This window comes from Patagioenas fasciata, chromosome 1, assembly GCF_037038585.1.
Source record: "Patagioenas fasciata isolate bPatFas1 chromosome 1, bPatFas1.hap1, whole genome shotgun sequence".
Classification (NCBI taxonomy): domain Eukaryota; kingdom Metazoa; phylum Chordata; class Aves; order Columbiformes; family Columbidae; genus Patagioenas; species Patagioenas fasciata.
The window spans coordinates 215755497-215877392 of record NC_092520.1 but is presented as its reverse complement, the minus strand read 5'-3'; the positions used below and the strand labels follow the sequence as shown (position 1 = coordinate 215877392).

The window sequence follows — 121896 nt, the reverse complement described above, 5'->3', positions numbered from 1 at the left end:
CACCGCCCGCGCGCAGCACACGCTCCGCCCCCCCTTCGCCACGCCCTGCCTCGGAAAGCCGTGGCTGATTGGCTGCTTCCTTGTTATTGGGCGGGTCCCCAAACCCTACTCGTGATTGGTGATTTTGTGCCATGTTGCAGGACAACCATGACCCCGAGGAGGCTGCTTCGTCGCAATTAGCTGACGGTCACGTCTATCTTCGAATCTCCGTAGTTGACTGGCTCTGGTCCTGTGGGGGGCGCGGCCGCACCGGAGGCGGAAGACGCGGCGGCGTGTTCCGGTGCTGAGGTGGCGGAGCGGCTGGCAGGTCGGTGAGTTCCGCACCCCTCGTTCTGGTCCCTTCGCTGGCTGCGGGCTCGGCTGTGGCCTCTGGTTCTCGGCCAGGGTCCCGGGCTGGGCTCCTTCCAGCGTGCAGCCCCGCCGGGAGCGGACCGGCCCGGCCGAGCCCAAGGAACCGGCGCGGGTTCGCGGCTCCGTGGGGTGGGCCGGCGGCGCCGCTTCGTGTCCTGGGCCCCGCCACGGCGGTGCCTCCGCTGCGGCCGTGCTGGTGAGCGCCGTGCCCGGTGTGACTGCAGCGGGGCCGTCCCGGGGAGGCTGTGCCGGCGGCCGCGCCGTCCGAGCTGCGGGGCTGGGTGTGCGGGGCGCCGTGGGTGGGTGTGCGGGGCGCCGTGGGTGGGTGTGCGGGGCGCCCTGGGTGGGTGTGCGGGGCGCCCTGGGTGGGTGTGCGGGGCGCCCTGGGTGGGTGTGCGGGGCGCCCTGGGTGGGTGTGCGGGGCGCCCTGGGTGGGTGTGCGGGGCGCCCTGGGTGGGTGTGCGGGGCCCGGGGCTCCGCGCGGTCCCGCAGCTCCGTGGGCGCTGGCGTCCCCTTCCCGGTTGCGGGGCTGCTCTGGCCCCGGGGCCGCGGGTGCTCAGGAGCTGTTGGTCTCTGATCCCTTCAGCCCCTCTGCCCCGTGTGAGGTTGGGTCCAGGGCCTGTGTGCAGCAGCAGTGCCTGCAGTGTCTGCCTACCTTCAAAACAAAGGAAATGCAAGGAATTAAACTTAAATTATGTATGATAAGCTTATAATAGAATGAATTAGGGAAAACCACTGTCAAGCTTTTCTTCCCTGTGACTGGTACCTAGAGACAGAAAAATATGGATTTATGCACTGCTTATCACTCATATGCAAACTGTCCTGTGACTAGTAATGGATTTAGGCTGCTTGGGTCAGTAGGGGAAGTGTATTTTAGAGCAAAGAAACCTCTTCTGGAACACTACTGATAGTCCCAGTGTTCAAAGTAAAGTCTTACAGGCAAAAATTCATTAATCATAGCAATGCTGAACAGAAAGTTATTTTCAGGTACATCCAGAACACAAACTGTACTGGCTTAGATCATGAACAGATTGCAGGTCTTTTGTGTTCTGCTATTAAATACAAAAATGGAAATCCATACCAAAGCCAGTGTGACCCTGGTAAAACAACAGTCTGGTCTTTGAGAGCTGTTCTGTTTGCTTTATTTGGGTGAGGCAGTGGAACACAGAATAACCTATGTCCTTCTCTGTTTATCTACTTCTGTTTATGAGGAAAATGGTCAGCATTGTATAATACTTTCCTGCTACAAGCTCAGAAGTAAATATCAAGTGCAAGCACCAGGGTGTTCCAGCCCTGAGCCCTTGAGGCTGACGCATGAGGCAGCTCCCACCTTGCAGGCGCTGGATGGACTGTTGGCTTTGGGACAGCTTTTAAAACTACTTGTTCCTGGAGTTCTTCTCAGGGGGGGTTCAAAGACGGCTGAGCCAGACTCTTTACAGTGGGATGCAGTGACGGGATGAGGCATTGAGCACAAAATGGAGCACAGGAGGTTCCCTCGCAACATCAGGAAAAGCTTTTTTACTGTGTGGGTTACTGAGCACTGGCACAGGCTGCCCAGGGAGGTTGTGGAGCCTCTGGAGATATTCAAAAGTCATCTGGACATGGTCCTGTGCAGCTGGCCTTAGGTGGCCCTGTTTGATCAGGGAGGTTGGACCAGATGACTGCTGTAGGTTTCTTCTTCCAACCTCACCCATTCTGTGATAAGATCCTCCCTGAGCCTTCTCTTTGTCCTCCACTGAATTTGTTCCAACGAGTTCCCACCTTTCTTGTTCTGGGGAGCCCAGAACTGGACATAGTACCCCAGATGTGGCCTCACCAGTGCTGAGTAGAGAGGAAGGATCATCCCCCTCCTGGCAACGCTCCTAATGCAGCTCAGGGTGCTGTTGGCCTTTGTTATGAGGCACATCATGAACTATGGTTCACTTGTCCACCGCCATCCTCAGGTCCTTCCCCGCAGAGCTGCTTTCCAGGTGCAGAAATTTGCGTTTCCCCTTGTTGAGTTTCATGAGGTTCCAGTGGCCCATTTCCCCAGCCTGTCCTGGTCCCATGGGTGGCAGCTTACCTGTTGTGGGGTGTCAGCCTCTCCTCCCAGCTCTGTGTCAGCTCCGCACTGCTGGTCCATCCTGCCAACCCCCACGTGGCCGTGTGTGACCAGTTTGTGCTCCCTTGCCTGGTCTTCTTCGCATACGGTACATCGTCTTCTGCTCCAGGCGTCCCGTTGGGTTTTGGTGGACTGGAACACCTGAAGCCTGGTCCTGCCACTAAAACCTGTGGGACAGAAGACAGTGAGTGCCTCTGCTTTTTGTGTGGTCAGGGCCCTGCCACGTTCAGAGGTGTGCCTGTGTTCTCCCTGGGCTGCTTTTTGCTGTTTGTATAGTTGCAGAGTCACTTTTCATTCCACTTCTCATCCCTTGCCGTATTCAGCTCCCCTGATAATGCAATTTAAAAACGAGTTCAAAAGATGTGAGTCTCTAAGACTTGAGTTCAGGTTGTTAAAGTTCGTGCCTGTGCAGATAGGTACAGTCAGGCCTCAGTTCCCCTGCGTTTTGAACCAAGCCCAGTGAGGCGTATGAGCTTGAGTTTAGTGTGGGCTTAATGTAGCCAGCCTGGATAGAAGCCAGGGAATCATTTCTCAACGTAGTCCATGTACACATGCTTGAGATGGTGATGTTTTAGCATGCAGATATGTGCCGGGCCCCATACCTGTTGCTGGTTGCAATGAATGTCTGTGGATGCCTAGGTTCTACTTTTTTCCGTATTTGTAATACCACTTCTAATAAATCATCTATTGGTTCTGTCAGCCCTAAGTCATGTTTTCTTGTATGACCTCATGTGGCATCTCAGCCGCATGTTGTTCATTTGTGACTTGAAGAGCCAAATGCTCCATGGGAAGATCAGATCCCTCCTCTTCAAATATTGGATGGCAGTTTTTAGCACTGCCAAGGCAGCAGGTTCTGTTCGTCACTGCGGCATCGTGGGGTGGTGGTTTACAAAACTAGAAATGCTTTATCCTTATAGTGAACCGGGTATTCCAGGTGTTTGAATGAGTCTCTTGTTTTGCCAGCTTGGTGAACAGTTGACATTTCCAGGTGCTACTAGGGAAATTTCTTCTGTCAGACTACATTATTCTCGAATTCCACGCCTCAGTCTCCCCGGCCAGCTGAGGAGCAAGCGAAGTACGGTCACTTTTTTCACTGGCTGTTGTATTGATACAGAGTGCGGACAATGCTGGCTTTCTGACCACGGCTTGAGTAATTTCATCCTGTGGAACAGCTCGCGGGAGCCTGTCTCAGGCCTGGCGTTTGCTGGCCTGTCTGTTTGCTTCAGTCGCTGCTTCTGCAGCATTTTGTCCTGTAGGTTGCTGAGACCAAGCTTACACCACACAGCAGAACGGGTCACAACAGCAGAAATCCGGTTTCCAGAACAGGGAAGACTTCACTTTTTATGCTTGTTGCAAATGACTGACTGTAATAATCCCGAGATGTAGTGTGTAGGGTGAAGAATGGCCTTGTTTCTTTACTGTGGGATAGATTATTTTTCTCTTTTTTTTTTTTCTTTCACCAAGAGACTTGTTCGTGCAGCCTGTCAGGACCCGCAGGGTAAAGAACGGCATGAAGTACTCGTGTGTGACTGCGCTGCCTTGGAAACCCCTTCACCACTGAATTAGCAGACCTGTGAGCTACTCGGTGCATGGAAGAGGTTGGTGTTCTCACTCCATTTTCTGCTATGGATATTCTAATGTGCTTTGTGACATTTTTCTGCTTCTGCAAAATCAGGTGGATAGAAGGTGTGACTGCTACGGGAAAATAATGCATTACTGTTCTCTCTATTGTCAATATTTTGAGCTAAGAGCAAGGATTTGCTTCCTAAGAGAAAGGAGGTCTGGAGCGAGTGGATCATTGTAGCCAGCTCCAGAAGCCTGCTTCTAGCTAAACAGAGACTTCTTGTTGTACTGAAAGATTCCGTTTGATGGAGATAGTTATTGATCTTATGGCTAATGGGAATTTTCCCAGTTTCAGTTTGCAGTGTTGTAGCTTCTTTTACAAATTATTTTGCCATTTACAGGCATGGACTTACAGTTGGGACAGATCTGTAACTTTTCTGTTAAGAAATATGTGAAGTGTCATGTGTCACCTTTCTTCGTAGAACGTTAGAAAGATTTAGGTCTCAAGGGACATTGGGAGTTCCTTTGGTCAAACTTCTTAGCACAGCTGACGTCAAAGTTGAGTCAGGTTGCTATGAGCCTATTCCAGTATTTTTTGTCATCTTACCTGTGCTTTTTTTTCCTCTGATTGAAGTTTCTTGCGCTGCCACTTGTGCCCAGTGCCTCGTGTCCATCTGCTGCGTGCCCTGAAGTGTTTGGTTCTGTCTTTAGCTGCCTAACAGGCGACTGTAGGGAAGGTGGCTGTTGTATCCCCTCCTTACCCTGTTCACAAGGCTGAACAAGTCCAGTGTTTTTTAGCGTCTCTGTATGTCTTGTAATTCAACACCCGATGATCCTGGGGGCTCTCTGCTGTGCTTGCTTTGGTTTGTTGTCACTGTCATGTTTGTGTAAAGTGGAGGCTGTACTCCACGTGTCGTCTCGTCAGTGCTGAACAGAGAGGAATAATTGCTCCCCTCGGGCTGCTGGCTGCGGTGTCACTGTCACTGTCGCGGACCCTGTGCTGGGGGAGGCAGCGCCGGCTCACGCTGGGCTCATCCCTCGGTTGTTCCCTGCGGTGTGGCTTTACAGCCCGTTGGTCCCCAGCCTGTGCTGCTGCAGAGGTTCGTTCCATCCCGGTGTCAGGCTCTGTATCTGTCTTTTCTGAACCTCATGATGTTTCTGTGCATCTGTTTCTCTAGCTCATGGGAGTCCCTCTGGCTGGCAGCTCTATACTTAGGTCATCAACCACTCATTAGAATTTGGTGGATTTATTGAGGTGGATTACATCCCATTGTCTGGGTTAATGATGGAGAATTTAATCTTCCACTCTCCTTCAGAATGGCAAATGATGTATTGCTGGCTGGTACTGCTTCACCTCCACTTGCTGGAGCAGTTTGGCTCCTGAATTTCAGGGAAAGAAAAGAAGGTACACTGAGCAGCAGCCAGGCAGTGCATGGCCCCTCCAGACTGACCCTCCGTGTCAAGGTCCCGTCCTGCCACATGTGTGGCATGCAGAGGTCTCATCATCTCTCTAATGTGACACACTTGCATCTGTTTATCAAACATCAGGACTGAGTTCACCATTCCCACTACTTGTTAACAGAAAGCTTATTTTATGTATTTACAGGCCATGTTTGGTGTAAGGAAGTGACTTCATTTAAGAATCACTTACTCTTCTGTTGATTAAACTGAACAGATCGTGGTTCTGTAATGTAATTGCTAAGAAAGATCAAGAATAAACTATGATAGTGACTTGAAATCTGGCATAAAAATGTATTCTTTGATCGTATATGTAGAGTAGTGGGGGCATCTGTATGTGTCTTATCAGCACACGCTCGGCTTTTATGTTCCCAGAGTCTGGCTGCTTTTGTTAACAAGATCATTTCTTTATTCCCGAGGTTTTACTTTGGCTTTTCTCTCTGGGCAGAGGAGACGCATTCCCTGTGAGCCTGCTCATCTGCTTGTTCCTCCTGGTCGTTTCACCTCTGTAACTGTATTCTGTGTTTTGTTCTAGGCTGAAGATGCTAAGCCGTTTGTCAGGTTTAGCAACTACTGTTATACAAGAACTGTCAGGTGATGACAGAGATGATGGAGATCCAGTTACTGAATCCTTTATTGCAGTAAGTGTGATGTTATCTCAAGACTTTCAGATCTTATTGAGAGTTGGGTTGGGGAGTGTGGATCATTTGACTGCAGTGAGAACTGTTTCCTGCCGGACACAGCTGCCATTTCACTTTGCTTCTGTTTTCCTTACCTCTTAAGTCAGCACTTTGTGGGACAGACCATAATCCTTAGTTTCCACATCTCAAGGTGATCCTAGGGAACAAACTGGAATTAGGGTGAAGACTGCCTATTCTGTGTGGCAGAAAGGGGAGCTCTGCATGCCCGGTGACAGTGGAAGGCTTGATCTGTACGTTGCCCTTTGGTACTTGGAACCGTGGACAGTGTGTGGATGGTGGAGTCTCTCCAGTGCCACGCATGGCAGATCTGCTGCTGCTTTCTCTGTGTGTTGGCTCATGGGTATCCTGAGCTTTCCTACTGGTTTCACCTAATTTTGTATAGTTTTATAGGCTACATGAAGTGCTTGCAAGCAACAGAGTGCGGCATTTAGGACTGGAGCTGCAGATGCTGTGCTGCAGCCCGTTTGGACGTTTCCTCCAGACCCTCCATCTCGCTGTTGCAGGTCCAAGCTGCAGAGCCACAAGCACAAAGCATGGCGGAGGCGCCTGAGGAGCTGCTGGAGCGCCTCGCCCAAACAGAGCAGCTCGTCGTTCAGCTGAAGGATTTGATCCGAGAAAAGGATGCCCTGCTCCAGCAGAAAGAGACTGTACTCAAGGTATCATTTCTGTCACTGGGGACCTGGGAGCAAGAGTGGTGTGCTGCTTCAGCTTCCTGTGCAAGCCAGTCTCTGTCTGTTTGTGAATATTTGAGGCACCTGCACTACTAAATGCATCAATTCCGGAGAACTGTTGGAATCCAAAGAATAGACCCTAACCCGAGAGATATAGGGTAGCTTCTGTTCACTTTGTGTAGGAATAATTCCTGCTAGATTAGATAAGTTACATCCCGGTTATGTAGCATTTTGTCTTGGAGCTCGTCAAGGCCCGTGCAGATTGATGGTGGCTCTAACATATACTAATCTGTTTTGTGTGAGGCTTTTCTTTCCCTGCTTCAGAGTGTTTGAGACAAGGAGCAGTCCTGTGATTTTATGGCACGTAACCGAAGATATCTATTGTGTACCCTGGGGCACGATGTGAGAGAAAGTGCAGTTACTTGAGGTAGTGTTGAGGGACGGCATATAGCAGAGGAAATCAAACTGATTTGCGTTAACTGCTGGAAGTCCCTTGAGGGATGTGTCCCTTGAGGAGGAAGTACTAGAGCCACCTATTTTGCTATGTATAATTCTTCAGAGCGAATTCGTTTCCCGGGCGTGCTTTAATTAGCACTGTTACTGGGGGGGCAGGTTTGGACAAGGAACAGCAGACTGACAAATAATGTAGCTTTTCCAAGTGATGCTTTCAGGGTGGCAGCGCTGGAATTTTAAATGCGGTTGGTTTGTGTCCTTTTGCAGGAAGAGCGAGAGGCTGCAGATGCTAAGCTGATGAAACTTAAACTTCAGGCCAAAGCCAAAGTGGCCTCTCTAAACAAACGCATTGAGGAGCTGACAGAGAAAGGATCACCACTGCCTGCACAAACCTTGTGTGAAGAGCAGGTATGTCCCACGGTTGGGAGAACAGGGCTACCTCAGAGCTGTTGGCCTCTACGGGTAGTCTGGTGCCACCCTGCGTTTTCAGTCCCAGTGCACTAGCAGGGCCTCTCTTGTTAACAGGATGTGCACAGTTCCAGCGGGGTGTCCCTGCTGTACTTGTACCACTGTGCTGCTGGTACTGCAGGTGCCCCTGGAGCGCTCAGCCTGATCTCCTCAGAGTACAGGCCGGTTTCGTTTTGCATGACTTCAGTCATCTGTTCTAGCAAAGTTCTTTCCTGCAGAAATTACACATCCATCTGAACTGTAAGTTTCAAATGTTATCTGTTGTATTAGTACAGCAAAGGAGAGGGCAGGTTGGCTGAAATGTAAGAACAAGGAAGAAAGGAGATCATTAAAATTGAAAGGCACTAACTTCAATGTAAAAAAAGATGTAACTTTTTTTTCTAGCCACGTAGCTTCCTGTGCCACCACAAAGTTTTATGGTTAACAAGCCATAGTTGTGTAAAGCTAGGTAAAAAATGAGGATAAAGTGTCCTGTACCAAGGCCTTAAAGAAGCTATTAACCACTCGCTAAAAACTCCCACTGGAGCTGGTCACTTCTGAAAACTTAAAATTGTTCTGCTGACCACATAGTTTTCTTTAAAAAGTTTGTGGTGTTAGGCAAGGGAAATGTGACAGGAGTCCAGACAGGTTGCAGGACATCGGATGATGTTCATTGAACCAGAGAAGATGTGGGTTGTTTGAAACCATGAAAAAGAAGATTAGAAGATGATAGGAAACAGCAACGGGTGAGTGTGAGAGCTGTCAGGTGAGAGGTGGCTGCTGATGGAGTCGAGATTGGCTCCATGACTTGTGCTTGCTGGTTTTGATTGATGGCATCACAAAATAATAGAAGTAGGCTACTATAGTTCAGTACAATCTTGAGACTCTTTCTCACTGCAGAACAGCATTTGGTTTTCATACATGAAGAATTGGATGATCTTGAGGATTGACACAATATAAAAACAGAGCAGAACTGAACAGTGCAGGACCAGGCGTTTGCCGGTTCTTGCCGCTGTGTGCTGGGCGGCCAGGGCCGGGCCCCGCGGCTGCAGCGGGCAGTGAGTCCCCGAGGCCGTCGGACCGTCTCGCTTCTCATCGCTGTCCGGGGCCGGGGCTCCTTTGGCTTATTCATGTGTAGCACGTGCAGACCCGTGAGCTGTTACGTGGCTTTGTGCAGACTTGTTGCTTTGAACTAATGAGCGTTCTTGCTTCAAAATTCAAATTTATCTGTTGAAGGCAAAATGAGGGAAAGCTTATCGGTTAATCAGTGTGATGTAGATTTTAAAAAGAGGTCTACTCCTTTTTATGTAAGGCAAACAGTTCTCCTTCCAACTATTGTACTGAGTGTGGCAAGACCTCACGTGGAGTGTTGTCGAGTTCTGTTCACCTGGGATTAGGCAATGAGTTCTGAGAACAGCAGCAGGTTTTCCGTTCTCCCATGGCGTTGGTAGCTGCTTTCACCAGACACGCACGGCAGCCTGGCTGTTCAGCCACGGGCAGAGGGGGACACCGCTTGTTCCCGCAGTCGTGTGGAGGAGGTGCGCTCCGGTAGAGTGGGGGAACTGCAGCACTGACGGTAAAGGGGTTGGTGTAAATTAGCCGTTAAGAACAATAGCCTTCTAATGAGAGGAGTGAAGTCTTGATACAGCCTGTGCTGTATCACATGGAGCAGAGCCTTTCTGGTTGGAATGCCGTTTAGGAGCAGTGCCTGCGTACAGCTGGTCTTCGAGAGACAAGGAGTGCAGGTGTTGTGTGCTGGCTGTCCGAGGAGATACAGCCTTGGCACTTGTTCTATGGGACGTGACAGAGTTAAACTTCATGGTCTCCAGCAGGGGATTTTAGTGCCTCGGGGTGGAGGAGAACTGCTGATTTTTTTTTGCATGTTTCATTTGCTTATTTCTAAGAGGTTCATTGCCATGAATCTCCTTAGCGGTTCCATTGGCATTTTCTGTGATCTCAAGTGTTCGGTGTCTGCCCCTTTGCAACATGGAGAATGTTCTTGTGTTGCTAATTTAAAATGTTTCATTTCTGGCATTAGAGAAATCTGTGACATTTAAAGCCTCACAGATCAAGGTGGTCATATTGTTGATTATGCATTATGTTTTATTTAATAACATTATTTACTTTAGTTTGTATTGTAAGCATTCATGGATAATTAGCTTGTCTAAAGTGCTTTGAAACTTGCCAATTAAAGGCATCTTGTGCGTATCTACACAGAAATAGGGAAAACAGTTACTTAACATAGGACTTCATTTAAAGAAACAAAACGTAAAGTGAAGAAATTTTTTAAAGGCAGTAGAAATAAGCATCTGGTTATAAGTCAGGAATGGAGTAGCATTCTATTTTGTTTGGTTTTAATTGATACTGATCAGTTTACTTTCTTCTGTTTCCTCCCACTTCTTTCCTCTCGCAGTGTCAGGACAGTCAGCAAAAGAGAAGGGAGAGGCATGGAGAGGAAGCTGAAGCACTGAGAGAGCAGCTCAGGGCGCGAGAGGAGGCTGTTCGGGACCTGCAGGAACAGCTGGCTCTGGCTACAGTCAGCCTCAAAGATGCTGAAATCAAGTATGCTACGCAGGTACAGAAACGTTTTTCTGTTCATCAGTCTGTGTGTGCCCGTTTCCCAGCCCCCACTTACACTGGCATGATAGGATAGGATAGGATAGGATAGGATAGGATAGTTCATCTGGGAGGGACCTGCAGTGATCATCTGTTCCATCTGCCTGACGTCTTCAGGGCTGACCAATGGTTAAAGTGTGTTATTAAGGGCATTACCCAAATTCCTCTTAAACACCAAGAGGCTTGGGGCATTGACCACCTTCCTAGGAAGCCTGTACCAGTGGGTGACCACACTCTTGGTAAAGAAATTATTCCTAATGTCAAGTTTGACCCTCTCCTGACGCAGCTATGAACTATTCCCTGCGCCTTGTCACTGGATGGTTTAAGAGAGACAGTTGTTCCTGAGAACAGGCCGCTGTTGGGAACATGGCTGAGTCCTGCAGCCTGACAGAGGGTGCCCGAGCTCTGTGACCCCAAGTCCAGCCATAGCATGGCTGAGCATGGGCGTGTTCCCAGCGGGTGCACAGCTACAACTCCTGTGACCTACATGGGTGTCCAGCCACCTTGATAACGCAGACAGAGGCGCCCAGCACTCACCTGTGCACAAACTGGGCTGGAGGGCTGGAGCACCTCTCGTGTGAGGATGGGCTGAGAGAGCTGGGGCTGTGCAGCCTGGAGAAGCTCCAGGGAGACCTTAGAGCTGCCTCCAGCACCTAAATGGGGCCTACAGGAAAGCTGGAGAGGGACTTTTTACAAGGGCAGGGAGTGACAGGACAAGGGGCGATGGCTTTAAATGGGAAGAGGGAGATTCAGCTCAGGTCTAAGGCAGAAGTTGTTCCTCTGAGGGTGCAGCCCTGGCCCAGGCTGCCCGGCGCAGCTGTGGGTGCCCCGTCCCTGCAGAGCTCAGCGCCGGGCTGGATGGGGCTCTGAGCAGCCGGGGCTGCTGGAAGGTGTCCCTGCCCATGTGGGGGTGCGACTGGATGAGCTTTAAGGTTCTTTCCAACTCAGACCAGTCTGTGATTGTCTAAAACAGCACTAACAGCCTCCCCCTGTTCCCCTCTATAGCAGCTCCGATGACAGAATAGTTAGATAATGTACAGATGTGCATTGCGGATCTCACAGCAGCTGTGCTCAGACACTCCATCAGCCCAGTAACTGGCCCGTGGATCCAAGTCTCTCCAGTTGCTGGTGTGTGGACACACGAAGCCCCAGGGCCCACAGCTCCACTCCAGCTGCTGGTACAGACCCGTCGCTTACGTGTGTGCGCAGAGCTGGCCAGGACTCCCTGGTCCCTCCAATGGCCAATCCCCTGTGCCTTGCTTGTAGAAAAATGAGCGTGTTAGTGCATGTGCACACACTCCCCCTCCACGCACCTGACCAGGGCTCCCCTGCTCCATTTGGTAGCCAGCCCCTGTGGTCTTATCCTTAGACACAGACACATGCACACCCGTGTCCCTCTGGTCAGTGACCTCCCTGTGTTCTCACCGTTAGACGTACAGGACACATGGACACAGCTGGCCAGGACTGCCCTGGCGTCTCCGCAGCCGGCTCGCCGGGGATTCATGCACACAGAGCAGGGCTCGTCTCCAGAGAGCCCCAAGACCCGCGGTCTCTGGCAGCTGGTCAGAGCTCCCCTGGCCCCACAAGTAGCCAAGTCTGCCTGTGGTCTTACCGTTGGGCGCTGTCCCCACTCTGTCCTGGCTTCCAGGCTACTTCACCTACTTGCCAGCTAGTCCAGCTTGATACGGGCTAGTGATCATAGCGTCGCTTGCACACTTGCGCTTGCTCAAGCTTCTGGCACTGTGCAGACACAGACCTTCTGACCTGCGGTCCCACTGCAATTGCCGGCACTTCGGTTCACTTGCCCTGATCTCTCTGGCTGTTGGCACTGTGGACACACAGGCCCTTCTACCGCAGTCCCATTCCAGTTACGAGCGCTTAGACGCACTGAACAGACACCCTCTCCTACAATGGGAGAGTTAGAAATGGTATTTAGTAGGAAGACAGGACAGACTGCTGATTCAGGTTTGGCCAGACAAGCATTTTGAGCAGCCACTGTTTACACAACTGACCTTTTTTAATTCCCTTACCCTGTATTTTTAGTTTTTGTTCCTTCCCAAATCAGCTCGTTCCATCCATTTCCCTGCCTTTGGTTCTTCCTCTAAACATTCCGTAAGTCTTTTGCAACCCCAAAATGCTCTTGACCTGCATCGCACGCCGTGTCCTGCTCTCCTAGGCAGTAACCGCCCCTGGTGCAAGCGGTGCCCCGCGGTGAAGTCATTGTAACGCGTTTCACACCTGGAAGGTGGGACAGTGGCTCTCTGAGCAGGCGGGAACAGCCCCGGAGGCCTGGACTGGGAGTCCCTTCCTCCAACTTGGAATTTGGGTTCTTCCCTGCCTGCCTTTGCTGTTCTGCAATGGGCTCTGGAATGGCTGGAACAGTGTTCCCTCTGCTCCCAGACCCGCCGTTGCCTCCCCGCATTCTATCCTGGATGTAGATTAAATTCTGTGTGGGTCTGAAATATTGTCAGTTAATATGTACATATTAGTAGGATAAAGATACCATTTGACCAAGGTGACATAAGATTATCAAGGTGAAGACCTCATACACATAATATGCTGACGCATGTTCAGAGCAAGCTCATGTCTGTCAAGCTTGTAACCTTCCTGTTTGTTTGTCATTTCATTTTGCGGCATGTGTTTCCAGCTGAGCTCCCTGCAGGAGGCGGTTCGGGAGAAGGAAGCTCTCCTGGAAGAGCAGGTTCACCAGCACCAAGCAGAATTACTCAAGATAGTGGCTCAGTCAGATCTGGAAGCAGAGATGCAGCAGGTATATTTGATATAATAATCTTATTATGGAGGAGAAAGATAGAGAAATTGTACCAGTCTGAAGACGCCTTGAGAGAGCAGTTGTCATCAAAGTAACTCGGAAGGGGTGGGGAGAGATATGATTTGATTGTTAGGGATTTTTTGGGACATGAGTTTGGACTTTGAGAGTCCTGGCTTCAGTCTGCTGATTTGGTATCAGTTCAAAAGAAAAAAAACAGTTGAAGTATTAAATTACTGTGCTCCAGTTCCCTATTTGTGAAACAATGGTGAGCTCTTCCTACTGCACCAGGGCTCCAGAGTAAGTGTCAACAGAAGTGAAGTTATTCAGGCTATCAGACTAACTGTGTTATGGAAACAGGGTGTGTGGATGAAGCCGGGAAACCTTGGCTCCTGATGTGAGCCTCCGGGTCCTGGTGAAGCACTGTCTGTCCCACAGAACCTGCGGGCGCTGCAGCAGCGGCTGGAGGAGCAGGAGGCAGCTCTGCTGGGACGCGCTCAGGCGGTGGAGCTGCTGCAGCAGCAGTTACGTGCTGCTGAACAACAAAACCAGGTACCGGTTTGTGCTTTGCTTATTGCCTCACTCTTGTCTAAGTGGTGGATAGGACCTTTTTGAGTAGCTCGGAAGATACCAGATTAGCTTATTTCTGGCACAGGTTTCCAGCATGAAATGAGTGGGGGCTCCCTCAGGCCGGCTTTTGGAGCTGCAGGTCTGTCTGCAGAGCTTAGAGCAGGTCCAGCCAAACAGCAGGGACAGGGACGCTGCAGCTGCCATCTCGAGTGACCCAGAGGGACAATATCTGTCCATACTCCACCACTGACTGATACATTCAAAGACATCAAATACACGTTTTACCCACAGCAAAAGGGACTAACACAGTGCTGCTGCAGCTACACTGTTTGTGGGTGCAGTATCCAGGCCAGATTAGAGCACAGACAGATATTCTTTGGTATATTTTGCTGAGAGCTTGCTAATATGGTGAGACAGCTTCTGGAGTGGTGTTATTTCCTGTTTTCTGCTACTTAGATATTTGAGAATTATTTAATGGCAGTTTTAAAATATAATTGGGGTACTTTGCTTGGCAATGTGTTGAACAAGGTGAGAGAGAAGTTAATTTCCATACCCTCTCGCAGACGCTCCGAGATCAGTGCCAGAAGATGGAGGTAGAGCTGGGCTCCCTGAGGGATGTGCTAGAATCAGAGAGACAAGAGTCTCGTGGCCTCAGAGAGAAGCTGGAGCTGGAGCTGGCTGAGAGGAAGATGTGCTCGCATCGCTTGCAGGAGGAGCTGCAGTGTCTCCTGGGGCAGCTGGAAGAGGCAAGAGGAGCACAAGCTGCATTAGACGTGAAGTGTAAAGACCTGGAGCAGCAACAAAGGCTGGAGGTGGAAGAGAAGAACCTGCAGATCAGTTGTCTGAAGGCGGCCGAGCAAGAGCTGCAGTCCAGGCATGCTGTCCTTGTAGCTGAAAACCAGCAGCTGAAGCAGGACGTTGATCGGCTGTTGGTGTTGTCTGCTGAAAACAGTGCTGCAGTACAGAAACCACAGGGTGAGCAAGCACTGTGCTTTGGTGAAGCAGGGCCTAAGGATCACTGGGTTGCCTTCTGTTTGGCTTTGTTTTTATAATAGCTCGTAGCAGTCTTAGTGTAACAATTCCTAATTGCGTAGGAACACGAGAGTGGTTGTACTGTACCAAACTGGAGGTGTCTCTGGTGCGATCCCACCTTTCCTTTGGCTGTGACCAAGGAGGAGCATGAGCAGGGTAGCATGTGGGGTGCTGTCCCAGCCCATAACCTTCTGAGGCTTATGGATTTCTTGAGCCAGATGCATTTTTTAATTAGTTTAATAACTTGCTGGATTTTTTCCAGCAAGTAAGTTCTTATTAGATGTGCCGCATTCTTTACTCTGAATTTCTACTGAAATTGAAATAACCAGGAAAAGCAAATAGTACCATTTTCTCTGCAGGCTTGTATTAAAGCCAATAACATTGATCTTGTCTGAAGTTCTTATTGCAAATTGATTTTCTTCCAGCTCTTTCATGGCCCAAAACTGAAGCAGTGACTGAGAGATAAGGAATCTCATATACTATTGTGCATATGTCTAAACTGGATATATGTCAGCAAAAAAGGCAAGAACACACCTTAACTCCCCTTTTCCCTCCATTAGATGAACTTGTACAGGAATCTGAAGAATTTACCTGCGGTCAGAAGGAGCTGAGATCCCATTCAGTAGTGCAGGTCTCTGAACTGGAGAAGCAGGTATGACCTTTTCATGAGTCTCCTGAAATTCTTCCATACGTTGGGGAACTGAATCTGAATTCCTTTTCTATGATTTATTGCTTGAGAAAGGCTCTTATAGGCTCTCAGCTGATGAGCAGACGTTACGGTTGTGGAAGCCTGGAAAGAAATAGGAGTCAATTTGAGTAATGTAAAAGTTGAGCAGTGTAGGGGAAAGGGACCTGGGGGTCCTGGTGGACAACAGGATGACCATGAGCCAGCACTGTGCCCTTGTGGCCAGGAAGGCTAATGGCATCCTTGGGTGTATTAGAAGGGGGGTGGTCAGTAGATCGAGAGAGGTCCTCCTTCCCCTCTACTCCGCCCTGGTGAGACCCCATCTGGAATATTGTGTTCAGTTCTGGGCCCCTCAGTTCAAGAAGGACAGGGAACTGCTGGAGAGGGTCCAGCGTAGGGCAACAAAGATGATTAAGGGAGTGGAGCATCTCCCTTATGAAGAAAGGCTGAGGGAGCTGGGGCTCTTTAGTTTGGAGAAGAGGAGACTGAGGGGTGACCTTATTAATGTTTATAAATATATAAAGGGTGAGTGCCATGAGGATGGAGTCAGGCTCTTCTCAGTGGCAAACAATGATAGGACAAGGGGCAATGGGATCAAGCTGGAACACAAGAGGTTCCACTTAAATTTGAGAAAGAACTTCTTCTCAGTGAGGGTAACAGAGCACTGGAACAGGCTACCCAGGGAGGTTGTGGAGTCTCCTTCCCTGGAGACATTCAAAGCCCGCCTGGACACATTCCTGTGCGACCTCACCTAGGCGTTCCTGCTCCAGCAGGGGGATTGGACTAGATGATCTTTTGAGGTCCCTTCCAATCCCAAACATACTGTGATACTGTGATACTGTGATTTGTTAAAAGGTTAAGTGAAAGATCAAAGACTGCTGTATAGGTATAAACTGTATTGAAATTTGTCTTTCTCCCCTCTGTCCTATGTTTAAACAGAATGAAACAGCTTCACAGGAAAAAATAACAGATCAGGAAGATCAGAGTGGGACTTCACTCCTACCCACGGAAAACTTGGAGAGACAGAAGACTGAAGGTAACATGATTGTCTTACCTATTTTTGAATTCTTGCCTATTTTTAGATAATAAACTCGTCTGTGGCTACTGGTTCATTATGCTTTTGTTGTCAAGATCTTAAAAAATACTCTGTAATTCTTTCCAGTGGCTAAGGTAGGTTTGAATTCTAAAGGGAAAATGAGCTATTTGAATCTTAAGACAGTGAAAAGACTGATAGAAACCGATGAGTAAATAATCTGGAATGATTAAAAGATGGGGCTGTGCATGGCAGGCCTGCCTTCATGGTGTTGATTGTGGTATGGAGCGGTGGTTGGTGTTTGGCCATGAGACAGAGTGGGTAGAACCCGTTTACTGTATGGTTTGTGTGCGTCATGTTCCCGCACGGTCTATCGCGACAGTCTGTCTTCAGTCCCTGCAAGAGTTATGGAATGGATCCCCCGGGGGCGGTCGCAGGTCAGTTGAAGCGAGTGACTGGGAGCAGTCAGCACGGGTTCAACGGGCACCTCGTGCTCGACAAGCCTGAGCGCCTCCTGAGACAAGCAACGCGCTGGGTCCGTGTGCAGCGAGTGGTGGGTGGCGATTGCCTGGCTTTCTCCCAGGCTTCAGTAGGGCTCCCACAGCCTCCTCCTGGGGACACCGGTGCGCTTCGGTCCAGACCAGCGGTCCTGCGTCCATGGGCAGCTGGCGGACAGGCCGTACCCAGGGGGTGGCGGGAAATGGCTCCTTTTCACACTGGCAGCCTGCCACAAGTGGGTGCCCCGGGGGTCGATATTGGCCCAACGCTGTTTTACATCTTCATCAGTGACCTGAATGATGGAATCAAGTGTACTCTGATGCAGTTTGCTGATGGCACCAAACGGAGTGGGGAAGTGGACGCTTCAGAATGGAGAACCACCCTGCAGAAACACCTGGACAGGCTGGGAGTGGTCTGACAAGAACCTTCTCAAGTTCAGCAGGGGCAGGTGTAAGGTCTTGTAAGGTCTTGTAATCCATGGGTGCAGCGCAGGTGGGATCTCCCGGCTGGGGAGCAGCGCAGGTGGGATCTCCTGGCTGGGGAGCAGCGCAGCGGAAGGGACCCGGGGGCCATGTGGACAACACGCTCGGTGTGAGTGACCGGTGGCAAAGGCCAGCGGGTGCTGGGCTGCGTTAGCAAGGGCATCGCCAGCAGGGACACAGTCGTAATCCCACTCCACTCAGCACTCGTCAGGCCACATCCAGAACACTGTGTTCAGTTCTGGTCCCCACTATACAAAGAGATGTGGACAGGCTGAGAGGGTCCGGAGAAGGGCCACAGAGATGATCCGAGAATGGGGCAGCTGCCATCTGGGGAATGGCTGAGAGAGCTGATTTTGTTGAGCCTTGAGAAAAGGTTTAGGGGAGATCTTATAATCATGTCCCAGTATTAAGAAGATGGAAACTACCTTTTACAAGGATTCCCATGAAAAAGACAAGGGGTATTGGGTCCAAGTTAATCCTGGAGAGGTTTCAATTGGACACAAGAGGGAAGTCTTTCATGATGAGAACGATCAGCCATTGGAATAATCTCCCCCAGGAAGTGGTGGATTCCCCAGCATTGGGCACTTTTAAAATTCAGCTGGACAGGGTACTGGGCCAGCTTGCCTAGACCGGGCTTTGCCAAGGAAGCTTGGACCAGATGATCCTTGAGGTCCCTTCCAACTTGGTACTTTATGATTCTGTTGTATAAGTTCTTTTACTGGCTCTTACACTAAAGGTTGTGGCATCATCTCTAATAGAATTAACTAGGACTGAGATGAATCATAGACTCAGAGAATGATTTATGTTGGAAGGGACTGAAGGCAGATGTTAGTCCAGGTTCCTCCTGGAAACAGGATCAACTGTGAGATCAGACTGGGTTGCTCAAGCCTGTATCCAGCCAGGTCCTGAAACTTCCAACAACGGTGACAAAACAGCCTCCCTGGGCACCTCTTACGGTGCCTGACTGTACTTGTGGCAAAAAAAGGTCTTCATTACATCTGATTGGAAACTGTTTAGTTTCAGTATATGTGTGTTGTGTTTCATCCTCCTGCCTTGCACCGCTGTGAAAAGCCTGGCTCTATCTTCTCGGTAATCTCTTCATAGGTATTGAAAAGCTGCTTTTGTGTCTCCCCAAAGCCTTCTGTGTTCCCTCAGCCTCTTCTCACAGGGAAAGCGCTCCAGCCTGTGGCCGTCTTGCTGGTCTTCCACTGAGCTCGCTTCAGGTTATCGGTGTCTTTCCTGTACTGCCGGTCCAAGACCAACTGCAGTATTTGAAATGCACTCTAGCGAGTGCCCAGCAGAAGAAGAGAGATCTTGGATTGATCTGCTGGCCACGCTGCTGTTCACACTGCCCAGGATGCTGTTGGCCACGTTTGCTGCCAGGCACGCTTGCTGGCTCGTGTCTAGCAGATTCTCTTCATCCTTTCTTGCAGAGCTTGTCCCCAGCCTGTATTCCCAGGACTCTGCATTTGTCCTTGTTGAATTTTGGGAGGTTCCTGTTGCCCCATTCCCATGGCCTGTGTAGCCTGCGGTGACTGGCAGCCCTGCCTGTGTTTCAGCCCTTTCAGCTGTTTCCCTGCAGTGTTCCATGTTCTCCAGACCCAAGTGTGGACTCTGCTGCCTCCCGGTCCCAGATGGAGACGTTAACAGGAGAGGTGACAGACAGACCTCTGGTGTTCCGCGTGTTACTCACCTCCAGAGAGAGCGTGGCCTGTCCACCGCTGTTCTCTGGGCCTGATCATCCAACCAGTTCTTTGTGCGTTGAGTTGTCCTTCAGTCCAAACCATCGCTTCTTATTTTCGATACAGAAATATTGTGTGAGACACTGGCAACAGCCTTGCTGAAGTCAAAATAAATGCTATCCGCTGCTCTCTCTTCATCCACAAATGCATAGAAGGCAATTTTCTAGCCCAAATGTGATGTAACTGTGGTAAATCCACGCTGAGCGTTCTTAGCTGCTGCCTTTCCCCTGTGCCTGCTAACGTGCTCCGAGAGGACTCACTTTGTGACTTCTGGAGGGACTGAAGTGAGGCACACTGGCTTGGAGTTTGCCATATCATGTTTTTGGCCTTTTTTTGAAGATGGATGCACCATTTGTCTTTCTCCAGTCATAGTGGGCTCCCCTCAGTTTCATAGCTTTTCGGTGACCGTACTGTCCTGGCAGCGATGCTGACCAGCTCTCTCGGTTCCCTCGAACGCAAGACAACCTGTCTGTTCTCGTGAACCGGTATCGCTCCATTCCTCACACAGGTAGTCCTGGACTCAGTGCTCAGGACAGAGGCTCGGAAAACCTTGTTGGTGAAGACAGAGACAAAGAAGGTGCGGAGTATCTCACGTTACCTGTGCGCACTGTCACTAAGTTGTAAAACTCATTCAACCACAGTCCTGCGTATTCCTCCTTCAGCCTTTTACTGCCCATGCAGAGGCAGAGGCTGTTTTGTTCCCTTGCCATCCCTTGCAAGTCTTCAGTGCAGTCATTTCTGGCTTTTCTAATGTTGTCCTTAAATGTACCTGAGTTTGTGCTTTGCAGCCTGTTCTGGTTTTATCCCCTATATAACACGTCTTGGCCTCAGAGCTCTGCCAGGAGTCCCTGTTCGCTCGAGCCGGTCTCCTGGTGCGTTGGTTTTCCTGAGTGCCGAACTGACCCGTCCTTGTGCTGGGATGGTGCTGTCGTTACAAACCCGCCAGCCTTACTGAGCTCTGCTCCGTTCGGAGCTCTCTGCCCTGGGATCCCACCTCGATCCCAAATAACGTGAAGCCTGGTCTCCTGGAGTCTGGAATCTGCACCTCTCTCGCCCCCCTTCCTCACTCTGCTCAGGATCTTTAAGTCCTGTGTTTCACAGTCACAACAGCCAAGGCTGACACCGATTATCACATATCCAGCTGGTTATTCCCTGCTTATGAACAGCAGACCTAGCTGTGTGTCACTCTTGTTCGGCCCATCCAGTGCCTGCATCAATAACTTACCTCTGATGCTTTCCAGCAGTCTCGCAGGTTGCCGTGTTGGGACGTGTTTCCCTGTTACCCTTCCGGCAGGTACCGGGGAGGTGAAGGCCCCCAGAAGATTCAGGATCTGTGACACACAAACTGCCTCAAATTGTCTGAAGACAGATGTTTACTGGCACGTGGCCAGCGTGGAGATGAACACATTCCTTGTCTTCCCAGGTAGTGAGAAGACTGAGATGGTATCTGTTGGTACCAAATATGAATAGAAGCTTTCTTCCTATAGCAATTAATCATGGAAGCTAAATAACCATAATTATTACTTTCAAACATGGAGGGTTGATGTTTTTTTTCCAGATGTGATACAGGAACTATTTTTTTGCCTATCTCCTGGTCTGGAGTATCAAAACGTCTTGATTATGTCCTGAGTATCGTAGAATGGTTGGGGCTGGAAGGGACCCAGCGCCATTGCCCAGGACAATGTCTAGATGGCTGCTCAGTATCCCCAAGCGGGGAGACTCCACAACCTCCCTGTGCAACCTGTGCCTGCACAGTGGAAAATGTTTCCTGATGTTGAGGGAAGCTCCCGTGTTCCAGTGTGTGTCCATTGCCTCTGGTCCTGTCACTGAGCACCACTGGAAAGAGCCCAGCTCCATCTTCTTTACACTCTTCTTTCAGGTATTTATGCTCTTTGATAAGATGCCCGCTGAGCCCTCTCTTTGCCAGGCTCAGGAGCCCCAGCCTGCTCTGCCTTTCCTTCTAGAGAGGTGCTCCAGTCCTTCAATCATCCGCGTGGCTCTTGGTTGGACTCTCCAGTGTGCCCTGTCTCTGGTGTGGTCAGGAGCACCCAGCTGGACACGGTACCCCGGGGTGGCCTCACCAGTGCTGAGCTGGGGCCAAGGAACGCTGTGCCTAATGCAGCCGGGTTACCATTTGCCGCCGTTGTGGCCAGGGCACATTGCTGGCTCCCCATCCGCTTGGTGTCAGCCAGGACCCGCAGGGGCTTTCCTGCAAAGCTGCTTTCCAGCTGGGAGGTCCCCAGCATAAACCGGTGCTGTGGGGCTGTTCCTCCCCAGTAGAGAACTTTGCACCTCTCCTTGTTGAACGTCGTGAGGTTCCTGTCTGCGCGTTTTTCCAGACTGTCCAGGCCCCTCTGAATGGCAGCACAACCCTCTGCTGTATCCGCAGCTTCTCCCAGTCGTGTGCCACCTGCGAGCTCGCCGAGGGTGCAGTCCGCCCCCTCATCGCATCCTGAGCTGGGGTCCTCAGAGGGCTGGAGCACCTCGTGTGAGGATGGGCTGAGAGAGCTGGGCTGTGCAGCTGGAGAACAGAAGCTCTAGGGAGACCCGAGAGCCGCCTCCAGCACCTAAATGGGGCCTACAGGAAAGCTGGAGAGGGACGTTTTACAAGGGCAGGGAGTGACAGGACAAGGGGCCATGGCTTTAAACGGGAAGAGGGAGATTCAGCTCAGGTCTAAGGAAGAAGTTGTTCCCCTGAGGGTGCAGCCCTGGCCCAGGCTGCCCAGCGCAGCTGTGGGTACCCCGTCCCTGCAGAGCTCAGCGCCGGGCTGGATGGGGCTGCTGGAAGGTGTCCCTGCCCATGTGGGGGTGCGACCGGATGAGCTTTAAGGTCCCTCCAACCCAGACCAGTCTGTGATTCTACACTGAACAAAAAAAGCCCCAAAATGCAGTATCCAATGACAATGTTACACATCTCCACTACGTGTTGCTAACAGCCGTGTGCCCTGTTCTCTAAAGCTCCTGGAGGGATATATCGTCACTCTCTACATCAGAGTTTTAATTTTCAAGGGAATTGTTTGTGTTTGACTGTTTCAGAAACACCGCACTCAGAACGTGTTCTGCAGGAGCCGCAGCGGGACGCTCGGATGGTCACAGAACGCGTTCTGCAGGAGCCGCAGCGGGACGCTCGGATGGTCACGGAACGCGTTCTGCGGGAGCCGCAGCGGGACGCTCCCATGGTCACGGAACGCGTTCTGCGGGAGCCGCAGCGGGACGCTCGGATGGTCACGGAACGCGTTCTGCGGGAGCCGCAGCGGGACGCTCGGATGGTCACGGAACGCGTTCTGCGGGAGCCGCAGCGGGACGCTCGGATGGTCACGGAACGCGTTCTGCGGGAGCCGCAGCGGGACGCTCGGATGGTCACGGAACGCGTTCTGCGGGAGCCGCAGCGGGACGCTCGGATGGTCACGGAACGCGTTCTGCGGGAGCCGCAGCGGGACGCTCGGATGGTCACGGAACGCGTTCTGCGGGAGCCGCAGCGGGACGCTCGGATGGTCACGGAACGCGTTCTGCGGGAGCCGCAGCGGGACGCTCGGATGGTCACGGAACGCGTTCTGCGGGAGCCGCAGCGGGACGCTCCAATGGTCACGGAACGCGTTCTGCGGGAGCCGCAGCGGGACGCTCCAATGGTCACGGAATGTGTGAAGCAGGTAATGATTAAGGAGCTGAAACAAGCTAAAACTAAAACAGGTCAAGGGCTGGCTTTGAAACAGCTAAGCTGTTATGGCCTTTTTTAACAATCCTCTTTGGAAGGTTATTTTTAACAGGATTAATGATGAAAGACAGAAATAGCTTTCAAATGCTGCTCGTGCTGTGTTCTTATCAGACTGTGTTTCTCTTTAGCTGTGCGGAATTCTTGTGTCCTTGATCCAGCTGATCCATATTCGTGCTCTTTTCTGCCTCTTTTGGGTTAGTTCTTCAACAAAACCATAGGGTAAGCAAGACCATAGGGTAAGTTGAGACAAGTCTCAGGAAATACAAAGTGTCAGCTGTCGTGGGATGCCTGTCACACCGTTCCCAGTGCCCCGATGGGGGTCTGACATACTGGAGGAAGCTGGGCTCTCTGTGGTAGGTGGACACAAGCAGACTGTCCTGTGCTCTTCCGCTGGGAGCAGCCGCGGGTACCGTTGCAGTCAGTGTATTGGTGAGAATAAGGCAGGATTAGACACCTGCTGCTTTGCCTATGGATATCTGTACTAAGAATTTGTTGTGGAATTGTTTGTTAGCTTAGGGCAAGACCGGGGCTCTTTCCAGACTGCTCCCTCTGCTCCAACCTGCCAGCAGATGCAGACGATGCTGTGTTTCATCTAATACATTCCGCCTCAACAGAGAGACTTCATAGTATATGAATTACTGTGAAGTATTAGGGCAAAAGTTGACATTTGGGACTCATGTTGGAACTGGAGAAGGCATTTTGAGCCAGCTCATCCTGCTTGACTTCAGACTCCTACATTCCGCCTGCCTGTAGTCAAGGAGTATGCTGGAGGATCAATGGACAGACACACAGACATGGGGACACTGGGACACACACAGACATGGGGACACTGGGACACACACAGGGACACTGGGACACACACGGGGACACTGAGACACACACAGACACATGGTCTTTTCAAGGACAGATATAAGCCTTGGGGCTATTTTCTAAAGCCCTTTTATTACAGTGGAGATAACAGGTTCTTTAGCACATGGCTCAGCTGGACCAAGTTGGATGTTGAAAATGGGTCAATTAATCCAACCCTGGAATTGTCCGTTTCAATGTCTTAACCACGAGCAGAGTCCAGCTAACTAGCACGCCTGTCAGCGTTTACACCTGCACAGCCGTATCCTGCCGTTTGCGTCTGACCCGTGACTTTAGACCAAGATGTATGTGAATCCAAAGCCAGTTCAGGGGTTTGGGTCCTGTGCGCAGGTTATTTAGATGCACGCCATACATCCCGTTTCAGTGACTGCAGCTTGCAAGGGCAACGTGCTGGAGATCATTTCCTTACGGTTGTGTGAGCGCTTAGTGCCCTGGACTTACATTCTCGGTAGCTGCAGCCGGTGTTAATTCTGAACGCTTCATTTTGTTTTCAGTCGTTCCGTTGCTGGGTTGAGGTTTTTCGCTTGCTCTTCGGGAGGGAGCAGCTGTTTTAGAGACACTTTGCTTAGTTCTGACTCTGTCTCCTCATGCTCTGGTTCAAACCTTTTCCCAGGGGAGCAGCACTAATGGTGCCAAGTGTTTGTTGTTGTGAAAGACAATGTGTGTTGGGAACTAGCCAGAAATGTTGCCATTCATTTTTGGTTCATGTTAACTTACAAATGGAGTTTTCAGAGAGGCTATTTATCTATTTATTGCAGTAGCCAGCTCAAGAAGGGGTATCCTTAAACTACACAGTGGGGGAGGCAGATGCTTCCAAAAGTGCCCCTTTCACAGGGTGCAAAGGAAAGTTGAAACCTGTTCTTTTCTTTTAGGCGAGAACAGACGGCTTTCCCGATGCAAGCGAGCAGTTTTCTGAGGAAAGTTGTCCACCTGCAATGCTAGAATATATTTCTGCAGAGAAACAGAGAGAACTCTCAGTTTTGCTGCTGGAACTGCAAGAAGCCCAAGAAGAAATAACTTTTCTGAAAAGGCAGCTCAAGGGGCCAAGTGGCCGAACTTCTACAGGCAGCCAAACCGGAGAAGCCGATGACCAGGTGGAAGGTGATTCCCAGATGTTGTGTCTTGAGAGGGAAGAGCAAAAGGCTTCAGATACACAAAGTGAGTCGGGCAGTAGCTCATTGCTGAGAGAAACAGAATTGCAGCAAAGCGGTGTGTGTCAGGAAAACAGAACCGGTCTTCAGGAAGCGCCGCAGGGAAGCGCTGTCCCCTGCGGAGGGGACACGGGGGCAATGCCAGCAGCCTCCGCAGCGCAACAGCAGCCGCGCACCTCTCAGGATCAAGAACTGGTGCAGTTACAGAACCGAATTACAGAACTGCAAATAATTCTGCAGAAATCAGAAGAATCCTATAGGAAAGATCTAGGAGAAAAAGGCGCAGAAATAAACAGGCTAAATGAGTTGGCCGAGGAATACAGACAAAAAATAGAGGATTCGGACAGTGCATTTTGTGTTTTGGCTGAAGAGCGAGATCAGCTGCTGCATCAGATGCAGGAACTCTCTACCATAGCAGAACTGAAAGAGCGAGTGAAGGAGCTTGAGGAAAACCTGGCTCTTTCAGAAAAGCAGAGGCTGTCGGACAGTCAGAGCAGTCTTCTGAAAGAACAAATCCAGAGCCTCAAAAACGAATTCAAATCCAAGGAGGTAAAAATAGAAGCTTTGCAGAAAGACTTGGATGAAGCGCAACTTCAGCTTTCTGACCAGGACGTGCAGCTAAAAGATCTGAGGAGCCAGAACGAGAAGAAGGAACGTGAAGTACTCGATCTAGAACAGCTTCTGAGGAAGAACACAGCTGAGATGGAGGAGCTGTCCCAACACTTGGCCTCAAAGAGCCGCGAAGCAGCGAGCCTGCAGCAGCTGGTCGCTGGGCACGCCGGGTCTATCGAGAGCCTGCAACAGGCCTTGCTGGAGAAGGACCGGCAGATGACGGAGATCAGCGTCAGCATGTCCGAGAAAATGGTCCTGCTGAACGAAGAGAAGTTTTCTCTGGGAAATGAGCTGAGGAGTCTTAGAGAGCAAACCAGGCTGTTATTGAAAGCGCAGGAAGAAAAAGACCACAACGTAGAAGCTAAAGACACATCCCTGAGATGTGGGGCGTTTGAGCAGCCGCGTGAGACGGAGGAGGCAGCATCCGAAGGAAGTGAGGGACTAGTAAATAAACTGGAGCTTCTGAAAGGAGAGAACGAGCGAGTGAAGCGGAAGCTGCAGGCGGCGCTGGGCAGCAGGAAGGAGCTTCTGAGGAGGGTGGGCAGCCTGGAGGGCGAACTGGCGCGGTTGAGAGGAGAACGCGAACCAGAAACCGCAGCGGCTCGGAAAGCTGAGGGAGAAGAAAGCATGCCGAGCGTGGTGAGCAGATGGGTGAATCTGGAAAGCCAGCCCAGCGAGGAGCATCTGGTTCAGCTGCTGTCTGAAAAGGATGCTGAGCTGCAGAGGATGCGCAAGGACCTGCTGGATAAAGAAGCTACCGAAGCGCAGCTGCAGGCGGCGATTGAGGAAATGAGGCGAAGCTTGGACGGCAAAACCAATGTTGTTTCAGTTAAAGGTGAAATCATGGACAGTCAGACAATTGCTGACAAAGTAATTGAATCCAATGAAAGCCCGATAGATTATGAAGAAGATGAAGAAAACAGTTCAGCAGCTATGAATCCTGAAGAAAACCAACAGTCTGCGCTGAAAGAGAGGATTTCAACCCTTGAGCAAGAGAAAGAACAACTGCAAAAAAAGCTTCAGGAAGCCCTGGTGTCTCGCAAAGACACTATAAAAAAGGCTCAGGAAAAAGACAGGCATCACAGAGAACAGCTGAAACAGCACAAGGACGAGTACAGCATCCTGCAAGAGCAGTTCGACAGGCAGAGCAAGGAGAAGGAGAGCATCCAGGCCCGGCTCAGGCAGCTCCAGGAGCAGAAGGGGCCAGCAGAGCGTGCTCTGGAGAATCGAGCCGGGTTGGATTCTTCACGCATGGAAGCAGAAAATGCAACAAATAACGAGCTTGTACAAGTTGCAGATGTTTCTGGGGAAGAGTTTAAGAAAAAACTTGAAAAATTGCAGATGGAGAAAGAGGAATTGGAATATCATGCTAGCCATATACAAAGCGAACTTGCTTGCAAATCAGAATTGGTCTCTCGTTTGCAAGAGCACATAGAGCAGTTGTTTCTGGAGATAGAAGGGCTGAAGAGAACCTCTGGCCAAGCTGAAGCTAAGGCAGCGAGTCTTCAGACCCAGCTGGAGGAGAGCCGAGCACAGGAGTCCGGGGAGGGCGGCCTGGAGGAGCTGCAGGCACTGCTGCGCCAAAGGGATGGAGAGATGGAGCTTCTGAACCTGCAGTTAAGGGAGAGAAGTGAAGCTCTCAGTGATGTGCAGGCACAGTTGCTGGAAAAAGAGGATGCAGTGAAGAGACTGCGTGGTCAGCTGGAAATGCAGGCTCAGGCGCATGAGGAGCAAAGCAAGCGGCTGCAAACAGAGTTGCTTGAAATCCAGGAGAAGCAAGATGGTGATGCAGAAGCAGCTAAACAGAAGAACCAAATGCAGAGAAAGCTGCAGGCTGCGCTCATCTCCAGAAAAGAGGCGCTGAAGGAGAGCAAAGCTCTGAAAGAGGAGCTGGCTGACGCTAAAACTACGATTGAAAATCTTCGTGTCAAGTTGACAGATATGGAAAGCCAAATATGTGGCCGTGTTAAAGAAACAGATACCTTAACAGAAAAGCTAGCAAGCCTTACTGAAGAGCGAGAAAAACTTATTGTAGAAGTTGATAAAGTACTTATGGAAAATCGGAACCTTGCTGGATGCTGTAAAGACCTGACGTTCAGTCTGGACAGGGCTGCTCTAGAGAAGGAGAAGCTGGAGACGGAGATGGAGTCCTTGAAGTGCTCTCAAGCCGCTGAGAGCTCTGAGTGGCACGAGAAACACAGGGAGCTTCAGAAAGAGTACGAAACCCTGCTGCAGTCGTATGAGAACGTGAGTGACGAGGCTGAGCGGATTCAGCGCGTTCTGGAGGCCGTCAGGCAGGAAAAGCAGGACATTTTCATTAAGCTGAAAGGTGTAGAAGCAGAAAAAGAGGAAACGGATAAACAGTTACAGGAGGCAGGACAGGAGATTGATGGGATGAAGGAGAAAATGAGGAAATTTGCCAAATCAAAGCAACAGAAGATCCTGGAGCTAGAGGAGGAGAATGAGAAGCTTCGAGCAGAGATGCACTTCAGAGATGGGGAGCTGCGCAGGACTGGAGATGTCCTCACCAACACCGGCCTGCAGGAAGATCCCGAGAGCTCTGGCAGGGATTACCAGTCTCTTTCTGCTCAGCTTCAGACAGTGACGGCTGAAAAGGAGTCTCTTAGTCAAGAGGTCGCAGACTTGAAGTGTCGTTTGCAGTTAACAGAATCTGAGCTGAAGGAAAGCAGAGAACTCATGGACAAGTATGTTGCTCAGAACACAGCAGGGGAAGAAACAAACGGGGCAGTTGACACAGCGTCACCAGTGGAGAGGGCTGAAAACGGAGTGGATGTGAGTTGTAGAGCAGAGTGTCCTGCTGCGGAGCTGGAGCGAACGGCAGGTGAAGGCGGCGGCCCCGGCGAGGGTCCCGGCTCCCCCGCGCAGCAGAGCGCTGCGATCACGGGGCGGCAGGAGCACGGGGGGGACTCCGAGCAGCAGCTGCGGGACATGCGCGCGTGTGTCGAGGCTTTAACGTGTGACAAAAGGGCTTTAGAGACCCAAGTGGAAGAGAAGGTCCGTGAGCTGGATGCTCTTAAGGACACAGTAGCGAAAATGGAACAAACGGTCCAGAAAACCAAAGATGACCTCGTTAGGATGACAGAACTGAAGGACACGCTGGAGGCCGAGAAGGACGATTTGGAAGAAAGGCTCATGAATCAACTGGCAGAACTTAATGGGAGTATTGGAAACTATCAGCAAGATGCAACAGACTTCCAGATTAAAAACGAGGAGCTGAAACATGAGCTTCAGAGTCTGCAGAGAATGATGCACGAGCTGGAGGAGGAGAAGAAATGTCAGATGGCAAAAGAGGAGAGCAAAGCAAGTTCAGAAAAGCAAAGGGAATTTGTAGAAAAGCTGCAATGCGTTTGGAGGGGAGACAGCACCCATGTAAAGGAGCTCCAGGAACTGCTGAAACAGAAACAGCAGGAGATCAGGCAGCTGCAGAAGGACTGTATTAAAAGCCAGGAAAAGAACAGCAGTTTAGAAAGAACCGTCAAAGCTCTGGAGTTTGTGCAGAGCGAGTCTCAGAAGGAGGTAGAGGTGGCCAAAGAGGCTTTAGCCAAAGCAGCTGAGGACGCGCGGGAGGCGCGGGCGGAGCTGGCGCTGTGCAGGGTGACGCTGGACGACACGCAGAGCGAGGCAGCCAGGGTGGTGGCCGAGAGCGTGAAGGTGAGGGAAGAGCTGCAGGTGAGCAGAGAGAACATGAGAGTTCAAATGAAGAAAAAAGAGGAGGACTTGGAGAGAAGACTGGAACAGGAGAGAGACAAACACTCAAAGGCAATTAAAAACATGGAAGAAAAGCTGGCAGCTTTGCAGCGGGAGAAAGGCCTTATGGAAACCATGCTTGGTGATCTTCAAGGCTCTTTGAAGACCAAGGATCAAGAGGCCAAGGAACTGGAAGGCAGCCTCAACAGAACGCTGGCGCAGCTCGCAGCCTTCTCCAGGAGCATGTCTGCCCTTCAGGACGACAGGGACAGGGTGATAGACCAGTCAAAGGCGTGGGAGAAGACGTTCTCTGAGGCCGTTCAAAAGAAGGAGGAGGAGATCCGTTTGAAAGAGGAAACGTGTGTTGTGCTGAAGGACCAGGTGAAGCAGATGGCCGTGCGTGTGGAAGAGCTTCAGGCTCACATATCCAGGTAAGAGGTGGTAATGACCTGGCTGGTATTCTCGTATTTCCCTTTGCCAAGGCAGCAGCCAGAGGCGAGCGAGGACTCCCCTTTTCTTTTGTGTACCGGAAAGGAAGAATTTCGAATAGGTAGATATGCTAACTGTGATGTGTGTTTGGCAAGACTAGTGAATGCATAAAATGGAGAGCATAATTAGCCTTCCTAATAAAGCCACAAGCGCAAGGCTCATCTCCTGGATCACTTACGTTTGGATAGAGATGATGTTTGGAGGTGTGTGTGGGGAGTTACTGTCTGTTTGTCATCTGCACAGGGTACAGAGAGATTAACTCTGTGAAATATTCCTGGGTGCCTGTGCTAAATCTGCTCTCTGTGACGAGCAGTAGCCACCCGAGTACTATCTAGAGTCTTTAGTCATCTGAAATTTGAAATGGGTGCTTTTGCCTAACATCGTTGCATTCAGAAATTAAACCTGGCAAATCAAGAGAGCATTGGGTACTTAATTCCAGTTTCATCCCAAAATTGATTGTGAGGGAAAGATGGAGCTGTGGAAACGTACCAAAATGTACATCTGGGGATTTCTAAACTTCAAAACCATACTGTTCTTGCATGAGGAAAACGGTTCTTTAAAGTTCGTGATCAAAATGTGTGCTGGAACATGAGATGAACATCAAGGTAGGAGAACAGTGACTCGTTGTTAGTTACAGTGAATGAGAGAAAAGTAGTATTTTAGTGAACAGGTTATAACGTTCAGTATTTAACCCCCTCCATGTTTTCAATGTTGACATAAAGATTTATCTCACTGGACAGCTTTTAAAGTGCATTCCCCCAGCGCCGCTCCCTGCAGATGGTGCAGTCGGGGCTTCAAAAGATGCCTTGAAATTGAGGGAAAACTGATCATCTGGGTATTTCCAGTTTGCTTTCTTAAAGTAAAACTGATCTTGTGGCTTTTCTGAATTACAATAATCAATGAAAACGATTGCTGTGGTTTTTGGATACTGATATTCTTCACTGATTTGTAACTGACTTTCTCTTCTCTGCTTTCAGGCTGGAACTCAACATGGAGGAGCAGGAGTCTGAGTCCAGGAGGGAGGCTCAGCGCCATCAGCAGGCGTGTGGAGTGTTGCAGGAGGAGAAGGAGCAGCTTCTGGCTGAGCTGGAAGCCTCTCGGAAGCTGCACAGCGAGTCTCAGAGCGAGCGGCACCGGCTGCAGTCGGACATCGGCGGCCTGAGGGAGCAGCTGGCGGACTCGCAGGGCTCCTTCACCCGCTGCGAACGGGCCAGGGAGGAGCTGGCAGCCGTGGTGAGGCAACAAGAGACCACCATCCAGAACCTTAAATTCAGCTGCGAACAGCTTCAGGCTGATCTGCAAGCTTCCAAGGACCTAACAAATAAGCTGCATGAAGAAACCAGTGCCAAGGATCAGAAGATCGTTAGTTTGCTGTCTGCCAAGGAAGAGGCGGTTATGGCTGCTCTATCTGAGTTACAGCAGCAACATTCTGAAGAGATGAAAGAGCTGGAGCAGAGGCTCAGTAAGGAGGAAGAAGATAAAAAAGCCTTGGAAAATGAGAAGAACACGTTTCGTGACAAGATTGATTGTCTCACTGAAAAGATGCAGATAAGCAGAGAAGAAAGTAAGCAGCAGAAGGCACAGCTGGATTCCTTCACCAAGTCCATGTCGTCTTTGCAAGATGACAGAGACCGCATACTGAGAGACTACAAGCAACTTGAGGAACGTCATCTCGTTATCATCTTGGAAAAAGACCAGTTAATTCAAGAGTCCGCAGCCGAAAACAATAAGCTCAGGGAAGAGATCAGGAGTTTTCACAGCCGGATGGACGACCTCAACTCCGAGAACGCCAAGCTGAACGCGGAGCTGGTGCGGTACAGAGAAGACCTGAACCAAGTGATTTCGATCAAGGACTCCCAGCAGAAACAGCTTCTCAAGGCGCAGCTTCAGCGCATCCAGGCTCTGGAGAAGGAGAAGGCCGTCGCAGAAGCCCAGCTGAGCGAGTCCGAGCGCGCGCAGGGCGGCCTCCGGGAGCGCGTGGAAGCCTTGGCGGAGGATAAAGCCAGAATGGCTGAGGAGATCGAAACCCTGACGTCCTCTCTGTCTCGGGTGCAGGGTGAGGTGACAGCGTTACGTGAGGGGGGTCCTGTCGCGGAGTGTCAAGCGCAGCTGAAGGCCCGAGAGGAAGAGACGCAAGAACTGGGTCGTAAGCTTTCCCTCTCGCAGAAAAGGGTAACGGAACTGGAGGCGGAGTTAGCGTGTGCTCGAAGGGACGCCGCCAAGAGAGTGGGAGAGGCGGAGGACAGGCTGCGGAAGGAGCTGAAGCACCTGCACCACGATGCAGGGATAATGAGGAACGAAACAGAAACAGCAGAAGAGAGAGTAGCAGAGCTGGCACGGGACTTGATGGAAATGGAACAGAAACTTCTTGCGGTCACAGATGAAAACAAAGATCTCAGAGCTCAAATTCAGTCTTTCGGGAAGTCCATGAGCTCTCTTCAGGATAGCCGCGACCAGGCCAATGAAGAGCTGCATGTTGTGAAACAGAAATACTCTGCAGACTTAGAGGAACAAAAGTCTCTGGTGCAGAATCTTCAGAAACAGGTGATTCAGCTACAAGAGGAGCAACATTGCACTGCCAGGGACCGAGATAAGGTGAGATCCGAGCTCACAGAACTGCAGAAAGCCGCTGATGAGAGAGGTCTCTTGGCCCAGGTTGAGGAGCTTTGCCAGCAGCTCAGAGCCAAAGACGATGAGCTGCTCCGTCTGTCTTCGGAGCTGGAAGGCTCTTCCGCCCAGCTCGCGTCGTTCTCCAGGGCTATGGGGAGCCTCCAGAACGAGCGAGACCGCCTGCTGCATGAATTGCGCCAAACGCCTAAAGTGCAAGAAGTGAAGCAACAAGCAGAAGGGAACGCTCCCGCCACTCCTTCGGAGGTGCAGAGTCTGAAGAAGGCACTGTCCTCCTTGCAGGACGACAGAGACAGAGTAGTAAGTCCTTGTTCTCTCTTCCTGCTCTTACTTGAAGCCCCATAGGAGATTTGGATCTTCAGATCTTAAAATTCAGCACACTTAGATCTGGTATTTGCAATGTGAAACACAGATCACTGTCCTCATGGAACAGTTGAGGTTGGAAGGGACTTCTGGAGATCTTCTAGCCCAACCCTCCTGCTCAGAGGTCAGCTGGAGTAAGCGCCCAGGACAGCGTCCTCTCAGATATTCGATATCTCCAATGGTGGGTATTCCACCACTTCACTGGACAACCTCTTTTTCCATGTCTCTGGAAATGGTTTCCAGAATTCCTTGCTCCATCGCTCTCCCGTGATGGAGATGAGGCCGACCAGCCTGCAGTTCCCCTGCTCCTCCTTCTTGTAGGTAGGGATGACATTTGGTTTCTTCCAGTCTTCAGGACCCTCTCCCGGTCACCGTGACCTCTCAAAGGCAGTCGAGCTGCCTCCCCACCACCTCAGCCCTTGTGGGCGTGCTCCATCCGGTCCCAGGGGTTTAGAAAGTGCCACGCATGTTATCTTCTCTGACACATGGAAACTGATTTTATTGTTAGCTTTGCAGGATGGTTTATCTTGTTTGGCTTGATTTAAAATATGATACTCTTTTTGTTAACGTATGTTAAACCTTCGCAGAAGGTCTCAAAGCTCGCTGCTCATTGACAATAGAATTCTCTGAGGTTTTCTATTTCTGGGCAGTTTTCAGTAGACTGCTGTAATCACTGACTCCATTTAGAGTTTCTCTATTGTCTGAATGTGACTTTTTTCTGCACATGCCACAGTAAGAAATGCTCTTAAACACTTAGAAGCAATAAACCAGCTGCTTGCTCAGTTGTCACACTCTGATATTTCCCTTTAATTGAAGGTAAGAGAGCTGAAGAATCTGCAGCAGCAGTACATACTGGTCGGGGTAGAATCCGCTGAAAATTCTCGCTTAAAAGCACAGCTGCAGGAATGTCAGCAAGATGCGGATAAACAGCGCCGTCTCCAGGAGCAGCTGAGGCAGGAGAGCGTTTCCTACCTGCAGGAGCTCCAGCAGCTCAGGTGAGAAGTGTCCGTTTCCTCACTGCCTCGGGGGTGCAAAAGTGCCGTTTCTTTCATTCCAAGAGCAGAAATCCCTGGGATCCTCAGCCTCGCCTGTCAGCGGTCACCACGTCACCGCGCCTCGGACCCACGGCCAGGGGTGTCCGCCCCAGATGTGGGGAGGAAATGCCTGTGTGAAGTAGATCAGTGGCCCTTTATTTCCTTTATCCAGTGGTGACAGATATAATCTATTTGATAGGAAACTTAGGCTGTTTCCTGTATTGGAGCTTTTGTGTGTGATTACAGAACTCTACATTCCAGATGATGAACACCCTTTATTATGCCACCGATGTCATTGTTGAGAAGATTTTCTGTGACTGTCTAATCCTCTGTTTCACTTGCTTTATGTCTTCTATTTTTAAAAGTAAGTCCAGTCTAGTAAGTTGCCATCTCCAGCTGGACTAAAACTGGTCAGACAGATGTGCTCTGCTGTAAAAATGGGGAAAGACCCTTTCAGGCACTCCAGAGATCATCTGGAAGCACTGAACCTGGGGCGAAAGGGCGGGATTGTTGTGGGAGCAGCACAGCTCCTTCTTGTGCAAAGTGACAAAACCCGTGTCCCTCCCCCCTCCCCTGCCCCAGCCCAACCAAACAACCCCAGGTCTCCTGCAGGCTGAAGCAGCAGTTTTATCTATCACCTCTCTGGCTTCTCAAACGTAAATGAAGCCAAAGCCTCACGTTTGCATGTTGGGATCCGTGTTGTGGTCCTGGTGCATATTTGACGGAGGCAGTGACAATGTTGTGATGACAAGTGGCATTGGCAATGACTTGCTTGACAGAGTGCTCTGTACAGCGAGATCAAAACCATGTCCGGGGTACTGAAAGTGTGAGCGTTGAACAATCTGCAGTGTTGAGCCCAACAGAGAATACTTCCTTAACCCTGCTTTTTGGGTTCGTGCACTAAGTGGGCTGTTTTGTTCTGTTTTAGTTATGAAACTTATTTTCTGGCGTGGAGTAATGATAGGAAATAGAATCATCCTCAGCATGTTCTGACCTGGATGTTGTAAGTGATACCGGTAACTTTCTGGTCATTTCCTGTGTGTGGTTCTGGGCAGACAGGAGAAGACGGCCTGGGAGAGGCAGAACAGCAGCATCAAGGAGCAGTGCCTGGCGGCCCTGGCGGAGAAGGACAAACAGCTGAGCCGTTTGCGGGAGATGGTGCAGGAAAGGGGTCTGCCCCTCGGCAGGGCCCAGCCTGCAGCAGAGCAGCACCCGGCGAAGGTGGGGGCACCTACGGTTCCTTTATTGCCTGGAAATGTGTGGTTTGAAATTCAGTCAAAGCAGCCTGTGTCACTTGTATTCAGCTTGTACAGGTTGCAGTATCAGGTTTTGATGTGGGGCTTCCGAGTACTGTAGCAACAATTCAACTTGAACCACTGAAAACCTCGGGAAAGCTCTGACGTACCCTTATGTGCTCTTCTGTTAGTTCACGGTTCCTCATGCTTTAGAGAGACAGTGGGAGAGACAGGGCTTCCTGGGCACCTTAGGTTCTTCAGTCAGTATGAAACTTTTCAGGTCTTTCTGACTATTTTAGAATTGCTTCTCGTGCTATGTTTGAATCTCAGATCTTCTGGTTTAGTTTTCCTTTTAATGTCACATTCTAATTTTTGAGTTTCCTATGGAGTTTTTATTGCTGTTTTTACCACAACGAGGATCTGCAATCCTGGCTCCAGCCCAGAGAGGCTGGGGATGGAACATTGCACTTTCTGCCTTCTTCCCCATGTATCACAGTCCTGAAAGTGGAGTGGGATATCCTGGGTGTGTTGCTCGGTGTAAGGAAGGGCGCTCGCCCGCTGCGTGTGCGACACCATTGCATGGTGAGCAAGGACAGAGCTTTGCTGTCCGCGTCTGTAACGTTACAGTGAGAAGCTTCTGTGTCAGTGGAGGAGGGAGGAAATCTGCCCTTTTCTCTTTGACACACATACATATATGCATATATGCAAAGAAAATGCTATAACAGTGTGCAGGTGATGCTTTCCAGGAGAATGCGTCTGTGCTGACCTTTTAGTCTGTGTCAAATGAGAGCAATGTGGACATTGCTTTGCTTTTTGTTTTTCTTGTTCTCATTCATACATCTTTTCCTTCCTGTATTGCAGACAGCTTTAAGACAACTTTTGAGAAGGACCCACCCCATTGTATGTGCAAGTTCAGTGATCTCTCCTAAAAGCCCAGATGGCTATCTCTGTTTATTCGCCATTGTCTGTTCTGCTTGAGCAGATCAAGCTCCAGAGCGAGGAATAACGTTGGGCTTTGACCAATGCTGAACAGAGAGGGCTGATGTGAGAGGGGTTGTCGTGTGTGCAGTGTGTCTTTCATCGTTCCTTCCCCGGCAGATCTCTGCACAAGTGCTGAGAGGCGACTTCTCAAGCATAGAAACAGAAAGGAAACACCTCCAAGCCCAGCTGAGTGAGAGCCTGAAAGAGCTGCACCAAAAAGAGCTCAGAATCCAGCAACTGAGCAGCAAGGTACTGCTTGTATCTTACACCTGCTTGCAGAGTCTGGGATGAGGAATGTGGGAGGCTTGAATATGGCTCAGGGAGCAGGAATGGACCTTTCTGTTCTTGTGGGCGTTAGTGGAGTAACAAAACCAAAAATGATGGTTAGAAGAGACTTGTGGAGATGACCCAGCACATCCTCTGCTGCTCAGAGCAGCACTGTCACCAGCATTAGACCAGGTCAGTCTCAGCTTTTCCCAGCTGAGCGCTGGAAGAACAGAGGTGGCAGAGCCTCTCTGGGCCTTTCTCCAGTGCTGCTCTGCACTGTTAATGCAGATGTTTTCCTTAGTGTCCAGTCTGACTCTTGCAAGCCACAGCATGTGGCTCTGGCCCCTTTTTGTATTTTCTGCCCCTACCAGAACAAGTTTGGCTCTGTCTACTTTATGACTCCCTTTAATTTAATTGTAAGCTATTTTAAAATGACCCTTTAGCAGGCTAAAGCAGCCCAGCTCTCACAGGCACCATGTGCTCCAGTCACTTGATGATCTCAGCAGCCTCTTCCTGGACTCCTTCCCATTTCTCTGTCCATTTTAGCACCAGAAAACACCCTGAAGATTACAGAGTCAAACCGTTAACCTCACACTGCCCAGTCCACCCCTAGGCCGTGTCCCTATGCGCCATGTCCACACGTCTTTCCTAAACCCCTCCAGGGATGGTGACTCAACCACTGCCCTGGGCAGCCTGTTCCAGTGCCTGACAACCATTTGGTGAAGAAGTTTTTAATAACAGCCGGTTCTGTACCCATCGAACAGTGCACTCCTCCAGGCCATGAGCAGCCAGTTTCTCCAGGAGATGCTGGCAGGAACAGCGCCAGGGCTTTACTAACGTCCAGGTAGACAACGTCCACAGCCTTTTCCTCATCCACTAAGCAGATCACCTTGTCATAGAAGGAGATCAGGTTGGTCAAGGAGGATCTGTCTTTTATAAACCCATGCTGATCACCTGGTTGTCCCGTACGTGCTGTGTGATGGCCTTCAAGATGATCCACTCCATGGCCTTCCCTGGCCCCAAAGTCATGCTGCCTACCTTTGTAGTTCCCCAGATCCTCCTCCTGACCCTTCTTGTGGATGGGTGTTGCATTTGCACAGGTCCAGTCACCTGGGATCTCCACAGCTGAAAGTGAGTGGCCTAAACCCAGTCCCCGTAGTTCAGGTGCAGTCCTGTTGCCCGCTCTGCTTGGCGTCAGTAGCGTCCCTCGCTCCGTGCCTCTCCTCCGTGGCCTGCCTGCCGCGGTCGCAGCGGGGCCGTGCTCCTGGGGCGCCTCAGCGGCGGCTGTGACTGCTGCTCCCCAGCACAGCTGCCTCGGCAGCCTCGTCCCACCCTGTACCGACACACAGGTTTTGCCTCAGGTGCAGAGTTTTACGCTTCTTGCTGCGCTTAGGACTCACACTGGCCCAATCCTAAAGTTTCTCAGTGTCCCTCCAGACTGAAATTTTGGTCTTTGTAATGTCAGCCACTCCCCCAAATTCAGTATTGACTGCAGATTTGCTGCTGCTATACTCTGTGTCATACCTTACGTTGCTCTTAGCATTGAGCAATATGTGCCCCAGGAGTATTGTGATCCTTGCTGGCTGTTAAGCCACCTCTTGTTGCCTTTGAGTCCAGTGGCGCAGCCAGTTTCTGTGTAGCAGTTCATTTGTCTGGTTCAGAGCCCCTCGGTTTCCAAATGTGGATACCGTGGTGATGATGTTAAAAGCTCTGTGCCTTGGAGCTGGCTGGGATGGAGTGAATTTTCCTCACAGCAGTCCCTGGGGCGCTGTTACAGGTTTGTGACTAAAGCGGTGTCGGTAACACACCGGTGTGTAACTGTCGCTGAAAAGTGCTTGCACAGCACTAAGGCCGTTTCCATCTCTCACTGCTCTCCCCTCAGTGAGCAGACTGGGGTGGGCAGGAGCCTGGGAGAGGTGACAGCTGGCACAGCTGGACTGGGTGGCCCGGGGGACACTCCAGGCCACGAGTGGATCGTCCTCAGGAGGATCAGTGACAGTGTGTCTGAACTGGCAACTTTCCTGCCACTGAATTGAGTGCCCTTTCCCTAAGGTGACCAGAGGGAGGAGGAAAAAGAAGTGGAGGAATGAACAAGAGAAGGGCAGAGGGGAGAGAGAGGATTGGGGGGACAATGGAGAAAGGATGAAGGGGAGAGAGAGGGAGACCAGTCACAGGGACCAGAGAGCAAGATTGCATGAAGAAAGTGGTTGCCAGGTTCATTTCTGTTGCTGGGAGTTCTTTCCAGACTTGGAAGGCACGCTGGTGATCTTGAAAAAGTGTGTGTTTCAGTGCAGAATCACAAGCAGTCCGATTCCCACGTTGAAATGGAGGACTCCGAATCTAGCAATCTTCAGAAAGAGTGTTGCATTTGAGAACCAAGCAAGAATATAAAATCATAATTTACTGATAGTATTTCTGAAAGGTTTAGGTCAATCTCTGCACTTCAGAAATCTTGTTTTGGAAGCGTGTTGTTCTGTACATCGTGTTGATGTTTTTGGACTCCTGAAGCCTCAGCCACAAGCTACTGCTGGAGATCGTCACTGGTTTTTGGATGTTAGCGATGTGCAGTGTGGCAGTTCCCGTGTTCTCTGCAGAACTCTTACTCCTGGTTACACAGAGAACAATCTCACTTCCTCAAAACCACGAGTTCTCAGCGGTTGTGTTCTCTCCCCAGCTCTCCCAGGTCTTCGAGGAGAAGAACGCGCTGTCCCTCCAGCTGCGCGGCAGCGGCCGGAGCGGCGAGAGCCGGCAGCACCACGGCGAGGTCCTGAGCCGCTGCCTGCTGCTGGAGAGGCGGCTGCAGGAGCTGCAGCCTGCGGACAAGGGCACGGTGAGGGCGGCTCTTCGGTGCGAGCGGCGGAAAATCTCGCTGCAGAGGGCTGCACTGACTGTGCAGCGTTACAGCTACTCTGTCCTCTTCGTTCAGTGCAACCTGCCCTCCATTCTTGCTTCTTCCAGGAGTTGTTTGCAACAGATGCTGCTCCAGGAGCACCCCAAGAAAAGAACGAGCCTCAGAGCGGCAGTTACACACCAGAACTGCAGGAGCTGCAGCTGAGGTAAAGAAACCTGAGCAAAGAGGGATGGGGGTGTCAGTGCTGGGTGCTCTTTGGGCCACTGGCGAGCCTGTTTCTGTTAGTCTGTGTCACAGAGTTGGAAAAACTCAGTTCCAGCTCGGACCTTGCAGAGGTGGAGGGACTGTCACATTTGACAGCTGTTGTTAGTTCTCTCTTTGGACGGAGCTCCAGGAACTGAAGAGACACCATGCGGCAGCAATTCCAGTTGACCGTCACCAGCCAAATTAGCATCTTTGGTTTGATGGGCTACATCCTCAGCAACTGCTTACGTACATCAACCGTCCTGGTCTCAGGGCCATTAGCCTGAGAATGTCTGGAATTGAGACCTAGCAAATGGCTCCTTGTAACCTTCTGGAACTGAGATCTAGCACATGGCTCCATGTACCCTTTCAAAATCATTTTCAGAAGGTGGGGCCATGGATGACAGAGCCAAGGAACTCCTTCCTGATGTGAAACGGAAGCTTCAAGAGATTTATCTTGCTTCTTGCTTTCCAATTAGTTTGAATATATTTGTAAAAGGTAACTAGGCCTTCTGTGTGAAGTGGAAGGGAATTGGAATCTGTTCCCATACTGCATCAGTGATTATAATAGAAACAGAATAGTCCATTAATTAGCCCTTTTTTGACATACACTTGGTTATTTTCTGACAGGCTGTCCGAAACAGAACACTTACATAGCAGCACAAAGCAGGATCTGAGGTATCTGGAGGAGCAGCTGGAGGAAGAACGGGACCGTCGTCTGGCTGTCGAGGAGGCGCTGTGTGCGGCACAGGACCAGCTCAGGAGGTGAGGAGCTCGGCCGGACAGGCGGGGTCACCACAGGAGTACGGTGACCCTGGTTCCCTGTTGCTCTGCGCTTCATTGCATCCTCTACCAGGTGTCACTGGGGGCGCAGAAACGGCTGCGCCGTGTCTGTCTCAGAATCACAGGATGGCTGGGGTTGGAAGGGACCTCTGCAGATCGTCTGGTCCAACCCCTGCTCAAGCAGGGCCACCTAGAGCCAGCTGCCCAGGGCCATGGCCAGGTGGCTTTTGAGTACGTCCAAGCATGGAGACTTTACAACCTGCCTATGCAACCTGTGCCAGGGATCAGCCACCCGGCAGTAAAAAAGTGTTCCCTGATGTTCAGGCTGTCCTGCAGTTGTAGACAAGGACAGAATGAGACAACTGACTAGACATTAAGACAAAGTCTGACTAGAAATGAGATGCCAGCTTCCTCAATTAGTTAAATTAAATACTGGAAAATATAATTTGGAGGCTGGGAATTGGGTGTTTTCCTCCTTCCAGGGGATCTGTCTCCTCAGTAAGCACCGGTGCGTCATGGGCAAAAGAGTCTTCACTTGAAAATTGCTACTCAATAGCGATGTACTGCCAATTAACATATTATTTTAATTGATTTGGGCATTGAGAAACAATTAAACACTTAGGGAAGACACTTCTCTCTGCCTTTCTTCAGTCAGGACACCTCTCCTCCCCCTGTCCAAGTATCCAGTCCTGTTTGCACCATGTTACATTCGCTCCCTTTGGTGAGGCTGGGATGAATACGTAGTGACTCCTCTCTGCTGCTCCTTGTTTCTTACTCATTTCCTCCTTCCCGTAGCAGCTACCACATTTTGTTAGATATGTTTGATCAGAGAGGCACCATGTGCTCCTCTGGTTGTGGTTTTGGCAGGCAGGGAACCATTGTCCATTGCCAGGCCAGCTGGAAAGGCTTCATGGGCGCCTGCCACACAGCTCTCACTTGGCCTCCCTGTTACCAAAACCGTGCCATTTATACCCAATACACTGTGTATCTTGGTTGAAGTAAAGCTCGCTATTGGATTCTTTTACATGAAAACAATGCCTTTCTTCTGACACACATCATGGTTCATCCAAAAAGGAGGTCTGTATGGAAGAACTCTGGATGAAGTTCCTTAGTAATTGCCACACAGCTCAGGCAACTGCAGCATCAGCGCCTGTGAGATCCCCCTGCAACTGATTTCACCGACTGGTGCTCGCCTGGAGATGGACGGTGCTGCTTCTGCTTTCATCCCTTAACCGTATCTTGGCAATCTTGAGCATCTGTCACTAGAAAACAGCAAGAACCAGTGCTGTTGAGACCAGAGCTGGCTTCCAAAATAATTCATAGAATTTGAAGTACACAGTTAAATCATCTGCCCTAGCTTCTTTCAAGTCACACACTAGGAAATTTCACTGGAAAGCTCTCATGTAAAACACAGAGACCTCAGTTAAGTTAAAGTGTTTAAAATTCCTGAAAGACTAAAGGAAAACACAGCACAAAGGTATTCTGAGTGACAGGATATAACTGGGGTAAGAAACGGCTCGGCTGCCCGCCGCTGGGTTCTCCTCTCTGCTGGAGGGGAATGGTCATCTGCGCATCGAGCGGCTGGGACTGTCACTTTCTCCGTGGCTTGGGCGCAGGACGCGGCCGGCACTGAGCGAATACAACGTGCAGGGAGGGCAGAACCTGCCTGTCCTGCCCTGCTCTGGTGTTGCCAGACTCGCCTTGGGGACGGAGGGTCCTGCTGGCCGGGCCACCCATCCCGCTCAGCCGGAGGCACCACAGCTGGACAGGCGAAACCAGCGCTTGTCAGCGAGGCCACGGCTTGCTTGCAGTGGCTGACGACTTCCTGAAGAAATACCTCATTTCCTAAGTGTGTTGCAGTGTTGGTTTGGGGATCATAAGAAACTGAATTAATTCTATGTGTTTTGGGGCAGGTTGCAGTCAAACGAGTGGACGTCTTCCCCAGGCACCAGCGTTGATGTGACTCCAGGCCATGAGCACTCCTTGCTGATCGAGTCTGCGGATAACAGTTTCAGCAAAGTAAGAATTGACGTTTGTAGCTGTCAATGATGTGAGTCGCGGCTGATGCAAGAAATGTGAACTGAAAACTGCGAACCTATAGCAGCTAAATCCTTCTGTAGGCACATTTACATTTTTTCAGGTTTGTGTAGGTTTCTGCTCTTGTCTTGCTGTGTTTTCCGTGTCAAAAGCCACATATTGTTCTGATTGTGTCTTTACTACAGTCTGCATAAGCAGACTAAATTTCAGAGGTACGCTGTTTCCCTGAAGATGAGCTCTACCATGAAAATAAGCCCTAGCATGATTTTTCAGGATTTTTTAGGATGCTCAAAATATAAGCCCTACTCCAAAAATAAGCCCTAGTTACAGTTTATTAAAAAAGTCGATTTAAATAGTGTCCAGGCAGCTATACATGTAAAATGTAAGCATCTCTTGGAACAAAAAATGCATAAGACCCTGTCTTATTTTCAGGGAAACAGGGTAGCTAAAATGTAGGCCAGCGTTGTGCCTCAAACATGGTCCCTTGTTCCTTGTGGAATATTCAGGGCCTCGGTGGCAGGCAGACAGGCAGGGCCTGTGCAAACAACGTGCGATCTCCTGCACGAGGAGTGGATGTTACCGGCCCCAGCACCTGCCGTGTCCGGGCTCTGCCCCTTGCTCAGCGACCATCGCGGTTTCTCTGCCCTTTGCTCAGCGACCATCGCGGTTTCTCTGCCCTTTGCTCAGCGACCATCGCGGTTTCTCTGCCCTTTGCTCAGCGACCATCGCGGTTTCTCTGCCCTTTGCTCAGCGACCATCGCGGTTTCTCCGCACTCCTCATCTCTCGGGCCGGCTCGGCGGGGCCGGGAGCTGCTGTTCCGTCTCACAGCCGCCTGTCCCGCTCTGCTGGGGGAGGCCCCACGGGGGAGTTTGCCGTGCAGAGGGGTTCGCCCTCTGGTCTCATCGGGACTTGGGGCTGGTGATCCCAGCAGAACTACCCCGGATGCTGCTCTGTGCTCGTGCTGGGTTTTTTACCATAGCAGACACGTTTTTGTCTGAGGGCTCCCGGAACAGCCGCTGTAGAGTAGGGTCACTCCATGGCAGCTTGTTCAGTAGTTCCAAAGTCCTTTCAGCTGCAAGGGGGAATGAACGCAACAAATAGATAAAAATACTCTTCTTCTAGACCAGATTGTGAATCAGGATTCCTAGTAGCTTTATGCTGTAGCAGAAAAGTGCCATTGATCAGTTTGTTTATCTCTCACTTGGATGAGCTAAAAATTCATAGGGACCAAATGCTGGAGGGGGAAACATTCTGCTTTCTGTTGCTCAGTCTCAGTTAGAATTGGACAGAGCCAGTTCATGAGGAACCTGCAGAGAGCAGGAGGAACACCTCACCGAGGGTTGGCTCTAGAGGCCGAATCTGGCTGTGGAGTGGGTTTGGGAAGGCTCATGCTCGTGAGCTTAAACTGCTGTTCACCACCCGCAGAGCTGTGGGTGGCGCTGGGGACACCTCGCTGCTGGCACTGACTGCTTTCTCTGTTCTGTTCCAGGCTCGGAACGCCGCCGGACTGCGACGCCTGTTACGCGCTCTGTTCCGGTCCCGGACCCGCCTGCCTCTGCTAGTGGCCACGTATCTGCTTGCCGTCCACGTCCTGCTCCTCCTGTGCTTTACCGGCCACCTCTGAGCAGGAGTGCCGGCCTCCTCGTGAGCCGCAGCCCTGTGTGTACCCCGGGCCTGCATTCCCTGTCCACAGGGCAGCTCTTCACCTCTCTTTCCAGGTCAGCCCTTGGGGCGCAGCTGCACCCCGCGACACCCCCGGGTGCTGGTGCTCGGGCTGTTTCCAGGACGTGCCGTTCCTTTGGTGTTTTCCAAAGGAGTGGTACATCTTCGAGTCAGGGTCCCCATGCTGCAGGCTTCAAGGACAGATTCTGCTCCTGTACCTGGAGGGAGCACCACTCATTACGTGTATTGTGCAGGAACAGGAATAGTGCAGGTAGGAATAAGAAAAATGCTCTTGAGTTGCTGCAGTACTTTAACACTTCCAGGAGCTGCAGGATCTTCCCCCTCTGAGGCTGGGGAGGGAGACCCAGGTCACTACCTGGGCTGGGGAGGGAAACCCCGTAGCCAATATAAGAAAGAGAAGCTTCCTTCCTTTCTTCCATTCCCTGGATTTGCTCCGTGGCTCAGCTCCGTTTGAAATGCAAATCCTAAGGAGGTTGCAGACACTTTAAGGAACATGAATTGAATTTCAGGTTTGTGTTTCCTGCTCAGTTGCTTCTCCTGTTGAAGAAAGGCCAAAATTAGTATATAATTAATATATCTAGACCTGCTAAGCATTCCATTTAAAACCAGTCATATGTCTGCCCTGACAAGCCTGTAAAATAATGTCAGTAATTCAGTAGCTGAAAAGGAATAAGTTATAACCTTGCTGTTTATAACTTTTGTGCACCTCTGATGATGGAAGGTGCTCCCGTACCTCTTGAACTGAGCGCGGCCGTGCTCCCACGTCCTCGTCCACTGGAACAGCCATGAGATTAAACCCGTACGGGCTGCGTTGAAGGGGTCCATAGCGTGGTATGTGCGCCCACACCAAAGGTAGAGGCTCCAGAAATAAACCGAGGAAGGGAATAGAGTTCTGGAACCTTCTGGCATCTCTGCTTTAGGAAAAGCCGGTTGTAGAAAGCTAGTGCTGGTCATTAGTCGTGTTAGAATCTAAAGCAACCTGATGCAAATGGACTTGATCTTACAGAATATATGGAATGCCATGTTTTCTAAAGAAATCCTGGATATGTCCTGGAACTGAGACTGCTCAGTTCCAACGGGAGAAGGGTGGGGGCAGAGAAGACGGTTCCAGTTCCCTGTCAGAGACCAAGTGGTCACTGTTCAGAGGACTGGCCAGGTTGTTCCTGCCTTTGCTAGAGCATTATCAGTCACATTTTTCCCATGGGAAAGTAGTTGTTCCGTTGATGCTGCTGGTAAAGGAAGATTCTCCGCCCTATTTGAGGATGGGTTGATTTCACCATGGCAGTAAAGCCGCTGGATCTCTGGCAGGTCCCGAACAGGGGCGCTGTGTATCCCTTTGGCACTGCCCCCGTTATCCATGTGGACTTCAACTGTATAAAATCAGTGACCAAACACTTGGCCTGTACCTTGCTGGAGCATGTGCTCCTGTGTATATAATAAAGATTATTTTTCAGATGGAATTTGTGTAATGTTGTCAAGTAAATGTCAGAGGTCTCTCGAGGGTGTTGTGCTGCTGTATCTTACCTGTTACAGGACCACCGCGGGACTGCGGTCGCTTTGTGTGCACAGCCTGCGTGTCCATTGCAGCAGCTCCGCTTCTTCCTGGAGATGATGTTTTTCCCTTATCTCACCTCTCAACCTTTTTTCAGGTTTTGGTGCAATGACAAAAAAAGGAAATAGCACTTTAATAGGGAAAGCAATTCCAATAAAACCAGTTCTGCTTGGGTTTACATTTCTCTGCGTTCAGGCGCGTTTGGCTGAATACTGAGTTGTGCGACCCCAGGGAAGACCCAGAGTCACCAACAGCCTCAGGTGGGACAAACCAAAACGTGCTGTCCTCCTCCAGCTCTGTACCCAAAGGCAGGTGCCTTAGTTCACATTCCCTGCCGCAGTCCAGCAGCACCGTTACAACAAGAGCGAGTGATGGGCGTTGTGAGACCGCAGACAACGTTTCAGCTCTAACAGGAGCAAGAATTGTAAGCAAAGTACGTTTCCTTAGAGCCCGTGGTGCAAGTTTTCCTGACCTGAAATAACACAAGCTTGTGCTGGTTCAGAGACATTTAAATGTTTTATACCTTCAGATGGAACAGGTACAGCTTAGATTAAATATGTAAATAACAACCTCAGAAGGAACTCCTGATCTGATAATCATAGTCAGAGCTTCGTGGTTTGACCTAATCAAAGATGTGGCATTTTAGCTGATGTTTCCTGTTTCAGACATTTCAACTTCTGTTTCTGTGTGACGGACCCGTGGTGCCCAGTTCTCGGATCTGTCTGCAGCAGAGATTGGCCCGCGGAGCTGTCTCTGCTGTCCCTGGCGGCCACTGCTGAGCTGGTCCCGATCGAGCAGCGTCACGAGAGACGGGGGCGGCGGGTCAGCGCGGGGGCTGCCGGACGAACCCCTCACGGCTCAGCCGCCTCCGCGGGGCAGGGTAGGCACGGCACATGATGAGATGGGAGAGGAGGAACCTCTGCAAGTTCTCGCCCAGGTGAGATCGACCGACTCCTTGCAACAAGAGCTGCGTTAAGACCGGCGCGCGTTACGGTGGTCGCTGAGTCCCTGCTGAGCGAACAGAGGCGCCCGCTCGCAGACAGACCCTCTGCTCGGGGAAGCTTGCTGTCTGCCCAAGGCACAAGTAAGGGACGTCACCAGACGAGTGACAAGCTTAGTACAGCCTTGGACTGTGACCCACTCCAGCTTTTTCATGTGGGAACTAATGGTGTTGCAACAAGAAGAGATTTCAGGGCCCTGGGAAGAATGCTGAAAGCTTTGGGAGCACAGGCAGTGTTCTCCTCAGTCCAGCGATCAGGAGACGCACTGGAAGAAAAAGGTGTGAGCAAGACGTCAGCACCTGGCTCCAGGACCACTCTGTGCCAGAGCTTGCTTTGTATGAGCACAGGAGAGTCTTGGGAACACAAGGTGTGCTGGGGCCGGATGGGATCCGCCTGTCCCAATGGGGAAAATGCGTCTTTGTTGTAAACTGGTGGGACTGATTGAGATGGCTTTAAACTGGGATCCCAACGGGAGAGGTGGAGGTGGCCATGCTCACGGAACAGTTACACTGAAATGGCTGCACAGCAGTGCGTGCAATACGAGTTACAAATACGATGAACTGGAAGCGCTGGGCAGCTCTGGAGCTACGATAGTGTTGGTGTAGGAGCCGGTGGAACGAGTCCCGCGCTGGGACGGAGGTGACGGGCTGTTTGGGGGACAGCGGGGCAGGGGGGCTGCGCCACGTGCACGGGAGGGGTCTGGCAGTGCGGCCCTTCAGGCGGGGAGGCCGCGGTTCAAAGCTGCTGGGTGAGCATCAGAAGCCTGGAAAAGAAAGCAGAGGTCATGGCGGGTGTCTGCTATCGATTGCCCGGCCAGGATGATGGCACTGATTAATTATTCTACAGACAATTAGGAGGAATCTCTGGAGCAGTGGCCCTTGTCCTTATAGGAGATTTCAGCTCCCCAGACACGGGAATCACTGCTGTGACTGCTCAGGTTCGTAGGTCACTCCTCGTCACAAACACTCGCTGAGCCAGCCAGGAAAGGTGCCCCCGCAGGCTCGTGTGCGAGCAGAAGGGCTCACGGGAGATGTGATGGGGGTGCTGCCTTGGCCACAGCGATCACTGGATGGTTGAGCTTAAAATCTCAGTGTAATGAGAAAAAGGGTCAGCAGAGTTGCTCCCCTGGATTTCGAGAGAGCAAACTTCAAGCTATTCGGGGAGCTGCTTGTCAGTGTCCTCTGAGAATCTGCTTTGAGGGCTGAGGAGTCACGAGTGCCGGTCGGTGTCCCAGCGGCACCATTGACAGAACGGGAACAGGAACAGGCGGCCCCGCTGTGCCCAACGCTGACCAAGGGGACAGGGACCGGCTCGGCCGAAAAGGGAGCTCCTCGAGGCGGTCCCGAGGAGGACGGACCCGTACGGCCTGCGGAAGCGAGCCCAGGGCTCGCAGGAGTGGAACCGTGGTTCGTGTATGCAGGGAGAAGACACAAAGGGCCGAATCTTACAGTGTGAACTGGTCAGTATTATGCCAAATAACAAGAAAGGCACTTTCAAGTACATTGATAACATGAGAAGTTCTTGGAGCATCCCTGTTGAAGATGGTCCCCTGACAAACAGGGATGAAGAGAAAGGGGAGGCACTCCATGCCGGTTTTGCCTCAGTCTCTAATAACACCAATAGACCTCTGTGTGCCCGGTGCCCCGAGCCAGAGGCCCACGGGCGCGGGAACAGTGACGTTCCCTGCACACCCACTGGGGCCGAGAGGGAGCAGCTGTGTCACAACCCCTGCGGGCCGGAGGGATCCACCGGGGCAGCGAAAGGGCGAATGGATGCGATGGCAGGAGCAGCGGGCAATCATCAGTGACATGGAGTTTAACAAGACCGAATGCTGGATTCTCTGGGACAGAGGGACGCCAGGCACGAGTATAAACCAGGAGAGCAGTGGCAGGAGCTGCCCTGCAGAACGGGGCCTGGGTGCTGCTTGGCAGCAGATCGAGAGCAGCCAGCGGTGACCCTGGCACCGAGAGGACAAACCTATCCTGGGGCATCAAACTCCGCACAGCCAGCTGGGCAGGAGACGGGATTGCACTCGGTGCTGGTGCAGCCTCACCTTGGATACCCTGTGCAGCGCTGGGCCCACCGCTTCAAAGGGCTGGGAAGGTCCGTGGACACGTCCAGGGGAGAGCAGCAGCGCCGGGAAGGGCTGGGAGGAACGTCCTGCGAGCGGCCGAGGGAGCCGGCTCGTCCGGTCGGGAGAGGAGGCGGCTGAGCACCGACCTCCTGGCTCCGCAGCTCCACAGCTGCTGAGCTCTGCTCCGGGATCCAGGGACAGGAGCCCTGGGCGTCACAGCGTGTCAGGGGACGTTCAGACTTTACGTTAGGAAACGCTTATTTACCAAGAGGGCGGCCACACACCGGTGCAGACTTCCTAGAGAGGGAACTGCAGCGTGCAAGGGGACTGCAGCGTGCGAGGGGACAGCAGCGTGCGAGGGGACAGCAGCGTGCGAGGGGACTGCAGCGTGCAAGGAAACTACAGCGTGCAAGGGGACAGCAGCGTGCAAGGGGACAGCAGCGTGCAAGGGGACTGCAGCGTGCAAGGGGACTGCAGTGTGCAAGAGAAATGCAGCGTGCAAGGGGACTGCAGCGTGCAAGGGGACTGCAGTGTGCAAGAGGACATGCAGCGTGCAAGGGGACTGCAGTGTGCAAGAGAAATGCAGCGTGCAAGGGGAAATGCAGCGTGCAAGGAAACTGCAGTGTGCAAGGAAACTGCAGCATGCAAGGGGACAGCAACATGCAAGGGGACTGCAGCGTGCGAGGGAACTGCAGCATGCAAGGGGACTGCAGCGTGCAAAGGAACTGCAGCGTGCGAGGGGACTGCAGCGTGCGAGGGGACTGCAGCGTGCGAGGGGACTGCAGCGTGCAAGGAAACTGCAGCGTGCAAGGGGACTGCAGCGTGCGAGGGAACTGCAGCGTGTGAGGGAACTGCAGCATGTGAGGGAACTGCAGCGTGCGAGGGAACTGCAGCGTGCGAGGAAACTGCAGCGTGCAAGGAAACTGCAGCGTGCAAGGGCAGGTTTCCCACCGCGGCTCGAGCAGGGCTGGGGGCTGGGGCGGAGGAAGTGAGGATCGCTGAAGTTGAAACAGGAACTGGAGCACAGAGCAGCACAAAACCCGTTGTTTGCAACAGGTGCCTGAGCAACAAGCAGCAAGTTTGCCGGCAGGAGCTGGAGAGCCTTTTAAGGTAAGAAAGCTGAGCGCATTTTGAGAGAAGAAAGCGAGAAACAACAAAAAAATGTAAGGTTTTGTTGGGCAAAGAGAACTCCTGCCTGCCCCCGCGCCTGTGGGCTGACAGTGCTCAGCGTTCGCTTCTCCGCCTGTTCTTCGGTCACCGTTGTTGCTCGTGTTTGAGGCTCTAAAGAACCACAATTCCGAGTGAACCAGTGTGTTGTGCTGGGTGTGGTAACCCCGTGCCTGTGCTGCAGCGGATGCTCTCGCGGGGAAAAGCGGGACAAACCAAGGGGCTGAGATGCTGCCCTGCTGACCCTGCTCATCGCAGAGGGGCCCAAGCCCCGCGGTGTGGTTGGTCCGCGGTTTGTCGCGGTTCCCGAGGCGCGTGGTGGGCGGCTTTGGAGAGTAGGTACTCGAGAACCGTTTACAGCAGGATTTAAACCCTGAACCACCTGCACTGAGCAGCTGCTCAGATCAGCGGCCCTGCCGAACAGCCCTGTTCTGGTTGGTTATGGCTGCTGTTTCATCGCTAACAAAAATAAGCCATAAACTTTAAAAGTCTTTGGAGTGAGAGATGCTAATAAATCAGGGAGGGGAAAAGGAGATGAAAGGCATCGTTAGATTCTGCTGTGTTGTCCACAGGGGCCTTCCTGCTTCCCCCGCTTCTGTTTGCAATCAGCATACAAGAATATACTGTCAGCGTACACATGGACCATGGAGCATGTCACAGACCCGATACAGCTTCTGGGTTTGGGTTTTTCCTGGGGAAGGCCTATGGCCGGATCCAATACAGCTTCTGGGTTTGGTTTTTCCCGGGGAAGGTCTATGGCCAGATCTTCACGGTAGATCTGCCTTGTCCTGCATCCTCCCCTTAGCTCACTGTCTGGCTTCTGTTCAGCCCTGCTGTGCTCTGTTAGTTCCTGTTGTCTCTGCTCCCCGGTGCTGATTCTCTACACAACTGCTAAGGGCAGCTTGAAACGAAACTAAACTGTACTGAACTGGAAGGTTATTCACTCAGCAACCTTTCGTGTTGTACAATTAATTACTTGTTCCACATAAGTATTTAGCTTGTGCAGAAAGCAGCTGTCCTTGGCAGCGGGGCCGGTTGGCGGTGACCGTGTGGCTGTGGATGGCGGGGCCGGTGCTGTTGAGGAGCACTGAGGAAAGCGTGCTGTGAAACGAGGGTCCATCGCAGGGCTCTGCCCCCCGTGGGTCTGCTCGCAGTCTACGTGGCTTCGCAGGGGTGGGAACGGGGCTCGGCAGCCCAGTCCTTGCTGCACGTTCCGCTCAGTCTTCCTCTCTGCCCCGTGAAAGCTGCTCTAGGTGACAGTAAGAGCCACCTGGGCTTTCCTGACACCATGGGCGGTCACAGATGGTGGACGTCAGAGCTCTGTGCAGAACAACAGCTCTGCTGTGTCGGGGCAGGCAAGCCACGTAATCTGTCTTCTGTCTCTCATTCTGTATCAACTGTTGTTTGGGAGGGGATTTTTCATCATCTTCTTCACCATCACTTTGAAAATGAAACGCAGGAGTTTTAGATTTCACATTACTTTTATTTAACTTCCTCTTCCTGGGCCGACCACTTCCCTCGGCCCTCCGTGCAGCCCCAGCACCACAGCCCCGGCACCGCAGCCCCGGCACCGCAGCCCCGGCACCGCAGCACCATGTGATGGCTGCGCTGCGCTGTTGGATGGCCAAGCTGTGCCGTGCGATGGCCATGCTGTGCCGTGTGATGGTCCAGCTGTGCCGTGCAATGGCTGCGCTGCGCTGTGCAATGGTCGAGCTGTGCCGTGCAATGGCCACGCTGCGCCGTGTGATGGCCATGCTGTGCCGTGCGATGGCCACGCTGCGCCGTGTGATGGCCATGCTGTGCCGTGCGATGGCCACGCTGCGCCGTGTGATGGCCATGCTGTGCCGTGCGATGGCCACGCTGCGCCGTGTGATGGCCATGCTGTGCCGTGCGATGGCCACGCTGCGCCGTGTGATGGCCATGCTGTGCCGTGCGATGGCCACACTGCGCCATGCGATGGCCGCGCTGTGCCGTGTGATGGCCGAGCTGTGCTGTGTGATGGCCAAGCTGTGCCGTGTGATGGCCAAGCTGTGCCGTGTGATGGCCACGCTGCTCCATGTGATGGCCACGCTGCGCTGTGTGATGGCTGCAGGCTGGGCCCCGCCTGACGCCGTGTCCTCCTGTGCAGATGTGGAAAGCAGTCGTGGGACACGACGTGTCCGTGAAGGTCGAGGCTCAGGGAGACGACTGGGACACCGACCCTGATTTCGTGGTGAGTGTCTGGTGTGGTAATGCATAAGGTGGCAGTGCTGGTGCTGATGGTGTGGAGGGCTCACACGCCCCCGGCACACGCTGGACAGTTGCAGTGACGCTTGGGGCTCAAGGCACAGGGCTTGGGGCTCAAGGCACAGGGCTCAGGGCTCAGGGCTCGTCACGGGCGGTGGCACCGCAGACTGTGCAGGGTCAGCCCAGTCACACCAGCCCCTCGCAGGCACTGTCAGGTCATCTGAGCCAGTTCTGACCCGTACCTGTGTTCAGTCTCCAGGGCTTCCTACGTCAATGTACCCACATCTGACTACAAGTGAAATGACTTACGTAGTACAGAATATTTCGTTTCTTTTAAACCTGCTCCCTGGTAACTTCCCTGAATCTTCTCCACAACTTACGTTACAAGAAACAGTGTGCACATCCGTGTTCTCTTTCCCACACTGTAACCGTGCAGGATCCCAGCACTGCCCTCACCCATCTTCTGTCACACCAAGAATCCCACCCTGCTGGCGGTCACCTTGTGCAGATGCGGCTCTGAGCCCCTGAACAGCCTTGCCTTCTATCCAGCCCGGTGCTCTAGGTGAGATGGCGAAAGGACAGGAGAGCTCAGCCTGTGGGAACCCCGTGCATTCATAGTGTCACGATTTTCATTTTCTGTTGATTCTTTATTCCCTTCCCAGTAAGTAACTCACGCTTTGGCTTTTTGGCCAATTCTGTATTTGCTACTCCTCCACATAATTGCACATAATTCTGTATTTTGTACTCCTTCCTGAATGGTAAATATTTCAGAACCATCATTGTGCAGATATAATTAGGATTTTTGTTCCATGTGCTTTACTTTTGTACTCATTAACACGAACCTTCATTTACAATTTTATCCCCCACTGATTTGGCATCACAGGATTTTTCCGCACCGCTCTGTCTCCTACGTTTGGTTAACCCGAGCAGCCCTTCGCTATCCCGAGGCTTTGACACCTCGTTCTTCACACCCCTCCAGACCCCATGGGAGCACGGAGCACACAGCACACAGCATGCAGCACACAGCACGCAGCACGCAGCACGCAGCACACAGCACGCAGCACGCAGCACACAGCACGCAGCACAGTCCTGCCCCGCCTGGCGCCGCGGGTGACGCCGTGCTTCGCAGCCATGGGCCACTCCGGGCTCTCGAGATTTTCGTTCTCTTTCCAAAACAGTTTCTTAGTAGACAATCTCTTCTGTTATACAAGAGTCCTATGTTTTCAGGGTTCAGTCTTGCCTCATTATGTCCAGTAATAAATGATTCAAGACAGAAAAGCAAGTCCCATCCCCAAAGCTCCAAATTATTAATGTTTAAAAAAAGTTCAAAGCTAGTTTTTGGTTTTTACTTCATTTCTTCTATTTATGGAAGCATTTTAAATATGCCTGGACAGAATAACACTTTGTATTATTTTTTATTCTATTTCGTATATACCTATTTTTAGCTTTACCTTACATTAGGAAAGTTTATTGATGCTTCAATTTATCAAATACATGCTCAGACCTCCACAAAGAAGACAGAACAAATGCCGTCATAGCACAGCTGGGGCAGAGCAGCGGACCTCGGACGGACGGTCCCCTCCAGCGTTCTGCCAGGATTTTCCTGCGCAGTTTCCACAGCGCTTCCATTTAGCGGCTCCTTCTGAGGAAGAGCGACGGGGCTTCGGCAGCCCGAGCGCCCGGGACCCCGGGCTCCGCCGGGACCGCCGGCCGCCCGCTCGCCCGCCGGGGCGGCCCCGGAGCCCGTGCCCCGGGGCGGGCGGGCCCGGCCGCTGACGGCTGCGCTTCGCTCCGCAGAACGACATCTCCGAGAAGGAGCAGCGCTGGGGGGCCAAAACCATCGAGGGCTCCGGCCGCGCCGAGCACATCGAGTAAGTGCGGCCGGGCGGAGCAGCCCCGGCCCGGCGGCTCCCGCGGGCCTCCGGGCACCCGAACCCGCGGGCGGGGACGCGGCAGCGCCGGCCGAAACCGGCCCAATACGGGCTCGTGCGCGGCGGGGCAGGGCCGGGCGGGGCGGGCGGGGGCAGAGCTCGGCGGGCCGGGCCGGGCGGGGGCAGAGCTCGGCGGGGCGGGCCGGGCGGGGGCGGGCGGGGGCAGAGCTCGGCGGGGCGGGCCGGGCGGGGGCGGGCGGGGGCAGAGCTCGGCGGGGCGGGGGCGGGCTTGGGCAGAGCTCGGCGGGCGGGCCGGGCGGGGGCGGCTGCCCGGACCCCCTCGGGGCTCCCTCCGCACAGCAGTGGGGGCCCGGCCCGGGCCAGCAGCCCCTGCGGCTGCGCTGTCCTGCGCGGGCTCTGCGTTGTATCCTGTGCCCGGGTGCGAGGTGCTGGTCTTGCACCAGAGGTAACACTCACGGGTGACGCAGCGAGGTGCTGTGGACCTGCTCGTACCTCGGGACAGCGGCTGTCCCTGTGGCACAGATTCCTGCTCCTTCCTGGTCCAGGGCTGATCCCATCCCAGTAGTGCTGCCCTGCGCGGTGGGGCCAGAGCAGCACAGATAAAGGAAGGTGCGGGCTCCTGGTGAAGAAGGGTTAACCCTGAATGGGGCTGCAGGGTGCGGGCTGGATGCACCTGCTGAGCTTGTGGCTCTGGATCCTTCCTAAGCCCCCAGGGCAGCCCCCTCTGTCACAGCGCAGTGGCTGTCACACAGTGTCCAGTGTGGGCACACAGTGGCAGCTGGCGCTGGGCTCGTGTCCTGCTGTGCGCGGGGCTCTGGCTGGTGCAGCGCACAGGGACGCTGGCTGCCTGGTCTGCACGGTCCCCAGTGACTTGCCCTGACTCTGTCTCACCAGCATCCATCAGCTGAGGAACAAGGTGTCAGAGGAACATGAGGTCATCAAGAAGAAGGAGCTGGAGACTGGGCCCAAGGCGTCCTATGGCTATGGTGGCAAATTTGGAACAGAGCGGGACCGAATGGATAAGGTAACAGTTGTAGAGGGCTTCCTTGGGCCCCAGTGGAAGTGTCTTATTCTCATAAAGCGTTTTCTGCCTGACCCCGAAGGGAGAGAACGGAGCTGCATGGCCGCGCAGCTCCAGCATGTCTAGCCAGCCCATAATCTGTCTCCAGGATCTGTTTGAACCCGCTTGTATAATTTGTCTCTACAACTCCCTGGCAACACTCCCCTTAGCTATGAACAAGGACTTTCTGTGGCTTCTTTCAAACCTGCTGCATGACAGCTAAATTAGGTGCCTCCCTACTTGTGCATGGAGAACTAGTTAATAACAATTCCCTCCTCATGTTTTTCCATTGCGCACCTCTGTCGCATCTCCCCAGGATTAAGCCTTAGTTCATGCTCTCTGTTCTCACATCAAATCTGTTACATGTTTTCTGATAATCATCGTCATGGCTTTTCCTGTACCTTTCAGAATCTAATACTTTGTTTTCAGAAGTGAGATTGTAAGATTGCGATAGTGTTCAATATACGGGGTCACTGTGGGTATGCGTGATGCAGGATGGCAGGGTGAGAAACAGACATTTCCAGAGGCCAAAGTGGAGCGGCCATGCTCAGACCCTTCTGCTGGAGCAGAGGGAGGGTGGTTTTGTTGGGCAGCTCCTCGGCCTTCATCCCGTCTTACCAGAATGCTGCAAGTGTTCGGCCTCTGGCCCTTCTGAGGACGTGCGATCCCTGGCCGTGCCGGCTCCGCAGGGAGCAGCGGGACCCTGGAAAGAGTGATCCCAGCCAGCTCTGCTGGCCCTCGCTTTGGGACACAGAAAACAGGGAGCAAGTGACAGAGCCGCTGTCTGGGGGTCCTCAGCTATGTGTGCCTGGCCACACTTTTCTCCTCAGTCTCCCCATGTGATTATCCACCACTCTACCGCAGTGGCATTTGGGAGCAGCGGGTGTTCAGCATCCCATGGGTTGTATTTGGGAGCAGCGGGTGTTCAGCATCCCGTGGTTTGTATTTGGGAGCAGTGGGTGTTCAGCATCCCATGGGTTGTATTTGGGAGCAGTGGGTGTTCAGCATCCCGTGGGTTGCATGGGGCCGGTGCTGTGGGCTGGCTGCCTGGAGCTGCGTCACCGCCTCAGAGCAGAGCTGCGCTGGCACGGGCTGTGCCGGAGGCTTGGCCACCAGCAGCACAGTCTGTTCGGACCCGTCGCCTCGTGGCTGTGGCTGTGCCGGCAGCGGGGCAGAGCAGCTCTGGGGTGGTGCTGTGTCTGCCCACCCTGCCCGGCTGGCCGTGGGTGCTCACATCGTGCTGTCTCTCTCCTCAGTGTGCAGTGGGACACGAGTACGTTGCTGATGTTGGGAAGCACTCCTCGCAGACGGATGCAGCCCAGGGCTTTGGGGGGAAGTACGGAGTCCAGCGGGACCGAGCTGACAAGGTGCGTTGGACAGGGCAGCTGAAATGGGAGCTCGCAGCCTGTGCTCGGTGCTGCCCCTGAAGCACTGTGTGACATTCAGGATCGTGGCTGCGGTTTTCAGAGCGCTGGGGGTGCAGGTCTGGACAGGCCACGCACCACGGTCTGCACGGAGCACGCAGCTCACCCCGTGCACAGGACAGTGACCGGTGACCAACTGGGGAACCTGTGGAGGTTAACTCCCTGGTGCGCACTAACCCGCTCGCGCTGTCCTGTCCAGGCAGCACTGTGTTTGATCTGGGCTGTGGTGGTCTGCATTTCCAAACCCCAGCCGGTGCGGTGCGGTGTCTGTGGCAGGACGGGGTGGGACAGCCGGGTGCCGTCCCTCCCGTGCACATCCCGGTGTCAGACGCTGCCCAGCCGGCGGAGTGGGGGGGACCGTGGCCTCTTCCCCGGGGCGCGTGGGCTCTTGCCGGGCGCGCTGCCGCGTGGGCAGCCGGGCTGTGGTGCGCGTCCAGGGGCCTGTACCAGCCGGGGTGACCAGGCGCCAGCACGGACAGGGACCCGTGTCCCAGCCCAGAGGAGGGCGGGTGAGACCCGGCTCGGCCCGCGGGACGACTGACATTCCTCCCTTTCTTGTTCCAGTCAGCAGTGGGCTTTGAATACAAGGGTGAGGTGGAGAAACACTCGTCCCAGAAAGGCAAGTCCGTGGGCATGTGTGGCCTCTTGACGCTTTGCCCATCGTCCGTTCTGCTCCCGATGTCCTGTGCTGTCTGCTGGGCACAGGCTGCTTCCTTATCCCCTTCGTCGCTCATTGCAGACTCCTGCTCCCAGTCAGTCCCTTGCAGCCCCAGTCCCTGCGCTCCTGCCACCCCTTTCTGGTGTACATTCCCTTGTCTCTGCGTTTTGTGTTGACCCAAACCACGAGATGGCTGAGCAGACACCCCCACATGCACCCGATGGGCGGCTGGTGCTCCCTTTCCTTTAAGTCCCGAGCAACCACTCCAGAGGGGACCCAGGCACTGTAGGACATGAGGGTGACTTCTGAAAAAGCAACATAAGAAAAGGCACAACAATGGATATGGAAACAAAAACCTCTACACAGCACCCAGACTTTTGCAGAATTCTGAAGATTACACAACCAGACTTTAAAAAGTGCATACAAGCAGCTATATTTGTTAAGAACATTGTGAGAACTTAAACTAAAGATATTTTAAATATTGTGCAACAAGAGAAGATGAGAGGGCAAAGTCAGGTTCAGGGAAATGTGAGGAATACTGTATTACCAAGAGAAGAACCGAATCGTTCGTTTCAGAGGAAACTAAGAGAATGAAGAGCTTCTGAGGCCTTCCTGGTTGATCTTAAATTAACGTATCACATGCAGTTGTGCTACATTAACACAGATGTATACTAGATTGTAGACAGTGAAATTCATCGGGCTGTGTAAAACCACAGAAATCACTCAGGACGAAATGAAAACGTTAGAAATAGGGTGTTTGGATTGTTTTTCATAAAACTGTGTCCATACTGGCAACTCCATTATCAAGGTAACAGTCATAAAACCTCTATTTGCTGAAAACAGCATCCTAAAAGGTCCATTTCATAATAGCCTAACAGGTAAATAATAGTTTGATCGATATAAGCTCAAGAAATTTCTAGAACTTACAGATTCATCCTGACGTGACTGAGCTTCCATGGAATGGAGAGCTGTTCTTGAATGCAGAATGTTTGCATGCACGTTTCTCTGGATCGCGGTCCTCACGGACTGATAAGGCCGGAGGAGCCTGTGAGATGCGGACCTGTCAGAGCAGGTCGGGAGCACAGGGAGGTGATGTGATTCACTCCTGAAGGGCAGGTCGGAAACAGCTGGTGACCAGGTCTCTGGAAGTGTCTCTGTACAGCCAGCACCCGCGGCACATGCTGACATTTCTTAGGGTGTCAGCCAATAATAAGAAGATAGTCCTTAGAGAATAACAGACTTCAGTTGAAGCAGTTAATGTATTACTGTTTTGGAACATGGAGACGAGCGGGTGTGAGGGAGACGTACCGTGGCTCTGGGGCACCGCGTGCCGGGCACTCTGAGCTGGAGCAGGGCACCAGAACTGCGGGTTCAACCTTGGCTGCAGCATCCAGAGCCGGCGTTTCCTCGTAGAAGCTGAGATTCCATTGTAAGTCGTACAACAAAGGTTTGCCGTTTCTTCTGTGCCTTCAAGGGCTGAACACCCTTCCTGACAGCCCTCAGAGTCTGGCAGACCGCGGCTGAAGCCCTGGCTCTGGGGGCGTGTGAGCGGGTGGATGTCCGGGCCATGGGGGCCCAGGTCTGGCCCTGGCTTTGCGCCCTCGGGTGGCTGAGCTCGCACGGCCCCCCGGCTGCCCTTGGCGTGTCACTTTTCTTCCTCGCCCTCTCGTCCTGCGGTGTCTCCTGCTGCCCGCGGCCCTCAGGTTCTTTGGGTTCCGTGACCCACGCTTGCCCTGCGCACCCATTCCCATGGGCCCTTGACCTCGATGGCCCCCGTGGTGCTCCCTGCCATCCACTGTGTCCCCGACAAACCCTTTGTTTTTCTAGTGTTTTCTATCATCGTTGCTGCTTTTCCTCCTCCCCAGCGCTGCTCTCCACCTTCACCCCCTTCCCAGCCCCATGCTCGGGGCAGCGTTTCACTCCATGCACCACCTCAGATTACTCCAAGGGCTTTGGTGGCCGTTACGGTGTGGAGAAGGACAAGGTGGACAAAGCGGCAGTGGGATTTGACTACAAGAGCCAGGCAGAGAAGCACGACTCTCAGAAAGGTGAGCAGGGAGCCCCGTGCAGCAGCCGTGCCGGGACTGCCGTTCGGGACCGGGCTGCGGGGCTGCGGGACACTGCTGTGGGTTTGCAACCTGCTGCGGGAGTGATGGAGGAGCTGCAGGACACTGCTGTGGGTTTGCAACCTGCTGTGAGAGTGATGGAGGAGCTGCAGGACACTGCTGTGGGTTTGCAACCTGCTGCGGGAGTGATGGAGGAGCTGTGGGACACTGCTGTGGGTTTGCAACCTGCTGCGGGAGTGATGGAGGAGCTGCAGGACACTGCTGCGGGTTCACAGCCTGCTGTGGGAGTGATGGAGGAGCTGCGGGGAGCTGCTGCGGGTTCACAGCCTGCTGCGGGAGTGATGGAGGAGCTGCGGGACACTGCTGCGGGTTCGCAACCTGCTGCGGGAGTGATGGAGGAGCTGCAGGACACTGCTGCGGGTTCGCAGCCTGCTGCAGGAGTGATGGAGGAGCTGCATGGAGCTGCTGCGGGTTCACAGCCTGCTGCGGGAGTGATGGAGGAGCTGCAGGACACTGCTGTGGGTTCACAGCCTGCTGCGGGAGTGATGGAGGAGCTGCGGGACACTGCTGCGGGTTCACAGCCTGCTGCGGGAGTGATGGAGGAGCTGCGGGGAGCTGCTGCGGGTTTACAGCCTGCTGCGGGAGTGATGGAGGAGCTGCATGGAGCTGCTGCGGGTTCACAGCCTGCTGCGGGAGTGATGGAGGAGCTGCATGGAGCTGCTGCGGGTTCACAGCCTGCTGCGGGAGTGATGGAGGAGCTGCATGGAGCTGCTGCGGGTTCACAGCCTGCTGCGGGAGTGATGGAGGAGCTGCAGGACACTGCTGCGGGTTCACAGCCTGCTGCGGGAGTGATGGAGGAGCTGCATGGAGCTGCTGTGTGCCCACTGCTTGCAGCGGGGGACGGGGCGGGTGGGAAAGCCATGGCTGCTGGCAGAAGTTCGGGCTAAATGAAGAGGAGCAGCAGATTTGTGTTGGCACAGGGGTCTCCTGGGCAGCTGTCACCAAAGGAAGGGTCCAGGGCAAACCCAGGCAGGTGCTAATAGCAGGTGACATGTGCCAGGGAGGAGGGCGGGCTGTCTGCAGCCACCAGCGGGGAAATCCGACCTTTCTCCGTATCTTCAAGCCTTTGGCAGGGAGAACCATTGCCCCTGTATGATCTCCCTTTCCCTCCCTTGTCTGTTCTCTTCCGTGCTGTGATCTGGATCCCTGTGGCTGAAGATTATTCTGTGGGCTTTGGTGGGAAGTTCGGGATCCAGAGGGATCGTCAGGACAAGAGTGCACTTGGCTGGGACCATCAGGAGGAAATGCAGCCCCACGAATCCCAAACAGGTAGGGCAGTGCTGCCAGAGGTGGCAGCTCAGTTTCCTAGGTGCAGTGGTTGATATTTGACAGAGATCCAACTGCTGAACACTGAGTGTGTACAGCGTGTTCTGGAGCAGCCGGGACATTGTGCGCCCCCAAAGCACAAGGGTAAACTCTGCCATAGTAAGTGCGTGCTTGGAGTGGTGGGAGACATCGAATGTAAGGCCCTGAATCGCACTTCCCAGACTGTACTGTGCTTCCTCGGTGAGGTACGTTCCTGAGCGTAACTCATTCGAACGGTGAGCACATGGGAATGAGGCAAAGCAGGTTCCAGGGATGGCTTGGCTACTGTGTGTTTAACTTCAGTGACAACGGCTCGGCTGGCTCCTCACCCAGTGCCTTGGAAGCAGGTGTGGTGGTGCACAGCACCGAGCACCTGTGCACCGCACTGAAAGGAATGAGGGATTAGTCTTAAACCCACTGTTCAGAGCATTTTGCATGTATTATCTCCGTTTAGTTCCATATGTGGTAAGATGCAGACAAACCTAACTCACTTCACGGCTCACAGCATACTGAAATCAGGGGTGCACACAGAATGTAAAACATTATAAGATAGCCTCATTTTTTCCCTACAGACTATGCCAAGGGGTTTGGAGGCCGTTACGGTGTCCAGAAGGACAGAGTAGATAAGGTAAGACTGCGTGCTGCAGCCTCAATGCTTCCTGCTAATCCCTGCTCCTCGTGCTGCCGCGGGAGCAGGGGCTTCGCCGCGGGGATGAGGTCCCGCTGCTCGGGGCAGCGACCGCAGGGCGAGGGAACCGGCCCGGTGTGAATACCCGAGGCTGCAGAGGAGCGCAGCCTGGGGATCCCATAATGAAGGGAGAAAAAGCTTTTTCCATTCTCAGCTGCTTTTGAACCATGCCATGCTTGGGCCGCACAGTCATACCCTGCTTCCTCTTGGGTCAGGATGTAGCAGAGCCAGTGAAGCACTTTCTGAGTACCATTTGGGTACGCTGGGGGTGTTCTGTCTGGCGGCTTGCCGTCCCTCCTGTGTGTACCAGTGCGCTCAGGACGAGCAGTGACAGCTCCTTGGGATGGACTCCTGTGAGCAGTCTGAGAGCCACGGGCCGTTGCACCGTGCTGGGACTGTCTGTCACCAGGAGAGGTGCTGGGTCAGGCCGGAGGCCCAGCCGGTGTCTGTCCCAGCGCCGGTGGCGATCGTGCAGCGAGCAGGGTGCTCACGGAGCGCTCGTGCCTTGCGCTGCCGCCGCGGGAAGGCAGGAGCCCTGCGCTGCCGCTCCTCCCGCTGCTCCTGCTCAAGGTGGAAGGTTTGTTAGCGGCTGTCACACTCTCACATCACCACAGCTTCCCAGGAGCTGGCTTGAGCTCTGGTCCCTCCAGGAGCCAACTTGCAGATCCCGGTCTCTCCAGTACCTGACACAGTTCTGTGGCCCCTCTGGTGTCTCTTGTACTACACATCATCTGGTATGGCTTTGTGTACGGGTGACCGGCCCCGTGTCAACCCTTCGTGGCTGCAGGTGAAATCTGGCCATTCCCCATGCACTGTCTGTAAACTCTCAGCTTCTCTGTTATTTGTTACCTTCTGCAGGTTTTTCTGTCCTGCCCAGGAGCCTCTTACGGCCTGTTCCGTTAGCTAAATCTCAGACCAGGGCATAGTCATCTGCCTGCAAACCTTCCCAAAACCCAGCAGGGGTGGGATTGGCAGGGATCAGCCTTGCATGAGGTCGTCCAGTCTTCTGTCTGATCTGAAACCAGGCAAAGGCTCATCTGTGATCAAAACGCAGATTGTCTCAGACATTTGAATTAACATTGTGCTTTGGCAGGCTACCCTGCAAGCTTGTTGAGGAAATGGGGTCTTGCCAACGGAGGATGATCTGTACGGATGGGGATAACCTAGAAGATGAGAATCCTGGATGGTGGTGGGGCTTTGGGGTATAGAATCATAGAATCATTTCGGTTGGAAGAGACCCTGAGGATCATCGAGTCCAACCATAACCTAACGTAACTCTAGCACTAAACCCTGTCCCTAAGGACCTTGTCTAAACACCTTTTAAACCCCTCCAGGGCTGGTGACTCCAGCACTGCCCTGGGCAGCCTGTTCAATGCCCCACAGCCCTTTGGGGAAGAAATTGTTCCCACATCCAACCTCAACCTCCCCTGGGCAACTTGAGGCTGTTTCCTCTGCTCCTGGCGCTTGTTCCTGGGGAGCAGAGCCCGAACCCCTGGCTCCAAGCTCCTTTCAGGCAGTTCAGAGATCAGCAGCCACATCCTTGGCTGGGGACCGCAGGCCCTCCAGCAGCGCAGGGCGGCACCAGCAGCCTCCATGGGCTGTGTCAGTTGTGCCGATGGAGACAGACACAGCTGGGAACAAGGGCAGCTGCCAGCAGTCACCAACCCAGCAGGGGATCTCTGGACACTTCATTCCCTTCCTCTTGCAGAGTGCTGCTGGCTTCAGTGAGATGGCAGCTCCCACCTCCTCATATGAGAAAACAAGGCCCGTGGAGGCAGGTGAGACAGCAGAGCAGCAGCCCTGGGCTGGGAGCTGTGGGTTTGGGAGCTGGCAGGCACTGTGCTGTGGATTCAGCCTGGGCTGAGGGGCAGGAGAGGGTGGCTGGAGTGCAGGTTTCTCTGGCAGAGGCAGGGGTCTGGGTTTCTCCTGGTGCCTGGGGTGGAGGAGGACGCCATTGAGCAGACTTCGTCAGCTGCCTTCTCCACAGGAGCGTCCAGCGGCACCAGCAGCCTGCGGTCGCGGTTTGAAAGCATGGCCCGGTCAGCAGAGGAGGAGAGCAGGCGGCAGGCTCGGGAGCGCCCGGCGGCCCGGCGGAGGGTGAGACATGGCTGCGTCCTCCAGGGCTTGCAAGCAGACCTTTCCTCGGGGCCGGCAGCTCCTTGTCCTTCTACGTGGTCTCTTGCCTAAACTGTTTCTCTGGAGCTGCCAGAGACTGCCATTAAACTTCACAGCTGTCCCTGGGTTTTCCCTCAGCACACGGATCAGGATGTGCCTGCACCCACCTGTGACCCCCGTGCTCTGGCCTGAGCTCCTTCTTGCCTCCGGTGCCTCGCACAGTGCGGTCACAGCTCCCCGGCATTCCCATCCCACCGCTCTGCATCCAGGTTTTCCAAACTGGAGGCTGCATCCAAACCCCCAGTGTTTACAAGACCTCCTCCTGCGTTGTGCTGGTTCTGCATTCAACGTGCAGATAAGGTTCCAGCAATGAAGCACTCCCTGATACTTCCCCTCCGTGGGGCTGCTTTCTGCACGTGCCGGTGGTCACAGGCCTGCTGGTGTCCGATCCCTAGGGCGGGTTTGCGGGAGATGGAGCAGATCTCAGCTGAAGGAAAAGTTTCTGAGTTGCTTTGCTGGGAATGGGAACAGACATTGCTCTGGACCTCATTCAAAGGGACTGAGGCAACCTGGTGGCTTTTCTCGCAGGAGATCCCACGGGGAGAGAGGGACCGCGCCGAGGCAGCCGCTGCCCCCGTGGCAGCCAGCGTGCCCGGGGCTGCCGGCCAGGCCGGGCCCGTGGCACACGGAGAGCAGGTGGGCTGGGAGCGGGAACGGGATCCACCGGAGGGGCTCTGCAGCCCTGCAGAAAGACGTGGGGGGCACCGCAGCGTGGGACAGGCTTTGGAAACGGGGAAGCCTTGGGGTGGTGATGGGACACGGCTGCACAGCACCTCCCACCGTGAGACGGGTCAGAGCAGCGGCTGCTCTGTGAGCTGCAGCCAGGTACGGGAGAGGCTGGAATGTGTGAGCCGTGAGGGCCTTCACAGCCACCCCAGCTGCCAGCTCAGCACAGAGCTGCTGGCTGAACCATTTCCACACTGTGCAGGATGATGCTCCATTTCTGTCATGACAGCGCTACGGGCACCCGCAGTGCAGCGAGCTCCGTGGTGCTGGGTGCTGCGTGGTTGTGGGAGCGGTGCCTGAGCTGAGTGCCTCGCGGGTGACCGTCCTGTCCTTTCCTCACTTCATAGCAGGAGGCAATGAGGGAGGATGAGGAAACAGCACCCACTTTGCCACCAAGACCAGCAGATCTGGACAAAGAGCTGTGCAAGGGCCCCAGCCAGAATCAGCCTGTCTACAGTGAAAGTCTGGATGCTGGAGACTATGAGGAGCTGCCAGAGCCTTCTGACTACTGTGACAGTACCAGTGCGGGTGCTGACTATGAGGAGCTGCCAGCGGCCTTGGGAGAGCCGGATGCCATCTATGACAATGGAGGAGATGGAGGTGACGACTATGAGGAGATCCTTCCTGAGGAGCCCAGCCAGAGCCAGCACCACCCGGGTGAGTACTGGTGGAAGAGCCCGTGTCTTGGGGAGCTTCTCTCTGTCCACCTGCCTCACTAAATGTATGGGACAGACTCCAGAGGGAATTTGTGTCCTGAACTTACTGTGGTCAGGGTAGCAGCCCATGATGATGGAGGCTTGGTCACCTCCCACTCCCTTGCCCAGCTCCATGGAAGGCTGGGCCAGGCAGCAGGTGTCCCTGGTGGAGCAGGAGCCGGGCAGGACCAGAGGGCTGCCAGGGGCTCGGGAGCAGCTGGACCCGGACTGGTGCTCTCGGTGCACTGTTTCCTGGCAAGAGACTGCCAGTGCTGCACGGAGGCCTGGGGCTGCCCCCTTAGTGCAGCCTGTTGCTCACACTCCTGGTGCTCATGAGACCTGACCTGGTGGTGTCTCCCGGGCGTGTGGAGTACAGGGTAGTCTTCCTCCAAGCACATAAGCAAACTGCATGGGCTGCCGTTGGTGTTTCTGTTGCAGCTTCGCTGGTACTGGAGATGGTAAGTGGAAAGGCTGGAGTTCGTGAACATGAACATGAAGCATCAGGACCCTGCCCCTCTCCGTGCAGAAGGGCAGGGAAGTCCTACCTTGCTCTGAGCCATGGTACAGCTCTCCATGTTGATAGGGATTGGATGCAGTTCACCCCTAGGGTGGCGCTGACCAGATCTTTATGGCTGCTTTGTCTTCTGCCTGTCTTGTCTTCTGCAGGGGAAACGGATGATGCTTACGAGGGGCAGAGTGCTGGGATCTGTGCGGTGGCTCTCTACGATTACCAGGGAGGTGGGTCTGCCATCCGGGCTGCGGGGACGGGCTCTGGGAGCTGGCCTGGGCTCCTCGGGGAGGCAGTGACCTATACAGCCAGCAGCGGTGAAAGGATTTCACAGGATGGTTGGGGTTGGGGGGTCCCCTGCAGGTCCCCAGCCCCACTGCTCACGCAGGGTCCCAGAGCAGATCACACAGGATCCCAGGGCTTTGAATGGCTCAGAGAAGGAGACTCCACACCCGCTCTGGGCAGCCTGGGCCAGGCTCTGGCACCTCCCAGCACACAAGGTTCTGCTCATGTTCACATGGAGCCTCCTGTGGTTCAGTCTGTGCCCGTTGCCCCTCACCCTGGCGCTGGGCACCACTGAACAGAGTCTGCTCCATCCTCTGACACCCCCCCTGACATATTGGTCATTGATCACATCCCTCTCAGCTTCTCTTCTCCAGCTCAGCAGCCCCAGCTCTCCCAGCCTTTCCTCCCACAAAGATGCTCCAGACCCCTCAGCACCTTCCTGTCCCTCCCTGGACTCTCTGGAGTGACTCCTTGTCCTTCTGGAACTGGGGAGCCCAGCACTGGACACTTGGTGTTATGACTTGGTGGTTTAAATTTCTTCCTCCTGGAAAACAGGATTAAACCTGACCTGGGAACACCGGAGTTTCATCCTACATCTGTGAAGTCTTGCTCCTTCTTTGCTTTATCTGTTTTTAGCTGTTCGATACGGGGTTGGATGAGATGAACTCTCAAGGTTACCAGAACGCTGCTTCTGTATTCTCCCTGTGGGGCGGTGGAGGGGGATTTAAACCCAGCTCTCTCTGGGGTTGGCTGTGCATTGTGACCATCTTTTCTGAACCATTTTTGCAGATGGAGACGATGAGATTTCTTTTGATCCTGACGACACAATCACGCACATCGAGATGGTGGACGAAGGCTGGTGGCGGGGGCAGTGCCGGGGCAGAGTCGGCCTCTTCCCAGCAAATTATGTGAAGCTTCTGCAGTGAAACCAGGATTGTCTGAGCTGCTTCCTTCCCAGCTTTTTCCCCTCTCTGCTTTAGCTTTTTACTTTTTATTAGCTTAATTTGACTCAGCCTGGCATGTCTGCATGCGAGAATTACCAGGGAGCAAACTGGCGGTGTCTGAGGGGATGTTTATCCTGTGTTCGAGAGGACTTTGGTTCCCATCCACCTCCAGGTGGGAAAGGTGAGATGGTTTGCGAGCACATGAGTGTGATGTGAGACGTCTTTCCCACCCGGGCTGTCCCACCTATCAGCCGGCGAGCTTGCAGGTGTGCCCGTTCCCGTTCCTGCACGGCAGCTCACAGAGAAGGAACGCCAGCGCTAACCCAGTCGAGGCAGGAGGGCCGTGAGCTGTGGGACGCTGTGGCCCTGGGTCTCATCCTGCCCAGGGCACAGGGAAAAGAGCAAACTTGCCTTTGCTGCAGGAAGGGTTTCCGCTTGCAGGATGAACCATGTTTGCAGAACAGGGCAGAGAAACGTGAACCTGCTCTTTTGGGGCAGATTTCGGGACTGGGGCCTGGGAACATTTGCCATCCAGGGAACACTGCGCACAGGCACAGGTGATGTTCATTAAACAGAAGTGTGTGCTGGCTCCATGAAAATATAGGATGATCTTGCTGTGGTAGGAGATTGCTCATTTGGTTCTCTATGTGCCAAGAACAACATCAGGAGATGCATAACTTCTGGGTTAAGCCTTGGAAGTGTAACAATTATATTATTTTTTGAGAAAAATTATTCTGGAAAATCTGCTTTGGAGCAAGAGAAAAATACTAAAAGGCTTCACTTAACAAGATTGTGCTGGTAACAGCCCTGGTCCTCATCAGGCGCCCATCAGGGGAGTGTTCTGCTAGGGAAGTCCTCTCAGTCAGGGTGGGTGCAGAACCCCTCAGGATCCCCTTCCCGTTAACCGCTCAGACCGTGTGCGCACGCGTGCAGCTGGGGGACGCTCTATCATCCTATGAGTCTGTGACCCGCTAGTTGAGAACCATTTGTGGGTAGTGGTCTCCAGTTCAGTTAAAGGAGTGAATTGTTTGTTAAAGGCTGTGCTGGCTAGAGCCTGTACTATTGTATTTACCATATCCTGCTTATCTGACACAGTTTGTGAAGAATGAGCTGTATAACCTACGGGTAAATAAACTGTGTAAGTGCCCCATTCGAGCAGAGCTCGTAGCAGCAGTGCCTGTCGCCGCTGCGCCGCGCTGCCCTCGTCGGTGTGATAGTAAACTGCTGCTGTTCTGGCCGGAGTGCAGCCGCGTCCCCGGACGCTGCGACAGCACGTGCCCTGCTGCAGGCTCGGGTCCCCACAGCGACGGGTCCCTGGTTCTCCTCCATCACAGAGGCGAGGAGATGGCTGAGCGGGTGGGAGCAGGACAAGAGGAAGTGGGTTATTCCTAATGCTTAAGTCAGTTTTCAGTAATATTGCAGTGCAAACTGAAGCCCTGCCCTGAACCAGTGTATTCCAGGCTAGGTCTCAACATGCCACTGCAGGAGCTGGTTGTTCATCTGTGCTCTGCCAGCACTGTCACAATAGGAATGAATCGGGACATGCTGAGCAGCCCAGCGTGTGAGGAGCTGCAGGGGTGAGGAGCTGCAGGGGTGAGAGCTGCAGGGGTGAGAGCTGCAGGGGTGAGAGCTGCAGGGGTGAGGAGCTGCAGGGGTGAGGAGCTGCAGGGGTGAGGAGCTGCAGGGGTGAGGAGCTGCAGGGGTGAGAGCTGCAGGGGTGAGAGCTGCAGGGGTGAGGAGCTGCAGGGGTGAGAGCTGCAGGGGTGAGAGCTGCAGGGGTGAGGAGCTGCAGGGGTGAGAGCTGCAGGGGTGAGGAGCTGCAGGGGTGAGAGCTGCAGGGGTGAGGAGCTGCAGGGGTGAGGAGCTGCAGGGGTGAGGAGCTGCAGGGGTGAGGAGCTGCAGGGGTGAGAGCTGCAGGGGTGAGGAGCTGCAGGGGTGAGGAGCTGCAGGGGTGAGGAGCTGCAGGGGTGAGAGCTGCAGGGGTGAGGAGCTGCAGGGGTGAGGAGCTGCAGGGGTGAGGAGCTGCAGGGGTGAGGAGCTGCAGGGGTGAGAGCTGCAGGGCACAGCCCAGCGCCAGCTGCAGCAGCAGCGATGCGGAGGGTCCCACTGCGACACCTGCAGCGTTCAGTGCTGCTCACAGGTCCTGTGCCATCCTGCACCTGGACACACCTGCAGTGCAGCATCCCTGCCCAGCGTCAGCAGAATAGCAGTCTGGGTCTGCCAGTCATGGGAAGGACACACTGTGGTTCATGTTCGACATTGCCAATTTTAATGTAGGTTTTTGTTTGGTTGATTTTTTTGTTTTGTTTTTTCTCTGAAATAACTTTTCCAATATTTTCCCTCCTACAGTTCACCCTTTATTTCCCAATGTTCCCTTCCAGGGCCCCTCCAGATGTGCCTCCTGGCAGGCTCTGTTATGTGTCCCAGTGAGACTCAGCCAGGGGTGTTTCAATACATTTTTACAATCCAGAAGGCTGTATAGCAAGCAGAGCCAGCTGAGAACCTTGCAGCCAGTTTGGGTAGGAGCAACGGGCCATCCAAACATGAGTTATGGGGGTTTTTCTCCGAATAATAAAATCAGTGTTTGTACACTAGGAAGGACTGGCAAACCGCTCCCAACAGGCTGTGTGCCTCCTGGGCCGCTCTCTGACTCCGCAGTCGGTTTCTTTGGGAGCAGACTGGCTCTTGGTGGCTGTGTCCTGGTAACTGAGCTATGGATGGGCACGTTTGGGCCCCTTGCAGCCCCTCTGTGGCACAGCTGCAGAAATGCGCTGTGGCTGCAGGCGTGCAGCTCCCATGCAGCTCCCGTGCAGCTCCCACACAGCTCCTGTGCAGCTCCCGCGCAGCTCCCGCGCAGCTCCCGTGCAGCTCCCGTGCAGCTCCTGTGCAGGTCCCGTGCAGGTCCTCTGCAGCTCCCACGCAGCTCCCGTGCAGCTCCCGTGCCGCTCCCGTGCAGCTCCCATGCAGCTCCCGTGCAGCTCCCATGCAGCTCCCGTGCAGCTCCCACACAGCTCCTGTGCCGCTCCCGTGCAGGTCCTGTGCAGCTCCCACGCAGCTCCCGTGCAGCTCCTGTGCAGGTCCCGTGCAGGTCCTCTGCAGCTCCCACGCAGCTCCCGTGCAGCTCCCGTGCCGCTCCCGTGCAGCTCCCATGCAGCTCCCGTGCAGCTCCTGTGCAGCTCCCGTGCAGCTCCCACGCAGCTCCCTGTGCAGCTCCCATGCAGCTCCCATGGAGCTCCTGTGCGGCTCCCATGCGGCTCCTTGTGCAGCTCCTTGTGCAGTTCCCTGCAGCTCTCCTGCAGCACTGCACGGCTCCCCTGCAGCACTGCACAGCTCCCACACAGCACCACACGGCTCTCCTGCAGCACCACACGGCTCCCACGCAGCACCGCACGGCTTCCATGCAGCATTGCACAGCACCGCACAGCTCCCCTGCAGCACTGCACGCTTCCCCTGCAGCACTGCACGCTTCCCCTGCAGCACCGCACAGCTCCCCTGCAGCACCGCACAGCTCCCCTGCAGCACTGCAGAGCTCTCCTGCAGCACCGCAGAGCTCTCCTGCAGCACCGCACAGCTCCCCTGCAGCACCGCACGCTTCCCCTGCAGCACCGCACAGCTCCCCTGCAGCACCGCACAGCTCCCCTGCAGCACTGCAGAGCTCTCCTGCAGCACCACACAGCTCCCATGCAGCACTGCACGCTTCCCCTGCAGCACCGCACAGCTCCCGTGCAGCACCGCACAGCTCCCGTGCAGCACCGCACAGCTCCCCTGCAGCACTGCACGCTTCCCCTGCAGCACCGCACAGCTCCCGTGCAGCACCGCACAGCTCCCCTGCAGCACCGCACAGCTCCTGTGCAGCACCGCACAGCTCCCATGCAGCACCGCACAGCTCCCCTGCAGCACCGCACAGCTCTTCTGCAGCACCGCAGAGCTCTCCTGCACCCCGGCACCGCTCATGCGCTGCTGCCAGGGAAGCTCCATCCCCGCAGGACCTTCCGCAGGGCCCCCCGCACCTCCTGGTTGCGGAGGCTGTAGATGAGGGGGTTCAGCATGGGGGTGACGATGCAGTACAGTGCGGAGACCAGCGTGTCGGCTGCCGGGGAGTAGCCGGAGCTGGGCCGGGTGTAGTTCAGGTTGGCTGTCACAAAGTACACAGTGACCACGAGCAGGTGGGCAGAGCACGTGGACAAGGCCTTCTGCCAGCTGGCGGCCACGGGCATCTTGAGGATGGTGGCCAGGATGCGGAGGTAGGAGATGACGACGAGCAGGAAGGGGCTGAGGCCCACGAAGATGCTGGCGGTGCGCAGAGCCACTTCACTGGGGCGCGTGTCGCTGCAGGCGGCCCGGAGCAGCGGGGGCACGTCGCAGAAGATGTGCTGGAGCCGCGTGGGCCCGCAGAACGAGAGCCGGGAGGCCAGAACGGTGTGCACGGCCGAGTCCAGCAGCCCCCAGAGCCAGCAGCCGGCGGCGGCCGCCGCGCAGACGCCGCGGCTCATGGTGCGGCTGTAGTGCAGGGGCTGGCAGATGGCGGCGTAGCGGTCGTAGGCCATGACGGCCAGGAGCGCGCACTCGGCCCCCGCGCACGCCATCAGGAAGAACATCTGCGCCAGGCACCCGTGCCGTGAGATGGTCGCCTGCGGGCGCAGGGCGTTTGCCAGGACCTTGGGCACCGTCACCGACGAGTAGCAGATGTCCAAGCAGGACAGGTGACTGAGCAAGAAGTACATGGGGCTGTGGAGATGGGGGTCCAGGGACACAAGGGCGAGTATTGCGGAGTTCCCCAGCAGCGTGGCCAGGTAGATGGCCAAGAAAAGCACAAAGAGGAAGGACCGGCCATGGGAAAAGCCCAGGAGGATGAACTCGGTCACGTCAGTCTGGTTCTCAGCTGCCATGGGGCCGGCTGGTTGGTCTGCGGGCAGAAACGAGCGCTGTGGGGCACTGGGGCACAACCGCGAGGCGAGGGTTTCACTGGTGGGGTGGGTCTGGTCCTATCTCCACGCTGGTTGGAAGCTCCCCATGTTGGGATTTCACAGACGTTAGGATTTAGAGTCCAGAGAGCTGCTGTCCAGTTTTGGATACCTGAATGCAAGAAAATGACACAGAAGAAACCAAAAGCACTGTGCATCTGGACTAACGCTGCCCGCCCAGCCCCATCTTGATGAGTATACCATGTCTCTTTTCCTGCTGGCTGTACTCACGGTGACAACGTGCTTCCCTGTCCCCTGGACATGGTCGCATCACTCCTCAGATGCCATGGCCGCTAACTTGACTCTTCCCCGCCTGGTTGGGGATGTGGCGTCAACCTGCACCAGCTACAGGACATTTTGTTCTTTATCCTGTCTCCTGCTCTGCCATTTTTGGGGTGCTTTGTTCTGCTACAACAAGCACTGAACAAGCACGGGTTTCAGCTGAGGGGACTCACCACATGGTGTTTTGTAGAGCCACAGGCAGATTTAAGCCGTCAGGGATCTCCACTGATCTCCTGTCACCCTGTTTCAATGTTCACGCTGACACGGGGTTCTGTTTGCTGGCACGAGAGGCGGTGGTGACCGCGTCCCCGTGGTGCACGAGCCCTGGGGAAGCAGTCACTGCTCACACAGCTCGGACAGCAGCTGCTGAAGGTGCTGCTTGCTGGGTGCTTGGCCAGGGCTGCTCTGCCCGCAGCGCCATGAAAGCCAGCAGACACGGCTGGGTGCTTTGGGTGCTGTATGGCCCAGGGCAGCGGCTGTGTGAGGCTGCTGAGGAAAAGGGGCTGAGAGAGAGGTTGAAAACCGCCTGCAATGTCTTGTCTGGGGGCAGATCTGCTCCAGCCAGCACCCGGCACGACCGCGCTCAGCCAGTCTGAACCCAGGGCTGCCCGCGGCTGGGGAGGCTCAAACTCATATGTATGACGGTGAGGGGCAAACAGATCTGGAAAGCACCAGGACAGACTGTGGCTGCATGACAGTCCAGGGCACCTCGGGGCACCACAGATGATCGTGGAGCTGTGCAGGACACAATCCTGTTCTGCCTGTGCAGCCTTTTCTTCGTCTCCAATGGCCTCAGCAGCTGCTGTTGCTCTGAGCTGCTCCTGAATCAGAGGATGAGCTGCCTGGCTGGTGCACCGGCCATCGCTGAGCATTGCGGCGGGACCAGCGCTGTGCTGTGCAGCGCTCACCACAGACGGGCTGTGTGTGGTACCAGCGCTGTGCCGGGCAGTGCTCACCACAGACGGGCTGTGTCTGGTACCAGCGCTGTGCCGGGCAGTGCTCACCACAGACGGGCTGTGTCTGGTACCAGCGCTGTGCCGGGCAGCGCTCACCGCAGACGGGCTGTGTCTGGTACCAGCGCTGTGCCGGGCAGCGCTCACCGCAGACGGGCTGTGTGTGGTACCAGCGCTGTGCCGGGCAGCGCTCACCGCAGACGGGCTGTGTCTGGTACCAGCGCTGTGCCGGGCAGCGCTCACCGCAGACGGGCTCTGTGTGGTACCAGCGCTGTGCCAGGCAGCGCTCACCGCAGACGGGCTCTGTGTGGTACCAGCGCTGTGCCGGGCAGCGCTCACCACAGACGGGCGGTGTGTGGTACCAGCGCGGTGCCGGGCAGCGCTCACCACAGACGGGCGGTGTGTGGTACCAGTGCGGTGCCGGGCAGCGCTCACCACAGACGGGCTGTGTGTGGTACCAGCGCGGTGCCGGGCAGCGCTCACCACAGACGGGCTGTGTCTGGTACCAGCGCGGTGCCGGGCAGCGCTCACCGCAGACGGGCTGTGTCTGGGGCGATGGAGCCCGCGCGCCGCTGGGCTCGGGATCTCCTTCCCTGCCGCTCTGACCTGGAACTCGTGGGCTCCACAACAAGGGCTCCCAGCCCCAGTGCGGGGCAGCAGCTTCTCCACAGGTAACTCTGACAAACCTGGGCAAGATCCAGCAGCGTTCCCAGACCAGGCATCAACTCATGTCGTTCTCCATTTACTGAATGTTAACGATGTCACCTGGTGGCTATGCAGAGGTTCATTGCCATTACATAAGACCAAAGTGGAAAAGAAAGCATCCCTTTCCTCTTTATAGATGTGCTTTTAGCAACTGAGGTCAATTGTCACGTCTCTTCACAAGTTTAAACAGCACAGTTAAATTTCAGATTGGTACCCATGCTTTATACCCATTAACCTGTATTTTATGTCTCTGTCCAGAACATGCATCTGCACATCAGTCATGATTTTAACACATGGAGCAACAGCAAATTCACTGCTTCTGTTGGAGGTTTTTCTTTCAGCTGCTTACCACAAGAACCTGTTTGGTGCTGTTAACAGCAGCGTTAACAACGTGTTTTCCTACTGGAGCTGCTCAGATGTCAGCTCTGCCTCATCCACCATTTTCAGGCCTTTCTCTTCCAGACTAAGGACCCTCTATTCTAACAGTATTTTCTCCTTTCTTCTACTCGCGCACTTTGCCTCCTTCTCCTCACCTGACACCCACGCGTGTTGCTCTGTCCTGGATGTGGGTGCCCCAAGGCTGAGAAGCCACTGCCTGCCCGAGCTCTCCTGCAGTTTCCCAGACAACATGGTTTTTTATAGTTTGTGTTTTTTGGTTTGGTTTGTGGTTTTTTGCTAGTTTTGCATACACTGGACAGGTCCATAAGGACTATATGATCCAATATTCTTGAAATCTTGGACCACCCCTCTTCCTCCAGCCAAAGCCGCGTGCATTCTGAAGAATAACAGTCGGTTTGTTTGGCCGGTGCTGCAGTCCCTGAGCGGGTGACAAGAGATGCCAGCAGTGTCCCCAGAATCCTCCTGTCCCCACTGTCCCTGTCTGCGAAGCTGCATCCCGTGCACACTGATCCGTACACATTCAACATTGTTATGTGTGACTTTCCCAGCGCTAAGGGGGTTTCGCCACGGCACAGGTGCCTCCGCGGTGCGGCTGCCAGGGGAAGGCTGGAGGGCTCTCTGGACCATGCTGGATGCCTTCACCACCAACCAGGAGTCTGCTGACAAGTTCTGGTGAAGCCAGCACCAGCCGAGGTGGGACCTGCCTGGTGCACAGAACGGGGACCTCAGGAACCAGAGCGATCAGGGTAAATTTAACAGTAGGAGGTCTGACATGTAAGGGCAAGTCACCTGTTTATGTTCTGAACAGGGGCTCAACACATGCGAAGAAGAGTGGGTGAACAAGAGGGGTGGGAGCCCATCGCATGCTACCGACGAGCCCCTGGCTGGATGCAGGGGCAGTGATGACGTGTAAGTCACCGTATCTGCAGCAGCAGGGACTTAGTTCTGCTGCAGGGCACGATGGGTTCTGGGGAGCTGCTGCCGGTGCTCCCCACGCCGACAAAGCCAGGCTGGACCCGGCTTGGAGCCGCAGGGCTGGGTGCAGCCGCAGGGCTGGGTGCAGCCGCAGGGCTGGGTACAGCCGCAGGGCTGAGTACAGCCGCAGGGCTGGGTACAGCCGCAGGGCTGGGTACAGCCGCAGGGCTGAGTACAGCTGTAGAGCTGGGTGCAGCCGCAGGGCTGGGTGCAGCCGCAGGGCTGAGTACAGCCGCAGGGCTGGGTGCAGCCGCAGGGCTGGGTGCAGCCGCAGGGCTGGGTACAGCCGCAGAGCTGGGTACAGCCGCAGGGCTGGGTGCAGCCGCAGGGCTGGGTGCAGCCGCAGGGCTGGGTGCAGCCGCAGGGCTGAGTACAGCTGTAGAGCTGGGTGCAGCCGCAGGGCTGGGTGCAGCCGCAGGGCTGGGTGCAGCCGCAGGGCTGGGTGCAGCCGCAGAGCTGGGTACAGCCGCAGGGCTCGGTGCAGCCGCAGGGCTGGGTGCAGCCGCAGAGCTGGGTGCAGCCGCAGAGCTGGGTACAGCCGCAGGGCTGGGTGCAGCCGCAGGGCTGGGTGCAGCCGCAGGGCTGGGTGCAGCCGCAGAGCTGGGTACAGCCGCAGGGCTGGGTGCAGCCACAGGGCTGGGTGCAGCCGCAGGGCTGGGTACAGCCGCAGGACTGGGTACAGCCACAGGACTGGGTACAGCCGCAGGGCTGGGTACAGCCGCAGGACTGGGTACAGCCGCAGGGCTGGGTACAGCCGCAGAGCTGGGTACAGCCGCAGGGCTGGGTGCAGCTGCAGGGCTGGGTACAGCCGCAGGACTGGGTACAGCCGCAGGGCTGGGTGCAGCCGCAGGGCTGGGTGCAGCCGCAGAGCTGGGTACAGCCGCAGGGCTGGGTACAGCTGCAGGGCTGGGTACAGCCGCAGGGCTCAGTACAGCCGCAGGGCTGGGTACAGCCGCAGGACTGAGTACAGCCGCAGGACTGAGTACAGCCGCAGGACTGAGTACAGCCGCAGAGCTGGGTACAGCCGCAGAGCTGCGTACAGCCGCAGGGCTGGGTGCAGCCGCAGGACTGGGTACAGCCGCAGGACTGGGTGCAGCCGCAGGGCTGGGTACAGCCGCAGGGCTGGGTGCAGCCGCAGATCTGGGTACAGCCGCAGGACTGGGTGCAGCCGCAGGGCTGGGTACAGCCGCAGGGCTGGGTACAGCCGCAGGGCTCGGTACAGCCGCAGGGCTGGGTGCAGCCGCAGGGCTGGGTACAGCCGCAGGGCTGGGTGCAGCCGCAGGGCTGGGTGCAGCCGCAGAGCTGGGTACAGCCGCAGGGCTCGGTGCAGCCGCAGGGCTGGGTGCAGCCGCAGGGCTCGGTACAGCCGCAGGGCTCGGTACAGCCGCAGGGCTGGGTGCAGCCACAGGGCTGGGTGCAGCCGCAGGGCTGGGTACAGCCGCAGGACTGGGTACAGCCACAGGACTGGGTACAGCCGCAGGGCTGGGTACAGCCGCAGGACTGGGTACAGCCGCAGGACTGGGTACACCCGCAGGACTGGGTACAGCCGCAGAGCTGGGTACAGCCGCAGGGCTGGGTGCAGCCGCAGGGCTGGGTACAGCCGCAGAGCTGGGTACAGCCGCAGGGCTCGGTACAGCCGCAGAGCTGGGTGCAGCCGCAGGGCTGGGTGCAGCCGCAGGGCTGAGTACAGCCGCAGGGCTGGGTACAGCCGCAGGGCTGGGTGCAGCCGCAGGACTGAGTACAGCCGCAGGGCTGGGTACAGCCGCAGGACTGGGTACAGCCACAGGACTGGGTACAGCCGCAGGGCTGGGTACAGCCGCAGGGCTGGGTACAGCCGCAGCAGCTGTGCCGAGGAAGGACCCTCGGTTTTCACCATGGTACAGTGTGGCAGTCAGTCGCCACGACCACATGACAAGTGCCAGATTTAAACCCGTTGTCCTCAGACATTCTGTACACAATGACATAGGAAGGCATGGCAGCAAAACCTCCCTCTCTCGCTTGGACTGCACGGGAATGAGCCCTGAAAGAGTCCCCATCTTACCTCAGCGCCTTTCCTCTCTCACCTGCACTGAGGGCGATTTCTCATGGTAACGAACGACCTGCGAAGTATTTCCCAGGCTGCAGTTTCCCTCCGCTGACCAGTCCAGATGGGGCGGACGGGGCAGGGGAGCCCTGCTGTGCTGGGGAGGCAGCTGGTTGCTGTCGTTCCCTGGGAGGGGGAAGGTGCCCCTGACCGGAGCGATGACGATGCCGCCGTCTGAGACCCAGCTCAGCCCTGGGGTGCTCCCTGAAGCGGGTGCCTTACGTCCAGCATTTTGGTGTGCACCGTCTCCCTTCCTCCCACGGGAGCCAGCTGTGCTCCGTGCCCACCCAGCAAGCCGGCTGCTCCTGCAGGAGGACGGACTTTCCTCGCCAAGCCGCCACATCCTGTTTGCACTCAGGCAAATGGACAAGATACCCTGGAGCATGTAGCCATGGGAGGAAAGGTCCTGAGCCCTGGGGACGGTCCAGGCCCAGCCCGAGGTGGTGGCTGGACAAGGGAGCCGGCAACAATACAGGACCAGCTTATGCTGAAAGGACCGGGCTGTTCTGTCTGGGGCAGCAGCAGCAGCCGCAGCCCGCTCGCCCGCCAGCCCCCAGCAGCCCTGGCTGCTGGTTTGGGGTTTGCCCCACGCGCTGTGCTGGTGGGGACTCCAGCGAGGGTCCCACCACGGGCAGCTGTCCTGCCTTACCTCCCCGCCCAAGAGCAAACAGCAGACACCATCCAGTGCTTGCTGATAAAGGGAACACTAGTGATGTCCCCAGGTACCGTCCTGTCTGTCTTACCTGTGCCGGGAAAAGCCTGTGTGTCCTCTGTGCCGCGAGCAGGGAGAGGTTTTAACCCTGCGAGGGCCCTGGGGAGAGGTTTCAGACGGAGCTCTGGTTCAGTGGTGGGAGCGAGGAGCAGAGGAGCAGCTCCCAGTCAGCCTGCGAGGGGAGAGCTGAGCCCTCGGGACCAGGCCCTCCTGGCACAGGACACACTCGACCGCCTGTCCTGCTCCAGGCTGTGAGCACAGACCAGCCCAGCTCTGTCCTGCTCCAGGCTGTGAGCACAGACCAGCCCAGCTCTGTCCTGCTCCAGGCTGTGAGCACACACCAGCCCAGCTCTGTCCTGCTCCAGGCTGTGAGCACACACCAGCCCAGCTCTGTCCTGCTCCAGGCTGTGCTGACACACACCAGCCCAGCTCTGTCCTGCTCCAGGCTGTGCTGACACACACCAGCCCAGCTCTGTCCTGCTCCAGGCTGTGCTGACACACACCAGCCCAGCTCTGTCCTGCTCCAGGCTGTGAGCACACACCAGCCCAGCTCCTGCCCTGCTCCAGGCTGTGAGCACACACCAGCCCAGCTCTGTCCTGCTCCAGGCTGTGAGCACACACCAGCCCAGCTCTGTCCTGCTCCAGGCTGTGTTGACACACACCAGCCCAGCTCTGTTCTGCTCCAGGCTGTGTTGACACACACCAGCCCAGCTCTGTCCTGCTCCAGGCTGTGAGCACACACCAGCCCAGCTCTGTCCTGCTCCAGGCTGTGAGCACACACCAGCCCAGCTCTGTCCTGCTCCAGGCTGTGTTGACACACACCAGCCCAGCTCTGTCCTGCTCCAGGCTGTGAGCACAGACCAGCCCAGCTCTGTCCTGCTCCAGGCTGTGCTGACACACACCAGCCCAGCTCTGTCCTGCTCCAGGCTGTGAGCACACACCAGCCCAGCTCTGTCCTGCTCCAGGCTGTGAGCACACACCAGCCCAGCTCTGTCCTGCTCCAGGCTGTGAGCACACACCAGCCCAGCTCTGTCCTGCTCCAGGCTGTGAGCACACACCAGCCCAGCTCTGTCCTGCTCCAGGCTGTGCTGACACACACCAGCCCAGCTCTGTCCTGCTCCAGGCTGTGAGCACACACCAGCCCAGCTCTGTCCTGCTCCAGGCTGTGAGCACACACCAGCCCAGCTCTGTCCTGCTCCAGGCTGTGAGCACACACCAGCCCAGCTCTGTCCTGCTCCAGGCTGTGAGCACACACCAGCCCAGCTCTGTCCTGCTCCAGGCTGTGCTGACACACACCAGCCCAGCTCTGTCCTGCTCCAGGCTGTGAGCACAGACCAGCCCAGCTCTGTCCTGCTCCAGGCTGTGTTGACACACACCAGCCCAGCTCTGTCCTGCTCCAGGCTGTGAGCACACACCAGCCCAGCTCTGTCCTGCTCCAGGCTGTGCTGACACACACCAGCCCAGCTCTGTCCTGCTCCAGGCTGTGAGCACACACCAGCCCAGCTCTGTCCTGCTCCAGGCTGTGAGCACACACCAGCCCAGCTCTGTCCTGCTCCAGGCTGTGCTGACACACACCAGCCCAGCTCTGTCCTGCTCCAGGCTGTGCTGACACACACCAGCCCAGCTCTGTCCTGCTCCAGGCTGTGAGCACACACCAGCCCAGCTCTGTCCTGCTCCAGCCTGTGCTGACACACACCAGCCCAGCTCTGTCCTGCTCCAGGCTGTGTTGACACACACCAGCCCAGCTCTGTCCTGCTCCAGGCTGTGAGCACACACCAGCCCAGCTCCTGCCCTGCTCCAGGCTGTGAGCAGAGACCAGCCCAGCTCTGTCCTGCTCCAGGCTGTGAGCACACACCAGCCCAGCTCTGTTCTGCTCCAGGCTGTGCTGACACACACCAGCCCAGCTCTGTCCTGCTCCAGGCTGTGCTGACACACACCAGCCCAGCTCTGTCCTGCTCCAGGCTGTGAGCCCACACCAGCCCAGCTCTGTCCTGCTCCAGGCTGTGAGCACACACCAGCCCAGCTCTGTCCTGCTCCAGGCTGTGAGCACAGACCAGCCCAGCTCTGTCCTGCTCCAGGCTGTGAGCACACACCAGCCCAGCTCTGTCCTGCTCCAGGCTGTGCTGACACACACCAGCCCAGCTCTGTCCTGCTCCAGGCTGTGCTGACACACACCAGCCCAGCTCCTGCCCTGCTCCAGGCTGTGAGCACACACCAGCCCAGCTCTGTCCTGCTCCAGGCTGTGAGCACACATCAGCCCAGCTCTGTCCTGCTCCAGGCTGTGAGCACACACCAGCCCAGCTCTGTCCTGCTCCAGGCTGTGAGCACACACCAGCCCAGCTCTGTCCTGCTCCAGGCTGTGCTGACACACACCAGCCCAGCTCTGTCCTGCTCCAGGCTGTGAGCACACACCAGCCCAGCTCTGTCCTGCTCCAGGCTGTGAGCACACACCAGCCCAGCTCTGTCCTGCTCCAGGCTGTGAGCACACACCAGCCCAGCTCTGTCCTGCTCCAGGCTGTGAGCACACACCAGCCCAGCTCTGTCCTGCTCCAGGCTGTGAGCACACACCAGCCCAGCTCTGTCCTGCTCCAGGCTGTGAGCACACACCAGCCCAGCTCTGTCCTGCTCCAGGCTGTGAGCACACACCAGCCCAGCTCTGTCCTGCTCCAGGCTGTGCTGACACACACCAGCCCAGCTCTGTCCTGCTCCAGGCTGTAAGCACACACCAGCCCAGCTCCTGCCCTGCTCCAGGCTGTGAGCAGAGACCAGCCCAGCTCTGTCCTGCTCCAGGCTGTGAGCACAGACCAGCCCAGCTCTGTTCTGCTCCAGGCTGTGCTGACACACACCAGCCCAGCTCTGTCCTGCTCCAGGCTGTGCTGACACACACCAGCCCAGCTCTGTCCTGCTCCAGGCTGTGAGCACACACCAGCCCAGCTCCTGCCCTGCTCCAGGCTGTGAGCACACACCAGCCCAGCTCTGTCCTGCTCCAGGCTGTGAGCACACACCAGCCCAGCTCTGTCCTGCTCCAGGCTGTGAGCACACACCAGCCCAGCTCTGTCCTGCTCCAGGCTGTGAGCACACACCAGCCCAGCTCTGTTCTGCTCCAGGCTGTGCTGACACACACCAGCCCAGCTCTGTCCTGCTCCAGGCTGTGCTGACACACACCAGCCCAGCTCTGTCCTGCTCCAGGCTGTGAGCACACACCAGCCCAGCTCCTGCCCTGCTCCAGGCTGTGAGCACACACCAGCCCAGCTCTGTCCTGCTCCAGGCTGTGAGCACACACCAGCCCAGCTCTGTCCTGCTCCAGGCTGTGAGCACACACCAGCCCAGCTCTGTCCTGCTCCAGGCTGTGCTGACACACACCAGCCCAGCTCTGTCCTGCTCCAGGCTGTGAGCACACACCAGCCCAGCTCTGTCCTGCTCCAGGCTGTGAGCACACACCAGCCCAGCTCTGTCCTGCTCCAGGCTGTGAGCACACACCAGCCCAGCTCTGTCCTGCTCCAGGCTGTGAGCACACACCAGCCCAGCTCTGTCCTGCTCCAGGCTGTGCTGACACACACCAGCCCAGCTCTGTCCTGCTCCAGGCTGTAAGCACACACCAGCCCAGCTCCTGCCCTGCTCCAGGCTGTGAGCAGAGACCAGCCCAGCTCTGTCCTGCTCCAGGCTGTGAGCACACACCAGCCCAGCTCTGTCCTGCTCCAGGCTGTGAGCACAGACCAGCCCAGCTCTGTCCTGCTCCAGGCTGTGAGCACAGACCAGCCCAGCTCTGTCCTGCTCCAGGCTGTGCTGACACACACCAGCCCAGCTCTGTCCTGCTCCAGGCTGTGAGCACAGACCAGCCCAGCTCTGTCCTGCTCCAGGCTGTGAGCACAGACCAGCCCAGCTCTGTCCTGCTCCAGGCTGTGAGCACACACCAGCCCAGCTCTGTCCTGCTCCAGGCTGTGAGCACAGACCAGCCCAGCTCTGTCCTGCTCCAGGCTGTGAGCACACACCAGCCCAGCTCTGTCCTGCTCCAGGCTGTGAGCACACACCAGCCCAGCTCCTGCCCTGCTCCTCCAGCCCTTGGGCAGCACAGCTGCCCGTACCAGGTGCCCCGGGCCAGAGGAGGGTGTCTGGCTGGGGAGGCTGAGCGCTGTTGTCCCTGTGCCCCAAGTCCTTCTCTGTGACCCCATTTTATCTGTTGCAGGGCTATGAGGTGCCCACACTGTCCGATACCAGCAGAGAGGAGGTCTGGCCATTGGCCACACTCCCAGTGACAGAGCCGAGGGCCGTGCAGCAGCGAGGTGACTGCACGGTGTCCGCACTGCACCCCTGCTCCCTCCACCTGCAGTGACCGTGCCCACAGCCCAGGCTGTGCGGGCCATCTGGAGAGGAGACCACGGCCCGTGGTCCAGGAGAGAACAGGGCCATGGCGGGACTGTGCTCTGGCTGGGTTGGTTAAAGCAGCCGTCCCGTGAGCTCTCGGAGAAGCGGCAGCAGGATTACGTGGCCCTGCACGGAGGACACGGCCTGCCCGGAGCCTGCAGCCGCTCCTGAGGGGACAGCAGGTCTGGCTGGGGCTCCCCACGTAGCGCCGTGGAAATGTGAAGGGAGGGCTGCAGCAGGGCCATGGATCCTCAGACACGACTGGTTCTGCAGCAGGAATAAAACACTGCTTATTGCAGTCTCTTTGCAACCTCTGTTTCCTCTAATAAGCTCTGATCTGAAATTTCAGGAGTTGAGAAGCTGAGCAGCATCACCGCTTGGAGAGCAGGGAAAGCCCGGGCACGGGAAGGAAACCTGTGTGGAAATTCAGCACGGACGCCTACGGCAATGAGGGACAATTCGTGTCGGAGAGGACGTACAAGATGAAGAGCGGTAATTACGAACATTGCACACCGAAGAGCATTGTTTTCGGGGGGGCTGGGCTGCTGGGGCAGGACCATGACAAGAGGACGTTGTGACACAGCCGTTTGGTTTGGGTTTGCACAATTCCGCCTTCCTCCCGTGGCAATGACAAACTCCTCCCTGTTCCACAGAGACTCGGGGGCACGGCGTCCCAGGATACCCGGCTGCACTGCCAGGACGGGGCCCCTGCTGCAGCACTCGGACAAACGCCTCCCACACTGATATCTGAAATCAGGGTTTGCTGAGACCATCAACGCTTGGCACAGATATTAAAATATACTGGAGCCTTGCCAGATACTTGGTCTTCAGTTCTGGCAGCCCATGGCCATTTTCTGTGGTAAAGTCTTCGGAGCAGCCTTTATGAGAAGATGAATCAGTGTTTGCATCCTTGTCTGGTCTGCTGATGCACACAAATTCCAGCACTGGGGGTCCAGGCAGAAATCCGATCTCCATGAATTTGTGAAGTGTTAAGAGAGCCATTTTTAAATAAATGCCTAAATGTGGTTGTGTAACCACCAGAACTGGGCCCAGGCCCGGCCGGTACTGAGCAGTTCTGGAAATCAAGCCCTCAGCTGGGTGCGGGGCTCCCACCTTCTCCAGGCGTGTTCCACTGTCCAAAAACCAGTGTCCTGTTCTAAACCCAGGAACCTCTCCAGGTCAGACCTCCCTGCTTGTCTTGAGAGACGCGCTCAAGGATTCTTCCTCCAGCAAACCCCGCCATCGCTCGTACCCCAGCTCACTGCAGCACTGCTGCCAGGCCACGGTCAATGGGCTCCACGCGCACAAACGCTTCCCTTGGACACGGAGACAGGACAACGGTGCCATTCGTGGTGCTGGGGTGGCAGGGTGCGGCCCCTGCCGCAGCACAGCCCGCTCCGCCGTCACACAGCTGCTCCGGGCTGCGTCCCGCCGGCCTGGAGAGCCTCCACGGCCAGAGGTCCCACAGGTCTCCAAATGATCCTCAGTGACCGCTGTTCCTCAGATCCAGGCGGGGAAACCTCTGTGGATCCTGGTTGCTGATGAGCTCAGTGTGACTCAACGTGTCCTGGTGGCCAAAAGGGCCAACTGTACCCTGGAGCGCGCTGGGCACAGCGCAGCTGACTGTGCGTGATCGTCCCACTCTACCCAGCCATACCTCATGGACTGTGCGCAGTTTGGGGCTCCACAGTGTAAGAAGGACATGGAAATGCAGGAACGTCCGAAGGAACCCAACAAAGATGGTGAAAGGACTAGAGGGCCTGACTTACAAGGGGCAGGTGAGGATCCCGGTTTGCTCAGCTCAGAGGAGACTGAGGTGACACCATTGCTGTCCACAGCTTCCTCACGACGGGGAGTGGAGGGAGATGCTGATTTATCCCCGGTGATAACGTGTGAGGGAATGTCTTAAAGTCGTGTCACGGGCAGGTCAGACTGGGCACCAGGGAAAAGTTCTTCACCGCGAGGGTGGTCCAGCGCTCGAACAAGCTCCCCAGGAAATGGCCACGGCTCCAGCCCTGGCAGCGTTCAAGCATTGGGACAATGCTTATATAACACATATGCTTTAACTTTCAGGTTGCCCTGTGTGGAGCCAAGAGCTGGACTCAATGGCCCTCGTGTGTCCCTCCAACTGAGCATATTCTGCTGTCCTATGAGCCCGACCCCTCCGGTCTGACACGTTTTCCTGCTGCCCTCGTCCTCCCCCACGCCCCGCTGGGATGAGCTGGACGATATTTCAGAGCTTTTTCCCATCGATTTCCTCAGATAAAGAGTTTTCTTCAGGAAACCTTTCTTGCAGGTGAGGTGCCAGAGCAGCCTGTTACCCAGACCAGGCAACAAACAAGAACGAGCAAAATTCAGCATTTCCAGTCTGGCCGCCCAAGACAAGACAAAGCCTCACGTGTTGTGAGAGTGGCAATGGGTTTCTGTCTGAATTTCCTTCCTTAAAACTTGACCAGGAGAGTTTTTTGGCTGAAGAAAATTGCATTGTCTCAAACTTCTATTCAGTTTAATTGACCACTGGTATTCATATTTTAGAAAAAAGGGCAATGAGGGTTATACCTACACGATCCAACAACAAAGCTGTCCAAAGCTGACCCGATTCACTCGTGTTCATCATGAGCTGAGAGCTCACATGAACTCAAACACCATGACGAAGCAGCACAACGTGCCTTGGTACCCCGTGGTATCGCCCCTGGACTGTGGGGTTTGGTGCAGAGTCCTGGAAAACCAGAGTGTGGTCCTGGCACCAGCCACAGGGCCCGTTCCGTCCTGGCCAACTCAGAAAGCGACCAGGGAAACTGCCCCATGGCCACGGAGCAGCACTGCTGCCCCATTACACTGCCCGGTGGCTCCAGCACAGCTGCGGCACCTGCTGCCCCGTCTCCAGCCCCGTCTCCAGCCCCGTCTCCAGCCCCGTCTCCAGCCCCGTCTCCAGCCTGGTCCCACCGCACAGGGCAGGCTCCAGCACTGCTCACCCCACCACCCACCACGCCTGCCCTAGGGGCCAATTAGTGCACTTTTAACAAGATGCTTTAAATAGAAGGCTGAAGTTTGAGAGCCGTTTCCTTGTTTCCAGTTTGCCCGCTTGGTGTCCGTTCCCCACAGGCTTCTCTCCGCGGAGAAAACGCCACCAGGGTTCCAGTGCCAGTTACCGACAGCCCAGAGCGCTTCGCTCCCTCCCCAGCGTGTTTGTGTGAGACGCGCAAACAAGGCACAAAGTGGGCTATTAAAAGTTGAGGCCGTCAGGGCAATAACTTCTAAGCTGTTTACTTCTGCTACAATGAATTGCATCATAACTTAGAAGCAGCAGAACGGTACCTGGAGAAGGAAAGTCTTTGTTCTATACAGGGTTCCCATCTTTGAAATGTTCACACTCTAGACAAAAACATTGCTGTTAGAGTATTAAAAGGAGAAAAAGGTAAATAACTCAGCAGTTCTTTAGCAGTCAATATAAAATACCTGAATGACATTAAACTTTATGAAAAGCTTCAGTTACTGCATCCGGGAATATGAAGTTCCACGGCCGTTTGTAGCACCAGTTGTGCCACCCTGCCGCACTCCTGCTCTCCCGAGGCAGTGTGCTTACACCACGGACGCAGGGTGCAGCGCCGCAGGTGTGAACGGGCACGAGGGGCGGCCCGACCGCGCTGCTTCCACCGGGAGCTGCCGGTCTGACCCGCGGGTCCGGATTCACCGCGAGACCCACGGGTGGCTGTGGAGCGGGCACCGCTCGAGTGCACAGCAAAGGCGCATCGGCTGCTGCCGGCGTCTGAACACCCGACAGACACCGCACAGCGTGAAACCGGGCCCGAGTTTCTCATAGAAACGCACGTTTCAGTTTTAGACGTGAACTGAGTGTTTGTGCAACGCCGGAGGTCAGCACGTGGCACATGGTGAGCAGAGGGAGCACGGCACGAGCCCGAGGGAGGTGTCACAGGGAAGGACGGCGCTGGTTCGGTCAGCAGAACTCAGCAGACACCAGCGCTGATTCCTTGCCCTGCTCACAGTAACGCTCGTGCAGCGCAGAGCGACAGACTCACCCGCACCCGTCATGTGCGCCCTCATCCATCAATGGAGAGCGACTGGTGGGTCTGGGGCAACTCTTGGACTGCATTTGTCGGTCACACGATTTCCTGTATCAACACCAACAGCATGGATGTATCTCCTGGAGAGAAATAAGCCACTAAGGAGCTGCTCTTGCATCTGAGACACCTCCAGTACACAAGGGCTACCTGACACCACCGCACACGGCAGCTCCGTGCCTGCCCTTCACCTGCGCTTTGTAAGTGCCCTGCTCCACAAGGCCGTGTAGCCTTGTGGCAGCAAAATCCTGAGACATCTTTACTATTGGTGCCACAGGCTCGGCTCTAACGCCAGTCTCTTATCCAATTTCCCATTGAAAGCCATAGCAGTTCCATCCCCTGTAACGGAAAAGCATAATGCCAGGAGACACCACTGTGCCTCACAGTCTGCACTTGCATCACGTCCCATTAATGTCCTGGCTAATTACAGAATCATAGAATAATTTTGATTGGAAAAGACCTTCAAGATCGCTGAGCCAATTGAGCCCATTAGCTCCAAGCAGTTCAGTCCTCAAAAACCTGAACTCTGTGTCTATGGAACACAAAGACGAAAGAGGAACATCAAACTGCAGAAAAAAAACAGACCATGACTGTTTTCTCCATATCACAGAAAATTAATGATCTCCCACCTTATGCCCAAGACAGGTCTAGGAGGGTTAGATTTGGACTTACTAACCAAACTTGATCTTGGGCTTGACAAGGCAAAAGCAGAGGCAATTAAATGCACAGGGCAGACTGCAGCCTCGCCTGCGGAACAATCCACGTCTGCCTCACGGGCTTGTGCGGTAGAGAATCAAAACGACCACCTCTACCTGATACACAGCGCAAAGCCTGGTGGATTCCAGGAACAAACAGGCTCGACTTCCCTTCCTCAGATCCCGATCCAGTTACCGACGTGTCCGGGACACGAACTGCCCTCACATTCAAACACCTTCACATTAGGGTCCACGCTGCCTATCCAGTACTTTTATTAGCCTGATTTCCTCTCTGTTTGCTTCCCTTCCTTCCACAGTATCCCAGATAAACAGAACCTGCCTTCCACATCTGCCCCAGCTCCCGAGCGCAAGGAGAGGGCTGGAAGCCAAGTGGCTGGGGCGTGAATGCTGTGAGCAGGACTGCGGGCTCCTGGGCAACACTGGAGCACTCCCTGCAGAAAGAACAAACAGTATGGTTCAGCATTCTCCAGTTTCATATTCGGGCACCATGGTTCTGTGCAAATGAACCGCAGGCAGGAGGCATTTCAGTGTTAGTAAAAAGAGAACAACCAAAATACAGGTGTCTGCTGAGCATGAGAGTGTGGTAGCACCAGACATCACAAAGTTAAGTCAAACCAGTATTCAGATAACTTGCCTTTATTCTTTTAAAACACAGGAACTCAAAGCAACCAAAAATCTTTATGAAAGAGAATAAATAGCATATGCTGGGCATTACCAACATTTCTTTAGAATCGTTTGACTCCGGTGTAAAAAACACAACCAAAGTAATGAGAAGTTTCAGCTGGTTCTGTAAAGACAGACTGGGGACAGGAAGGGGAACAGCAAGGAGACTGGGAAAGGATACAAGACATTGTTTTGTATTAAAGTCACTGGCAGTCAGAAAATCAAAGGTGATTCACTGCAGGGCCGAGGGGCACCAGGAGGTACAGAAAACATGCTGAGTGGCACCAGAGAAGTTAAAAACACTGAAACACTTAAAATGAGGGTGCTGGAAAAAAAAGACTTTCATGATAGTCCTCAAACAGAGAGCAGCTGCTCCCACCTCACGAACCCAAAGCCTGCCCTTGATAGTAAAAAATTCTGACACTACCTCCTGCATCTAATACCACATATTTCAACATTAAATCTTCTGAGAAAGTTTGCAGAACATCTTTAGTCACAAAATAAACACTCTGCTCCGGGAAATGGGACTGCAGAGTGCTGACCACCCCACTCGGGTTCGGTCTTGGGGGAGCAAAGAAACGTTAAAATGGACACAAAACGGGCAGCTCTCCCAGTAACGGTGACTGATGTGGTAACTACGAGAGCCGTTCTGGGAAAACACCGCGCCACCAACCCAGTGCTACCGGTACTTTGCATCTTAAAAGGGTCGGTTTTCCCGACTGTAATCACTGCAAGTGACTAGGAAAAAACCCTAAAACCACATCAACCACAAAAAACCCCCACAACATTAATGAGATGTGCAAGCTAAGAATTATCATTTAATGATAGCCCACATTAATATCAAATAAAGCACAATGTGAAGCAGAAAGGTGAAAAAAACAGTAAGGGTTAATAGGTATGAGAAAAACATACATAACTGAGTGAAACTCAGGATGAACAAAATGTCACCTGGCAATGGCACTAAGGACAGACCCGTACACACACACTCGATCGGGAGCTGATCAACCTTGGGACGCTGCTGGTGAAAATAAAAGCAGCAATGCAAAAACGCGGAAATATTCCGCAGATCCTTTGATCTGTACCTGGAACAAAACAACAACTGCATTTAATCTCACGCAATAGTAAGGAAGGAACAAAAATGCTGATGTATTTAATCAAGGAAGCTCTACAGCAGCACTCTCTACAATTAAACATTTTTCAATCAATGTCCAACGTTTCACATCGTTGTCTTAAACTGGCCAAGGAGTAACTTGCGTTTGATGTGTGACACAGTAATACACCAGTAAATCAACTCAACCGCAGCCTCAGTGCCCGGTAACATCGATGCGGTCCCGCAGCGCCGCAGAACGGGAGTGAGCTAACAAACCCTCCCAAGCACGTTACAAAGGAGCCTTCAGCAAGACAGCGCGTTTGAAATGATCCAAAAGAAATTCACTCCAAACAACAAGGCATCTTAGTTAAAATTAAAAATCAGCACTGTAAGAAGCTATTTAGAGGGTAGTTTAAACAGATTAAAACTCATACAGGAACAGGTCTCAAAATCCGTGAAACAGGAAAACATAAACAGGCAGGTCAGAGCATTGCTTTGTACCTCTGAACCAAGTTCTTGTGCACCACCATATATTATCAATTATCTGAATAATTAAGTTACTTCGTCCATATGATTTACAAAGCACATGGAGCTCGGTGCTTCGATGCCCAGTACGTCTATAGGCAATGAAGCCTCTGAGCTTAACACGAGAGCTCCTGGCAGAAACAGCCTCTGCCTACCAGCATTCAAAGGAACTCATCTGGCCTTTTATTACGGATTCAAGAAATCTGTAGCTCTAGGAGCGCTGCCAGGTTCCAGCAGCACCAAGCTCACGCCCCAGCAATCTAAAAGCACAAACAGAAGATCCCTCCGGGCACCGGACTATTGACACCCTTCTGCAGCTCCCCCGGAACCGTCACAGGCTCGTCAGCCCGGGGACATGAACCGACAGGACACGCAACGTTCCCGAGAGCGGCTGCCGGCCCTGCCCTCCAACACGCGCTGAAGGTACGAATCTGATACAGCCTCGAAGACAACCTTGCTTCTCAGCTTAGACCCAGGAGAGCAAGGACGGGAGAGCTAATGTTGCCCTGCTTACCGCTGCATTTTTTCATATTCCTTTTCCCCTCATTTCTCCTGAAGGGACTGTGGGCACAGAACAAATATTAAGGATCTGAGCCCTACTATCAGCAAAACCAATCACATCCTAAGGAGAACTAGCAACCACCTTTGCACCCAGCCCTTCGGTGAACTTGCCTGCACCGCTCACATCCAGATAAACACCAGGGACCAACAAACTGCCCGGCCAGACCTCTGCTGGAGCGCTGCTACTTGAGAAGTGCTCCCTAAAACAGCCCAGCACCTGCACCTAACCCCAGGCAGCAGCACTCAACGTACACCAGGCCTTTCCCTCCCCCGTGCTCTGTCTCGCTACGGGCTGAGCCGCGTGCCCGGCGGCTCCTTCCAGCTCAGCAAACATTACCCCCGGGAACTCAGGTCGGCTCCGACTCTCCGTCCCCGAGCGCGCAGTGGACTCGCTCCTCCGCGTTGTAAAACACCCGCCCGCAGCGCAGACGCGGCTCCTCCTGCTCGTACCAGAGACGTTCGTCGAACTCAGGGAAGAAAAAGGCAATTTCTCTGCTGGCTGATGCTGGCGAGTCTGTTAGAAAACAGAGAGAAGGAAGATGAGAAATGCCAATCTGGCACCGCAAATATGTGCTGTGTTCCAAAGGCAAAGGTGGAAGCCGTAAAGAAAAGTACCAGGCTGGGTCACACCAGGACAGGTGTGATTGGAGTCTGCAGAAGTGAGAAAATCATTAACTTCGACTCCCAGAACGGAAAGCAAGTAAAGGCAGACAAAACACCACCATTCACACCCACCAACTGCTAATGACAGGCCCACCTGAGCCATGAGTGGTGTTCCTGGTGTCGGTGAGGCCGTAGGCTCCGCGGATGGAGTCCGGGACGCTGTTTCGGGCTCGGAACACTTTGGTGGGTCCCATCAGGGATCTCCAGAGGGGGATGGCATTCTCATGGGCCAAGATATAAGCCCACATGGGGCCACTGAGAAAAGGACCAGGGAAAAGCAGAACAGGTTACAAAAGGGCAGAGCTTCATTCTTATACATAAAGCAAGTGCAAAGAAGTGCAACAGCTGTGCAGTGCTTTCTGAGAGGGGATGCAGAGCTACTGTGACACCAAACACTGAGATCACGGCTCACAAGCAAAGCACTTGCAGGAATGACCTCCCAGGTGACAGCACCCACAGCCCCCAGGGCTGTCGCCGCCAGTGCTGCCGCAGCAGAGCTGGCTCCTGGCATCCCCCCGAGCCCAGGGCCTGTCCCCTCGGCACCAGCTCCTGACCAGACACGTTCCCGCCACGCAGCCCCTCCAGCTACACACACACTGCCCGGGAACACCAGGGGCCACCTGCAGAGCAAAGCTGCTTCCCCAGCCGGTACCTGGCCATGAACTCCACCAGCCGCTGGTAGAAGAACCGCCCTGGGGAGAGAAACAGAATCACACAATGTCAGGGCTAGAAGGGCCCTGGAAAGCTCATCCAGTGCAATCCCCCCGGAGCAGGAACACCCAGCTGAGGTTCCACAGGAAGGGGTCCAGGCGGGTTTGAATGTCTGCAGAGAAGGAGACTCCACAACCTCCCTGGGGAGCCTGGGCCAGGCTCTGCCACCCTCACCCCCAACAAGTTGCTTCTCATATTCAAGTGGAACCTCCTGTGTTCCAGTTTGCACCCATTGCCCCTTGTCCTGTCACTGGTTGTCACCCAGCAGAGCCTGGCTCCATCCTCCTGACACTACCCCTTTCCATATTGATCCCCAGGAATGAGTCCCCCCTCAGTCTCCTCCAAGCTAAAGAGACCCGAGTCCCACAGCCGGCCCGCCCGCGGCCCCGCCGCCTACCCGCGTGCTCCCGGTAGAAGCGGCCGCTCTGCTCCCGCCCGCAGCGCAGCTCCCGGGAGCGCACGATCAGGAACCGGTTGCTGAGGATGGTCTCGGTCACGGCCTGCGGGCAGAGGCGCAGCGCTGGGCGGCCGCCGGGACCGACAGAGCGGGCCAGGGTCAGCCCGCCCAGCGCCGCGCTCGCCTCCAGCACCAGCGGGGCCGGCCCGGCCGCCCAGCGCCGCGCTCACCTCCAGCACCAGCGGGTGCGCCACGGCGTCCGGCTTCAGCAGCGCCAGCGTCAGGGTCAGCGGCCGCGCCGAGCGCCCCGCGGCCATCGCGCCCGCCTGCCGGCGCGGCCGTGACGTCACATGGGGCGGGACGTCGCACGCGTGACGCATTACAGGGGAGAGGGCGGGGCAGAGCGCTCCGTGACGCAAGAGGAGCGCGAGGTGGGGCCGACCGCGAGGCGGGGCCCGAAGGAGGCGGGGTCTGGGGAAGGGGCGTGGTCGTGTGGGGGCGTGGTCATATGGGGGCGTGTCACATGGGGCGTGATCATATGGGGCGTTGTCTAGAGGATGGCGGGGTCCGAGAACGGGCTGGGCCCGATGGAGGCGGGGCCCGATGGAGGCGGGGCCCGATGGAGGCGGGGCCCGATGGAGGCGGGGCCCGATGGAGGCGGGGCCCGATGGAGGCGGGGCCCGATGGAGGCGGGGCCCGATGGAGGCGGGGCCCGGGGCGGGGCCGCCGTGTCGCGTAGCAGCGGGGACGCGAGGGCGGGTTATGGCGGACGCGGCGGAGCAGCCCCGGGATGAAGCGGCGGAGCAGCCCCAGGACGAGGCGGCGGAGCAGCCCCGGGACGAGGCCGCGGCCGGCGCCGAGGAGACGGTGAAAATCATCTGCCTGGGGGACAGCGCCGTGGGCAAGTCCAAGTGCGTGGCCGCGCGGGCCCGGCCGGTTCCCGCGGGGCGGGACAGCTCGGCCCCGCGGCCTAACGGGTGTCCGGTGCTCTCTCCGCAGGCTGCTGGAGCGGTTTCTGCTCGATGGCTTGTATCCTTGTGTGCCCGGCCCGGGGGGCGCGGCGGGGGAGCGGGTGCCGGCCCGGGAGGCTGTGGCGGGCCCGGCCGGAGGGGCGGGCCGTGGGCGGCCCGGGGAGCTGTGGCGGGCCCGGCCGGGGGTCGGCGGGCGGCCCGGTGCCGGAGGGCCCGGCCGGGGTCGGCGGGCGGCCCGGTGCCGTGGGTCGCTGCGGGGACACCCGCTCCTCGCCGGGTCCTTAGCTCGGGCGCAGCCGCCCCCAGCAGCTCTCCACCTTCGCCCTGACGCTCTACCGGCACCGCGCGCAGCTGGACGGGCAGACGGTGCTCGTGGGTGAGTGGGGGCGCCCTTCGGGGTGTTTGGGGACAGAGGGAAACAGCGGTGGTGCTGCCGGTGTATCGGCAGCGTATGGACCCAGGAACGCGGCAGGGAGCTCCTTGCGCTGGGCAAGGGGATGCCAAGCAGTGGTTTGTAGGCGGGGAAATGGGGATCACAGAATCCCGGAATGGTTGAGGTTGGAAGGGGCCTTGGGACATCATCCCATCCAGCCCCCTGTTCAAGCGGGACCCCCAGAGCCATTGCCCAGGACAATGTCTAGATGGCTGCTCAGTATCCCCAAGGAGGGAGACTCCACAACCTCCCTGTGCAACCTGTGCCCGTGCAGTCACCCTCACAGTGGAAAATGTGTTTCCTGATGTTGAGGGAAGCTCCCGTGTTCCAGTGTGTGCCCGCTGCCTCTGGTCCTGTCACTGGGCACTGCTGGAAAGAGCCCGGCTCCATCTTCCTTACACTCTGCCAGAAATTGGGTTATTTCAAGACACTTAGACTTTGTTTCCTGTTGTCACCTCTAGTGACAAAGTACCAAACATTGTTATCACTCTTTGCTTTATGAGCCATATCTACTGTTGACTTCTCTTGTTCTAGTATGTCTGTAGCAATGTTCAGTGCCAGTACAATTCATAGCTAAGCCCAGCTGAGAACAGGTCCTAGTTCTGCATAATCTCTTAGCTCTGGAATGTTTCAGATCAGTGAGGTGAAACCTAATTTGTGACGCTGAGTAGATGGACCAGGCTTTGTGTCGTGGCGTTAAGTTGTGAGGGAAACAGACCCTGGAAAGTTGTGTCATTCTAAGCTGGTACTTCACGTCTTGCAGACTTCTGGGACACGGCGGGACAGGAGCGGTTCCAGAGCATGCACGCCTCCTACTACCACAAGGCTCACGCGTGTATCATGGTAAGGGCGCTGTTCGGCTGGGACCCGCTGCAGTTCTGACTGAACCAGCCCAGCTGGCGCTTGGCCTGTGTGTTACTTTTGATGATTATGCCGCCTTATGTTTCTTGTCTCTTCCAGTCATTTAAAAAACTTTCCTATGTTGTTCTTTATTCCCTCACCAGATAAAAGCAGCATAGTTGGGCACGTTTAGCTCTCTTCTGTCTTTCCTGATAGCACTCTTACTATATTCCCTGGCTTTGCTGTTTTCCAATTTCCTCAGCTTTGTCGCTGTGTTCCCAGTAAGGTGGAGGGTACCCCTGGGGGTACTTTGGGAGCAGCACTGCAGAGGTGAGGGACAGGGCATTCCCCTCGTTTGTGATGGGACTGTTGGGTTACGTAGGACACAACTGTTCTGACGTGCTCGGCAGGGGTTCTACATCAGGCTTCCTTCTCTGGTCTTCTGCCCTTTCTATTTTCCTATACTTTGTCTTTCCCATTTATTAGGTTAAAATGGTCTTGTGTCCTGACTTCTAGCTGGCTCGGCTCTCTTGGTTTGTACCGTTGCTCTAACTTTCCACTATTTCTCATCACTTGTGCGCATCAGCCAGCTTCATTCAGTTTTTAATTGTTAAAATAGAGAAGCCTCATGTATGACTGGGCTTAGCAGAGCAGGACTTTGCCCGTGCTTGTTCACCACCATGGGTGACAGTTTGTCATAGCAGAAAACATGAGTGTGAAGGAAAACGAGGGACTGTTTCCCGTATCACGCAAGGAAATGGGCTGGCTGCGTGTTTCCAGACTTGCTGGATATTCTCCCTGTTTCATCCTTCTGACAAAGGCCGGCTTCCTTTTGTGTCCTGGGAAACCTCTGCGCTCCGTGCTGGTGTCTGGTGCGGAGGGTCGACCGGCAGCTGTCCTGCTGTCCTGCTGTGTGTCCCACAGCAGCTGCTTCTTTTTGGAAGGTGTTTGACGTGCAGCGCAAAGTCACCTACAGGAACCTGAACAGCTGGTACCAGGAGCTGAGGGAATTCCGCCCAGAGATTCCTTGCATCGTGGTGGCCAACAAGATCGATGGTGAGTGTATCTGGGGCTTTCGGCCTCTTGGGATCTTGCTGAGGAAGGATGTCATCCATCTGTTAGGTCCAGATGGGTTCTTGGCTATTAGTCTCTCAGGGCTTTATTTTACCAAACAAATAGCTGGGTCCTCTACTGACCTGTCTTAGAGGCTCTTGTCCTTGTTTAATTAGCAGGTAAAAATACAACTTTGATCCATTTAAAGTTTATTCAAGTGATGTCCTTCCAGTTCTGTCCTTACCACGCTGCCCGTTTCATCCAGCAGGACCTGGAAGCTGATTAGAGCGGTACCCGGTCAAAAATCGCAGCATGTCGTGTTGGAAACGGAGCACAGAGGTGTCCCCGATGCAGTCAGTATCGGCCTCTGCATCGCTGATTCAGCCTTCAGGGTCCTGTGGGGCTCTCTGTGCCAAGGTGTCTAATGTAGCTGGTGGCACAATGGTTCAGCTTCCCCAGGAGATGGCTGGATGGTTCCTCCTCTCAGGAATGCCAGCCAGGCTTTCCTGATTGCTGTCACCTGGGTTGTGATCCGCACCCCGAGAGTGCGTAACGCACCCGCCTTGTGCTCAGCACCCAGAGAACACGTACCCCGGGGCCACAGTCAGACAGGGGCTTCCCTGCTGATGTTCCCGCTAGAAATAATGGCAGCGATGAACAAGTGTGAACGGCTGGACGAGGCGTCCGGGCTCCCAGCTGTGAACCCACCGATCGCAGGGCTGTACAGAAGCCCAAGGCCGAGGGGCTGGGTGTTGACAGCCACGCTGTGGGCAGATCCTCTGCGCAGACGCGTCCTGCTCGCAGTGTCCTGTGCGAGCGGGCGCTGCTCCGGGAGAGCCCTCTGCCGCAGCCGGGCGTGCGTGCCTCACCGCACCCGCCGGGGCCGCGCGCCCGCGGCGCCGCACTCGCGCCCCGGCTGGAGGAGGCTGACCCAGCCTCCCGCAGAGAGGCGGCTCCGGCGTTCCGAGCCGGAACTACTCCAGCTGTGGCTTCTGAGACAAGGTGGCTGGTCCGGAGTCGTCCTGTGCCGGCACGCGGGCTGGCGGCCCGCCAGAGCTGTGTGCCGTTCCTGCTGTGTCAGCACATCTGTAAATGTGCCATAGATCTGTTCCAAAACTGAAATAAATTCTGTGGGTACTGAGGCTGGGGTTGCTGGACCAAACTGCCCATTCAGTGAAAATCTGTAACAGCTGAGCCGCCTGTGCACTGCGAGCATTCCCTCGACTCACAGGACACCAGTAACACGCACAGGGGTAGGGAGTTCTGGTTACAAAGGCCAAACTGGAGAGAGACACGTGACTGGTGCCGGCAGTGGTGTCCAGGTCGTGTGGGCACAGCAGCAGTGTCAGGGTGCGCCTGGGGAGCCTTCGCAGCTGCTGCACAGCGACTGGGCTCATGTGCTCTGAGCTGCAAACCCTCATTCATTTGTAGCACATCAGAATCTATCCGTAATTTAGTGAAGCACCACGGATAAACCAACAAGAACTCTTTTCTTCTTGTGTCTTCTTATCGATTTGTTTGCGGATGCTGTTGTTTTTAAACCCGTGTAGCTCTTGGCAAGGACCCTCCTCACCGTGTACTCCAGCGAGGAGGCCCTGGCAGCGAAGTCGGGCTCTGGTCCGCTCCGCCGCTCCTGCGCGTTGCCGTTCCGCCCCCGGGGGTGTCCGCTGACCACTTCTCCTTTGCTTTTCCTCCAGCGGATATGACAATGACCCAAAAAAGCTTCAGCTTTGCCCGGAAGCTCGGTTTGCCGTTTTACTTTGTGTCTGCTGCAGACGGCACCAATGTAGTGAAGGTAAAACAGTTATTTGGCTCAGTATCCATGAGACCCCTATCCAGTCCAAGCACCTGGAGACTGTGGTAGGCACGGAGCAGAAACGGGCTAGTCTGTTTGGCTCCTTTATGAAGTCCTGGTAGCTACAGGTAGCTGTTTTTCCTGGGTGCGGGAACAGTTTCCATATGTTACCGTTTCCATATGTTACAGGAACACAGTGCCCCTTACTCTGAGTGACAGACATTGTCCTCCTCATTAGGTCTTCAATGATGCCATCAAACTGGCGGTCACTTACAAGCAGAATTCGGGAGATTTCATGGACGAGGTCCTGCGAGAGCTGGAGGTGAGAAAGGCGCCGCCTCCCGCGCTCCCCGAAGCGATGGGCAGCTCTGCTCATTCTTCCCTCGGGAAGGCAGAGTCTGTGGCAAAGGGTGAAGCTTTGTAGGCATGGGAAGGTTTGCTTGATGCTGGTGACACCGTTGGGTTTGTGCGCTGCTCGTGTCCGGGGTGAAAGGGGTGAGGTGGTGATGGTCTGAAGAACCCACGCTGCCCTAGACCGAACTGGAAAGAACCACGGTAGAGGACAGCTGTTGCTCTCATGCTTCTCAGCAGTTCCTTCTGCTCATTTCCAGAGCTTTGACCTGCAGAAGAGTGAGAATTTGTCAGATAAAGAGGAGAGCTGCCCTGGAGAGAAGCCCCCGTCTGCCTAGGCGCGGGATGCTGAGTCTGCTCCTTCCTCTGCTCTGGATTTCTGGGGCCAGTTAGCGCCAGGCTCCACAGCGGACAGTGAGTTTGCTGAGCCCTGAGGGCTCTGGTGCCGGGCAGCAGGGCCTCCCCCTGCCAGTGGGGGCCTGGGCTCGACCCCCCTTGGCTCGGCCCATTCACTGCAGTCGCGGCCAAGGCAGGGGCGACAGCATCGCGTGGTTGGTGCTTCCCGCATGGCTCTCCAAGGCAAAGCTTGCCAGCAGAGCTGAGCTGCTCCTGGACCTGCGGGGAAGGGTCCTGCCCAGATGCTTTAATGGTACCTGCTGGAGAAAACAAACACTAAAGAGTTGTTTTTCTAAAGCTGTGAGTCTGCATCCTTCCTATGCTGTTATAAGGCCACCCGGTCACCACACAGCGTGAGTCCAACCACCAGCCCTCCCCATCACTTCCAGAGTCCAGCCTCCCTGTCTGCCCCTGATCTCTGCTGCAGAGCTTCTTTGGGTTTCCTTCCCCTTTGGTTACGGAGCAGCCAGACGCAGCAGCCTTCTGAGCACAGGGGATGGCCCTCTCAGGTCGTCTGGAGCTAAATCAGGCGGACTCACGCCCAGGCTTGTCCTGTCCCAGCCTGGTTGATGCAGCTGCTGCGGTTGGTGTTCAAGAGAGCTGCGTTCAAAGAGCCAGATCCACACACTGAGACTTGCACAGTTAGTGTGGATGCAAAACTGATGGGCGTAGGCAGAGCAGTGCCTTTACCGGCACCCACGTACACGTAGCTACCGCTTACAGTAACATGAACACAGCCCGGTCCTTTTCTGCCTTTCCAGGTGATCAGGACTGGATGTTTAGTACCAAAATATATCACCCCCTCACTTCCTAGATTGATCAGCAGACCATGTTCATAGATTCCTCAAGTAACAGTATGGAGATTAAGTCCATGTCGTATCTGTGGATGGAGGTCCAGCTCCTTACCTAGTCACTGGTGCAAATTTGGGGTCTTTCTAGATCCACATCTCCTGGGTCATGAGACAGACACCTTCAAGTTCACCGGTGCATGGTGCGCACACGCACACACACACACACAAACACACACACACACAGGGATTCCACCAGTTGCTGGCCCAAGGCACTCCTGGTTTCCAGCTGCTGTCCCAAAACCTCTCGCCCCTCTGATCTGTGCTCCCTCCTCCCAGCGCACCCTCACCCTCCTCTCTGCCCGGGCACGGTTCCAGCCCCTGAGCCCCACGCGTCCGCCTGCAGCCTCGTTGGGCGGGGAAGGGGAAGGGAGCCCTTGCCTCGCACAGCACACTGGGCTGGACAGAAGCACCGTTCGCTGTGAAAAATGGAAACTTTATTTCAAGAACTAAGTCAACTTCAGCATTTGAGTGCACTCAGCAGAGAGTGGGCAGGACAGAGCTGGCCTGGGGCACCGAGGCTGCCTTTGGATCCACAGACATAGCCCAGAAGGAAACGGCTGTGCTGCGCTGCAGCCTGCTCTGGATCTTGTTCATCCTGCTGATCAGGCAGTTTTTTTCTTTAGGGACTGCAGGAGCTTCTGCAGCTTCTTAAAGAATTCCACCAACTTCTTCTCTGGATACGGACAGGGCTTAAATGTGCCCTGTGTTGGTCCCTGTGTCTGAGGAGGGGCTGAGGTGACAAAGTGCTGTGGCGTTGGAGCAGCGGTCTCTGCAGGGTGCAGCCCCGTCTGCGCCAGGATCCAGTCGTAGAAGTGCTGGGTGGAGGTGTAGACTCCGGGCTGGAAGGGTCTGGCACAGCCATATCCCCAGCTGGTCACTCCAACCAGCCAGAAGTACTCAGCATGGTTGTCTTTGCAGATGAGAGGACCCCCGCTGTCCCCCTGCAGTGGGAGAGGGCGCTCAGGTGGGGCCCTGGAGGGGCTTTCTGGGCTGGGTCCCAGGGCTCTGGGACAAGGGGGCCCTGGGCAAGGAGCTGCAGGTGGGGAAGGGGAGGTGGGAGCTGGCACGGGGAGCGCTGTGCCGGGCAGAGCCAGCACTGGGAGGTGCTGTGCCGGGCAGAGCCGGCGCTGGGAGGTGCTGTGCCGGGCAGAGCCGGCGCTGGGAGCGCTGGGGCAGCTGTGACCGGGCTGCCTGCGCCGCTGGGACACTCGCAGCGCGCTCCTACCTGGCAGGTGTCGATGCCGCCCTGCGGGTAGCCAGCACACACGTTGTGGGTGTGGATGGCCCCCCCGTACCACCACGTGCTGTTGCAGAGCTGCAGATCGATGATGTGGACCTGGGCTTCCTGCAGCACATCACTGGCTCTTGCATCTGTGGGCACAGAAAGGAGTTGACACGCAGCTGCTGGTTCCCCGTTCTCCCCGTCGGGTGAACCCCGTCCCCAGGGCTGGGCTTAGCATCCAAGGCACCGTGTTTCCCTCCCGCCTCGCCCTGGGCAGCGGGTCAGGCCCATCTCTCCACGGAGACCCGTCCCCGCAGCCCTGGCTCTGTCAGGAAGCCCAGCCCAGCTCCCCGCCGTGCCCGGTGCCCTCCGCACACGAGTGCTTTTGGGAACTCACTTCTGGCGGACGTGAGACCCCAACCACTGACGTAGCAGGATGTCAGCTCCGACACTCTCACCGTGGAGTCGGCCACGCAAGCAAGCTGTATGTAGTCATTGCACTGGACAGGCCTGTCCAGTTCCAGCAGTGCAATGTCATTCTCCTGCGTTCCATAGTTGTAATATTTGTGAGACAGGACCTGCCTGACGTTACGCAGTTGGGCCTCGGGGCCCAGCCGGGACAAATCGGTGGCCCCAGCCACCACACGCCACGTTGCGTCGGTCCTGAAGGCAAATGGAGAGCGGGGTCAGAGGAGCAGAGCCCCGTGTGCAGCAGCCCAGCAGCTCCGGACGCTGCGCCACGAGGCAGAGGAGAGCAGCGCTGCGGGGTGCGAGTGCCCTCGCGTGCCTTGGGCTGGAGGGACATGGGGCTGGAGGCTGCTCGGAAGCGGTGGCCTGAGCCCTTCTCCCGAGGTGTCCCAGCTGGGCAGGGGAGAGCCTGGGCACTGGACGTGCTGCAATGGGGTGGGATGGGAGCAGCGTGGTGTGGGGACATCCCTGTTCCCTATGCTCCTTACCTGGACGTGACAAAGCAGTGGGCTGCTGTGAGGACCCACTGTGAGCTGATGAGCGACCCTCCACATATGTGCGCTGCGCCGTGTGGCCAGAGTTCCTGGACGCTGACGATCCAGGGCCAGGACCCCGGCTGGGCGTCCGTGCCACCCACAACACGTGTCGAGCCGTAAGAAGCCCCGGGCCGGAGCCCGCAGGTTCTGTAAGCAGAAACCCGTGACTGTCCTGCTCCATGGCGCGCTGCTGCTCCTGCTGACACTCCGTGTCTGCCCTCCCCACAGGTGCTGATGGGCCAGGGAACCCCGTGGGTGTGTGTCCATCTGCCCCGTTCCTGCTGTAGCTGCACTGACAGGTTGTGCAGCAGCCGGGGCGCTGGCAGGACCTGAGCCTCCCCCCAAAGCGGTTTGGAAAGCCGTGGTGTGGCTGCGGGGGACAAGTGGTCCAGTGAACCCCACCAGGGCTCCCACGCTCCCCCCCAGAGCCTGGGGCCACTCACCCGCAGTTGTCCCACCCGTGCGCGGGCCAGCACGCGGCCAGCAGGACGAGGAGGGGCAGCAGGTTCATGGCTGCCAGCGGCACGTGGCAGCTGCAGGAACCAAGGGCTCGTTGCCACCCGTGCAGCAGCCAAGTGCCCACAGTTCTCGCGTTGCCCGCAGTGCTCGTGGCCCTGGGGCTGATGTCACAGAGTTGCTGGTTCCGGGTGCTGGGCACGCTAGCCTGTGGGGGAGGGGTGACATGGGGGGTTCCAAGCAGGAGGGGAGGCAGCAGCTGGGATCAGACACCCCGTCAGACCCGCTGGATGCTCTGCGTGCACCATGAGCGAGTGCGGGCCCCGTTGCCGGCAGCAGCGCCCGGCTCCGAGCGCTGCCCACTAACAGCCGGCGGAGAAACCCAAGTGTGGCACCATGGCCCCTTGGGAGGTTCAGTGCCACGCTGCTCCCTGCAGCCTGTGACACCAGGTCTCTTTGGGAGGTTCAGTGCCACGCTGCTCCCTGCAGCCTGTGCCACCAGGTCTCTTTGGGAGGTTCAGTGCCACGCTGCTCCCTGCAGCCTGTGCCACCAGGTCCTTCCCCAAATCACACACCACAGAACACAGCTCCTGCAGGCAGTGTGCATGTGTGCGGGGCTGGAGGAGCCCATCTGGCTACAGCCACAGCAGGCACGCAGTGACGTGTGATCCAAAAAACCAAGCACACCCAGGCAGTGTCAACCTTCCTGCACAAAGCACAGTGAAGCACAGATGCAGCACAGTCCACATGGCTGTGTCAGCTACAGCAACAGCCTCCGGCCAGCTTCACGTCCTTGCTGTCTGTGAGTTACAGTGCTGTTTCTGGGCATTTGTGGCACCTGGTATGTGTGTCAAAGATGTGCCATCTTAAACTCTAGCCACAGAAAGGTGCGTCTGCTCTCAGCCCCACTCACCATTCTCCACGCTTGGGTAAATCCTGTGTCAGCCTCATCTCATCAGTTTGTCTGCTACATCTGCACGGCAGAGCCATCTTCACGGGCAGGAGCGCAGGGCAGCCCTGGAAGGAAAGCGGAGCCAGCCGGGTGCGTTTGCAGAGCAAGTCTGAGTGCCTGCGGGGAGCAGAGCAGTGGTTTGAGGAATGGCAGCCTCCAAACCTGTGGAAAGTGCCGGAGCTTCCCGCGGCCATCCTGGCGTGTGTGGACAGACAGGAGGCGCAGAGCTGAGAGCGCAGCCTGGGCCCTGGACGGCAGGGCAGCCTTGTTGAAAGTGGAATCGCTGCTCTCAAGGCCCTTGAGGCACAGCACGGCTTCACAGGCAGAACTGTGCCCCAAACAAATGGCACTTGAGGCTGCTTTGTTTTCTGAAAATTGACCCGAAGGTGGTGCCCCCTATCTGCTTGGAGCAGACAGGAGGCCTTAGACCAGACAACTTGTCTTCTGTGGACACTCTGCTATTCCAGCACCAGATTTCACAGGTGGATAAGGGGGACTGATGTGAGAGGTGGCCATAATCACAGATAATTGACAGGGTCACTCTGGGGAGAGGAATCTGGCAGGGACAGCAGTACCCAGGAAACCATAACACCATGGAAGTCCAAGGTGGCGTGGCAAAGAGCACCTGAAACACCAAATCTGTTTGCAGATGCAGTGAACCTGGGAGTGCCCAGGTTGCTGTGGCCAGGCACAAAGCAAAATGGGCTCCATGAATTATGCAGCAGTTTCGCCTCCTGCTGCGGCACCAGCCTCCTCGCTCTGCCTCTTGCCCTGAATAAATGATGCAGCAGCAGCCCCAGCATCCTCACGTGCCAGGGCCAGGCTGCTCAGAGGCACGGGGCTGGACACGCAGCGGGGCCGGGGTTGCGGGGACAGGCTGAACTGGGGTGGACAGGGAGCAATGGAAAGCAGAGTTCACTGGCACATTGGAAAGCGGTTGTAACAGAGTGATGGGTCTTAAGAAATGCTGAATAATAACAGGAAAATCCAGAACTGGGTGGTCACACAGGGTGAATGCAAAACATGCGCATCTACATGAGCACATCCAGACTAGGGCGTTAGTCAGTCTTACCCTGCTCCTTTGGGCTGAGACTCCTCACCTCTGCCTGCCGTGTGGTCAATCCTAAACCACCGCCACTGTGCCCGTGCTTGTACACCACCTCTGGCCTTGCTTTAATCTCCTTTTGGATAAACCAAGCAGATGGAGGTCTCCAGGACATTAGACCCCAGTTCCTTCCTGTGCTTGTCTTCTGAGGTTTCTTTGGTTTTCAGAGCAGACACAGCAATAGGGTACAGCCTTCCCGGGGTGCAGAACCTTCCCCGTGTTTCTCCTTATCACTTCCTTCCACCAGAGAATTGCTATTGCTCTTTGCACTGTCCCTTCCTCACTCTGATTATGAGTCATTGATGTGTAGGGATCGGGTTCCTACGTTCAGGCACAGCCAGCAGTCCCTGAGCCTGAACACAAAACTGGCACTGCTGCAGAAAAACACTTTGCCTGAAAAGTGCCCAGGCTCCCACAGGGAGCCCCAACAATGCCACGCTGCTCACCCGTGCTGGGGAATCTGCACCCTGTGCACACCTGGACCAGAACAGCTCCACTCACATCTGGCCCACATCTGGAGCAGAGAGGCTTCGTTCGTAACAGGTACACATCTGGATAAGAGCAGCGCCGTTCGCAACATGCACACATCTGGACCAGAGCAACTCCATACACAACATGCACATCTGGAGCAGAGCAGCTCCATTCCCACCCCCACGTGTCTGGAGCAGCGTGGTTCCCTTCACAACCTGTGCACATTTGGAGCAGAACGGCTCCACTCACACCCCGTGCACATCTGGAGCAGAGCATTTCCATACATGGCCCGTGCACATCTGGAGCAGAGCGGCTCCATTCACGCCCTGTGCACATCTGGAGCAGAGCGGCTCCGTTCGCTGTGCGTGCAGCAGCCGGGGCGGCCGGGCTGGTGGCAGCGCAGGGGCGGGCAGGGGCCATCCCTGGCGGAGGGGACACTGCCGCCGCCGCACACCGGGCCGCCGCTCTGCTCCCGGGACAGCCCCGGTGTGTGTGCGGGGCAGCCGGGCTACGGGGCCTTTCCCGGCACCGGGGCGGACACACGGGCCGAGCCCGCAGCGCCCGAGCGGGCAGCGCTGGGGGTTCTGTGGGGAACCCCCATGTTAATGAACCGCTTCGGACCGCAGCGCCCCGGGCGGGCCCGGGTGCCGGGAGACGGTCTGGGGCGTCACGGGGCGCGGGAGCGGCTGCGAGGGACCGACCCGCCGTGAGGGACCGACCCGCCGTGAGGAACCGACCTTGCATGAAGGACCGACCCGCCGTGAGGGACTGACCCGCCGTGAGGGACCGACCTTGCATGAAGGACCGACCTTGCATGAAGGACCGACCCGCCGTGAGGAACTGACCCGCCGTGAGGGACCGGCCCGCCGTGAGGGACCGACCCGCCGTGAGGGACCGACCCGCCGTGAGGAACCGACCCGCCGTGAGGAACCGACCTTGCATGAAGGACCGACCCGCCGTGAGGGACCGACCCACCGTGAGGGACCGACCTTGCATGAAGGACCGACCCGCCGTGAGGGACTGACCCGCCGTGAGGGACCGACCTTGCATGAAGGACCGACCTTGCATGAAGGACCGGCCCGCCGTGAGGGACCGACCCGCCGCGAGGGACCGACCCTGCGCGGCCCCTGGCTGGAGCTGTGCCGGCCGGACTACACTTCCCGGCGTGCCCCGCGGCGGGGTCGGTCACGTGTCCCGTCACGTGGCCGCGCCGTCAGGCGCGGTTCGGGGAGCGCTCGGTTGTCGCCGCTCGGCCGGGGCCGGAACGGGGCTGCGGGTCCTGCCGGGCACCGACCGGACCGGGCCGGACCGGACCGACCGCACCGCGGGAGGGCAGCGCTGTGCGCCGTGCTGCGCGTGTCTGCGGGGCCTCCACGCGCGGCAGCGCCATGGGGCCGCGGGTCCCGGTGCTGCCGCGGGTCCCGGTGCTGCCGTGGGTCCTGGTGCTGCTGGCTCTTCGCGGAGCGGCCGGTGCGCCCCCCAGCTTCGTCCTGATACTCGCGGACGACCTGGGCTTCGGGGACCTGGGCAGCTACGGCCACCCGTCCTCTGCCACCCCCAGCCTGGACCGCATGGCCGCCCGGGGTCTGCGCTTCACCAACTTCTACAGCAGCTCCCCGGTGTGCAGCCCGTCCCGGTACGTCCCCGCCCCGCTGTGCAGGGCCCCGGGGGGTGGCGGTGTCAGACCGGGCTGGGACACCGCTCGGGAGCCACGGGGCTGGGGGCACGGGGGGCGATGAACCTGCGGTGTCCCAGGGGGCCCGAAGGTCCAGCGGGTTTCTGAGCGGCCGCACGGTGCGTCCCGGCACACGGGGAGGTGGCGGAGGCGGCTGCGAGCCCGGGGGCCGGGCTGGCGGGTGCGGTCCCGGCAGGCGCTGCCCGGCGCCGTGCCCAGCGCCGCTCCTCTCCCCGCAGGGCCGCGCTGCTCACCGGCCGCTTCCAGATGCGCTCGGGGGTTTACCCCGGCGTGTTCGACCCGGGCTCGCGGGGAGGCCTGCCCCTGTCCGAGGTCACCATCGCCGAGCTGCTGAAGGCTGAGGGCTACGCCACAGCCATGGTTGGCAAGTGGCACCTGGGTCTAGGGATTAATGGCTCCTTCCTGCCCATCCACCAGGGCTTTGACCACTTCTTGGGCGTGCCCTACTCCCATGACCAGGTGAGAGGGCTGTCAAGCCTGACGGGTGTCCCGGGGCCAGCCGGGGAGCACGGCTGAAAGGTGCGGCTTGTGTGAGAGCACACGGGTCGGTGCCTGCCCGGGTGTGGGGCTGCGGGCTGGGCAGGTGGGTGCTGGGGAGGAAAGCCTGCCTCTGAGGGGCTCGTGTGACAGGGCAGCCTGCGGAACGTGGGGGCCAGTTGTGTGTACAGACATAGACTCTTCGGGAAGAGGGAGCATCTGCTTCTGGGCTAAAAAGAAACATCTGAATCGCTGCCGGGGAAAACGGTGTTGGAGCAGCGTGGTCCTTGGGCACTTCCAGGGTGGGCACACACCTGGAAGCGGCTGCCCAAAGGGCGTCTGTAGGACCTGGTGCTGGGCCGCTGTGAGACGCTTTGCTCCCCTCAGTGTCCTGCAACACAGATAAAAGACAAAGTCTTGTTTGTTCTTTCTAGGGCCCCTGCCAGAATCTCACCTGCTTCCCACCCGATATCAAGTGTTTTGGGACTTGCGACCAAGGCTTAGTGCCAGTCCCGCTGCTCTGGAACCAGAGCATCGTGCAGCAGCCGGTCTCCTTCCCTGATCTGGTGCCGCTCTACAACAAATTCTCACGGGACTTCATCGCCGACTGTGCCCGACGAGGCGTCCCCTTCCTGCTCTACTACGCCTCACACGTAGGAGAAGGGGAGGGCTGCTCCGCGCCCAGGGGTGGGGAAGGGAACCTTTGTCCCGTGGGGAAGGCAAGGAGGCACCTCGGCTCCTGCAGCCCCAGGCTGTGCCGAGCACTCGTTACCTGCCGGTGGATGACCTGGCGTTGCTGTTCCATGCCCAGGGCTTGTGGCAGCATCGTTCCGATAATGTTATCGAGCTGCTTCTTTCTGGAGCTTTGCCCGTTTCTCTGGACCAGGAGTCCACCTGGGAGAACCCCCCACTCTGGGTCTCTGCATCCCCTCCTGGGGCTCAGCTCCTTTGTGCCATTTCCAAGAGTTGTATCTGAAGCTCAGGGACAAGCCTTATCTCATGGCTGTTGTCACATACCTCCGTGTCCCAGCTGGGGTGCTCACTGTCCCCACGTGAACTGGGAACCAGATGCAGCTCTGGGATTTTGTGCATCAGTCTCCTCTGCCCTTTCTCCAGCATACACACTACCCCCAGTTTGCAAGCCGGGCGTACGCAGGGCAATCACGGCGTGGGCCGTTTGGTGACGCGCTCTCAGAGTTTGATGGTTCGGTGGGAGAGCTGCTGCAGGCACTGCAGGAAAATGGTCTCGCCAACACGACCTTGGTGTTTTTCACCTCTGACAACGGGTGAGTGGGCTCGGCGGGGCACTTCCTCACTGGGGGGATTCTGCTGCTCTGGTGTGGGGGGACTGGAGTGGGGCACTGGTTGACTGGGGCAAAAGGGATGTGCTGTGGCATTGCCAAGTGAGACCCCAGTGACCTGAAGTGAATAAGAGGTGAATGCTGCTTGGGAGAGGAGCCAGTGCACAATCTGCCCTGTGTTCCTGTGGCTCAGCTGTGCCCCTCATGGGCAGAAACCTCACAGGGTTCAGGCCAGGAGCCTGCAGCCCCAATGTACCCCTGTGCCCTTCTTATGTGGGTGGCGTCAGTCTCTGGTGCCCCGCTCAGGCGTCTCGCACACCTTGGCTCCGTCACCTGCCCCAGGCCTGCCTGGCGAGGCCGAGCAGGGTGGCAGTGCCGCTCGCTGGCACCACGTCTCTCGTCGTGGCTGCATTGACAGTGTCAGGGAAGGGCTGGCGGGACCTGTGGAGCTGATGGTGGGTGTTCTTCTCTCCCACAGCCCTTCCACCATGCGGATGGCGCGTGGGGGCAGCTCTGGCCTTCTGAAGTGTGGGAAAGGCACAACATATGAAGGTGGCATGCGGGAGCCAGCAGTGGCTTATTGGCCAGGCCGTATCAGCCCAGGTGAGACCTGGCTCTGCTTGTGCCCTCTGTGTGCTGGTGCCAGCCAAACAGGGGTGTCGTGGCACCTCGACCACCCCGCAGCAACAGAGGGTGGGAGAGAAGTGAGTGTGGCAGGAATGGGAGCAATATCAGGTGCTTGAACCTTTCCTTGTGCCTTGCTGTCGTGAGTGACAGGAGTGACACATGAGCTGGCAAGCACCCTGGACATCCTGCCAACACTGGCTGCCCTGGCTGGAGCAGCTCTTCCCAAAGTTGTCCTGGATGGCTATGACCTGAGTCCGGTGCTGTTTGGGTCAGGGAAGGTGAGTCCTGTGGCTGGTTCGGCTGCGTGAAGGCTGGGTGCGGGGCTGGAGCTGTGTGCCTGATGAGCAGAACCAGCTGGAGGTCAGGGGGATCCATGAGCTGGGACTTTGTCAGGCCTGGGGGATGCCAGGGGCTCCTGGGCTTCCCCAGGCTGCCCAGCGCTAACACCTGCACTGCATTGCCCGGCGCAAGCCCCGTGGCTACGTTGGATGGGCAGAGCCCCAGCAGCTTTGAGTAGGAAGCAAAGGGTGTGCTACTGCTTATCGGCTTCCCCCTCTCTGGCCGTGTTCTGTCTGGGGTGTCAGGGCTCCTGTGTGACTCCCGGGGCTCTCTGCCTGGTCCTGTTCCAGGCTCTTTGGCCTCGTGGCTGCACAGGTGAGCTCAGCTCTGCTGCTTCCCACAGAGTCCCCGTCAGGCCATGTTCTTCTACCCGCCGTCCCCTGATCTGCTGCACGGCGCCTTTGCTGTCAGGCTTGGGAGGTACAAGGCCCACTACTTCACACAAGGTTAGTGCTGCCTCCTCGTCTGTGCACGGGCAGCTTTGTGAAGTTCTTTGTAGTCTGGCTGTCCAAAGCTCAAAGAGAAGCAGCTGAGCTACACCAGCTGGGGTTTCTTTGCAGGTTCCTTTCACAGTGACACGACCCCAGACCAGGCTTGCCACGGACTGACCCCGCTGACCCCTCACTTGCCGCCACTGCTCTTCGACCTGGAGTCAGACCCAGCCGAGAACTATGATCTGCTGCAGAGCGGCGCGGGGCCGGAGGTTCTGCAAGTCCTGAAGGAGATCGAGCTGCAGAAAGTGCTTTTTGAACAGCGCATGGAGTTTGGGGAAAGCCAGATAAGGAAGGGCAAGGATCCTGCCCTGCAGCCCTGCTGCGCGCCGAGCTGCACTCCTAAGCCTTCCTGCTGCCGCTGCTCCTAGCCACACGCTGCCCCGTCGTCCACACCGCAACCCTATCCCAAACACACCAGACGTGCCCCCAGCCCCCGACTAACCCAGCTCAGCCGCAGAGCTACCCCAGAGCTGTGGCTCAGTGACACCCCTGACTAACGGAGCACCGGGGTCACGCGCCGTGGGCTGGGGACGTTACCAGCCCTGCCGGGAGCGCGGGTCCCCAGACCCTGTGCTCCATCCTGGGCAATCAAGCTGTGACAGAGAAACCCAGGGCTGTTTAGGAGGGACCGTGCTACACCACCATGTCCAGAGCCAGAATGGCTCCTTTCAGGCTGTGACCAAGATGAAGCCAAGGACACATTCCAGTGTCCGGAGACCCCAGCTCAGCGGGAGGCACGCTGTGCACCCCTGGCTGGGGACTTGCCAGGGCCAAGAGCACAGCAAGAGGAGGGTGGGCTGGATGGTGCTGGCACCTGCAGCAGCAGGACCTGGTGCAGCTGGAGCAGTGGGGACGTGGGGAGCAGCTCAGGGTGTGCGTGCTCAGGCACCCGCATGTGCTCTGGGACCGCAGGAGTGGGGATGTGGCTGGCGGGTCTGTGGGTGCTGGGGCTGATCAGTCAGGTGGGCTGCGGCCGCACACCGTCCTTATGGCCGAGAGGGCCTCTCCTCTTGCTTGTCCAGCTTAAAGCTCAGACGTGAATTGTATGGGTGCAGCGCTCCCACCAGGGGCTGTCCCCAGGCACTCGGAGTTTCCAGCTGCTGGGTCCCTGTGACCTGCGACCCCTCTGCCATTGCTCCCTCTGGAGCCACCCCTGCCCAGTACAGAGTGGGGCCACCCAGAAAAGGATTGGGAATCGCTCTAGAAAAGAAGGTGGGACGCAGTGTGGTGATCAAGTGCAGAGCTGTCAAACAAACAGAACAGCAACTTGCTTATGTATGACTGGGTCCTTCATCCCCCCTCCTCACCATTGCCATGCTCGTACACCCTCCTCATCTTCCCTGACCCCTCCCCTTCTCCACCCGTCACCTCCCAAACAAGGGATCTATCACGTTATTGTTTCCCTGCTTGCTCCCAGGTTTGCTACATCTGTGAACAGATTTGGTGTTTCAGGTGCTCTTTGTCAGGCCACCATGGTGTTATGGTTTCCTGGGTACTGCTGTCCCTGCCAGATTCCTCTCCCCAGAGTGACCCCAGCTCTTCCGTCGATTATCTGTGATGGTGGCCACCTCTCACATCAGTCCCCATTAACCACCTGTGCAATCTGGCTCTTACGGCGCTCTGCCTCCTCCAGCTTCTCACTCTGTTTGCCATGGGCAGCTGTTTCTCTCAGGCTCAGGAGTTCCCTGGGTCTGTTCAGTTAGGTGAGGCTTGTGCCAGCCCCTAACCATCAGCTCTGTGCCTTACGCATACCCTCAAAGTTCTCTGCAACTCACACCACTTTTCCTGTCGTATTTCCAGCATGATGTGCCACGCTGCCCGTCCCATGGTGGCGCTGAGCACCCTCCTCTCTGCCCGGGCACGGTTCCAGCCCCTGAGCCCCACGCGTCCGCCTGCAGCCTCGTTGGGCAGGGACGGGGAAGGGAGCCCTTGCCTCGCACAGCACACTGGGCTGGACAGAAGCACCGTTCGCTGTGAAAAATGGAAACTTTATTTCAAGAACTAAGTCAACTTCAGCATTTGAGTGCACTCAGCAGAGAGTGGGCAGGACAGAGCTGGCCTGGGGCACCGAGGCTGCCTTTGGATCCACAGACATAGCCCAGAAGGAAACGGCTGTGCTGCGCTGCAGCCTGCTCTGGATCTTGTTCATCCTGCTGATCAGGCAGCTTTTCCCTTTAGGTACTGCAGGAGCTCCTGCAGTTTCTTAAAGAATTCCTCCAGCTTCTTGCGTGGAAATAGACAGGGCTTAAATGTACCCTGTGTTGGTCTCTGAGTCTGAGGAGGGGCTGAGGTGACAAAGTGCTGTGGCGTTGGAGCAGCGGTCTCTGCAGGGTGCAGCCCCGTCTGCGCCAGGATCCAGTCGTAGAAGTGCTGGGTGGAGGTGTAGACTCCAGGCTGGAAGGGTGTGGCACAGCCATATCCCCAGCTGGTCACTCCAACCAGCCAGAAGTACTCAGCATGGTTGTCTTTGCAGATGAGAGGACCCCCGCTGTCCCCCTGCAGCGGGAGAGGGCGCTCAGGTGGGGCCCTGGAGGGGCTTTCTGGGCTGGGTCCCAGGGCTCTGGGACAAGGGGGCCCTGGGCAAGGAGCTGCAGCTGGGGAAGGGGAGGTGGGAGCTGGCATGGGGAGCGCTGTGCCGGGCAGAGCCAGCGCTGGGAGGTGCTGTGCCGGGCAGAGCCGGCGCTGGGAGGTGCTGTGCCAGGCAGAGCCAGCGCTGGGAGGTGCTGTGCCGGGCAGAGCCGGCGCTGGGAGGTGCTGTGCCAGGCAGAGCCAGCGCTGGGAGGTGCTGTGCCGGGCAGAGCCAGCGCTGGGAGCGCTGGGGCGGCTGTGACCGGGCTGCCTGCGCCGCTGGGACACTCGCAGCGCGCTCCTACCTGGCAGGTGTCGATGCCGCCCTGCGGGTAGCCAGCACACACGTTGTGGGTGTGGATGGCCCCCTCGTACCACCCCGTGCTGTTGCAGAGCTGCAGATCGATGATGTGGACCTGGACCTCCTGCAGCACATCACTGGCTCTTGCATCTGTGGGCACAGAAAGGAGTTGACACGCAGCTGCTGGTTCCCCGTTCTCCCCGTCGGGTGAACCCCGTCCCCAGGGCTGGGCTTAGCATCCAAGGCACCGTGTTTCCCTCCCGCCTCGCCCTGGGCAGCGGGTCAGGCCCATCTCTCCACGGAGACCCGTCCCCGCAGCCCTGGCTCTGTCAGGAAGCCCAGCCCGGCTCCCCGCCGTGCCCGGTGCCCTCTGCACACGAGTGCTTTTGGGAACTCACTTCTGGCGGACGTGAGACCCCAACCACTGACGTAGCAGGATGTCAGCTCCGACACTCTCACCGTGGAGTCGGCCACGCAAGCAAGCTGTATGTAGTCATTGCACTGGACAGGCCTGTCCAGTTCCAGCAGCGCAATGTCGTTCCTGTCCGTTTTACTGTCGTAATGGTGGTGAGACAGTAACTGCCTGATACGACGCACTTGGGCCTCGGGGCCCAGCCGGGACAGCTGGGTGGCCCCGAGCACCACGCGCCACCCCTTGACGTTCCTGAAGGCAAATGGAGAGCGGGGTCAGAGGAGCAGAGCCCCGTGTGCAGCAGCCCAGCAGCTCCGGACGCTGCGCCACGAGGCAGAGGCGAGCAGCGCTGCGGGGTGCGAGTGCCCTCGCGTGCCTTGGGCTGGAGGGACATGGGGCTGGAGGCTGCTCGGAAGTGGTGGCTCCTTACCAGACATTGAAGAAGCAGTGGGCTGCTGTGAGGACCCACTGTGAGCTGATGAGGGACCCTCCACATGTATGTGTTGTGGCTGTTCCCCAGGGTTTTTGGACGCTGACGATCCAGGGCCAGGACCCCGGCTGGGCGTCCGTGCCACCCACAACGTGTGTCGAGCCGTAAGAAGCCCCGGGCCGGAGCCCGCAGGTTCTGTAAGCAGAAACCCGTGACTGTCCTGCTCCATGGCGCGCTGCTGCTCCTGCTGACACTCCGTGTCTGCCCTCCCCACAGGCGCTGATGGGCCAGGGAACCCCGTGGGTGTGTGTCCATCTGTCCCATTCCTGCTGTAGCTGCACTGACAGGTTGTGCAGCAGCCCGGGTGCTGGCAGGACCTGAGCCTCCCCCCAAAGCGGTTTGGAAAGCCGTGGTGTGGCTGCGGGGGACAAGTGGTCCAGTGAACCCCACCAGGGCTCCCACGCTCCCCCCCAGAGCCTGGGGCCACTCACCCGCAGTTGTCCCACCCGTGCGCGGGCCAGCACGCGGCCAGCAGGACGAGGAGGGGCAGCAGGTTCATGGCTGCCAGCGGCACGTGGCAGCCGCAGGAACCGAGGGCTCGTTGGCACCCGTGCAGCAGCCAAGTGCCCACAGTTCTCGCGTTGCCCTCAGTGCTCGTGGCCCTGGGGCTGATGTCACAGAGTTGCTGGTTCCGGGTGCTGGGCACGCTGGCCTGTGGGGGAGGGGTGACATGGGGGGTTCCAAGCAGGAGGGGAGGCAGCAGCTGGGATCGGACACCCCGTCAGACCCGCTGGATGCTCTGCGTGCACCATGAGCGAGTGCGGGCCCCGTTGCCGGCAGCAGCGCCCGGCTCCGAGCGCTGCCCACTAACAGCCGGCGGAGAAACCCAAGTGTGGCACCACGGCCCCTTGGGAGGTTCAGTGCCACGCTGCTCTCTGCAGCCTGTGCCACCAGGTCTCTTTGGGAGGTTCAGTGCCACGCTGCTCCCTGCAGCCTGTGCCACCAGGTCTCTTTGGGAGGTTCAGTGCCACGCTGCTCCCTGCAGCCTGTGACACCAGGTCTCTTTGGGAGGTTCAGTGCCACGCTGCTCCCTGCAGCCTGTGCCACCAGGTCTCTTTGGGAGGTTCAATGCCACGCTGCTCCCTGCAGCCTGTGCCACCAGGTCCTTCTCTGAATCACACACCACAGAACACAGCTCCCGCAGGCAGTGTGCACGTGTGCGGGGCTGGAGGAGCCCATCTGGTTACAGCTGCAGCAGGCACGCTGTGACGTGTGAGCAGGACGAGCCTGGCATTCCACGCGGTGCACACACGTATGGGAGTACACGTGCTGGTACGTCTGTTTGTGTGGTGTGCTGTGTGTGTGTGCACGTGTGCGCTACGTGTGGGTGCAGTCAGTGTCTGGTTGCACTTTCCATCTATGTATACGCACTATGGATAAACGCTGTGTACACGCTGTGGCTGCACAGTGCACACACTGGCTGCATGGTGCACACGCACTGTGGATGCACAGTGCACACACTGGATGCACAGTGCACACACACTGGATGCACAGTGCACACACTGGATGGACGGTGCACACGCACTGTGGATGCACAGTGCACACACTGGATGCACGGTGCACACACTGGATGCACAGTGCACACACACTGTGGATGCACAGTGCACAAACTCTGGATGCACACTGCACACACTGTGTGCATGCTGTACACACTGTGTATGCACACTGTATACACGTAGTGGATGCAGAGGGCATACACTGTGGATGCACACTCTACACACACTTGATGCACACTGTACACATGCAGTGTGGTACAGTGAGCCTGTGGGTGTGCACGCCATACCTGTGTGTTCACAGAACAGAGTGTGCTTTGTGTGTGTGCATGCTGAGCGTGCATGCCTTCCACTGTGCATGACATGGATGTGCACTGCTTGGTGTGTCATGTGTGGTATGTGTGCACATGTCTGCTGGTAGGCAGTGTTTGTGTGTACTGTGTGTGTGCACAGGTGTTGGTGTGCAGTGTGTGTGCATGTGTGTACTGGTGTGCCTGCATGTGTGCAGTGTTTGTGTACAGTGTGCTGAGGGGTGTGTGAGAGTGTTGGTGTGCAATGTGCGTGTGCGCATGTGCGTGTGTTGGGGTGCAGTGTGTCGGGGTGTGCATGGTGCGTTGCACTGTGTGTGTGTGTGTTTTGGTGTGTGTGTGCAGTGTGTCGGTGCACAGTCTGTCGGTGTGCATGAGTGTCGGTGCATGTGAGTGTCGGTGCGCAGTGTGTTGGGGTGTGCTGATGCACCGTGTGTCGGTGTGCTGATGTGCACTGTGTTGATGCACCGTGTGTCGGTGTGCTGATGTGCACTGTGCTGATGCACCGTGTGTCGGTGTGTTGGTGTGTGCAGTGTGCTGATGCCCCATGTGCCGGTGTGTTGATGTGCAGTGTGCTGATGCACCGTGTGTCAGCGTGTCGGTGTGTTGATGTGCGGTGTGCTGATGCACCGTGTGTCGGTGTGTCGGTGTGTGTAGTGTACTGACGCACCGTGTGTCGGTGTGTTGATGTGCGGCGTGCTGATGCACCATGTGTCGGTGTGTGCAGTGTGCTGATGCACCGTGTGTCGCTGTGTCGGTGTGTTGATGTGCTGATGCACCGTGTGTCGGTGTGTTGATGTGCGGTGTGCTGATGCACCGTGTATCGCTGTGTCGGTGTGTCGGTGTGTCGATGTGCTGATGCACCGTGTGTCGGTGTGTCGGTGTGTCGGTGTGTTGATGTGCGGTGTGCTGATTCACCGTGTATCGCTGTGTCGGTGTGTCGGTGTGTCGATGTGCTGATGCACCGTGTGTCGGTGTGTCGGTGTGTTGATGTGCGGTGTGCTGATGCACCGTGTGTCGATGTGTCGATGCGCTGATGCACCGCATGTCGGCGTGTGTCGCTGTGGGGTCTCCGCTGCAGCCCGCCCGCCCCTGCCCGCTCCCGCCGCCGCCGCCAGGAGCCGCCGATGCCCGGGGAGCGCGGCCCCGGCCCCCGCAGGCCCGGCCGGGCGGTCTGTGCTGGGGAGCCCCGGGCCCGGCCGGGTGTCCCGGGGCCGCGGGCTGGAGCCGCCGGCCCTGCCGGAGCCGCCCGGGCGGGGAGCGCGGCCGAGGCGGGTGGGGCCGCCTGGCCGGGGCCGGGCTGGACTGGGCCGGGCTGCGGGCGGGGCAGGGGCCGCCTGCGGGATCCGCCCCGCCTGGCCGGGGCAGCGTGACCACCACGGCAGCTCTGCCCGCCCCGTTCCAATAATCCCCCTGCAGTGGGAGGAGGTGGCGGGCATGGAGGGGTGGGGAGGACGACGAGGTGGGGGCAGAGCCCCCCCACCTGCAGGGAGCACATCCACACCTGCAGGGGAGCGCATCCCCTCCCGTTCTCTGCCAGCGCTGGAGCTGAGCCCGCAGCCGGAGCAGCGCGGTGCCGAGGCTGCCGTGTGCCCCGCGGAGCTGCCGCACCCCGGCCTCGGTCTGCGTCGGATGAGCTCCGAGCTGCTCCCAAACCTCTGCACAGGCTCAGCTCCGCGCTGCTCCCACACCTCTGCACAGGCTCAGCTCCATTGCTGCTCCCAAACCTCTGCACAGGCTCAGCTCCATTGCTGCTCCCAAACCTCTGCACAGGCTCAGCTCCATGCTGCTTCCAGACCTCTGCACAGGCTCAGCTCCATTGCTGCTCCCAAACCTCTGCACAGGGCTCAGCTCCATTGCTGCTCCCAAACCTCTGCACAGGCTCAGCTCCATTGCTGCTCCCAAACCTCTGCACAGGCTCAGCTCCATGCTGTTTCCAGACCTCTGCACAGGGCTCAGCTCCATTGCTGCTCCCAAACCTCTGCACAGGGCTGCAGCTGCTGCCAGGCATTTGCACGGGGCTGCAGCTCCATTGCTGCTCTCTGGGAGCTGGGTCAGCTGCGTTGCGCTGATGGCACAGGTGGCGTTTCCAGGATGCCACTGGTGCTGGGGGAAAGGGAGTGTGGACCTGAAGCTGCATGGTGCCAAAGGCTAAGGGTGAGGCTCTGGGGGAAAAGCTCGCTGTGGAGTCTGAGGGCTGCAAACCACAAACCACGGCTGGCGGCAGAGCTGCAGTGCTGCGGTGTGGCCACCACGGCTAGCAGCAGAGCTGTGGTGTGGCCACCACAGCTGGAGGCAGAGCTGCACTGTGGCCACCATGGCTGATAGCAGAGCTGCAGAGTTGCAGTAAGGCCACCATGGCTGGCGGCAGAGCTGCGGTGAGGCCACCACGGCTGGCGGCAGAGCTGCAGCGCTGTGGTGAGGACACCACGGCTGGCTGCGGTGAGCCCAGCTCTGTGCCAGGACATTGCTCTCTGCTTGGGGCCACCCTGTGCCCCAGCTCCACTCTCAAATTGCGCCAGAGAAGATTCAGATTGGTTATTAGGAAACATTTCTTCATGAAAAGGGCTGTGGGGCATTGGAACAGGCTGCCCAGGGAGGTGGTGGAGTCACCATCCCCAGAGGGGTTTAAAAGACGTGTAGATGAGGCTCTTAGGGACAAGGTTTAGTGCTAGATTTATGCTATAGTTGGACTTGCTGAACTTAAGGGTCTCCTCCAACCAAAATGGTTCTATGACTCTTCGTTGCGCTGAGCTGCTCTCCGCACTCTGCTGCGCCCCAGCGCTCGTCTTCCGTACACCTGGTGCGGCTGGGAGAGCCCGCGGTGAGACAGCATGTCGGGAGATGGAGCAGACGTGTCTGCGACGGAGCGGCTTCAAACGGGCTGGGAGGCTCGCAGCAGCTCTGCACAAAGGAGACTGTGTGCAGTCAATCACTGGATCCCCCCACCCTGCACACTGCATATTTAATGGCTCTTTGGGTCTCAATGTTTAAATCTATCTAATGAGCATTTAACTGCCTCTCAATATTTAATGCCTCGGTGTTCAGTGTAATAATCCCATGTATCACAGTGAGAGCTGGTCCATCACCCTGGGCACGGGGAGAGGCGCGCTGCAGGAGAGGATTTAGCACAGGGAGGCCGGGGGTCTGCTCCATGACACCTTGTGTGTGGACGGCAGGTTATCTCTGCACCATGAGTTCTTTCTGCCTCTCCTTGGTGTCCGACTCTTCTGGGTGGTGCAGGAGATGCTGGAGCTTGTCTGTTCTGGCTGGGAATGCATCCAGAGTAGTGCGGCCAGCAGGACCAGGGCAGTGACTGTCCCTGTGCTGGGCACCGGGGAGGCCAAACTGCGAATCAAGGACCTTCACATCCTTTTTAGATGGTGGGGCCAGCGCTGCACACAGGGCTCCGGACGAGGCTGCTCCAGCACTAAACACTGCAGGACAACCCTGTCTCTTTCCCAGGCCCAGTGAGCAGCCCGGGGCCCCCAGCGCTGCAGCCTCGAGCCTCCGATGAGCAGAAGCAGAGGGCTGGGGATTCAGTCTCACCAGCCACCCTGGGCGCGTGAGGAGCAGCTGCACCCCGAGCTGGAGCGCTCCGTCTGCCCCACTGAGCCCCACGGGCGGTGCGGGCGGCAGGGGGGGTGCCCGTCCCCATGCCGGGGCTGCCGTGTGCTGTGCCGTGGGGCCCGCAGGATACCAAGGCCAGGACTGCCGTGTGCTGTGCATGGCGTCCGCAGGATGCTGGGACTACCATGTGCTGTGCATGGCGTCCGCAGGATGCCGGGGCCAGGACTGCCGTGTGCTGTGCCGTGGGGTCCGCAGGGTGCCGGGACTGCCGTGTGCTGTGCCATGGGGTCTGCAGGATGCCGGGGCCGGGACTGCCGTGTGCTGTGCCGTGGGGTCCGCAGGGTGCCGGGACTGCCGTGTGCTGTGCCATGGGGTCTGCAGGATGCCAGGGCCGGGACTGCTGTGTGCTGTGATGGGTGGCATGTGTCCCCTCACCCTGTGTCCTCCTGCCAGGCTCCCTGGGGCTCTGTGTGATCAACAGACTGGCCCCACATCCGAGCTGCTCCCTTCGCTCGGCAACGGTCCCACCACCCTCTGTGGTGATTGAACCAGGAGCTGGGTGACAGGCCCGCTGTGTGTGTGGCTCGTGCCCTCGTGCTTGCCATGGGGTGTCTGCAGTGCAGCAGTGTGGGACTTTCCAGGGTCTGGTTTTCTCCTTGTGTTCCTGCTCTTCCATGGCTGTTACCGCAACAGCAGTTGGTAGACGTGCTTGTGCTTGGGGCAGCAGCAGTGTGGTGTCCGTGACCTCAGCTCCCAGAGGACGGGCACAGCTGCCCTGCTGAGCCTCACCTATGAGCTTTACCGCAGAACAGGTGCCCTTGGTGCCACAGGTGAAGTATGTCGACAAGCGTGATCTTGGGCTTTTGGCGCAGGTAACAGCTCATACATGAGACAAGGATGAGAGCTTGGTGCTGCCAGATTGGCTCCTGAGGAACCAGTTCGTGGGGATGGGGACAAGGAAGATGTGTGAGCTGGCTGTGGTGGCGCGTGCTTTGTGGGTATCACAGCGTTGTCACTGCCGCGATGCCCAGGCTGGTCTGGCGTGAGCGCACAGCCTGACCCCTGTGCCTTGGGGTCCTGCTCCACTCGTGAGTGCTGCACGTTAGGGCTGTGTCCCGATGGTTTCACGGGTTCGTGTGCCACAGCCTGCACGCAGGGGGGTCCCTGGCACAGGGCTGTGCTCACCGGCTGCTCTGCTGGCGGTGCCTGTGTCGTGCTGGCAGCAGGTGCCGTGCAGAGCTCCAGCGCGGCAGGGACGGGGCGGTGGTTGTGCCGCGCTGCTGGCAGGTTTGGCAGTGCGCCCCTTCGGCCTCTGCTCTGTGCCCGGTGCCCTGTGAGCAGGGTGTGCCCGCGCCCGCGGCCCTGGGGAGGGAACGGTGCCTGGGTGCGATCTGGTGCGGGTACAGGAGGCTGGTGCGGGTGCAGGAGGCTGGTGTGGGTGCAGGAGGCTGGTGTGGGTACAGGAGGCTGGTGTGGGTACAGGAGGCTGGTGCAGGTGCAGGAGGCTGGTGCAGGTGCAGGAGGCTGGTGTGGGTACAGGAGGCTGGTGTGGGTGCAGGAGGCTGGTGCGGGTACAGGAGGCTGGTGTGGGTGCAGGAGGCTGGTGTGGGTGCAGGAGGCTGGTGCGGGTACAGGAGGCTGGTGTGGGTGCAGGAGGCTGGTGCGGGTACAGGAGGCTGGTGCGGGTGCAGGAGGCTGGTGCGGGTGCAGGAGGCTGGTGCGGGTGCAGGAGGCTGGTGCGGGTACAGGAGGCTGGTGCGGGTACAGGAGGCTGGTGTGGGTACAGGAGGCTGGTGTGCACGCTGTCCCTGGAGCCCAGTCCACGCAGATCCTGGGCAGTGACTCCATGTTCAGCAATGCTGTGGCTCGTTGCCCCTTTTCTGCAGTCTCTGCTTCTTGGGGAAGCTGCGCACCTCCCCTGCACACATTCTGTCTGTGGCTGTCACCCTGACGCAGGCACTGTGGCCCAGAAGAGCTCTGGTTGCTGGGGCGGTTCCTGCTCCCGGTCTCTGGCTGCAGCAGTGACATCTTCCCGGGCAGGCCTGCAGGTGACGCAGAGCTTTTGTGCCAGCGGGCTCAGGGCAACTGCTCATCTTGCACATGCCATGCCCGCTCCCAGCTGCGGCCTCCTGCCACGTGCCCTTGGCAGCGCACCCAGCGGCAGGGTCCTCCGGGCACGGGGATGCCGAGCATCCTGCCTCTGGTGTCCACAGCACTGGTGTGACACGCACGTCACTCCCAGGGGCTCGCACAGGTGGGACGCAGCCCCTGCCCCACTCCGCACAGCTGGGGACCCACCGCGTGCTTCCCCCTTGGCCGTGGGAAAGCTGCTCTGCTGCGCTGGACGGCGGTCACTGCTGGCGTGGGGGCTCCTCCACACCCAGAGAGACGCTGACCTGCTCTGGGAGCCCCAGAACTGCCGAGCGTTGCCCTGACCTGAGCAGTAGCACACTCAGAAAACCCCGCCGTGGTCTCGCAGCAGGCTGCCGTGCGGGCACGTCCCCGGGAGGTCACCCCTGCAGCCGAACTGCGCTCAGCCTCCGCATTTATCTCCCTCCCTGCCCCACTCACCCTTTCCAAAATCTGTATCCCCTTCCCTGGCTCAAGACCCATTCCCTGTCCCATCGCCACCCCCACCCCAGCACCATCCCTATCCCCATCCTCATCACTGTTCCCAATCCTGTCACCAGAGGTCCCCACCCTGTCCCCACCCCATCCACCTCCATCCAGCAGCTCCCTCCCCGCTCCTGCAGGTTGCTGGACTGACTTCAGGGGTTTGAGAGAGATACCTGATTAATCCCAGAGTGAGCCGTAATCACATGGCAATAACTGCACGACTCGTGCTTATCTGAATGTGTAATCACAGCAATGAATAATATTCAGGGCTTAGCACCTCACTAATTAGCACGCTGCCGGGAGGGATGAGGCTGCTGTCAGCTCCATGTAGCAGGTCCCGTCCCTCTCCAGGGCCCGGCTCTGCTGTGGAAAGGGGACACGACCCTTGTCCTGTCAGGACACGAGTGGTTTCCCCCTGCTGCTGTCGGGCAGCACACGAGCAGCCCCTGACCCGCCACCCCAGCAGGGACCCTCGTGTTGCGCTGCCCGGCCGTGCCTGGGAACTGTCCCACGTCACACCGTGACTCCTGTGCCTGCGCCGGCAGTGGCCGTGCCCCGCTGGCCCCGAGTGCCGCCCTGAGCCCATGTCCCCGCGGTGGCTGTGGGACGCCTGTGCAGCGTGCACACACCAGGCCGGGCTGACATGCCGTGGGCACCCAGGGGAGATGCTCCTGGTCCCTTGGTTGCCAAAGCTGCTGGCTCACATGGCCCTTGTCTACCTGCTGGTCCCTTCCAGCACAGCAGAGTGCTGTGGTGCAGCAGGGAGGTGACAAACCACGGGTGTCCTGGGCAAAGCCAGTCCCTGCAGAGATGTGCTGGGCACCACCAGCACCGCGTGGCAGAGCTGGTGCCCCCCAGCCTCTCTGTGTGCAGTGTCGGGGACGTGAAAGGAGCAGGAGGCCCTTCTGCCATGGCCGAGTGTGACAGAGCAAGAACCCGGGAGTGGAAACCTCTGCCACGTCTGTGCCTGTTCCATGCAGAGCGCTCCTTCCTGAGAGCCAGGGACAGGCTGAGAACGCTGCCCGTGCAAAGCCCTCAGGGTGCAGCGAACAGCCACTGCCCGCACCTCTTAACCCACATCCAAGGGGGCAGAGACCCCACCAGCTCAGCCCACAGCCCTTGGCACTCCTATAGTGCCCACAGACCTGCTGGAGAGTGATGCTGTAACTGCAGCTGATCCAAAGGTGCTGCCTCTTCTCGCCGCCTGCGGGCAGCCGTCGCGGTACGTGGTGGCACCGATCCCTCCCAGCTGCAGCTCGCCCGTCCCTCCCCCGGCGCAGCCACGTGGGCCTGAGCCGCTGTAACACACCAGAGACTCCGGCCAGGGCTGGCCCAGCACGGCAAACGGACACAACAACCGGAGTGAACGGTGACACAAACGAGCAGTGTCCGCCACTGCACGTACCGTGTGGTGAGCACCGTGTGTGTGTGTGCACAGCCCACAGTGAGCACTGTGTCTGTGTGTGTGTGTGTGTGTGCACAGCCCGCAGACAGCGCCATGTGTGTGTGTGCACAGCCCACAGTGAGCATTGGGTGTGTGTGCACAGCCCGTAGTGAGCGCCGTGTGTGTGTGTGTGTGTCTGCACAGCCTGCAGTGAGCACTGTGTGTGTGTGTGTGTAGTGCCTGTAGTGAGCACTGCCAGCCTGTGCACGGCCCATGGTGAACGCTGCCTGTGCTGAGCACTGCCAGCCTGTGCACGGCCCATGGTGAACGCTGCCTGTGCTGAGCACTGCCAGCCTGTGCACGGCCCATGGTGAACGCGGCCTGTGCTGAGCACTGCCAGCCTGTGCACGGCCCATGGTGAACGCTGCCTGTGCTGAGCACTGCCAGCCTGTGCACGGCCCATGGTGAACGCTGCCTGTGCTGAGCACTGCCAGCCTGTGCACGGCCCATGGTGAACGTTGCCTGTGCTGAGCACTGCCAGCCTGTGCACGGCCCATGGTGAACGCTGCCTGTGCTGAGCACTGCCAGCCTGTGCACGGCCCATGGTGAACGCTGCCTGTGCTGAGCACTGCCAGCCTGTGCACGGCCCATGGTGAACGCTGCCTGTGCTGAGCACTGCCAGCCTGTGCACGGCCCATGGTGAACGCTGCCTGTGCTGAGCACTGCCAGCCTGTGCACGGCCCATGGTGA

At 56.4% G+C, this 121896-nt stretch overlaps 7 protein-coding genes and 1 pseudogene across 14 annotated transcripts; 4 read left to right on the top strand and 4 right to left on the bottom strand.

The window, feature by feature from the left end:
• Positions 1-249: 249 nt before the first annotated feature.
• On the top strand, positions 250-45278 carry GOLGB1 (golgin B1). Of its 4 annotated transcripts, none has more exons than XM_065829744.2 (22): positions 250-307; positions 3917-4050; positions 6009-6114; positions 6678-6830; positions 7566-7706; positions 10159-10320; positions 13009-13131; positions 13567-13680; positions 14262-14673; positions 15291-15382; positions 16355-16451; positions 22207-22820; positions 24625-29654; positions 30690-32640; positions 33520-33698; positions 34793-34958; positions 36071-36202; positions 38895-39050; positions 39179-39276; positions 39945-40079; positions 42011-42116; positions 43625-45278. In XM_065829744.2, exons 3-22 carry the CDS (start codon positions 6016-6018, stop codon positions 43757-43759), a joined length of 10095 nt encoding a protein of 3364 aa, XP_065685816.1. In that variant the 5' UTR covers positions 250-307; positions 3917-4050; positions 6009-6015; the 3' UTR covers positions 43760-45278. The 4 variants fall into 4 exon arrangements, with proteins under 4 accessions (XP_065685816.1, XP_065685815.1, XP_071659704.1 ...); XM_065829743.2 differs by having other exon boundaries at positions 251-311; XM_071803602.1 differs by lacking the exon at positions 250-307 and adding an exon at positions 475-547.
• A 4121-nt stretch (positions 45279-49399) lies between these two features.
• Positions 49400-67476, top strand: LOC136116406 (hematopoietic lineage cell-specific protein-like). 5 transcript variants are annotated; one of them, XM_065862725.2, is made up of 15 exons: positions 49400-49555; positions 51741-51824; positions 53636-53709; positions 54625-54754; positions 56047-56157; positions 56779-56833; positions 58810-58920; positions 60157-60267; positions 60876-60931; positions 62700-62769; positions 62979-63088; positions 63695-63802; positions 64243-64549; positions 65254-65325; positions 66170-67476. In XM_065862725.2, the coding sequence occupies exons 2-15, from the start codon at positions 51741-51743 to the stop codon at positions 66304-66306; spliced, it is 1536 nt and encodes a 511-aa protein (XP_065718797.1). In that variant the 5' UTR covers positions 49400-49555; the 3' UTR covers positions 66307-67476. The 5 variants fall into 5 exon arrangements, with proteins under 5 accessions (XP_065718797.1, XP_065718796.1, XP_071659701.1 ...); XM_065862724.2 differs by having other exon boundaries at positions 64240-64549; XM_071803600.1 differs by lacking the exon at positions 63695-63802.
• A 2798-nt stretch (positions 67477-70274) lies between these two features.
• LOC136106390 (olfactory receptor 5V1-like) lies at positions 70275-71248 on the bottom strand. Its single transcript, XM_065846735.2, has one exon. The coding sequence runs from the start codon at positions 71211-71213 to the stop codon at positions 70275-70277; it is 939 nt and encodes a 312-aa protein (XP_065702807.1). The 5' UTR covers positions 71214-71248.
• Positions 71249-87180: 15932 nt separating this feature from the next.
• Positions 87181-91530, bottom strand: NME6 (NME/NM23 nucleoside diphosphate kinase 6). The gene is made up of 6 exons (XM_065862314.2): positions 91401-91530; positions 91171-91273; positions 90715-90754; positions 90157-90317; positions 89737-89913; positions 87181-88305 (listed from the first exon to the last, which is right to left on the bottom strand). The coding sequence occupies exons 1-5, from the start codon at positions 91485-91487 to the stop codon at positions 89747-89749; spliced, it is 558 nt and encodes a 185-aa protein (XP_065718386.1). The 5' UTR covers positions 91488-91530; the 3' UTR covers positions 87181-88305; positions 89737-89746.
• A 350-nt stretch (positions 91531-91880) lies between these two features.
• Positions 91881-97306, top strand: RABL2B (RAB, member of RAS oncogene family like 2B). Its single transcript, XM_065845774.2, has 8 exons — positions 91881-92081; positions 92170-92199; positions 92438-92517; positions 93338-93417; positions 94359-94470; positions 96165-96262; positions 96501-96584; positions 96874-97306. Exons 1-8 carry the CDS (start codon positions 91933-91935, stop codon positions 96949-96951), a joined length of 711 nt encoding a protein of 236 aa, XP_065701846.1. The 5' UTR covers positions 91881-91932; the 3' UTR covers positions 96952-97306.
• Positions 97307-98277: 971 nt separating this feature from the next.
• On the bottom strand, positions 98278-101913 carry LOC136097141 (acrosin-like; annotated as a pseudogene).
• A 2409-nt stretch (positions 101914-104322) lies between these two features.
• Positions 104323-109780, top strand: ARSA (arylsulfatase A). Its single transcript, XM_065850730.2, has 8 exons — positions 104323-104706; positions 104985-105225; positions 105678-105896; positions 106360-106529; positions 107023-107147; positions 107322-107449; positions 107854-107956; positions 108071-109780. Exons 1-8 carry the CDS (start codon positions 104459-104461, stop codon positions 108370-108372), a joined length of 1536 nt encoding a protein of 511 aa, XP_065706802.1. The 5' UTR covers positions 104323-104458; the 3' UTR covers positions 108373-109780.
• Positions 109781-109976: 196 nt separating this feature from the next.
• On the bottom strand, positions 109977-112939 carry LOC136108680 (acrosin). The gene is made up of 5 exons (XM_065850746.2): positions 112207-112939; positions 111716-111910; positions 111272-111537; positions 110878-111023; positions 109977-110500 (listed from the first exon to the last, which is right to left on the bottom strand). The coding sequence occupies exons 1-5, from the start codon at positions 112272-112274 to the stop codon at positions 110162-110164; spliced, it is 1014 nt and encodes a 337-aa protein (XP_065706818.1). The 5' UTR covers positions 112275-112939; the 3' UTR covers positions 109977-110161.
• Positions 112940-121896: the final 8957 nt, after the last annotated feature.

Coding starts and splice junctions, on each gene's coding strand:
- LOC136106390 (XM_065846735.2), bottom strand. CDS start 71,213: ATGGCAGCTGAGAACCAGACTGACGTGACCGAGTTCATCCTCCTGGGC.
- NME6 (XM_065862314.2), bottom strand. CDS start 91,487: ATGGCCGCGGGGCGCTCGGCGCGGCCGCTGACCCTGACGCTGGCGCTG. Junction 91,274..91,400: donor CGCACCCGCTGGTGCTGGAG/GTGAGCGCGGCG, acceptor CTCTGCCCGCAG/GCCGTGACCGAGACCATCCT. Junction 89,914..90,156: donor GAACACCACTCATGGCTCAG/GTGGGCCTGTCA, acceptor GTTTTCTAACAG/ACTCGCCAGCATCAGCCAGC.
- RABL2B (XM_065845774.2), top strand. CDS start 91,933: ATGGCGGACGCGGCGGAGCAGCCCCGGGATGAAGCGGCGGAGCAGCCC. Junction 92,082..92,169: donor AGCGCCGTGGGCAAGTCCAA/GTGCGTGGCCGC, acceptor CTCTCTCCGCAG/GCTGCTGGAGCGGTTTCTGC. Junction 92,200..92,437: donor CGGTTTCTGCTCGATGGCTT/GTATCCTTGTGT, acceptor GCTCGGGCGCAG/CCGCCCCCAGCAGCTCTCCA.
- LOC136108680 (XM_065850746.2), bottom strand. CDS start 112,274: ATGAACCTGCTGCCCCTCCTCGTCCTGCTGGCCGCGTGCTGGCCCGCG. Junction 111,538..111,715: donor CACTGCTTCTTCAATGTCTG/GTAAGGAGCCAC, acceptor ATTTGCCTTCAG/GAACGTCAAGGGGTGGCGCG. Junction 111,024..111,271: donor GGGTCTCACGTCCGCCAGAA/GTGAGTTCCCAA, acceptor CTGTGCCCACAG/ATGCAAGAGCCAGTGATGTG.
- ARSA (XM_065850730.2), top strand. CDS start 104,459: ATGGGGCCGCGGGTCCCGGTGCTGCCGCGGGTCCCGGTGCTGCCGTGG. Junction 104,707..104,984: donor CCGGTGTGCAGCCCGTCCCG/GTACGTCCCCGC, acceptor CTCTCCCCGCAG/GGCCGCGCTGCTCACCGGCC. Junction 105,897..106,359: donor TGCTCTACTACGCCTCACAC/GTAGGAGAAGGG, acceptor CCCTTTCTCCAG/CATACACACTACCCCCAGTT.
- GOLGB1 (XM_065829744.2), top strand. CDS start 6,016: ATGCTAAGCCGTTTGTCAGGTTTAGCAACTACTGTTATACAAGAACTG. Junction 7,707..10,158: donor AAACCTTGTGTGAAGAGCAG/GTATGTCCCACG, acceptor TTCCTCTCGCAG/TGTCAGGACAGTCAGCAAAA. Junction 32,641..33,519: donor AGGACGACAGAGACAGAGTA/GTAAGTCCTTGT, acceptor CTTTAATTGAAG/GTAAGAGAGCTGAAGAATCT.
- LOC136116406 (XM_065862724.2), top strand. CDS start 51,741: ATGTGGAAAGCAGTCGTGGGACACGACGTGTCCGTGAAGGTCGAGGCT. Junction 56,834..58,809: donor GAAACACTCGTCCCAGAAAG/GCAAGTCCGTGG, acceptor GCACCACCTCAG/ATTACTCCAAGGGCTTTGGT. Junction 65,326..66,169: donor TCTCTACGATTACCAGGGAG/GTGGGTCTGCCA, acceptor CCATTTTTGCAG/ATGGAGACGATGAGATTTCT.